The sequence below is a fragment of the Phaseolus vulgaris genome, chromosome 4, assembly GCF_000499845.2.
Source record: "Phaseolus vulgaris cultivar G19833 chromosome 4, P. vulgaris v2.0, whole genome shotgun sequence".
Taxonomy (NCBI): domain Eukaryota; kingdom Viridiplantae; phylum Streptophyta; class Magnoliopsida; order Fabales; family Fabaceae; genus Phaseolus; species Phaseolus vulgaris.
The window spans coordinates 39,172,702-39,316,880 of record NC_023756.2 but is presented as its reverse complement, the minus strand read 5'-3'; the positions used below and the strand labels follow the sequence as shown (position 1 = coordinate 39,316,880).

General features: G+C 33.6%; 8 protein-coding genes and 1 long non-coding RNA gene across 19 annotated transcripts in view; 7 read left to right on the top strand and 2 right to left on the bottom strand.

Annotated features, from left to right (window-relative positions):
* The window catches only part of LOC137837618 (mitotic checkpoint protein BUB3.3), a 10,227-nt gene extending 8,390 nt beyond the window's left edge, over window positions 1–1,837 (top strand). For all 8 annotated transcript variants that reach the window (XM_068646678.1, XM_068646673.1, XM_068646677.1 and 5 more), the window contains 4 exons: window positions 409–486; window positions 556–637; window positions 751–851; window positions 1,531–1,837. In XM_068646678.1, coding sequence (XP_068502779.1) covers window positions 409–486; window positions 556–637; window positions 751–851; window positions 1,531–1,609 — 340 coding nt within the window. In that variant the 3' untranslated portion in view covers window positions 1,610–1,837. The remainder of the gene's footprint in view (window positions 1–408; window positions 487–555; window positions 638–750; window positions 852–1,530) is intronic.
* Window positions 1,838–26,222: 24,385 nt separating this feature from the next.
* On the top strand, window positions 26,223–31,961 carry LOC137837617 (kinesin-like protein KIN-10C). The gene is made up of 18 exons (XM_068646670.1): window positions 26,223–26,666; window positions 27,998–28,154; window positions 28,291–28,491; window positions 28,616–28,793; window positions 28,882–29,087; window positions 29,201–29,442; window positions 29,531–29,576; window positions 29,947–29,991; window positions 30,073–30,129; window positions 30,222–30,278; window positions 30,379–30,435; window positions 30,578–30,659; window positions 30,765–31,018; window positions 31,128–31,174; window positions 31,291–31,312; window positions 31,388–31,456; window positions 31,579–31,617; window positions 31,749–31,961. Exons 1-18 carry the CDS (start codon window positions 26,491–26,493, stop codon window positions 31,797–31,799), a joined length of 1,986 nt encoding a protein of 661 aa, XP_068502771.1. The 5' UTR covers window positions 26,223–26,490; the 3' UTR covers window positions 31,800–31,961.
* A 6,874-nt stretch (window positions 31,962–38,835) lies between these two features.
* LOC137838799 (uncharacterized) lies at window positions 38,836–39,420 on the top strand. The gene has a single exon (XM_068648024.1). The coding sequence runs from the start codon at window positions 38,836–38,838 to the stop codon at window positions 39,418–39,420; it is 585 nt and encodes a 194-aa protein (XP_068504125.1).
* Window positions 39,421–40,238: 818 nt separating this feature from the next.
* Window positions 40,239–40,757, top strand: LOC137838798 (uncharacterized). Its single transcript, XM_068648023.1, has one exon. It carries the CDS (start codon window positions 40,239–40,241, stop codon window positions 40,755–40,757), a length of 519 nt encoding a protein of 172 aa, XP_068504124.1.
* A 13,821-nt stretch (window positions 40,758–54,578) lies between these two features.
* LOC137837611 (uncharacterized) lies at window positions 54,579–61,969 on the top strand. Of its 2 annotated transcripts, none has more exons than XM_068646660.1 (10): window positions 54,579–54,781; window positions 56,633–56,847; window positions 57,322–57,449; window positions 57,587–57,631; window positions 57,716–57,769; window positions 58,887–58,991; window positions 59,068–59,271; window positions 59,617–59,702; window positions 60,323–61,278; window positions 61,380–61,969. In XM_068646660.1, the coding sequence occupies exons 2-10, from the start codon at window positions 56,676–56,678 to the stop codon at window positions 61,646–61,648; spliced, it is 2,019 nt and encodes a 672-aa protein (XP_068502761.1). In that variant the 5' UTR covers window positions 54,579–54,781; window positions 56,633–56,675; the 3' UTR covers window positions 61,649–61,969. The 2 variants fall into 2 exon arrangements, with proteins under 2 accessions (XP_068502761.1, XP_068502762.1); XM_068646661.1 differs by having other exon boundaries at window positions 54,582–54,781; window positions 56,633–56,915.
* Window positions 61,970–63,508: 1,539 nt separating this feature from the next.
* On the top strand, window positions 63,509–64,494 carry LOC137837615 (uncharacterized). Its single transcript, XM_068646669.1, has one exon. The coding sequence runs from the start codon at window positions 63,637–63,639 to the stop codon at window positions 64,378–64,380; it is 744 nt and encodes a 247-aa protein (XP_068502770.1). The 5' UTR covers window positions 63,509–63,636; the 3' UTR covers window positions 64,381–64,494.
* Window positions 64,495–69,422: 4,928 nt separating this feature from the next.
* LOC137837616 (uncharacterized) lies at window positions 69,423–69,900 on the bottom strand. Its single transcript, XR_011085496.1, has 2 exons — window positions 69,737–69,900; window positions 69,423–69,632 (listed from the first exon to the last, which is right to left on the bottom strand). It is a non-coding gene; the product is annotated as an uncharacterized lncRNA (long non-coding RNA).
* A 19,289-nt stretch (window positions 69,901–89,189) lies between these two features.
* Window positions 89,190–97,109, bottom strand: LOC137837612 (SKP1-like protein 21). Of its 3 annotated transcripts, none has more exons than XR_011085495.1 (10): window positions 96,919–97,105; window positions 94,572–94,846; window positions 93,230–93,451; window positions 92,756–92,947; window positions 92,553–92,663; window positions 92,343–92,421; window positions 91,474–91,568; window positions 91,145–91,326; window positions 89,860–89,985; window positions 89,190–89,555 (listed from the first exon to the last, which is right to left on the bottom strand). XR_011085495.1 is itself a non-coding variant. In XM_068646663.1 (10 exons), the coding sequence occupies exons 2-10, from the start codon at window positions 94,605–94,607 to the stop codon at window positions 89,545–89,547; spliced, it is 1,059 nt and encodes a 352-aa protein (XP_068502764.1). In that variant the 5' UTR covers window positions 94,608–94,841; window positions 96,919–97,109; the 3' UTR covers window positions 89,190–89,544. The 3 variants fall into 3 exon arrangements, 2 of the variants coding, with proteins under 2 accessions (XP_068502764.1, XP_068502763.1); XM_068646663.1 differs by having other exon boundaries at window positions 89,860–89,990; window positions 94,572–94,841; window positions 96,919–97,109; XM_068646662.1 differs by having other exon boundaries at window positions 89,860–89,990.
* Window positions 97,110–116,175: 19,066 nt separating this feature from the next.
* Window positions 116,176–116,709, top strand: LOC137838797 (uncharacterized). The gene has a single exon (XM_068648021.1). The coding sequence runs from the start codon at window positions 116,176–116,178 to the stop codon at window positions 116,707–116,709; it is 534 nt and encodes a 177-aa protein (XP_068504122.1).
* The last annotated feature ends 27,470 nt before the right edge of the window (window positions 116,710–144,179 follow it).

The window sequence follows — 144,179 nt, the reverse complement described above, 5'->3', positions numbered from 1 at the left end:
ACTAACAGGATATTATAGTTTTCTTGTCTTATAATTTTTAAAATTTGTCATATCTCTGTGTTTGTGTTAAATCGTATGTCCTTTATAGTATTCGTGGCCATTGAACACATTAACACAAAATCTTGGGTGTTTGATTCGCATTTTGAGGTCATGGGGAAAGGTGTGGTGTTCAATGTCTAACACTTTAGTGCACCACTGATAAAACTGATATTTGCAACTTGTTTCCATATTATATATTTCAGCTATCATTGACCATTTGCAAATTTTCTCTAGAATTAAATACCTTCATAACAGATATATAAATTGCGTACCTACTTATTGTTTGATTTGTACCCTAATCTTTTATGTCACGAGTTTACAGATTGTTGTTGACAACCACTTTCTCACAATTTGCTTTATCAAATGCAGATATACATTCCGGTGTTTTCCAAAATCAAAGGATCGACATTACCTTGTATCAGCGAATGACATTGCATTCAGTCCACTGTATGTACCTTATTTATGTTGCATTATGCGTTACAAAACTCGAAATTTGATTAATCATGTTCTGTTCAGTGTAAGTGGTGTTTTTGTCACTGGTGACAATGAAGGTTATGTTATCATGTGGGATGCTGGAAGTAAGAGAAGACTAGTTGAGGTATTGCCTATTAATGTTCACAATTGTTTATAATCCTTTTCGTGTTTGTAAATCGTAATATGTTCATTCGTTTCTTTGCTTTACTAATTACTACCCACATTTCTCAATATCAGTTGCCGAGGTTCTCAAATAGTATTGCATCATTATCGTACAACCACGCGGGAAAGCTTCTGGCTGTAGCATCAAGCTATACTTACCAAGAAGCAAATGAAATGTGAGTATTTTTTTATCTTTTCTGGATCCTTAGCACATTTCTTCTACATTAAATGTGAAACCCTATGTTCTGTTCCAATGTTACCATTAAGTGTTGATCACATTGTATTAGCCAATGTGTAGTAAGGGACTTCAAGGCTTTTCGCTGCAAAATTTATTAATTTATTGAAAAAAAGAGTCTTTTTTAACGGATGAAAGAAAATGCCTAAGATGTATTATAGTGAGATTTGGTTTTGAATCACCTGGATCATTTTATGCTTTGGATTGTTTAAATATCTATATGTGTAGGATATCCTAAAATATGAGAATGATTATCATTTATTTATTTCGTTTATGAATCAAGAAGTTTTTCTTCCTGCTGCTCTGCTACTAATGTTATATACCTAGTCTTGCTATGACCATTTAGTACATACATTTTATTGATTTTCAAATATTAATTTGGTTTTGGTACATTTCATTATCCTTTTAAATTACGACAGCCCTTCATGTCACTACACTTAGACCAAGAAAGGCCTTGATAGCTCTAGAGTCATGTTGCATATTAAACGACTTAATTGCTTCGTCCACAGTTAGACAAGAAAGAAACTCAGGCCTTCGTAATGGAAGCTTAACATGAAAATATTATTTGAGTCAAGCCTTTATTCTATTAATCTGATTATTTGCCTCTTTGTTACTGACAGAGAAAATTCTCCTCGTATATTCATCTATAAAACGGACAACATAGACACTGGATCAATTTCTGCTCGAAGGCAAACTTAAGCATTGTGTTGATCAATTATCTTAGTCAGATTTCCAATCAATTATTTATCAAATCTGAGCTCTTTTATTTTTGTCCTATATATAAAATCTGAATATTTTTTTAGTCGTTAACAATAACACATCTTTGGATGAAACAAAATGTTGTAAGAGCACAACTCATAGTGAGAAACTTTGTTTGTTACTTAATTTTCAATATCATAAATGTATAGTTGCAAAAACTTAGGACTACATCAACTTTTTGGCAGCAAACTTCTGATGGGATGATAATTTTGTCCATTCAAAATAAATTGTGGAGGTCCAGATCCATCATTGATTAAAGAATGAATTTAAAGAATGAATTTTACCTCCAATTAAAGTGAATAAAAAAATTGTTATTAGTCCTAATGTTTTGTAAATAATGATTTCTTCACTTGTCTTCACCATTTAATAACCTTTGAAACAATTGAGGATGTTCTTGTACGAATGAAAGTTGAACTTTTCCTTTTTTACAACATATAGGCAATGATCACACTCAATGACATATTATCCAAATACATAGATTATCCAAATACATATGGGAAAAAATCAATAATTAATTATATTTAAATTTTATACATATATATAACATATAAATTACTGTTTTACAAATGCACTTTCATGTTCAACTTTTGAATATAAATCATATATGAAAATGCTTTGTACGTCGTGTAATATCATAATAAAGCACACAAAACATGATATGTACATCTCAATTCTTAATTAAGATGTAAGGTATAAGACTATAAATTACCATTATTTGTTTCATTTTGAAAATCTTTCTCAGTAATTCAACGTCGTCATACCTGTTTTCAAGGATATGCAGTATTTATTGTTTTTCTCATTATTGTATAATATGTTAATAACTTCTTTGGTAAGAAATATAATATTTAATTATGTATTTTGTAATTGTTAGAAAAATTTAAGGCATTTAACTAAGATTATTAATATTTCATTAGAGGATAACGGTAATATTTAATTATGATTATAAAAATTAAAATAACTTATTATTTAAATTTAGATTAATTTTTTTAATGGATTTGTATGAATTTTTCTGTTACGTTTTATTTATAGGTATAAATCTCACTATTTTTTAAAAACTTTTATTAAGGTAATTGTTATCAGAGATAATAAATAAAAATACATTGTTTTTCTTATTTGACTTGCTACATAATATTGTTATTTTTTGTTTTATTGGGTTTCTAAATATTTTTCTTTAATCATAGCAGTTTTCATTTTTCAACATGGTTTACAATTGTTTATAGTTAATAAATTTTAAAATGTGACTATGATGAATTGCAAAACAACATGAAATATAAGAAAATGATTGGATTGTTGTACCGGTCGGTATTGGAAGAGTCTGTTTCGGACACGAGGATCGACCGAGTGAAAGAACACTTCGAGTCACGCATTAAATAAGAGTAATCACAGTTAGAACAACATTTAATGTGCTATAATCATATCCGAAATATGTGGGAAACATCTTCGCAACATCAGTTAAATACTGATTAACTGTAAGACGTTGCAGATATTCCTTAATCAACATACCTCCCTATTAATCAGGGATCACGATGTATCAGTTAATAATTGATAGTTACCCATCATGGAGAAAGCCCATAACTAGCACTATAAGTAAAACCTCTACAAGGTTGTAAGAGTTCAACAGCAAGGAAGGAAGTTTAAAGATACCCAGCAGACAACCAACAGACACGAACACGTCACCAAATTATGTTACCTGGGTCCCCCCCTCCCTCTATACAGGTACAATTGGTTCCACCGTGTGGTCGAGGTAACAACTTGATCTTCGACAACAAAAATAAGCAACCATGGTCTCAACAAGAAACAACGCTGACCGCATGACAGATGGACAAACAACCATGATTTGAGCCTTTTAGGCACAAATGGAGGAACTACGTCAAAAAAGTGTTGCGGATCAACTACGCAATGAAGAAAACCAATGACGTCATGCAAAGGAAATGTCCCTCCTAAGGGAGCAAAACACATCCTTGCAACAATGACTCAAAGGTCATGAACGAGAAGGGCAGTCTCATGGTCCACATACAATCCAACCCCATAGTCGCCACCCACTTTCCAAACAAATCAGACGCACCAAAGTTCCAAAATTCATATTGCCCTAGAAGATGTTCGGGGACCGTCGGGGCAGATCAGGGGCACGAGGTGCCCATTCATGGGAGATCAACACGATCTCTGGAGGGTTTTCAGGAGGAGGATGCATCGCCTCACAGCGAAAGAAGTACGCGCGATAAGTGATGGTAGTAGAGATATAGGAGGTAGATCAGACCCCCGATGTCGACCTCGTCTTCACCAAGGCCGACCACCAAGATGTCATACCCCACGACAATGACCCGATGGTAATTTCGTTAGTCACAGCAGGAAGAAGGGTGCATCGCGTCCTCATAGACTAAGAAAGCTCGATCGATGTGATGTTCTGGTCGACCTTCAACAAGTTGCAGTTGTCTCCATACTATTTATCCTATGTGCAATTATGCTAAGATTGTGTAATAGCGGCGCATGGACGTTCTCCAAGGAACCCTAAACATGGGTAACAGAACAAAGGTAAACCATAGTTTCAACCTATATAAAGGGGACTAAGAACCCTAGCAAGGTACACGGTTTCTAAGACTGAAACTGCTTTATACACTTATTGTTTTTTTGTCCCAGTACTGACTTGAACGTCGGAGTGCACACAACCGTCAAGGCGTCCTTTGTCTTTGCAGGTGAGAGATTCTTCAACCAAGGAATTTCGATTCTCAGGCGGAGATAGGCGGGCCAGTGACTGCCGTTCGAGTCAACCAACGAGAACAATTTCCAAATTTCTATTCTAGATTTAAAAAAAACACTTTCTGAATTATACTATCTAGTAAACCACACTGTGGATTATACAATCTAGAAGGTAATTCTGGATCTTAAAATACCTTTCAGATTATACAATTTTTTTATGTGTTTTTTGTAAACATATTTTGAATTATACAATTCGAAAGGTATTCACAAATCTAAAAAAATTATTGGAATAATGCAATTTGAAACATAAAGTTATATTATAAATTGTAGAATACATAACATTTCCAAATTTAAAAAAGTCTTTCAAAATATGCAATCCAAAACATAAAATTATATGCAAATTGTAAAATCTAGAATATAATTTTGTACATAATCTCAAATGTATAAAAACCAAATTTTTATTTCATATTTTGTAACGTGAAAGATCTTTAGATTTCACAATTCAGAATTAATTGAGAAAGAAAAGCATGAAACACTAACCCACAAACAAAACACAACAAACTACCACCATCATCAACCACTTCTCACTGCCACCACTCTAATGAACCACCAAGCCAAAAAACACCACAAACAATTTCATTAAACTCCAACAACTATATCCTCAATCCATTTTAAAAAGGATACTTTTGGGATTTACAGAATTATGAAAATGCAGGAAGAAATTATAGTGGTTTTATGACGGTGCTGGAAGAAATTTTCCAAATAATTTGGGAATTAGGACACACAAGATCAAAAGACACAAAAAGCATCCGCAGGTAATATTGGTACGTACCAACTTAACCTAGGGTACTTTTTACATTTTAATCTTTCGGAAAAAAAGTAATATCGACAAAAAGTTTCTTATTTCTATGAATATTGAATGGGAAATTACGAATGTTGAATGGGAATAAATCAACTAGTACCAAATTATATATCAAATCCGTATTTACCATGGGTTTGTGTCCATAACTTTAAGCCAATTTATAAAATTGAATTAGGATGAAGTCGAAATTCTAACACCGTAGATTAAAGGACACTAGTCAGAGAAATAAAGGTTATTAAATTGTTTAATCTTGCAGGTGGCTGATGAACAAGTATATTATGAGGCAGCGCAGCTTTAAGAAATATATGAAGAAATGGTGCAATTTACTACAGATGATTAACAAAATGGGAAGGGGAAATTTTCCAACATTAAGCAAATAAGAAATGGTTAAAAAGTAGTTGATAAAGAAGTTAACAGACAAATAACATATTTCCCGGTTCAACTTTCAAGGCACAACTCATTTGTTATAATGTAGCTACTCATTCTCCAATCTAACGAGGCTATGGTCTTGGATTTGAATATTTGGAAACCAATTGATCAACCAATTTCATTATTTTTTATTTTCATATTCTTTAAAATTTATTATTACTTTTTTTAAGATTATATTTTTTTAAAAGATAAATAATAAATAATATAATTTACACTTTTAAAAAAATATTTTATTTCTGTACAAAATATTTGAAAAAGTAAATTCATAAAACCAAATCCAAGCTAACATGTTCTGGTCAGGTTAGCTGAAGAAACTCATAAAATCCATCTCACATGTTCTGGTCTCAATTAATTGGATCAGACAACTGTTCACTCTGAAGCTGTCCCAACTTGACCATAGCCCTAACGCTGATGATATTTCTACCACTTATTGAACTTCTAGTCAGGATAAAGAAATTTGACCAGAATGAAAAAGAAACTGCTACCCGAGGTAGATGTATAATGTATCAGCAAGGTCAAGGAATGTCTAAAATGCCTACAATGATTATGTTACAAACCAAGAAAACGCACCTAGAGATAAGCCAAGAACACAGAAAAACTACTGAATAAATTATTGCTACTGCACTTTACATTCAAAACATCCACAAAGAAAACGGTTATTCTTTTTCACAGGACTTTCCCTGTTTACAAAACTGTATTAAAAAAAATAGTTGCCCCTTCACTAACCCGATTGGTCTTCATTTAAAGACCAACCCTGCTCAACAACTAACCGCTACCTACTTTCCAAGTCCTTTCCTTATTTTGTGTCCTAACATTACTATCCTCAGACAAAGCAACCTTGTCCTCAAGGTTAAATTCTAGAAACTGTTCCTAGATGATCTTCACATCCTCCCATGTCATCATGTCCATATCCCCCTCATTCCACTGTATTAAGATTTGTGGAATGTATGCTACTTGGACGGATAATTCACATCAATCTAAGATCTCTGTTGATAACAATTTCCTATCGGTCCTTGTAACTCTTTAGGCAACTCAAGTTCAACTTCGTGCGGCTCCACTGCCAGCTTGAGTTGAGACACATGGACCATCAGATGTATTCAAGTTGTGGCTGGTAGTTGAAGTTTAAAGGCTACTGAACCCACCGCAACTACAAATGGAAAAGGACCATAGTATTTGGTTGCCAACTTCGAATGCAGTCGGTTAGGCATCGATAGTTGCCGATGTGGCCGAATTTTTAAATAGACTATATCCCCTACTTCAATTGAAGATGGTCTTGTGTGGCGGTTGGCGACATTGGACATTTGATCCTATGCCCTCCTTAGATGTTCTGAACTAAAACACCTTAAATATGTTTCCTGCGTTCTATTCAAAACTTCTGTTTGACCGTCGATTTCAGGGTGATATGTCATGCTCATCTTCAGCATCGTTCCATGCAACTTAAATAATTCTTTCCAGAATAGACACATAAATGATGAATCTTTGTCACTTACGATAGACTTTGGAATACCATACAGTCTCACTATCTCTTTCACAAATACCTCTGCAATAGTTCTAGTTGAATACGGGTATTTAAGAGCAATAAAATGACCATACTTACTTAGAAAATCTATAACCACCAAAATTGCGTTCTTCCCACATGATTTAGGAAGTCTGATAATGAAATCCATACTTAACTCCTCCCAAACCGCTTTCGAAATCGGAAGTGGCTGAAGCCGTCCTTGTGAAGAATAAGCTTGATATTTATTTTGCTGGCACACCGCACATGCATGGACATAGTCAGTGACAACCTTCTTCATGCTCATCCAATGCAACGATTGTCCTATTCTCTTGTATGTGCGGAAGATTCTTGAGTGTTTATGGTACTTGTACTGGACAGGAATGCTCGGGATCTCAGTCCAAGTTTCGTTGGTAAGCCCGACGGAGAATAATTAAAACAAAAAAAATAATAAGTTTGGTCATATATTAATATAAAGTTGATTAGTTAAATATATATGTCGATATATATTAAGCTATTAGAATAGACTATATGTGAATATATGCACAGAGATGTTAGTTAAATATATGCATAAAGTTGTTGGTTAAATATATAAAGTTGTTAAATAAGTAGATAGCACCCGAGAATAAAGGTGCATGAGATTCTCTTTTGTTGTTAGCATTGTGAGTAAAGGTGTCCGTGGACAAAATATTTTCCTGTTGTTAGCACCAAAACATGAAAGGTGCATGTGGGCAGGTGGTTTTTTGTTATTATTTTATGCTTTCAGTAGAAATTATTTTCTCGTGAGTGAAAGAAATTAGAGGAATAACTATAAAAGGGGCTTGAGACCCCCGGTAAATGTATGTTGTTTATGAGTACTAGAGATTGAAATTAATTATTATTTTGTATACTCTCACTGACTTGATCGTCAGAGGGTGATCAACAGGTAGAGCCCCCTCTGTCTCAGCGGAGCGTTGTTCTAGTGCACCAAGAAGAGGAAAACTAGAAGCGGAGCTTGCCTATCCAATCAACCTGAAGGTCAACCGGCGAGAACCGTACTCGTGTAATAACCTGGGAATCTGTTAGGCAGGAAAATAAGAATAGTAATTGGAGGGTTCGTAGAAGAAAATTTAAAAAGGGTGTTAGTTAGTTGTTAGGGGGTCTTTAAATAAAGACAAACCTGCTGTGAGGAGGGGTAGCGGATTTGTTGTGTAAAGTTGACAGGATCAAGCTTGTGTGAAAGGAGTTATACTCCTTTCTAATTCTTTTGTGAATTCTGAATAGTGCTTGAATGAAACAAAGTTTTCTTTCTTTTTGTTGTGTTTGTGAGGGAGTCTTAGTTTTTCTTTTGGGAACCTAACAATTTGGTCTGACCTGCCCAATCTGAAAAACAAAGAGGGAGGAAGAAAAGATGGAAAAGAGGATGACAACAACAAAGAAGTTTGTCAAATGAACAGGGGAGATGGAATTCGGAAATGAGAACGAAAATTTTGGGGTTGAAGGAAGGCATGTTGGAGTTGAAAGAAATCAAAGAAATATTGTAGGATCTCAAATGGGATAAGGAGAATCGAGAGCTAAAGTCGTGGTCTAGGAGGGTGGACTTACAAACTTTTTAGGGCGTGGAGGGTGGACTTACCGATTTATGTTAGGGACTAACACAACCCAACACCATGAAGTTACAAGGGGAAGTGAAGGGAAAATTAGCGCTGGTGTTGATTGATAGTGGGGCTAGCCACAATTTCATATCTGCCAAGTTGGTTAGCCAATTGGGGTTACTAGTTGAGTCCACACCATCGTATAACATGAGGTTAGGTGATGGCCATAAGAAAAGGGCGAGTGCCTAAATCTATTTTGGATGAACTCGGAGTAGATGATTTAAGAACCATTCTTCAAAAGAATCAATCTATCTTGATACAACTGGTACATGTGTTGTTAAAGAACCTGTTTTGAATGCAAAATTTCCTCAAGAGTGGAAAACTCTCAGGGATCTCACACTTGACAATGTGATTGGAAAAAATTGAAAAAGGAGTCTGAATAAGGAAATATCTTAACAAATTCTGTGAGACAATGGCTTTTGTTTCACAAGTAGAGCCTAAAAATCTGGAGGAAGCTCTACAAGACAACAATTGGATAGCATCTATGTAGGAAGATCTAAATTAGTTTGAATACAATGAAGTCTGTGTAAGAATTGATGGCTTAAACAAGATGGGGGAATGAATTGTTTGTCAAAGATTTTTGCAAAACATGATTAAGAATTAACCTTTATCAAACAATCACAAATAAGCAATTAAGGAAAGCAATCAAGCAATGATACATAAACTATTTTCATAATTTTAACCAATTGAAATTTCATTTTAATCGGTTGTTTATATCAGCAGCAGAAATAGAATTAACACAAACATATATAAGGAGTTAGAGATATTTACACAACAGTTTTATACTGGTTCACTCAACCTTGAGCTATCCAGTTCTTAGAACAACCTATGAGTTCCACTAGTAATCAAATCCATATTACACAAACACACCACAAAGAGGTGACCTTGAAAACCACAAGACCCACTCACCCTGTTTGCAACACCACACACCTCAAGTCAAAACACCCTCTGACTTTGCAGGATTTCACACGCTTTACAGTTGTAATGAAAGAACACTTACAATAACCTTCAAAGGGATAGAAAACACCTGAGATTATACAAAACAGGAAGCCCTATGATCAAATCTTGTACCAATTCAAAGCTTTAACAACAATGTTGCAATTCTTTTGAAAGTTCTTTCAAAAATAAATCTCAATCTCAATTTCAAATTTTGTAAAAAAATTTTATTTTGTTTTGAAAGAAATGCTACATTTATAGCACTTGAAATCTAGCCGTTCAAGGCAACATTAATGAGCTAAAACAGTCTTGATCACATTCAAAACAAGTTTTCAAAATAATGTTATGAAAACACACAATTAGTCGGTTGAAACTACGATTTAACCATTTGAATTGGTTAGGAAGTTACATAACCAAGTCAAAAACAGTTTCAAAACCTTTAAGCCAGCTAAGTGACAAACAACCGATTATACCTATAATTCAACCAGTTGTTTTCCCTTTGCTTGGAAAAAAACATTTGTTTCTTAAAAACAAATTGGTTAAGCTTTGTGCAAGGATTAAGAATTGATCTTAACATAAATTCTAAACATTCTAATCTAAACCCAAACAAAAAGCAACACAGCTTCAAGCTTCATCTTGGATTTGAAACATCAAAGCTCCCATGCTCAACAATCTGGTCTCTAGTTCCAAGAACATCTGAGATGAACATCATACGAACTAAATGGGTGTACAGAAATAAGATGGATGAACATGGGGCTATCACTAGGAACAAGGCAAGGCTGGTTGCTAAGGGCTAAAACCAGGAAGAAAGAATATATTATAATGAGACTTATACACTAGTGGCAGGACTAGAAGTAGTTAGACTCCTCTTAGCATTTTCCAGCATAAAAGGATTCAAGTTATTCCAAATGGATGTAAAGAGTGCATTCTCAAATGGATATATTAATGAAGAAGTGTTTGTTTCTGAGCCTCCAGGATTTGAAGACTACAAACATCCAGAGCACATGTTCAAGCTCATGAAGGCACTCTATGGACTTAAGCAGGCACCTAGACAATTGTATGAAAGGCTAAGTGATTTTCTGCTATCTCAAGGTTATGACCGAGGCACCTCTGATAGAACCTTGTTCATAAAGAAGAAAAGAGAAGACATTATACTTGTGCAAGTCTATGTAGATGACATCATTTTTGGATCCACAAATGAAGAGTTGTATGAAGCATTTGTAGAAATAATGAAAAGAAAATTCGAGATGTCAATGTTGGGGGAAATGAATTACTTTCTTAGCTTGGAAGTTAAAAAACTCAAGGATGGAATCTTCATAAATCAAGCTAAGTACTGCAAGGACTTGCTTAGGAAGTTTGAGATGGACAAATGCAAAGTAATCAGCACGCCAATCTCAACAAGCTGCCAATTGGATCAAGATCATGCAGGAAAATCAGTTGACCAATAAAAATACAGGGGGTTGATTGGTTCTTTATTATACTTAACTGCTAGGAGGCCTGATTTTATGTTTGTTGTATGTTTATGTGCCAGATATCAATCAGATCCAAAGGAATCACACTTCAATGCGGCCAAAAGAATCCTAAAGTATTTGCAAGGAACCAAAGATGTTGGACTATGGTATCCAAGCAATGTTTCCTTAAATTTAACTGGTTTTTCAGATTCAGACTTTGCAGGTTGCAAGATTGATAGGAAAACCACAAGTGGAACATGTCATATGCTCGGATCAAGTCTAATTTCTTGGCATTGCAAGAAACAAGCCTGTGTTGCCCTTTCTACAGCTAAGGCTGAATACATAGTAGCTGGAAGTTGCTGAGCTCAAACTCTATGGCTAAGGCAACAACTTAGTGACTTTGGAATTCTCTTAAATAAAATACCTATTCACTATGATAACATTAGTTCCATAAATCTGTCTAAGAATCCTGTTATGCATTCAAGGACTAAACATATTGAAATTAGACATAATTTTCTAAGAGAACATATAGCTAATGGAACCTGTGATATCAAATTCATTGGTATTGAATTACAATTGGATGACTTGTTTACTAAACCCCTTACTAAAGATAGATTTTATTTTCTGCTAAATGAATTGGGAATTATTAGCATAAATTTTCCACTGCAGTAAAGATTTCAATATGTTGTTTCCTGCTTTAACGTGTTGTTTTTCCTGGTTTAAAATCACAGTTATGACTAGGAAAGATAAATAATCATTTCTCTCTCTTTGACTGCTTTTATGGTTATCGACCAGCAGGTTTATGACATGATGTGTGGAAATCCTAACTGATTTGATACATTGATTATGCAACAAATTTGATTTGATATTTGAAACATGTTTTCAATATATTCTTGCATCACCCAAAATTACACTATTCTGTACTACACATAATCAAATTTGTACTACACCTGTTCTCATGATTTTTTTTTCAAACACTTGAATCCTGAACCTAATCTGTTCTTCTATATAAATCTGGTTTTAAAATAATTGTTTCTCACTTTTTTCTTCTTTGCTACAAGCTGTCCAAGTTTACATTTTGTACTTTATTAGCTTTATCTTCCATTATATAAACTTTGCACTAACATTCTTTCTAGCTGGTATTATCTCTTGTTGAATAGGTGTAGATAAAACTGATTTAGAAATGGCATCTTCTTCACACAAAAGGAAGAAATCCCAAGAGCAACCTAACAACAGCCAAGGAATTCTGGAAAATTGGTTTGCTGGAGATTCTGAAGCTATGACAAAATTCATACATGAGACAAGCAGGAAGCAAATCAATGTACCCAAAGGGCTAGAATTTTCATGGCTGAAGAGTGAAAATATGATAGAAGTTAGAGCCTTCCTCAAGCTTCAAAGGCTGAAACACTTCTAGGAAATGACTAGAAATGTCTATCCAGACCTAGTGAAGGTGTTTTATACTAACCTTACTCAAGATGGCAAGAACCTTATTTCCTATATGAAATGAGTGGAGCTGAAAATCACCAAAGAAGTCTGGATCAACATTGTTGGAATTAAGTATTCAGGACTGAAAGTAAGCAAAGGGAATTCAAGAGTTTAACAAGATGCAGTTTTATCAGAGTTGTGTGAGGAATCCTACTGAACCAATGGTCAGATTTCATGCAGATGGGCTTCCATAAGGAGGAAAACAGTTGGACTTTTAGAAGAAATATTGATCATAGAGTTGAGCTTGAAGCTTCTAACCATGGAGATGCAAAGGAAGATGAAAATGTGCAGGTTGTAGAGGCATCATGCTATGAGATGCATCACTCATCATCACAGAGGGTAGAGTCACCAGCTCAACCATTTATGCATCACAGGGAGGAATCACCAGCCTATTCATTCATGAATGAAGATGTTGTTGCCACAAATTACAATGCTCTGGTTGTATATCAAGCACCTGAGTATAGAGGTGAACCTTTATCAATATTTAAAAGAAGGTTCTTCATCGTCTAGATACACTCACAGATGATCAGAAGACCTCTTTTGAAATGACTCAAGCTAGGTTTCAACACCTAGATTATCAAATTGAAGAAGTCCAGGAACAATGAGCAGAGTTGTACTACAAGCACAAGTGGTCCTTCTCTAAATCCTTCAATTTATATGTCCTATTGAACAATTTGTTTTTAAATTTCCTGCAGTTTTTATTTTTGGACTGTAATAGCACCTTATGGTGTTTTTATTTTTGAACTGTCATGTATGGCTATTGTGTGTTTCCTTCTTTATCTGTGCCTCAATTATGTTTGATGAATCCAAATGGGGAGAAAAAGATCTCATGTAGATTGATTATGCAAGTGTATGCAGGTTTTAGTTGCAGGAAGGTACAAATCTTCAAAACTGTAATGATTCACTACTTGAATTTTGTTAGAATGTATGGCCTTAAACGAGAGGGGTGTGAACTGTTTAAAGGGGGTTTTCGCAAACTTTTTTAGCTAAAATGAACTTCTTTGCAAGAAACCAGATTAGGAATTCAGTTAGTCAAGAAACAAAGCTTAAAACAGTAAAGCACCAGAAAAACAATCGGTTGTTTCGTAGAAACAATCGGTTCTTTATACCAGTAAAAACAACAACAATTGAATTTAAAGAGTTTAAGGAAGAAAGAGATGCACAAACAGTTCATACTGGTTCACTCTTAAACCAAGAGCTACATCCAGTTTCACAGAAACCACTGGGGAATCCACTAGGTAATCAAAACTAGATTACATACACACACCACCACAAAAGTGACCTTGATCCCCTCAAGAAACACACTTCCTTTGGCTCAGCACACACACCAAGAATGTTGATCTTGACAACCTCAAGAGCACACAACCCTTCTTGGCTTTACAACACCAGAATGTACAAAGGTATTCAGAACGAATTACACTTGTTATAGAATGAACTGAAAACAATACAAATGTAATCCTATTCCACTTCTCTCTTGAAAAACCAAAGCTCTAAAGTGAAAACTCAAATCTTTGAAAAGCTCTTTGAAAAACTCAAATTTGTTTTTCTTTCTTGTTGTTTGTTATAAACTTAAACAAACTATTTATAGCATTCAAAGAATGGTCAAAGCATTTAAAGCAGGAGCGTATTCGGTTATAAAATCATTTAAAGCTCACTTAACTAACAAAACTGATTCTGTTAGAGTTTTTAAACAAACAATTGATTGAAAGAGCGAATCAATCGGTTGTTTTGGTTTGACAGCAAGTCAACAAACCAAAACAGTTTTCAATTTTTTTTAAAAAAAACACCCAAGTATAAAACAATCGGTTGTTTCGACAAAACAACAGATTCTTTTTCACTTAGTTTGAAAAACACTTTAAACTTAAAAGATTTGAAAACACTTAAGCTTTAGATTCAACAAAGAGTGGATTACAAAGATAAACTACCCGAGATCCTACTCTAAAACATAGCAACAATTTTAAGCAATTCCAGCCTTCCATCAAATGCTAGGATTTGGATTCTTCAAAGTTTTGATCACACTTGATTCAACAATCTCCCCCTATTTGATGAAGACAAATCCCTGGTTGCTTGTGTTGGACTTGTTTGAATCTGAAGCAATTCCTGCATAAACAACACATATACAATCCAGTATATCTTACAGTTGCAGGTTAGATTTTCACATTTTACAAAGCAGTATATCAGACAAACAATCGATTGTTTGCACGAATCAATCGGTTGTTTCTGTCAGCAAAAGCAAAATCAAAACAATTTTTATTTCAGAGTTTCCAGCAGTTTAAAACAATTTTCCAGAGAAAGACACACAAGAACCAATCAATTCTCCCCCTATTTGTCTTCACAAATAGACTGTAACAGTTATAAAGCAGTTTAGGAAAGATTTTGAGAGTCAAGAATGCCTAAGTCATTTCTCAAAAAGAAGAACCTTTCTTTGGGGAGAGGTTTTGTGAAAATATCAGCCAGTTGCAGTTTTGTCTCAATGAACTTCACTTCGCAGTCTCCATTGTTCACATGATCCCTTATGAAATGATGGCAGATCTCAATGTGCTTAGTTATTGAGTGTTGAATCTGATATTTGGTAAGATTTATGGCACTTGTGTTGTCACACATCAAAGGGACCTTGCTAATCTTCAATCCAAAATCTGCAAGTTGTTGTTTAAGCCTGAGAATTTGTGCACAGCAGCTTCTAGCAACAATGTATTTAGCCTCTGCAGTAGAGAGAGCCACACAAGCTTGCTTCTTACTATGCCATGAAATGAGACTTGAACCAAGAAGGTGGCAAGTACCACTTGTGCTTTTTCTGTCTAGCTTACACCCTGCAAAATCAGAATCTGAATAGCCAATTAAATGTATAGGAGAGTGAGAAGGATACCATAGACCAACATTTGTTGTTCCTTTGAGATATTTCAGAATCCTTTTTGCAACTTTGAAGTGGGATTCCTTTGGATTTGCTTGATATCTTGCACAAAGACATACCGCAAACATGATGTCCGGTATACTTGTTGTGAGATAGAGCAATGAGCCAATCAAACCTCTATATTTTGTTTGATCTACCCCTTTTCCAGCAGCATCTGCATCCATATAATAACTTGAGGGCATAGGTGTGCTTGCTTCCTTGCAACTTTCCATTTCAAACTTCTTGAGAATTTCTTTGCAATACATTGATTGGCATAAAAAGATTCCATCCTTTGTTTGCTTGACCTGCAATCCAAGAAAGAAAGAAAGTTTCCCCATCATAGACATTTCAAACTCACCTTTCATAGCTGCCAAAAATTCTTCACACAAACTATCTTGTGTAGCACCAAAGATGATGTCATCAACATAGATTTGCACAAGGATAATTTCAGAATTTGACTTCTTGATGAAGAGAGTCTTGTCAATCATTCCTCTTTCATAACCATGTGACAAAAGGAAATTTCTAAGTCTCTCATACCACTGCCTTGGAGCTTGCTTAAGCCCATACAATGCCTTTTTCAGCTTAAAGACATGATTAGGATGTTGAGGATCTTCAAAACCCGGTGGTTGATCCACATATACTTCCTCATTGATGTAGCCATTGAGAAAAGCCCTCTTTACATCCATTTGAAAGAGTTTAAATCCACTCATACATGCAAAAGCCAGCAGCAACCTCACAGCCTCCAATCTTGCAACAGGAGCAAAGGTTTCCCCATAGTCAATCCCTTCCTCTTGATTGTAGCCTTTGGCAACTAGCCTTGCCTTGTTCCTTGTGATCATTCCATCTTCATTCAGTTTGTTCCTGAAGACCCATTTCGATCCAATGATGTTCATCTCAGCTGTTTTAGGGACAAGAAACCATACCTCATTTCTAGCAAACTGATTCAGCTTTTCATGCATAGCTTCAACCCACTTTTCATCCTTAAGAGCTTCTTGAATAGACTTTGGTTTACACATTCTCAAAGAAAGATGCTAAGTCAATTTACAAATGGATCACCGAGTTGAAGATGCCAGATGGTTATGCCTCTAACATTGCAAGGTGTGCAAACCAAGACAAAGGAAGTATGCATGGTATGAAAAGTCATGATTGTCACGTTTTCATGGAATGTTTACTCCCAATATGTTTTCGGTCATTACCAGAATTTGTGTGGAGTGCCCTTGCTGACTTAAGCCGATTCTTTAAAGACTTATGTTCTAATACATTGAGGATGAATGATCTTGTTAGAATGAAAGAAAACATACCAATCATCTTATGTAAGTTAGAACGAATATTTCCACCAGCCTTATTTGATTCAATGGAACACCTTGTCGTTCATCTTCCTATGGAAGCAATACTTGGTGGTCCTGTTCAGTATCGTTGGAGGTATCCCTTTGAAAGGTAAGCATTATGTTAATTATTTTAATGTTTAAGAAGGTGTGCAACTTTTAATAATTATTACTCTGCTTTAGGATGATGGGAGATGCAAAGAAATCGGTGGCTAATTTGGCACGAGTAGAAGAATCAATATGTGCATTTTACCTACACCGAGAGATAACATATTTTTGCTCTCATTATTTCAAACGTGTAAGCTTGTTGTCAAATAGAAGTTTGAGAAATGATCCTCGAACATTTACAAATGAGGAAGGCCCATACACATTGTCAATTTTGAATAAATGTGGACGTCCAAGTGGTTCTAGCAAGGACTATTGGTTCAGTGATAAAGAACACCATTTTGCCCATTTTCATGTCCTCTTCAACTATGATGCGGTCAAACCATTTCTCGAGTAAGTTTAATTGTACATAAATTGAATTAAATTATTGTAGGCTGTGTAATTCGCTAACTAATTCCGATCAATATTTAAAGATTGTTCTTACAAGTGTACTTAATTAATGACGAAGATGCTTCGACAGTCATAGATGCTAATTTTCCCGAATGGTTCAAGAGCTACGTAAGTGTAACCTAAACCCAGACGTGCTTCTTATTAAATCACAATTTCATAAATAAATGTAGTGTTTTCTTATCACTAAAACACAAATTCATGATGAAAGGAATGTAATCAACCCAAACTTGAAGGGACTTTCTTGGGGACCTAATTCAAAGGCAACATCATGGAACATCTACTTTGTTAATGGATATAAATTTCATACAAAGGCATAGGTTGATGGTATGAAAACAACAAATAGTGGGTTGTATGTTAAAGGTGTCACTAGCGGATGAGAATATGACTTTTATGGTACAATTCATCATATATATGAATTGGAGTATGTTACTCTCAATAAGAAGATCTCGCTTTTCTACTGTGAATGGTTTGATCCTACAATTAATGTTGGGACTAGATTTCATTCACAATATAATTTAGTTGAAATCAAGTTAAGGGGAAGATATGGACCCTATGAGCCATTCATTCTTCCACAGAAGGTCAAACAAGTTTATTATGTCACTTATCCAGACATATGTAAAAACCTGCGTGGATGGTGCGTTCCAGTTAAAACAAAACCTCGAGGACATGTGCAAGTTGACAACATCAACGATGAATTGTCGTATCAAGCTGAAGAGATGGCTAATGTGTTACCAGTTACAAGAATTGAACATTTACAATGTTTAGCTGACACATCTAATGTCGAAGTAGTTGATGACGATGATGAAGATGTTGACCTCTTAAATGAAGATTATTCGGAACATTACATACACAATGACGATTCAGATTTTGATAACAATGAAGACTAATGTATATTACTTGTAATAAATTATAAACAAAACATGTGATCATTACATAATTATACTAATATTATGAACGGATAATTTTTCAGGAAAAATGGTTAGGACTAGAGGGAGGGATGGTAGGATTGTTAGGCGTGGGCAGCCGAGACGTGGAGTTTCTACATCGATGCACGGTGAGCTAGCTATAGACCTGGGAAACATCCCTTATTCTGGTATTTTACCATCATCTGATCCTGGTAGTCCATATATTTCATCCCATTCCTCGACACCGTCTTCTAGCCCGTCTTCCTCCATTCCCTCGTCCTCTGGGCACGGAGAATTTCGGTATGCTTATCCACACCCCACTATATCACCTCATCACACATATATTTCATCATCTTCACACCCTCTTAGTATTCCAGTACCACCAGGGCCATCATTCTCTGTTCCGACTTACCATCAGAGTGTCCCTACACCACTCCACCAGACTTGGAGTTTTCCACTCCAGCCCACCCCTGGTACATTTGTGCATACCACCCCTGGTACATTTGTGCAGACTACTCCTTATCCCATTGTCCACACCACATCTTCTCTATCTGTCCCGACTATTGTTGGCTCTGTGCAAGGCCTCTCTGACCATGTTGACCATGGTGTCGTTATTGCTTCAGAGCACGACCTCCACCTTGAGGAGGTCCAGCGTGACCCTACTGGTAGGGTCATCATCCGACTTCTTGGTAGAGGGTAATTCATCCTAAATGTATATTTAATTTTATCTTTATATTACTATATATGTAATTTGATTTGTTTATATTGTAGGTGGACGCCAAATCATTTTGTTAGTGAGGTCATTGGACATTGCATTCGGTCTCAATTTAGAGGTCTATATCATCATTATAATGCCATGCCTGAGGAGGACAAACTAAAATGGTGGACTGACTTTCAGGTAATTTTAATTTTTAATTATAATTTCATATAGATCAACAAAAATGAGAAAATTGAAACAAATCGTTTTCTTGTTTTTAACATACTAGAGTCACATGGGCACCTCAGGATGAATGCCAAATTAAAAAGGTCTACGAGTCTAAAGTCAGAAAAAGACTTTGTGACATGTTGACCAAAGTTAGGACAAAAGGTGTCCGACCTATTTGGATAGGTGAGCAAGCATGGGCTGAACTTCTGAACTATTGGGATTCACAACAATTCAAAGATAAATCAACTCAAAATAAAGCCAATAGGGGTTCAGCTCGTGGTGGAGCACTGCACTCCACAGGTCGAAAATCAAATGCTTTGTGCTGAACTTAGTATGTGGAGTCAGAAGTATGCACACTTGGAGGATGAGATGAAGGTTATAAAGGAAAAACTTATCTCAATGGAACGTGACAAAAATGCTTCCAATAGAACAACTCAATTCGATCATGAGTATGATCCAGAACAGGATAATCAACCTATTCCTTAAAGAGAATCTTATACTGTAAGTTTAACTATTTGACATTTTTATTATATACTAAGTATTTTAATTATTTCATTTATTTATATTGTTTGTATTTTTTTACAGGTTTTCATAGATCACATCACTATGGGATTCATTTTAGTGCTTTTAGTTAAAGTTGTAAAGTACAAATTTAATTTTAATATTTTTTTTAAGTATTCATATCCATTTTGAATATTTCAATGGATCAAAGACTTTGCTTAACTATTTGTATTATTTTTATACTCTACATGTGTTTGTGGATGTATTGTGAATGATAGTAATTTGTCTGAATGTGATTTGGTTGGTATTTATTGTTTATAGGGTAAACTAGCTAAAAAACAAAATAAATTGTTTTTTTAATCCTTTTATGCGTCGGCCTTTGGCCCACACCAGCTTTTTGTTATAATATTATTTAATTTATGCGTCAGCTTTTGCATGGGCTATGATATTATTATTTTTTTCATTTCACCGGCCAAATCGACGCATAGGTGATATTTTAATTTTGCGTCGGTTTGACCCACGCATAAGTCGCTGCAATTGCGTCGATTGGACGCCCACGTAGCTAATGCAATTTGCGTCCGTTTTGTGTGGACTTGACCCACGTAAAGTGCGTCGAACTCATTGGCCTATGCTAATTTCGATTTGCTTCCAAGTTTTTTTGTGGAACTGTTGGCCAACAAAAATTTGATGCTTATGCGTCCGTTTTTGGCCTGTTGCGTTTCACAAAATAATTCATTTTTCTTTAGTGTTCACTGGAGATATGTGGAGATTTCTGAAGATTTCATGAAGATCAATGTTTTGTGAAGACATGAAGTATTATTGTTGGATTTGTATTATGTAGGAAGAGTATTATAAGTTTTCGGCACCTTGATTTGATATTGATTAGCAATTAGAAAGTTCTCTCAAATTTTCTTCAAGACTTCGTTTTTTGCGTAAATCTTTCAATGACTTTGTTTGTTTTTTTAATCTTTATGTTTTATTTATTAAAACAAAAAATTAATTAATTAAATTCACTTAGAAGGCGAGTTTAATATATTAAAACGACACTTTAGTTTGTTAAAACTCTGAAATATTATTTTAATTAATTAAAATGACCGAGATTAGAATTTGATAAATATCTCCCACTTTCAAAAAAAAGTGAAAAGAAGTGGGAAAAATCATTTTAAGATATTGAAAAATCATTTTATTGTTTCAGTGTTTTTATTTCATTTCTTTTTGTTCCTTAACAATTAAATATAATTCTTATGATAGAGTCATAAACTAGTTGATAGAGTAAACTAGTATAAATTTTGATGTATTTCTTTCCCGACTCTCTTTATATTGCATATCGTATATTGTATCTTAGATTTTTCTTTTATCTAATCTTTAAGTTTGTATTTCGTTTTGTATACTAAATTTCTTTTAATCAATTCAATAATTGATATTAGTTCGATTCATCCCTCTCAATAATCTACATGATTTAACAGTCAAAGAAGTCAGGATGTTTATATAACATAGGTACATACCTTACATTTTTAAAAAAAATTATGCTCTCTCTATGAGTATTATTACGTCATAATGATTATTTACAAAAATAACAAACAAAAATAAATTTATCAAACTTAATATTTCTAATACAAAATTTGTTCATTTTAAAATATAGTTAATTATTTCATTCTGTTCTAATTTATTACAGCTATGCATTTTAAATATTTTACAAATTAATAACTTTATCTGTATATATATTTTAAAATATAATAGAACACCTAATTTAAACAAGGGATTTTTTTAATATAGTAAAAAATAAGACTTTTTTACTCAAATAGTACTATTTTCACTTTTATTTTCCCTCAAATAGTACCATTTTAACTTTTATTTCTTCATTCAGTACCCTTTTATTTTTATTTTCCTATCTAACATTGTTTATGACTTTTTTTTTCTCCAAATAACACTATTTCCACTTTTAAATATTTATAACATTATTGTGAATTTAAATATTTATAAAATTGAAATAGAAGAAAATTACAAATTTGAAAATTAAAAATTAAATATATAAAAATTTATGAAGAAATATCAATATAAAGAGAATGAAATAAAATATTTTATAGGTATTTTGATGTAAATAAATATTATGGGTAAAATAAATGTAAACCCTAAATCCTAGACCACAAACACTAAACCATAAACTCTAAATCCTAAAATCATAAACCAATAAATCCTAAACCCTAAGTCATAAACCAATAAACCCTAAATCATAAACCATAAACCATAAACCCTAAATAATAAACCATAAACCATAAAACATAGCCCTCAACCCTACGAAATTATAAAAAATATTATATAATCATATTTGTAACACCCCATAATTTACATATAACTATTACAATACCGGTTCTACATATTTCTATACAAGCTTACAGTTTTTCAAAATATTCCTAATACGTGATTAGGACATGATTAGCAGACAACCAATCCATTCCCAATATAACCTCCAAATCTTTTAGAGGTATACAAATCATGTTGATCTTGTATCTCTGCCCATCTATAATTACTGGACACTCAGCACACATGGAAGAAGTTACTATAATACCTTCTGTTGGTGTAGATACCACCTACTCAAATTCTAATTCTCGGACTGGCAACTTAAGTTTCTTAGCACAATCAAAAGATATAAAAGAATGGGTTGCCCCAGAATCAAACAATACAGATAATTGTGTTCCAAGGATAGAACAAATACCTCTAACAAGGCTATCAGACTGTGAAGCTTCAGCTCCACTAATAGCAAAAACTCTGCCAGCAGCTTTGGGTTTTTTTATTACTATTTTGTTGTACTTGCTGCACTCCGCCAGAATTTAGAGCTCCCAATTGGACACGACAGTCTTTTGTTGCATGACCATACCTGTGACATCTATCACATGTCACATTTGACACTGGATGAGGGCAAAATCTAACAACATGTGGCCCACCGCATCGAAAACATCTGAAACTAGGTGGTGATTGAGAACTGGGTCTTCCACTGCTATAAGATTGAGGTCTGAAATAAGGTTTCTTTCTATCTTCATATTTAGGCAAGCTTTTAGAAGGTCCTCCCACTTGAGGCTTAGCAAGTCTGCTACTACTTTTCAAACTCTCCACTACTTTTGCTTTCTGCACTAGGGCAGGGAAATCTTTAATGGACATAGGAATCACCACTTCTTTAAGTTCTTGCTTCAATCCAAACTCAAATTTTCTACATCTCCAAGCCTCAGTCATGGTCTGGGTGTAGAATCTAGCTAGGTGTTTGAACCTAGTAGCATATTCTGTGACTGAAAGATTTCCTTGTTCCAGCTGCATGAATTCAATTTCTTTTGCATACCTGACACTATCAGGAAAATACTCCTCTAAGAATCTTACTTTGAAGTTCTCCCAAGTAGCATCTTCACCTTTGTCTTCCATCATTTGCTTCATGCCTATCCACCAAAACTCAGCTTCTTCAATAAGCATATAGATGGCATAAGATAACTTTCTCTCTTCAGGGCATTGAGTAGCTTCAAAGATTCTTTCTATGTCTCTCACCCACTGGTCTGCTCCATCTGGATTTACCTTGCCATTAAATTTGGGTGGATTATGTCTCAGAAAATCCTCCAGACTATAGGTATGGGGTTGTTGATGAAGCTGAGATGCTTCTACTGCTAATCTAGTTGTTTCTAATTGATGAAGGGCGGCCTGATGCTGTTGTGCCATAGTAGCACTCTGTTGTTGCAAGGCTGTTCCATCATCTCTATTGCCCGAGCTAAGTTGGGCATATCTACTGGTGGTGAGGAGTAGGTGGTCTACGTGCCATCTACTAAGCACACAAAGAATTGGGTTAGAAATTACTAAAATTTCCAACTACATCTTTAAGACAAATTAACTTCAAAGAAATAATCATACGAAACAGGTAAAAACCAATCAAAACTTATCTCTAAAATGTACTCTAGCTACTAAGAATTAAGATAGAAAATAATCTTGATCTAGTCATGAGTGTGCACCCTCACCACTCTATCAAGATTCTTTTCATTCTTAATAATTTCATCTTTACTCATAACAACTAATTTGACTCAAACACAAACAAAATTTCAAGAAAAACAACTTTGTCAAACATCTTATTAAAAACTTTTAACTAAGTTTTGAGGCTAGACGTAAACAAAAATCTACACGCAGGAGAAACAGAATAAACTCACTACCATCAGGTTATCCTAAGGATGAACTGCTCTGATACCATTAAATGTAACACCCCATAATTTACATATAACTATTACAATACCGGTTCTACATATTTCTATACAAGCTTACAGTTTTTCAAAATATTCCTAATACGTGATTAGGACATATAGAAATACAAATATTTACAATATAAGTTTCAAAATCAACGCCTTAAAACTCTTCTGATCCTCAGACACCTGTAAGATCATCTGCTCGTGTACATAGTACAGTCATCGCAATTCAAACACAGCAAGAAAAGCAAGGGTAAGCTAGTGAAAATAAAATTTTATAATATACGCAATTAAATCAAAAGAGAAAACCAAGTTACATGATCAATTTCTCAAATTATACAATCTTCTTCAAATCCCATCATTTAAAACAATCACATAGATCTCACATGGATCTACACATCCAAGATATTCAACAAACAACATCTTCCGGAAGACCCGTATTAAGTAAGTCCTACCAGAGACTAACACCTGATCCAAAGATTACCAGCGAATCCAACAGAAAGGATCAGGATAAGTTCAATACAACCCAAGTCGTGCATCTCATATGTCACGGTGTGCATGAACTCCCCCATCAGCTTCTCACCACCTCATATCTTAGTCTATGTGACTTAGATCATCAGTGAAGCTCGGAGATCTCTGTTACCACATAGGCATCAATACTTAATACACAACAAACATCAGTCCATACATTATCCCAAATGTATGAATTCAATTCCATACTATCCCGTCATACAATATCATTCCAAACACGATCCACAACATTAAAAAACGTAATTAAAAAAAAAACAACACTTAAATATTAAACCATCAAAATATAATATTTTTACAAATTTAAATAATATATAAACAAACAACCCAATATATATAACACACAACATCCCTGCAAGAAAAATTGAATATTGGGACCACGTCCCTTCCGCATTCAGATCTTCTATCCTAGGGTGCTATAAAAATTTAAATTTAGCTTCCCTTACCTCAATTGCTTGCTTTCCAAACAACTTTTAGAATTTTATTCCCTACCGTTTGGATAAGCTTCAAGATTTATGGGCCTAATGCAAATTATCCAAACAGAACAAAAATTCAGTATATAATAGAATAAGTTGAGAGGATTAAACTTCTCAACTGACCCCACCAAGATTGATGACTAAATCCTAAGGAAAAACAGATAACAAAGGATATTTATAGTAAAAATGAACTTACTCTGTTTGAAAATTTGATTGGGTAGAAATGTTCCTTAACTCCTCTGCTACAGCGTGGTATGATCAGATTCTAAAATAGATGAAGATTGGGAGAGAAATTAAGAGAGAGGGAGAGAAGAGAATTGGAGAGAGAGAAAAAAGAAAAATGGTACTGTGAAGAATAATGTTTCTGTTGGTTTTAAAAAAAATGGGCATATTGTTACAATATTTGTTATTATAATTGATGACATATATTTATATATAACTCATTATTTACATAATCTTTCAATTTAAATATAATTTTCTTTCTTATTTTTTTATTTTAAAATTATAATTTATATATTTATTTTTTTATTAAATCTAATAATAAATTTATTCACTTAATCTTTTTTATTATTACATACATATCATCAATAAATAACTTAATTTTTATTTATAATTTTTTAAATCATTCAGTTAATATTTTTTTTATAAAATATCCAAACAATTTTATTTAAGTTTTACTATTACTTATTTTGATATCTTTTGTTTTAAATAAATATCAACTAATTTCATACAACATTATAATTTAGTATAATTTTTTCATCTGAATTTTATTATAAAAATATATTTAAAAATGTATTATAATTTATTCTCCACAATTCAAATTTACTATAATTATAAAAAAAAGCAAAATAATGTTACAATTTTACATTTATTTTATCCATATTATTTACTTACATTAAAATATTTATAAAATATTTTATTTCATTCTCGATATTTTTTCATAAATTTTTATATATTTAATTTTTAATTTTCAAAATTCAAATTTTCTTCTATTTCTGTTTTATAAATATTTAAATTAACTATAATTTTATAAATATTTAAAAGTCAAAATAATGGTATTTGAGAAAAAAAAAGAGAGAAACGGTGTTAAATAAAAAAATAAAAACGAAAAAAAAGAGTAAAAATAGTGTTATTTAAGAAAAAAGTTAAAACAATAAAGTAAAAACATACCATCGCATTAACAAAAATTAGTGACCGTGTCATTATAATTTTTTTTAATATCCAGACCAACACGCACAGCTTAATAGCTTACTTATTACTACAGAGCGTGCTGGAGAAGTATTGTAATTAGAAAACGAGTCTTTTTCTAAGGAGCGTTAGTTAGAGAGAGAGGGAGAGAAAACAAATTTGAAATGTCTATTATAAATTTTAACGGCTACTTCCTATTCTGCTTCTATTTCTTCTACTTATTCTCTTCTCTCTCTTTCTCTCTCTTCCAAATCAAAACATTTCTCTTCCCCCTTTCAAATTCTTCTGTTTCCTCTCTTTCTTACATTCTTTCGCTTTCTCTTTAATGGATTCGAAGCAACTCGATCGCGTGGGTCCAAAGGTTCGGGTCGTCTCCAGGATCCGCGGGTTTTCGGGTCCTGAGGCTAATTCGCAGCCTGGCACTGCCAGGACTGTGGACTGGATTTCGGTGAACCGCGAAAATTCGGATGATGTCTCTATCTCTTTCAGAGACCATACTAGGTACGTTTTAGGGTTTGAGTTGTGCGGTTTATGCTTTTGTGAGTTTTGTTTTATGCTTTTGTGAGTTTTGTTGATGGGGAGAATTGTAGTGAAAAGAAATTGATTGAATTCCAAGTTTTTGGGCATCTTGAAATATCTAATGTTTGAGTGATTAGAGTTTTCATTACTCATGGCATAGTAATTTAGTAATGCATCCTCTAAATCTTTTGAGGGTTTTTGTGGTTACTGAATTGTGTGATGTTTGGATGATTAGAATTTTGTTAGTCATGGCTGAATAGTAATATGCGCCTGGATGTTGAGGGTTTATGGTACTTCAATTGTGTAATGTTTCGAATTTGGGGATTGGACTGTGGTTCTTGAACTGTGTAATATTTGGACTTTGACTAATTAAGACTTCTCATGAGTCAGAGGTTAATCCTCACTAGTTGAAGGTTTGGGGGAAGCATCATTGTATGCAGCCTTACCCTTACATATGCAAAGAAGTTGTTTACTGGTTTGAAGTGATGACCAAATGATCACCAAGACAAAAGTATACCGTTCTACTCTTGAGGGTTTGTGGTTTTTCAGTTGTTTGGTGTTTGGGCAATTAGAGTTTTCATGAGCCATAGCTCAATAGTAATCCTTTCCCAAAACCTTGCTATGTGAAGGTTTGGGAAGGATCATTGAAAGCAGTCTTATCCTCACATAGCAACCTTAAGGTTACCATTGGTTCGTAAGTGCTTTTGGTTCTTAAGTTGTATGATGTTTGGGTATTTAGAGTTTTCATGAGCCATATCTGGTTATATCTGGTTAGTATAGTTCTCCAAAATCTCAAGGGTCTGTGGTTCTTGAATTGTGATGTTCGGAAAATTGAGCTTGAGTCATAGCTCAATAATAAAGGTTAAGTTGAGTGGAGTAAGACTAGGTATCATTTCTAGTAACTGTAGATTTGTAAGTACTCTTCAAACCCGTAAGTTTTCCCTGCCTTGAAAACACGGGGGCATCATTTCCTCTTCCTAATTTTTGTTGTTAAAAAAATTAGCTAAATATACAGTCCTAAATCTTGAAGGTTTGTGGTTCATGAATTGTGTAATGCTTGGAGGAATATAATTTTCATGATTCATTGCTGAATGGTAATATCAATACATCTTTTAAATATTAAGTTTAGGATGAAGAATAAAAAAATAGAAAGTGTATTTACAATCTTGTTGTGGTTTCTTGGGCTTGGCAAGTTGAATTGTCTTTATTTTCTTTTCCTTTTTTTCCCAATTTATTATGAATAATTTTCTTGTTGGATTGATTTGATGAACATGGGGTCATGGTACTCATTTGATTTAATTTTTGCTGTGTAGTCGTTATTTGGTGGACTATTGCTATAAGGAAGATGAAGACAGTGAAATGATATATTCAAGGGAGGTAAAGCCTCTTGTGTCTGCAGCTTTTGAAGGTCATAACAGTACTGTTATTGCACATGGAGCTAGGGGTAGTGGAAAGACCCACATAATTCAGGTTTGCCACACTTAGTCATTGTGCTTGTTTTCTTTTTTATTTTATTGGTTGGGGGAATGTTTTTTAAGATTTTTTATTTTTGATTTCTATGAAATTGCACTTTTTTGTGCTAACAATTACTCCTTTGTTATTGAAGGGCTCTGCTGAGAGTCCGGGTTTGGCAGTGCTTGCTATAGCTGAGTTTCTTTCCGTTGCTGAGAAAAATGGGAAATCCATAACTGTTTCTTTCTACGAGGTTGATCATCAGGATCGGGCCATGGATTTATTAAATCCAGAGAAGCCGCCAATCTTGGTTTTAGAAGATCGTGGCCGAATTCAGTTTAAAGGACTGACTCAGGTAGAAATCTATTTGACTATTTCTCTGCTGTCTCACTTTTTTAATCTAGCAACAGAAAGAAAATTCTAAAGATGGATCGTAGACAACTAATATGAGGCCTTAAATATAATGTTTTCATCTGCAGATTCCTGTGAAATCCGTCACTGAATTTCAGAATTTGTACTCCACTGCATGTTTTACCCTGAAGGGAGCTCCCAAAAAAGGTGTTCATGGAAGTCATATGGGATTGATTGTGCATGTCTTTTCCCAGAATGAAAGTACGAGAAGTATTGTGAGCAAAATGAATTTTGTTGACTTGACAGGTTATAATCTTTTATTTTTCTGGTTCCTTGAAATCACATTTAAAATTTTAAAATTTGACTTACTGTGTTATACATCTGTTGTTATCAGGTTATGAAGATTCTAGAAAGAAAAGTAGTGATGGCTCCCGCCTAATTGAGATTAACAAAATGAACAAGTCAATTTATGCATTATTGAATATTTGTCATGCTTTGAGTACAAATGAAAGTCGTATTCCCTATCGGGAAAGCAAGCTTACACGCATACTACAAGATTCTTTGAGGGGAACTAGTAAAATTTTATTGGTTTCATGCTTGGTAATTATGACTGATTTTGAGTTCAAAATTTCTTTCCACATTTTTTTTACAAGTAATTTTTCAAATTTAACTTTGATTTAGAACTAATTTTCTTTTCTGTATTTTGAATTTAGAACCCATCATTTTGCCAAGACACTATTTACATGGTAAGCTTGGCATCACGGTCATGTCATCGGATTCATCATCAGACATCCTTAGATTCCACCAAGAAAAATGTTAGTTCAGCAAAACAGATGGTGAATTCTCATATGAAACAGATACCTAAAAGTGTTTCTGGGACGGCAAAGAAATTGCATGGTTCTTCTAAACTACTTGAAAAAAATGTTGTTTCTAAGAAGTCTGCAATGAAAGGAAGGTTTGTACTGAGGCTCTGTACATATTTTATTAGGTTTGGTTATTTGTATTTTTATCAAATTATGGATATTGACTTTGTCTTATTAAAGGAAATTGTTTGATAAAGCTAGCCATTCCGTTGCTAAGGTTGAGAAGGTAACTTTCTTCTTTTCTAATTACTATATTGTTCTTTCCGCTTTATGTTTTCTAGAGGACATGGAAATGCAAGTATGTAGACGAGATAAATACTAGTCTGAAGATTTGAAATTAAACTTGGAAGTCATAATAATCAAATGTTTTAGGACAGTTGTTAGAAATATTTAGTTAGAAGGAATTTATATTAAGACTCAGTTTATCCGATCATAAATGGTTGTGATCTAGGCAAGGTCATTATTGTCATGTAAAAATTCGACCATTGAAAAGGTAAAGATTAAAATTTTATTAAAAATTAGGACATTTTTGAGGTGGAGTTAAAACACTGTACAATTGTGTTTTAATTAATGGATAGTTGTATTTTTTTTGACAGGAAATTTCTGTTACTGATATTTCTCAAGCATCAAAGCCTTTGACGGTAATAATACATCTTTCATGTTTTTTATACTGTTGACAAACAAATTAGGAAGCTCAATGCATGATTTGGTGGCTAACACAGGATATCCCATTATGTGAGACTGGAAATCATGTCGTATTCAACTCTGGAATGGAAATGGTAATGAATAATTTACCTTAAATCCTAGCATGAATTATAAAATGAATACATCTTAGTTTTATTGGAGCCTGACAAATGTTTTATTTATGAAGGATGACTCATTTGCAAAAGCTAGTCAGAACATGAAACTTTATCCGACGTTGGAAAATGTAATGATATGAACGCATCTACAATTGAAATATGTTTAGATTTTCTTTCAACCAGTACAATTTGTAGAGTTAGTCATGATATGTGTTCTCAACTCTACAGGGTGATTCATCTTTGAACGCTAGCAGTGAAGTGGAATTCAATCCCCTAGAAGTTAAGGTAATTTTGTAAATGTTATCACATCTTCCCTTTTTTTTCAGTCGGACTTTCTTAAAATATACCGAAACCTTTCTGTTACTTAAATGTTAATTTGGTTGATAGATGTGTATTTAATAATGTTCTTGTTTGTGTGGTCACATAGGATATTTTGGTGGATGTAGAGGATGGTCAGAAGGAGCATAATACCCCTTGTGTCAGTAATTGCTCAATAATAGTTCAGAAAGGTTGGTGATTTGATAAACCATACAGAGTGATAAATCATAAATCTCTTACTAATAGTATGATACATGTCTCTATTAATTTTTAATTTCCATCTTTGTCATTTACAGACCATAGCTCATCACCCATTAGCTCACCACCCATTAGCTCACAGTTGCGTGATCTTTCTAATAGTCTTAAACTTACAATGTTGTGTTCTTCAACTTCGTCGTACATGCAAATATCAGAGAAGGAACTCATTCCAGTTGGTAGTGTAGAACCAAAAACTCCTACAATTGCTCAAAACAGGAGCATTAACCGATTGGATGAAATGAATGGCAAAAGTCCCTGGGAGACATTCAACATGCGAGGTTCTGGAATGAAGGTTTGATCTATTCATCATATTGTCAAGTGACTATATTTTATTTGTCAAGTGACTGTATCTTATTTCATGTTCTTCACTTATAAATACAATTTATTTATTTCCATTACAGAATTCTATTGTTCAAGAATACCTAAGATTTCTGAACACAGCTGAAAAGTAAGATTCTGCCGTGCTTGTATTTTTTTAGAAATAAAATGCATATATTTTTTCTTGAGAATCTCACTGATTTATTTCTTTTTGCTCTTTTTTTAATATACTCTGAATGCAAACAGGAGCGAATTAAAAAGATTGAAGGTAAGGAACATTTCACCTTTTATCAAAACCTTAGGATGATGTTCTTTAAATCTTGTATTAACTTTTTTCTTGCAGGGAATTGGAGAAAAGAGAGCTACCTCCATACTCGAATTTAGAGAAGAATCTCCCGAACCTTTCAAAACTGTATGTCATTCAAAAAAAATTCTCTTGATAATTTTTTACAAGCATAGTAATGCTGCTTAGATGAGTTTACATACCTAACAATTTTTTGTTTCCGTTTATGTGAATCAATTTTTTTCAAATAGCTGGATGATTTAAAGGACATAGGACTCTCGACAAAGCAGGTAACATTCTCTTCAAACAATTGAATTTGTTTTCGATTTGATACAATTGAGTTTGTTTTCGATTTGATTATGATGGTTAATGTGAAAAATATCTAAAAGTTATTTTAAACGTGTTTTGTTTTATTATACAGATTAAGGAAATGATGAAGAATGAGATTGGAGAGCTTTTCAATGAACTGTAAATGCATTTGAATTTGTGCTTAGTATTCAAAGGATATTGTATTGGCAACCTAAAGTTGCCTCTTAATGATGTAATCTTATCCTTATCCTGATATGTCAAGATACATATTTGAATGTAAAAATAATATTTTTTTAAAATTGTTATGAAAATATTTTTTTATCCATGCTTGTAAGCAAAATCAAATTATTGTTTCAAGTAAAATAATAAATTATTCAAATAATTTTTACAAAATACCAACCAAAAAACATCTTTTTACACAAGCTGCTTTTATATTACAGTTCGTAATTGATAAAAAAATAATAATTATGAGATTTTCTAGTGTACTTCTCCAAATCATTCTTTACCAATATTATTGTACGTGAGAAATGATTTGTTCTTGATTAAATCAAGGTCAAATTTAATTGCAACTTTTATAAAATGATACTTTTTTTATTAATTAAAAAATTGTTTATTAGAAAAGTCTAGCTTTGAACATAATTACAAATTCCTTAACATATTTCTAATTTCTAAAAATAAAATAAAATATATCTAATTAATTCGAGAAGTTTCCTATACGAAGAGACACAAGGATATCAATGAAAAAACTTATTCTTCTAATATATCATGAAAATAAAAATAATATCAATTCTATTACATGGTCAATGGAATGTTTGTATACAGTAAGAATAATTAAGAATATCAATTGCTTTATATAATATAGGAAATAACTAAACAAAATATCATCAAGTGTCATTATCAATGTGTTAATTATGTAGCACTAATAATAGTACTAACTTTATCTTAGTCTTCCCAAAATCAAATTTGAACAAAATAAGTCATGACCTATAAGCAAGGCTATGACTTCGAACAAATCCCAAATCAAATGTAACTAAAAATTAATTTTGTCTTTCCATAAAAAAACTACATCTCCTTTATAACATTCATCACTCATTTTTAATTCATAACACTTGTCTTGGAATGAAAATTTTCTTCTTTCATATATATGATTAGTGAGTTGTTGGTCCCAAAACTTTATTTCTAAATTAGTTTTTTTTTCCTAAACTTTATTGTTACACATCAAAATCATACCAAAACTTATTTCATCAAAAATTTAAATTTAAATTAAAACAAGAGTATTGCTATCATATAATATAAACTATACTTACTTAGTAGGTCAACTAAAAGACACAACTTAAATAACGAGATTAATTAAGTGAAAAAAAATTTAGAAATCACACTAAAAGAACTCGGGATTATAATAAAACGAAGTTTAATGGTTGAATTAACTTTTAATTAAAATTTAAAAAAATAGATTTTCTCTTTATAAGGTAAGCCATTGGCATAGTAATTTTACAACTCAGTGTTCCAATTCTGGAATTTGTTTATATATACTAGCGGAAACACAGGCGCTACAGTGTATGTGTAATTTCCTTCTTCTGTTCAACTTCTACGATAATAGAAATTTAACATACATGTATAAATTTTTTTGGATGAGTCGAAATTGAAAAACAAAAATTAACATGTAAAAAAATGATAATTTGATTAATCAACATTTTTTTCTCATATTGTTTGAGTTTCTCTTCTCCAAGTTTTTCCTTTTCTTTCACTGGTGGTTTTTGAATGGGAGAGTACGATGTTGTTCATGTTAAGGTGGATAAAAAATAATGATGGTGGTTTTACCAAAGAATAGAGTTGTTTGAAATGGAGTGAAGAGAGTGTTTGGTGTTATTTTATTTTATACATCAGATTTAGTGTGGCAATGGAGGATTGAGGGTGGCAGTATGCTCTCTTTATTTTGGTTGTTGACTAAATAAGGAAGTAAGAAAGAGTAGAGAGTTAGTTTACATCACATAACATTAATTAAAAAAATAAAAAATAATTTAAAAATTAAAAAATGTAATTTTACTTTTTAAATAATTCATATGAAATGACAAAATAGTTCACTGTACTAATAAAATGAAATATATTAAATAAGGGTAGAATCAGAAAAAATTTGTGTTCACCATAAACGATTATAAGAAGGAATCCCCTTTTATATATAGGTATAGATTCAAAACAATTAAATAATACTACTTGAATTTGAATTTGAAGTTACTATTTTCAAAGTTTATATTTTTAAGGAATTATATTAAAGTTAAATTTTTCAGTCAAATAAATTTATACAATAAATAAAACAATCATAAATTTAAGAAAACAAGAGAGAAATTAAAGACAACATATCATTAATCAATTCTACTGTTAATTAACTAAAATAAATTGTCATGACCAGTTCTCGGTCATTGACTCAGAGGCTGACCTCAGACGTCGCACTCCGATACTTGGCAATAGAAGAGGGTCACGCGAAGTGGGACCCAAACGCATGCCAAGGAGTCGGTCAGTCTTTGAGATTGCTACCCTAAGCCTGATGTCGGAGATCGATATCGGACCTCACCAGTAGAGGGAGAAGATCGGACATCGGCCGTCAAGATGAAGAGAAAGCCCCGTAAGGTGGGCCCTAGAATTTCGTGAAGATAACAGCTAAAGACAAGAGATGTATGAGAAATCTAAGGCTCGAGGGATCCATGCATGTGGATGTGTGACGCATGAAGGCGCATCATCATGGGTAATCCTAGGAGGCGTAAGGGCCCAGCAGAATTAGGGTTTCCAGAGAAGTTGCATGCATGGCACGTGGATACTTAGGGCACCCACGAAACAGATGGCGTTGGATATTAGGTGCACCAAGTTGGAACCTAGGCGGCCACTCTGATGATTCGTTGCACTCCAGTTAAAGGAAGTTCATGTGCCAGATACGCGGAGATTGCGCAATAGCGGCACAAGGATACCTTCCAAGGAATCCTAGACAGTGGTAACAGAACATAGGTAAACCCTAGTTTCAACCTATATAAAGGGTGCTAAGAACCCTAGTGAGGTACGTAGCTTTTGAGACTAAAGCTATTTTATACACTTGATGTTCTTTGCCCTAATACTGACTTGAGCGTCGAAGTGCAAACGCCCGCTAGGGCGCCCCTTTGTCTTTGCAGGTGAGAAGTTTCTTGGTGGAGAAGTCACGATTCTTAGGTAAGAATAAAGGGCCAAAGTAGCCGTAGAAGATTACCAGCGACGCAAGTCAACCGGACAGAACATTTGGTGCCCATTGTGGGGCCCGTTAAAATAAGGTCCCACTCACAATCACGATCATGAACACCGCACTGCCAACAACGTCCCTAGGCCCAAAGGTCTCCTTCACAGGAGCAGAAGACCCGGAGGCCCACCTTACGACATTTCACACCCAGATGATGCTCATCGACAGCTCTGACGCCGTCTACTGTAAGATGCTGATGAGCACCCTATCAGGCGCGACATTAGAATAGTTCATCAGCCTCCCCGACGGACACATTACTGGTTTCGATCAATTTGCCACACTGTTTAGGGAACAATATCTGGTTAACAAAGCCCTCACCCGACTCTCCTACGACGTTTTTGATGTCAAACAGTACCAGGGGGAATCCATGAAGGACTACCTGAACAGGTTTGCAATTCAAGTGGTCTGCCTGAAGCCCACCGATGACGTTATGATAGTTCATGCCTTTGTCAAGGGAATGCTACCAGGACCCTTCAGCGAATCACTATTGAGGGTCTACCCGACGACGTTCACAGAGATTCGACGCTGCGCGCTAGCCCACATCGCCGTAGATGATCGCGTAACGCAGAAACAGGGTCTCGTACCCCCTGTCCGGCCAAAGGCAGCCACCCGACCCCCGTCTCTGAGAGTTCATGAAACAACAACAGAAAAGAAGGGACCGGAGAAACCCTATGAACGGACCCCAAGGGGGGCACGAACCAGACGAGATCCTCCCCCAAAACATAACTTTCGGTTGGGGCTCCAGGAGTTGATCGCTATTCCCAACATAGCGGCAAGGTTAAAGATACCAGCAAAGACTGACCGAAAGATGGGCCCCAATAAGAACGCTTGGTGTGAATTCCATCAAGCGAATGACCACCTTATATGGAACTGCCTAGCCCTGACCCATCAACTAGACGAGTTGGTAAAAAGCGGGTTCCTAAAGGACTACCTACAAGAAGAAACGGACGATCAGACATTGGTGGCGACAGGAGTGGATCAGGGGCACGAAGTTCCTATTCATGGAGAGGTAAACACTATCTCGGGGGGTTTCTTAAGAGAGGGGTGTACCTCCCAGGCAACGATAGAAACACGACAGATTGATCTCGCTCCCGATGTCGACCTCACCTTCACGGAAGCCGATCTCCAAGGCGTCGTACCTCACGATAACGACCCGATGGTGATCTCCCTAATCACCGTTGGAAGAAGGGTACGCCATGTCCTTGTAGATCAAGGAAGTTCAGCTAATGTCATGTTCTTAACAACCTTCAATCGTCTACAATTGTTCGTGGACTAGCTGAAACCCTATATCGGACGTTTGCACGAATTTGCTGGGAACGAGGTAGAGGTTTGTGGGTACATTGAGCTAAGTACCATGTTCGCGGACAACCTGTCTTCACGCACCACCAAAATCAGGTACCTTGTTATCGATGCCCCCTCAACTTACAATATACTATTGGGAAGGCCAACTTTGAACAATTTGAAGGTCGTTCCATCCACTAGACACATGAAAGTGAAGATGCCCTCCCTCGAGGGAGCAATGATCACCATTAAGTCCGATCATGATGTGATTCCACTAGCCATATAGAGAATGATTCTTGACATTCTTAGGAATCACCTTGAGCTGGACATTATTGAGGCACTTTTCTTAGAGTTGGATCATTGTTCTAAGACAAGAACTCACCAAAAACTAGTACCAAATCCCAAACTCATTTGGATGTTCCACATATTGTCAAATTGAATCAACAAAGAGAGGTAAAATTAAAACACACCGAACAGAAAAGGATGATAAGCAAACTGAATCGAACAAAGTGAAATTAAAAGGCAAAGAACAGAAAAATAGGTGCTGGAAAACAAGAACAGCCGAACCAAAACAACAAGACAACAAGCTAGAACTAGGAATTAACAAAGAAGAAAGGAAGGAGAGAAGAATTGCTCATGAAGATGGATGAATGATGGATGATCTCGCCACTAGAAGTGTGGATGCTCCTAGATGAGAGTGTTGCCGCCACTTGAGGACACCATGGATCCTTCAAGATAAGACTAGAGAAGAAGACTCAAAAGCTCCCCAATGCTCACTCCAATTTTGAGTATAGTTTCTTTAGATAAATTCAAATCTAAATTTTACAAAGAGAGCACCTCTATTTATAGCCTAAGGTGCTGAAAATGCAAGCTAAACCAATTCAAATTTCCCTCCTAAAGCAAGCTAAAATCGGCGCCTATTTCAAGTCATGAGGAAGGTGTGACTCCTTCCTTCACTTTGGCACCTCCTATTCTACTTCTACACCTATCTACTAACACACACCCCCTAAAGCTCCTAACTAAAGCCTCAAAAGATGCTATAACAATAGAGGTTTCTAAAGTTTCCCTCTAAGCACCTTTAACTAAAGAAATTACAAAAAGAGAAAATAAATGTCCTCTAGCTCCTAAAGCTTTAAACATGCTTCTTGTAAGCCTTTGAGGTGGACTTTGACCTCCATGGGCGTCTTCTATTTGTGCCTCCACCTCTTCTTGATCTTGTTGATTGGCCTCTATGTTCTCTTGATCTTGATCTCCATCAGATCAGGAAGAGGCTAAGAGGTGCTATGAAAACAGTTTAAAAATAATGGGAGGAATATTCTCTGTCACGTCCAGACCATCAAAGGAAGATGGAGTGAACCAAGAAGAGATCGTCCGGAAAAATCGACCCGAGCCCGCCAAAGGGGTAGAAGAAAGGGAGATTGGGGGGAAGATGTTTAAACTACGGAAATCCTTGAGCATAGAGTTGCGAGACCAAATCTTCGAAGTCATAGCAAGGCACCTTGACGCCTTCGCATGGTCTGTGGCCGACATGCCCGGAATTGACCCTGATTTTCTGTGTCATCACCTAACCATGGACCCTAGCGTCCGGCCCGTCCACCAAAGAAGACGAAAGTTTAACAAAGAAAAGCGACAAATCATTCGGGAGGAGACAACGAAGTTGTTGAAAACCGGCCACATCAGGGAAATCCGGTATCCTGAATGGCTGGCCAATGTGGTATTAGTAAAGAAAGCTAACGGGAAGTGGAGAATGTGCGTCGACTTCACAGACCTTAACAAGGCCTACCCGAAAGATTCTTACCCCCTGCCAAGTATTGATGCCCTAGTAGACAGTGCTTCCGGGTGCAAATTGCTCAACTTTCTGGACGCCTTCTCCGGCTACAACCAGATCATGATGCATCCCAGGGACGAGTGTAAGACGGCATTTATGACCGAATCATCCTGCTATTGTTATAAAGCCATGCCTTTCGGGCTAAAGAACGCGGGGGCCACCTACCAACGGCTAATGGACAAGGTACTGGCTCCAATATTGGGGCGGAAGGTCCAAGCGTATGTGGACGACATGGTGGTCACCACCCAGCAAAAGGAACAACACGCAACCGACTTGGAATAGCTATTCACTATGATAGCGAAGTACAGGTTAAAATTGAACCCGAATAAGTGTGTGTTCATAGTAGAGGCAGGGAAATTCCTAGGATTCTTACTCACTGAGCGAGGAATCGAGGCAAACCCCGAGAAGTGTGCTGCCATAATAAATATGAGAAGCCCGATCTCGCATGGCTGCTCTGTTCAGGTTCGTGTCGACCGGAGGAGACAAGGGTCATCCATATTTCCAGTGCCTGAGAAGGAACAACAGGTTCGTTTGGACCCACGAATGTGAAGAAGCTTTTGAGAATTTGAAGAAATACCTGACCAGCCCTCTGGTTTTGTGCAAACCCGAGCTAGGTACCCCACTCCGCTTGTATTTCGCGGTCACGGAGAAAGCCATTAGCTCGGTCCTGTTACAAGAGCAGAACCAGGTACAAAGACCAATTTATTTCGTCAGTAAGGTGTTGCAGAGGCCCGAAGTAAGATACCGGCCCTAGAGAAGGCGGCCTTAGTAGTAGTATTTTCAGCCATAAGGCTCCGTCATTACTTTCAAAGTTTCACCTTCATGGTGATGACGGACCTTCCGATCCGCAAAGTCTTACAGAAACCGGATGTGGCGGGAAGAATGACACGTTGGGCGGTAGAAATCTCTGAGTTTGACATACATTACGAACCCATGGGCCCTATCAAAGGCAAGATCTATGCCGACTTTGTAGTAGAGCTCTCCTCCGCAACCACTCATCGAGAAGGAGCGGATTTCAGGTGGGTACTCTCAGTAGATGGTTTGTCAAACCAACAAGGTAGTGGAGCAGGCGTCATTTTGGAAGGTCCGGACAGGTTGCTAATTGATCAGGCTCTCCATTTTGTTTTCAAAGCCAGTAACAACCAAGCAGAGTACGAGGCCCTGATCGTAGGAATGTTGCTAGCAAAAGAGATGGGAGCGAGAGGATTGTTGGCGAAAAGTGATTCTTTGTTGGTCACAGGACAAGTCACGGGGGAGTACCAAGCTAAAGATCCCCATATGGCCACATACTTGGAATACGTCCAGGAGCTGAAAGAATCGTTTGATGTGTTCGAGCTAGTCCATGTACCCCGAGAGCAAAATGCCCGAGCTGACTTGCTTGCCAAACTCGCCAGTTCGGGCAAGGGGGGGTGACAGAGGACGGTGATTCATGAAACCCTGAAGACATCTCGAACAATCACGGACAAAATGGTAGAAATCCAGCACGTAGACATAGCGGAAGGGATAAGGAGAAGTCACCGATCGTTAACTCAAAAAACACCTAGAATAAATAGGTACCCGGTTGTTGGAATGGTAATACCACAGGTTCATCACGTCGAAGAAGGAGAAACTTGGATGACAGCTTACCGGTGTTACTTGGCCAACGGAATACTCCCACTAGATTTCACAGAAGCCCGGAAAGTAAAGAAAAACTCAAGTAAGTACACCTTAATCAATGGAAAGTTATTCAGGCACGGGTTGACCCATCCCATATTGGTATGTGTGAACGGTGACCAGCGCACACGCATCATGGCAGAACTACACGAAGGAATATGCGGTAGTCACATTAGTGGCCGGTCTCTCTCGTCGAAAGCCCTCCGTGTAGGTTATTAGTGGCCAACTATGAGGGAAGACTGCACAAGATATGCTCAACAATGCAAGCAGTGCCAACAACATGCCGATTGGCACAACGTGTCCCCAGAAGAGTTGAGATCAATATACAGCCCGTGGCCATTTCATACGTGGGGAATTGATATCTTAGGGCCTTTCCCCTTGGCAGTAAGGCAGATGAAGTACCTCGTGGTTGCCATAGAGTACTTCACGAAGTGGACTGAAGCGGAACCGGTAGCACAGATCACGGCCCACAAAGTTCAACACTTTGTGTGGAAAAATATAGTGTGCCGATTCGGGATCCCGAAGAGGTTAGTATCCGATAATGGTCCCCAATTTGCAAGCACACAACTAGGTAACTTATGCGTAGAGTTGGGAATAAAGCAAGTATTTGCATCGGTAGAACACCCCAGACAAACGGACAGGTCGAGTCGGCCAACCGCGTTCTGCTCAGAGGTCTGAAAAGAATATTGGACAAAGCCAAAGGGACCTGGGCAGAAGAAGCTCCTAGAATTGTCTGGGCCTATCACACTACCCCTCAGTCCACCACCAAGGAAACGCCGTTTAATTTTGTATACGGTTCGAACGCTATGATCCCAGTAGAAATCCAAGAGAATTCACCATATTTCCAGAACTTCGTAGTCGAAGAGTCAAACGAGGAGAGAAAGGTGAACTTGGACCTACTGGACGAGGTGAGAGAAGAAGCAAGGATCAAAGTTGATGCTCTGAAAAGGAGGATGGAGTACAAGTACAACTCCAAGCTGAGACCTCGGCAATTTCAGGTCGCCGACCTGGTAATGAGGAAGGCTCACCCGTACCAGTTAGAGAACAAATTATCTCCCAAGTGGACCAGTCCTTTTAGAATAACGGAGGCCCTCTGAAATTGGGCGTATAGGCTCGAGACGTTAGAAGGTGGTGCAATTCCTCGCACTTGGAATGCAACCAATTTGAAATTTTACTTTAGTTAAACTTTGCATTTGTACGCGTTTGTGGGGACACTCTTTTTCCCAAAAAAGGGTTTCTAAAGGAGGTCGCCTGAATAAAAGTTATTCAGTTAAAGTACATTGCAGTAAATGAACCTCTCCCTTGTAGTGATAAGGTAAAGAGCGAAAGTAATATGGTACCCCGAGTGGATCTCTCTCTTACGTGAGTTCACCAAGTTCGAGAATAGTATGGTTCGTAGAAATAAATGAACCTTTCCCTTGTAGTGATAAGGTAAAGAGCAGAAGTAATATAGTACCCCGAGTGGACCTCCCTCTTACGTGAGTTCACCAAGTCCGAGAATAGTATGACTCGTAGAAATAAATGAACCTCTCCCTTGTAGTGATAAGGTAAACAGCGGAAGTAATATGGTACCCCGAGTGGACCCTCCCTCTTACGTGAGTTCACCAAGTCCGAGAATAGTATGGTTCGTAGAAATAAGTAAAATCTCCCTTTGTTGTGATAACCAAGAGCGGAAGTAATGTGGTTCCCTGAGGGAATCTCCCTCTTGCAAGGGGTCACCCGTTCGAGAGCAAAATAGAGACCTTCTCTCCAAGGTAATACACAAAGAAGTTGGAGGCAGTAGGGACCTCCCAAACAAGCAATTTAGTCTTTCACGGTTAAAACTCTCCCACAAGGGAAGGCTTGATAAAATTACTGTACAACAAAAAATAAATAAAGAAAGTAGGCACCCTCGCGGGGTAGCCAAACACAGACATATAGCCAAGCGAGACAAATGATAGTTTATAAAGGACTACACGTTCATCCATCCAAAGATATGATGTAAAAAGTTATAAGAAGAAGTCATTCTCGTGGTACGATTTGGCCGTCCACCACGTGTTTAGATTCATGGAAAAGGGAAGGATTTGTGTCAGGGTATGCGCAAGTAAATTGAGCGACAACATCTTGGAACCCTTCGCTGTAAGCCGCAGCAGCATCATTCAGGAGTTCCTCTTCAGCCCTCTTGAAAGACTCATATTTCTCTGCCAGCTCACCCTTTAGTACGGCCAACTCTTCTTCGACCTTCCCAAGAAGGACTTCGCGTCGTGTGCTCATATCTTCTAGGTCAACCATCTTCCCTTTTAACTCAGTCAACTGATGACCCAGCTCAACGTTACAGGTACGCAAGGGAAGAATCTTGGCCTCTAGTTCAACTACCTCCATGCTCTTATCCCGAAGGGCCTTCTTGACGTCCTTCTCAATCTGACGAAGGTTGGCCACCTCCAAGTACAAAGCAGTCTCGAGGTTGGCAAAAACCTGTTCCCTGTTCGCAAGATCCTCTTTCACCTTCGCCAGTTCTTCCTCCAGGTTACTAGAAGTTTGAGCCATGGCAAGAGCCTGGTCGGAAGCCAGTGCGAGTCCCCCAATGAACTCAGCCATGCAATCCCGAAGGAGATTGTTGTCCAGGCCTTCTAGCTCACCGCTTCGGGAATAATCAAACACCTGTCTAAACAGCGGTGGAAGGGATGCCAAGAGGTCAGTCCCTTGGATCCTAGTAGTACTCCCTTCCCTGCCCCCCAAAGCAGCAGGGAAAGGGGAGGATGCACTCAGAGGATGATCTACGAAGTGTGGAGCACCAGCCGAAGCAGAAGCTGAGGGCACCATAGATGCACCTACCCTCAGTCGCTTATGGACTAAGCCAGTGCAGGTGTCCTCATCGTCCGATTCAACCGCCAGCACCCCCTTGAGTTCGTTGGCAGTAGGGGCCAGATTCGTCGGCTAAGTGGTCGGGACAGTTGATGAAGAGGGAGTCAAGGGTGTCGAGAGACTCGTCCCAATGGCAGCCGCCCTTTGTTTAGCCAGAAGGTTTGCCAATTTCCTTTTCTTATCCTCGTTAAGGCGCATACCTGTGCAACAAAAGCAGGTCAACATAAAAGCAAATGAAATGCAAAAGCATGAAGAACCAGGGCAGAAAGGAAAAGTACCAATATAGCTATCAAGGTCCTCGAGCCTGTACTCGCGTTTGAGTAGCTCCAGAGTACTCAGGGGAACAGCAAACCCAGATAAAAGTTCACATATCCCTCTCTCCAAGACAGAAAGATCCTCGAGATGCCGAACCCGCCGTAGGTTCGGCTTCTCTGTCCAAAAGAGAAGGGTCCCTTGCAACGAACTTTAAAAAAGTTATTCTTGACCCCTTCGTACAACTGCTGAAAAAGCGTTGAAAGCACTCTTTCAGCCACGCCGTTAAGGCTAACCCACAACTTTTTCCCCGGGTCTTTGGCCTCGAAGAAATAAAGGAAGACGTCCACCGACGGTATAAGGCCAAGACTGCGATAGAGGATCGCGAACGCCCGCACAAATGCCCAACTATTAAGATGAAGTTAGGCGGGGGCTACATTCAATTCAGTCAATAAGGGACGCTCGAAGGGGGGTGAAAGGCAACCAGAGCCCCAGCCTTCGAAAAAGGGTCGAATAAACGAAACAAAAGGCGCCCTCGGGGTCGGAGGCTTCGTCAACACACATTGGTTCCCCCACACGGCAAGCCACCATCCGTACAAACCGAAAATACGTGACCGGTGGCATGATTGTCTCTTCCTATAAGTGGATATGCCTTTTAGGGTCGTGAAAGTAGACGTCTCCCCCAAAAGGTCCGTTGGAGCCCAGCGGTACAGAGACTCGTAAAATGAGGCAGGCGAAGGGGAAACTGAGGAAAGTGGAGGAACAAAAGAGGACGACGAGGTCGAAGCAGAGTCAGGAGGGGAGACCAGTTCAGAAACTCGTCTCGTTCGCCTAGTCATCTTGACGAGAAAACTAAAAAGAAAAAGAAAGGAGAGACCTTAGAAGGGAAGTCGCGCGATTCACCGACACCGAAGGAAACCCAAAGAGATGAAAACTTAGAAAATATGAGCAATAGAAATAAATGGGCAAAGAAATGCGAAAGTCAAAACAATCCCAGGCAGTTGTAAGCACACTACAAGCGACGAAATCATAAGTGGCAAAGCGATCGGGAAATAAAAATCATGCCTTTCGAACATCGAGGGTTTACATTTCGGAGGAAAGAGAAGAGAGCGTTTACGCTTTGCAGAATGCTAAGTGAAGGGTCGTGTAAGCGAAAGTAATGAAACCGTGGCGGGAGTGCAAGATTTAAAAGTGTTTGAACAATAGTTGAAGAAGTCTGAACGTCAGTGAGTCCCAGCCGTTGATCTTGACTTTGATTAGCGGGGAATGATGAGATGTCACTTCAGAGTACTGTTCACGCCCGTTACTCATCTCCACGTAGGTCGTGCAACGATCGCTTAGTCTCTTCACTGAAACAAGTTAACAACTCGAGATTGGGGGGCTTGTGTCCCGACTAGTCCTCGGTCATTGACTCAGAGGCTGACCTCAAACATCCCGCTCCGATACTTGGCAATAGAAGGGGGCCACGCGAAGTGAGACCCAAACGCATACCAAGGAGTCAATCAGTCTTTGAGATTGCTACCCTAAGCCTGATGTCGGAGATCGATATCGGACCTCACCAGTAGAGGGAAAAGATCGGACGTCAGGATGAAGAGAAATCCCTGTAAGGTGGGCCTTAGAATTTCGTGAAGATAACAGCTAAAGACAAGAGATGTATGGGAAATCTAAGGGACGAGGGATCCATGCATGTGGATGTGTGACGCATGAAGGCGCAACATCATGGGTAATCCTGGGAGGCGTAAGGGCCCAACAGAATTAGGGTTTCTAGAGAAGTTGCATGCATGGCACGTGGATACTTAGGGCACCCGCGAAACAGATGGCGCTGGATATTAGGTGTACGAAGTTGGAACCTAGGCGGCCACTCTGATGATTCGTTGCACTCCAGTTAAAGGAAGTTCATGTGCCAGATACGCGGGGATTGCGCAATAGTGGCACAAGGATACCTTCCAAGGAACCCTAGACAGTGGTAACAGAACAGAGGTAAACCCTAGTTTTAACCTATATAAAGGGTTCTAAGAACCCTAGTAAGGTACGCAGCTTTTGAGACTAAAACTATTTTATACACTTGATGTTCTTTTCCCTAATACTGACTTGAGCGTCGGAGTGCAAACGGTCGCTAGGGCGTCCCTTTGTCTTTGCAGGTGAGAAGTTTCTTGGTGGAGAAGTCACGATTCTTAGGTAAGGATAAAGGGCCAAATAGCCGTAGAAGATTACCGGCAAGGCAAGTCAACCGGACAGAACATAAACCACTCACAATATACTCTTGCATTCATTCTTCTTATATTATTAGGTAAATTCATATACCTTAGAATCTATGATATGCACCCAATTTATTTTTTTAAATTACTATTCATTTAATTGAAAAAATACATTTAAAAAAAATCGAAATGGAATTAAAAATAAAAATAAATTGTATATTATATATTATAATTCTTTTTAATAATCATAAATACACAAATGTTAATGATAAAAAAAAATTCGAATACACATGTTAATATTTAAAAAATACAAATACACATGAATTTATGAAGAATTAATGTTTGACTACGAATTTATAGTTTATTTTAATAGATACAAATACATATATAATAATGATAAAAATAAAAAATACGGATACATAATAATGATAAAAATAAAAAATGTGGATACACAATAATAATAATAATAATAATAATTGTTCTTGACGGTTAACTTTAACGACAAGTTCTAACTTCGTCTGTTTCTTCACGAGTCCGCCATATCTCTTGTTGTTCTGGAACGTTGCTCCGTTGAAACAGAGGGAGCCCTACCTGTTGATTGCACTCCGACGATCAAGTCAGTACAGGGCTTATAAGAATTTAAGAAGTAGTAAGTTTCAGTCTTAGAAACAACGTACCTTAACCTGGGGTCTCAAGCCCCTTTTATAGCTTACCTCTTGTAACAACTTTCTATCACGAGAATCTAATATCAACTAAAAGCATACTCAACAGGAAAATATTTTGTTTAGGGACTCACTTTCTTGGTGCTGCAACAGAACGAAATCTTTCCTCTAGGGAATGCATAAAATAATAACAGAATAACCATCGGGGTACCAACTCATGTACCAACATTAGGGGTCCAATTTGTTTACGTAGGCACCCACAGCGTGGCGCTACGCTCCTTCTCATCATACCTGCAACTTAACCCTTACACACCCTAGCACACATGGGCTTAGGTTTAAAAAGAGTATTTACTTAAGCTAGACCCCATGCGCACTAAGCGCACCCCTAGGTCCATAATTACCCAGCACCAGCCGCATAGGCCTTATGCATGAAGGATTACCCTAATTATACAAAATTAGACTTATACATACATCTGGGACCCAATAACATGGCCCGCTATTTTGGCCCAAAAGCCGAGTTGACTTGTATGCGCCATGTATCGAGGTCCGACCATTGAGTGTAGAGCTTTGAGCGCTCTGGTCCAGTACAATAATAATAATAATAATAATAATAATAATAATAAATAAATAAATAAAGATACACATTAATAACAAGAATAAAAAGATACAAATACACAATAATAGTAAAAATTTATTATTAATAAAAAAATACAAATATACCTTTAATAATAAAAATAAAAAATGCAGATATACAGGCACTGAAGCGTCTGTGTTTCCACTAGTTAATAATAAATGTAATAGCTAATAAGAAATTTATAATACTCTAATTAAATTTTTGTATAATTACCTTTTTGATCCAATCATTAAGGACAATAGTCAATTTCATCTAGTGATTTAAAAAAAATCAATTTAGTTATAATAATCTTTTAAAAATATGCAACTTGGTTCTTTTTGTTAAATTTTCATCAACTACATTAACTTGTGATGATATGACAAACAAAGTGACATTATTATGCACATATGTTTTCACTTGTAATCTAATGTATATTCCAACACATTCATCTTCCCTCCCTCCATTCTCCCCCATTAAAGCCTTATCTTCACCCTCAAGCCAACATTTGAAAATCCTCTCCCCTCTCTCTCCAACCCCAACCCTCTCATCATCCTCATCAACGATCCAACGACGTTGGCAACAAACACGACATCACGACGTCGGAGGAAAAGCTTTATGTGGGTGAAGAGTTGATCACTACTTCGAACTCCTACTTTGGAGTCCGAGATGGGTTGTGTCGCCGAAAAAGAAGGGGTTCAAACCATAAACAACCCTTTCGAGGAGAAGGCGAAAGAGAATTTGAAAACCTCAAAGAATAGTCATGCATTAACAATAATTAGTGGTCATCAATTATCAGTTTTTTTGTTGATAAGTAATTTTCGTTTCCGTTGTCAATCATTTATAAATTTTCTCATCCTAATTATTTATTGTAATTCACAATGATATATGTAATAATTACTTATTATAACATGTGAATAAAAAATATTTTTCTTCTACTTTTTTTACAAACAATAATGAACAAATGAAAAGAATGACTACTCACAATAAATAATATGAAATATTCGTTGTGTATATCTCACTTGCAAGTTGCAGAGGGCACATGAAAAAACTCAATGATAATAATAGTAATTTTGTTATAATATTACATAAATAGTTTAGTTGATATAATATTTTAAAATAAAATAAGATTGTTATTTTTTTAAAAATGTAAAAGAAAAAAAGTAGGTAAAGACTCCAATAATGAATTGGAGGCTCTTCAAGACACCAAAATCTGATGGAATGTTTCCAATAAGACCTAGATTTGATCTAAACTCTAGTGATTATAAGCTACTAACCAATTTTTCTCAGTTTCCAACATGAATGGTAGTTGTAAACCTATTTTGTGAATGAAAAGCAATTGAAGAATGATAGAGATTTTAGATGTTTGAACTCAAATAATTGTGCCTAAATTCCAAATCTTGAGCACAACGCTTGAAATGAAGGAGTTTTATTGTTCATGAAAATAAGAACAGTGGTCACTATAGAGAGAAATGAGCCACACAATGATTAACACCAACACAAAAAATGAAAGGATCATTAAAGAACAAAAGAATTTAAGTAGTGATCCAACTTTGACGCGATATTGTGTGGTGGTTTGACAACAACGTCTCCCTTTGGAATCCCTTCTTCTTCTGTTGGAGATCCCACATCGACTAGATATTAGAGCATTTCATAGTATATAAGTGGGTGCAAACCTCACCTTATAAGCCGATTTTATGAGGTTGAGTTAGGCTTAAAGTTCACTTCTTAATATCTTTGACAACGCAACCCCACCTCGAACCCCATTGTCAAAGTCTGAAGACTTTGATGGGAAGAATGGAGGGACGAAAGAGGAGTGTGTGGAATACACGTGGAGACATGTGTGCATAACCATGCCACTCTGTTTGTCACATACTCACAAGTTAATGTCGTTGATGAAAATTTAATAGAAAGGATGAACTTGCATACTTTTTAAAAAAACTTTAGAACTAAATTGGTTTTTTTAAAACCACGAGATGAAATTGACTATTGACCTTAAATTAGGAAAAAAAATGTAATTATACCTTGTTTTTATAAATGCTTTACTGAAAAAACACATAATGTTAAAAAAAGATTATTTTTTTAAAAGGTACGAAAGGGTTGTAAAATATTGCTTCCATGAAGTTGAATTTTACTTAGAAGTCTATTAACTTAGTTTTTTTATTAACATTTTTTAATTCTTGTAAGATAGTAACATGTTATGAGAGGTTTTAAATGAACATATAAAACATATCTACTTGTCTTGCCCACTTCCAGGTCCAGTCAAAAATAATTTTGCACCTCTTTCTTTCCATTAAAATTTGTTTTTATACAGGCTCCACGGAAACCTCATTGGGATGTCACAATTCGAGTCCTAAAGTACATCAAAGGATCACCAGAACAAGGATGGTTATTGCTAGCGACACAATATCAGGTCGCAGATATTTTTACGAAGACACTAGGTAAGGAACAGTTTTTGACACTACGACACAAGTTAGGGGTTCATGATCTTCACCTACTAACTTGAGGGGGAGTATTAAAGAAATAATAATTATCAAATTATACGCAATTATTGTATGCAATATTGTATGATATTGTGCGATATTGTACGATATTGTACCCAATTATATGTAATTAATTTAATAATGATAGAATCCCATGATTAGTGGATCCCTACCTAATTAGATTGTAATTTGGAGAGAGAAAGTCTCCCTACACTTGTATATATTTCCTATACATGGAGTGATGTCACCGACACAAGAGAATAAAAACATCTTCTTTCTTCTTTCCATCTTCTTACATACAATTTTCTTATATGGTATCAGAGCACCGATCTTGGTGCTCTGACAACCTCTCCATTTTTATCCGCTAAATAAGATATCATATCTGGCAAAGAAGGCATAGTAACGAGTGCGATAAAAACCTCATACAAGGCTTCACTGCCGAGCAAATTCAGCAATTGGCAAAGGTTATTTACTCAACAATAACGGTAAAAGTGACACGTTTGTTAGCTCTGCAGGTCTGTTTGCCCATAACTCGTCTATTAATTCTGCTTTTATGAAACCATGGATTTTGGATAGCGGAGCAACCAAACATATTGCATCTAATTCACAATTTTTCACACATACTTCATCATCATTTATTTCAAATGTTAATTTGTCCAGCTCAACTACGCTCATCTCATCTACGGGCATAATTGAATTCAATGACAATATGTTCTTTGTGTTCCTTCTTTTAATCTAAATCTCATATCTGTTAGTAAGATAATCAGTTCACTAAATTGTTGTGTCGTCTTTTTTCCACATGGTTGCGTTTTGCAGGACTTGGCTACGAAAGGATGATTGGCTCGGGTAAACAACACGTCAGGCTTATACTACATGTCCCCTCTTTCAAACTAAGCCCACGCATCTCAAATTTCGACCGATCATTTCCTTTCAGTAAAAATCTCATTCCCATTCATAATAATTGTAGTATTTGTCCCAAAGCTAAACAAACAAGGCTACCATTTTCTTTAAGCACAATAAAATCTCATTCTTCGTTTTAATCTATTGCATTGTGACATTTGGGTTTTTCATAAAACCCCAACTCATTTTGGAAATCGTTTTTTTTCTCACTATAGTCGATGACTATACTAGATGTACTTTGGTATTTCTTATGACTCACAAGTCTGAAACCCAACATTTCTTAGAATCATTTATTACTTTTGCACAAAATCAATTTCAAGCATCTATTACAATCATCCGCGTTGACAATGGATTGAAATTTATTTCAATGCGTAATTTTTTTCTCAAAAAAAATATTGAATGTCAACGCACTTGCGTCTACACTCCTCAACAAAATGGAGTAGTAGAACGCAAACATAAACACATTTTAAACACAGCACGAGCCCTCATATTTCAGTCTCATTTACCATTAGAATTTTGGGGACAATGCGTTTTAACCGTCCCATATATCATTAATCGCTTGTCATTACTTTTACTAAAAAATAAATCACCTCTTGAGATGCTATATAATCGCCCACCTTCACTTTCTCACCTAAAAACTTTTGGTTGCCTTTGTTATGCGACTGTTGTTTCACCTAAGAAAAAATTTGATCTGCACGCTCAACAATACATCTTCATTGGTTATCCTCTCAATAAAAAATATATAAATTATTTGATATAGATGCAGGCACTATTTTTACAAGTCGGGATGTCACCTTCCATGAAAGTGTTTTCCCATTTTGCCAACCGTCCCAAACGCTATCCTCACCTCCATTACAAGGTATTTGCTCACTATTGATATTGATTTGCTCACTCCTGTCCAACATTCACAATGCACATGAACCTCCAGCAAACCAACCTTCTTCTCCCACGCCAAGAAGTCTAGTGCCCATTACTGAACTTTTCCAACCGACCTTCCTGTTCAACGATCCAGTCGCACATCAACCCCACCTTTCTGGCTTCAAAACTACGTAACGGGATCCCAAGCTAATCATTCGACCACTCTGTCCAAGACCGGCCGAATGGAACCAGGTATCCTATGCATCATTTTCTTTCTAATTCACGATTTTCTTCTACACATAGTGCATATCTTGCTAACATCACAACCACCAAAGAACCTCACACTTATGCTCAAGATATCCTTGATCCAAATTGGCAAAAAGCAATGGACGAAGAACTTTCTGTCTTGCAGCTAAATCAAACGTGGACCTTGACACGGTTACCCGTCGGATGCAAATGGGTCTATAAAACAAAGTGCAACTTAGATGATAGTGTCGACAGATATAAGGCGTGTCTTGTCGCAAAGGGTACACTTGAAGGTGGTGTTGACTATTTTGAAACTTTTTCACCTACAGCAAAATTAACTTTGAAGTGTCTCCTCACCATTGGAGCAGCCAGAAATTGGTTTGCTCACCAACTAGATGTGCAAAATGCCTTCTTACATGACACATTGCATGAAATTATTTACATGGACTTGTCACCTGGGCATCATCGACTAGAGATGAGAACATTTCATTGTATATAAGTTGGTGCAAACCTCACCTTATAAGCCGGTTTTATGAGGTTGAGTTAGGCTTAAAGCCCACTTCTTAACATGTATCCAAGCCATTTTCGAGTTCATCTTAGCGAGAATTTGTTGGATTTATCAGGCTACCCGTTATCAGACCACTCATAACATATATCTCCATGCACGAGTTAGTAGCCTCGGCGTGAGGGGTGTTGGAGATCCCACATCGACTAGAGATGAGGACATTTTATTGTATATAAATGGGTGCAAACCTCACCTTATAAGTTGGTTTTATGAAGTTGAGTTAGGTTTAAAGCTTACTTCTTAACACATTTCAAGTGCTATTTATTTAAAAAGTAATAAAACATTTTTTATTATAAATACGAAACTTTGCTTAATTAAATTAGTTTTGGGATATTTGATAGTCAAACAGATATCATGTGCTCGGTAAATGAAATATTCTATAATGAGGTTAGTTTATGAAATACTATTTAAATATTTCAATTATTATTTCAGTTCTGAGACGGTGAGTGTTGTTGTATTTTGTGTGGAGTGTATTTCTATGGGAATGACACGAGTTTCATGGAGTTGGAGCAAAGCTTTAAGATATAAAGTCTCATTAACATCATAATAATGTCATGTATATGTCAAATCATAATATCACATAATAATTCACCAAAATAAATGTAATGAGTTAAATTTATGTATCGCATTATCATGCAATTTTTAATTTGTCCAACCATTTAGTTAGTAGTTTAAAACTGCACTGTTAAATTATTACAAAGATCAAATTGGTAAAAAGAAATCGAGATTTGAGGAATAAAAAGAAAAAATAAATAAACTTATGTCTTTCAAACATATCTTGTAACCAGTTTATTTTTTTTCTGTTTTCATTATTTTTTATTTTTTTTATATACTAGCGGAAAAGCGGTAACTCATGCGCTCTTGTAACGGTATATCTATTTTTTATTTATTATTATATGTGTATTTATATTTATTTAAATAAATATAAATATATGTATTCATATTTTTTTAAATATCAAATTATCTATTTATGTTTAAAAAAATATTAAATTATTTTTTAAAGGAAAAATTAAATATTGATATTTGAAATATTTTCTAGATAATATTCAAAAGAAATAAAATTATCCTTAATGAGTATCTTCATTAATTAAATTATAAAAAAAGTTATTTTATGTAAAACATATTATTCATAATTCTTTTAATTTTAAAAATTTAAAAATTTTATTTATTAATTTTTTATTTGCATATTCGATTAAAAAAATAAATTGTCACGTATTATTGATTTGTTTGATTTTCATAAGAAAAATAAAAATTGAATTAGAAATAATAAAAAGTAACAAAAAGGTATAATAAAAGTGGAGAAAAAAACAGAAAGTTGTTTAGTGAGCCATAGATTTTTAGTTGGAGAAACAGAATAGCTAAATAGTTAATATATGTTTATTTATATAATTTTGTTATGAAAAAGTAGTTTTCAAAACCAAACTTTATTTATAATATATTCGTATTTATTATAAATTATAAATCTACGCTCTTAATATAAATATGTGAATAATAATATTTTATTTAATTTTAAATATTAGTTTATCTATAATCTGTAGTTTATTTAGATTATTGACATATCCTAAGTACTATAGGATCCAAATTTTCTAACTTTTTAAGTAAAAATCATGTAATTTAACTATTCATATTAATAAAACCAAATTTTAAATTATATTATGAGATATTTATGGATTTTTACTTAAATCTATATTATATAAAAAAATACAAATATAATATATTGCTTGACATACATTTAAATTTTAAAATTGATAACTGTTTTCTATAAAATGATGGTATATTTTTTTTTATCAGCATAAAAAATATAGTATATTAATTTAAAAAAATCAATTATCAAAATTCATTGAAAACAATTTTTTCTTATTCGAAATTCATTATTTGTATTCTTGTTTTTTAAAATCAAAATTAGTGATTTATCATAGTCTTAGAATGAAACGTAATTGTTTTAATATATTATGTTTATTGTGTTATAAATTTAAATTTGTTTAATAAATCTAACTGACTAAAAGTGATAAAAATTATATTGCATGAAATTTTTAAAGTGTTTTTTACCATATTGCATGAGATTTGTAAACTTAAAATAAACTTATTATTCATAAATTTATTTGTAAATTTAACTATTATGTTTGTTATGTTTTGACAATATATAGCAATTAGATAATTTATAAATTATTAGGGTAAATTTTCAATCTAGTACCATTTACACTTTTATTTCTCCTAGCACCCTTTTGTTTTTATTTTCCTATCTAACACTCTTTTGTTTTTATTTTTCTATCTAGCACCCTTTTGTTTTTATTTCCCTATCTAACACTCTTTTATTTTTCATTTCCCTATCTAGCACCATTTCAAAAATAAATAAATAAATAATAAAATACTTTTTTTTATAATTATAATTTTGACTGCATTAAAAAAATATTTTTAATGTTTAAAATAGTTAGAAATATAATTAATGAATAAATAAATGAGTTTTTACAAAATAAAAATAAAAAAGTAATAAATTTAAAATGTTTAGTTTAAAAATTATTTTTTTAAGAATGAAAAAAAATAAAAAATTAAACTCTACAACAACATAAAAGTTGAATCTATAAACATAAATTAGTATTTATTTTTATTATTATTGATGTGTAATCATGTTCATTTCAAGTAAAAAATACATGACATAATTATAAAAAAATCAAGTTGAATAAGGACTAATAACAATATTATCGAACAAAAAGTTGTTCATATTATCAAACATCAGGACACACATAAAGGACCTATCTCAATATTACTGGATTGTGCACTTTTCGTCATTAATTATGTTTCATTTTGCACAAACTAATTAATATACAATTGAAGAAAGTATTAAATGAATGACCATCTTTCAATTTTTTTATGATCAACATATCCTTATTTATTATCGCCTTATATCTCTTATATTTATCTTATTTGGATTTTTTTTATATCTTTTATTTTTATCTTATTTTGTTTTGTCTTTATTTTATATCTTTTATGTTTTTAGTTATTAGTTTTTTTCCTGCCATTATTTATTTATTTCTTTTTTTTTTGTTTTTATTTTATTGTTGTTTTTATTTTCTAGACTTATTTATTTTTTGCATTTTTTCTTCTTATTTTTAAGCATTAAGGATAACATTTGCATTAGTTTTTCTTTTTAGAATTTTGCATTTAAATTTAAGAAATTATGAAATAAAATAATAACGAAAATAAAATAATAGAATGAAATAAAAAAAAAGTTGGGTAAAAAAAAAACAGTTATAATGATTTTTATATATATATATATATATATATATATATATATTTTGTGTTGATTTTTCTTTTTTTTTCTCTTACTCTCAACCTTCTTTCCAACCATTTCACATACTCTCTCTAAACAAGCTTCTCTGATAGCTTTTCTTGCATTTTTTCTCGCCGATTTTCTTCCCGCCAAACACACTGTTGCGGCCGCTTCACCGATCCTCGTGCTTCTCCTCCGTTTCGGACCTATCTCGGCCGCCTCATTAACATTTGTACGTGATCCATTCTCACTCCACTCAACATTCTCACTAACTTCCTTGCAATTCATTTTCGTCCTCTATTATTCCATTTCTTGATTTTCTCGGAAATATTCAGTGTTTTGGTAGTCTTGAATGAACAAGAGCCTTCAATTTGTGAACTAACTAGTTTGGTAACTCGTTAATGTGCTTTTGTTGGTTCTGGCTGTGGGATGTGATTTTTGGTTTAATTCACTGCATTGACTGCATTGTTGCTAATGTTAAATTAAATTGAAGCCGGTGTTGGATAACTGTGCACGTGTACTAATTTGAATGCGCAATTTGTCCCAATCCTCGACGTTACGGGAAATTGTGGGTAAATGCAGCTGCAATTGCTGCGGCATGTTTTCTTAAAACAAGTGAGATTTTTTTTGCTTAATTCATTTTCTTTGTCCATTCTGTTCATGTCCGAGAAGGCAAGACCTAATAGCTTCCGAAGTATTTTATTTTGGTTAATGTTTTCCTATCTTGAAATTTAGCCTGTAATGTTTCTTGTGATATGTGAATAAGATATTCTAAATGGACATAGCTGTGCTACCCAACTTTAACAGCTGGGAGTTCTTTGTTTCTTTATCCACCCTAATCAAGTCTAGTTGTATCTATTTTGTTTGTTCAGTAGTTGTAGCTGGTAATGGCTCAGAAAGCCCTTTCAAAGTCTTGAGGTAGACGAATTTTGGGTTAGCAAATGTAAAACTATTTACCAAAGTCTTCAACACTAAAGTAATGGTTTTCTTCATTGGGAGATTTATCACTTAATAAAAGTGTACACTCAATCATGATGACACTGATATGTTTGATTGCATTGACAATGCATTTTTAAGATTATAGTTTATAGCTAAAGTTATTCATTAAAGTAAACTATTATTTAGGCAGATATAGACTAGTTTTCTTGTGCTTAGATTCACAACTTGATGTTTAGTTGCAATTTCCCACCTACATTTGGCAAAGCACAAATAGATCAACCACAAGTTTGTGTTTGTGTTCTGTTTTGCATATTGACCTTTTGTTTTGCATATTCTTATTCCATACATAGCAGTCAATCCCAAATAGTGTTGTAGTATACAACAAGTGACCCAACAAATGCTATAGAGGGATAGTGGGTAGCAGGATGGCTGCTGTTTTATGAAGTTTTAAGATACTCATAAGGTGTGTTATATACTACAAGCACACTATGCTGAATAATAACAAAAGTATCTAAAATTAAAGGTATATTAATAATTAATCATTTAAAGCCAGAATTTTGAGTAGGGAGAAAAGAATGGAGGGAAAAGGGGGATGATCTTTGAGTGACTACCGATTTGAAGATGAAAAACGTGTTGTAGAACAATGACAATACCAAAGTTAAAAAGCATATGGGTATTAGAAGATCTTCAATCTTTTTCTTATTTCACACCCACACATATGGTCTACAAACAATTAAGTTTAAAGTTCACTTTTTAAGATGATATAAGACCCTATCCTTATGAGATTTGTTGGATTTATCATGCTACCTACTATAAGACCCTTCTCTATCCTCATGTTTGATATGTTCAACTTTCGACGTGAGGGAGGAAATTCGAGATCTCACATTGACACGAGATATGGTTAAATTATATTAAATTATATTTTCTAAGACTATTTAGTTTAGTTTGATATGAACATGATTTTTAACTTTTCAATCAAGGGTGAAAGGGGGAGAGGAAACAAATTCCCAGCTTTGAACAATTACAAGTGTTTTCTCTTTCTTTCCCCTCTTTAAGTATGTCTTGGCAACATTACCTCATTAGAATTAAATGAACAAATTTTCACATTCTTTCATTTTCATGTATTTCTTTATACTTTATGCAGGTAGTCTAGTCAAAATTGCTTGATAAGCTTTTCAAGTGAGTAGATGCCAATTGCAAAACTTAAATCCTCTAGCACTCCAGATGTCATGGATGCAGAAGAGAAAATAGACACTATAATCAGACAGACTATTGGCAGAGAAACTTCCCTTTCTTTCCCAAGTGTCAATGACAACTCTATACATTGGATTGAATTATTCAATGCTTTAGATTCACAAGGTGTTAACAATTCTTTTTCAGGTTTTGAATGTTCATATCTTTGGAGGTTCATTTTCAAGAGCATTTAGGTGATAACAATTTTTATACATTGGATGTAAGCATGTATTAATCATGTGATATGTATAGCAAGCTTGAAATAGAATAATTAAAAGGAAACAAAATCATGTGATATCTATAACATAGTTAACTTGTGCTTGTCACAGCAGGCACATTTAATTTTGTAAAGCCACTTAGGTCCTAATTAGATAAACTTTTCTGCAGGGCTTATTGGAGAAAATAAGGTAAAATCAATTAAGCTACTCACATAAACTAAAATCAACTTATGTACTTAAATAGAAACACTTTTTATTTACCTTGTCCAGAAAGTCAATGCATTTTACCTTGTTATTTTCTTGACCTATAGGTGTGTATGGGGAAATTTATCCAAAACAAAACCTTATTGGATATCGGTTCTCACTCATTTAGCATTTTCAGGTTGGCCTTTGCTTTATCCTATGAAGGTTCAGTTGCAGAATTGTGACAAGTGTTCTCGAGAGTTTTGCTCCCCCATTAACTATAGAAGGCATATTCGTGTACATCATCGTTTGAAAAAGCTTGATAAGGTATTCTTTTTAGATCTAACAAATAATTATATTATATTAGTTCTTTGTTTACACATTTACCCTTTTATATTTTCTTGTAGATCTAAGCTTGTTTGTTTCTTTTCCTTAAGTTTTCCCATGCTGTTTACGTATTTCAGGATTTTACAAAAACTAGGGATCTTTTAGGAGCATATTGGGATAAGGTGATATTTCATCATTGTGAATCAACATATATGAATAAGACAACTTGTTTTAATGTTTTGATTTTTCTTCATGGTTTTGAATAGCTCTCTGTAGAAGAGGCAAAGGAAGTTGTATCATTGGAAAATGTGGTGCTGGAGGTAAATCTTGTTGCTTCATATATGAAAAAGTTATTTGAACATGAAATTATTTTAATGCTAAATCACCCTGCATGCTATATGCCATATATGAAATATATTAGGCTGAGAATTGGGAGAGATGGGACCATGAGGATTTAAATCACACATCTCTGATGCAATTCATCATATGTTCACTCCTGCCATTTTTAGTTATATCTGTTTGACTCACAACATCCCCTCACCATAGAATCCGAAATTGTTGATGCATTTTCAATTTCAAATGTGATTAGGTTTAGGAGTTTTACAACTTTTCCATTCTTTTGTTTTGACTAGAAATAATCTTTATTTTAAAAGAAATTTTATTAGATATAAAAAAGAAAAAAGTATAAGGAGGGGGAGGGGGAGGATGATGAAAAGCTTAAATTGCAAGCCATGAGCAGAACACCTAAGAGAAGGCATAAACATAGCTCAATTTTGAATTAAAACGGGACTGATGAACTCCCTTAAAAGATGCATATCCAGTTATGGAACCACACATATCATGTAAACTTCCTAAAATTTGTATCCTTACTTTTTACCAAAAGCATTGTAGTGAATCACGTCTGCCTTTGGATGAGAAATTAGGGACACAATGCTCCCCATAACTTATAAAGGCTGTCCCGGGAAATTAATCACCTTACTGCTAGAATAAGTGTCTTCCTTATCCCAGATCTAGATTTGCATTTAACACATTCGAAGAGAGAATAGCACCATTTGTGCAAAATGCTGCAAGCTGTTTTTATTAATCCTGTTATGCCCTACTGTCCAAACAAGAGCTTTCCTTAGAGAGACATATTTTTTAGCCTGTTTTCTTTATACTGAATTTTTAAAGAGGAGTAAGTTGGGAACAAAGCAAAACATATATGGTAACTGAAAGGGCCATCTGTATCCTAGGCAAGCTGGATAAGACATAAACTGCAGTTTCAGAGAGGCAGAACATCCCACATGGTTTCTCCATCTTTTCATCTCTTACTTTTTTTTTGCATGCTGCACATCCCTTATGGTTTCTCATCTTTTCATATCTGATTGTTTTCACATATCCTGTTTTTCATAAATTAATCTAAATATCTTGTTTTTCCTTATTGACAATGCTTTCTAGAAAGTTCCGGGTTCTTCAATTTTAAAATCATTGACAACTCTTCTTCAAAACCAAGGATTTTATGCATTTCCTCGGTATTATCTGATGGCTGGTGCTGCCCTTTTGGTAAGCATTTTCTTGTTAACTTTTGTTAAATTTGTATCTTTGGTATATTAATGCAATATACCTTAATTGTTTGCAGGATATTGTTCAATCTAAATCTTCCAGCTTTCCTATATCTTCCGAAGAGTTGTTCAGCGTTCTTGATAATGCCAGTGAAAAAACATGTTTATGCGGAACAGCAGAATCAGTGAAAAGATATGTATTTGATGGAAATGCGGGAAAAATTGGTCTTGAACCAAAAAACCTAGTTGCTTGCACAAGTTTCTTGCTAGAACAAAAATTGGTAAGTGTCTTAACTTTCAAAATTTGTTCATATAACTCCTCCCTCCTCTCCTTTCTTCATGCCGTGCCTTTTGCATTTGGTTTCAAACTGTGCTTTCTTAAGCATCAAGGGCTGCAGAATAAACCAATGCAATTCAAATGTGTTTTCTCTTTTAATAATTGACTCATGAATTCCAGCTCATGTCATTTCATAATATTTCAAACGTAAGGTCATGATATACCTTGCACGTAAAATACATGATACGAAACCCTAATTGAATTGCTTTTTATAACAAACTAATAATCTCACTTTCCCAATTAGTTCTTTTTATCTGTCATGATGAAGTTTGAGCTTTTGTTCACTAAGGTGATGGCGTGGCTTACTGACAAGGATGCTGAAGCACTTAAGTGTCAAGAGCAATTGGTGGAGGAGGAAGAAGCTGCTCAGAAAAGGTACCTGGGTTAAGAGCAATACAATAGAAGTCTAGTGTTTTTGTATAGGAATCATCTTATTTGAATGAAATTTAGAATGAAGTCCGAACAAAACACTTTTTTTGTTATTGTTTTGTTTTACAATAAACCTATACAGATAAGAACCCTAAAGCAGATCCTAGCACTATTTGAGTTGATAGGCTCTTACGTTAAGAGGATAGATATATATATCCTTGATAAGTCAGCATGAATAACTGTTTTAAAAAAGACAAGGACATAATCAACCAGCAGTAAACTCTCATGGATAGTTTTAGTAAATTTGGTCAGTTCATGTGTGTAAACACTCGTGCATAATACTTTTGCCGTTCCTGCTACTTAGATTTTATGAGTACTTCTAGAATGTGCTTAAATTGATATATGAACATATGATGCTTGTGCCATGATTTCATTTTTCTTATCTTATATTTCAATGAAGTTTATATGATTTCAGCAATGTGAACTTATATAAATAAATCTACTAAGTCATTTGAAGTTATTCTTTATGCTTCTGTTCAACAAAAATTCCTAGAGATATACTCTTGAAAACTGGTCATGAATGGATCATAGGACTCGTTATTTAATAATCCACTCTAATTTTATAGACAAACTGAGATTTTGGAGAGGAAACGCCAGAAGAAGCTTAGACAAAAAGAACAGAAAGCTAGGGAACAAAGACACAAAGCTGAGGCAGAAATTGAAGGCGATATTGACAGTACTGTAAAGGCTTTATCACTGACAGAAGCATCTTCAGATACGTACAATTTTGAAGCTCGTAATCCAAATGTATTTTCAGATAACGTATCTTCACCTGTACTTCTCCAATATCTTGACACCAATGAGGAAATAAATGGGGATACTCATTCAGAGTATGATACCATCCCTGATCAAAATCTGGAGAGATGGTCTGCACATGGGCATATGGGCAAATGGGCTGAAGCTAATGATTTGCTTACAAATCAGATTTCTCCTCTGTCAAAACTTGAAGTCAATCAGAAATATGAAGCCAACCATGATAACAAGGCATCAGCTATTGTCAGTGGTAGTCAAGTATGGAGTCCAAAGTCTGAAGAAGAAATTGACAAGGTGGTTTTAAAAACCACAAAAGAGAAAGAACCGGACCAACTTAAGAATCAAGAAGTTTTGATAGGATCTATATCTGTTAATCTTGACGACGATTGCAGACAATCAGAGGGTAATATGTTGGCTTCTGAAAGGGACTCTATGGTTGAGAATGTGGGCAAGCAGAATAGTTCTCGGGATAAGCTAATGAAAACTGATCGTGTCACGAGTGGCAACAGTCTCTCAATAGTCAAGGTTTGGAGGCCAGTCAGCCGGCTTGAAACGGAAGATCAAGTTCCAGTTCAAAGCGGTGAGACAGATGATGATGATTCAGTTCATGGAAATGTTCGAAATTGGTCAGTTCCAAGTTGTTTAAGGGAGGGTAGTACAGATGGTGATGATATTGGCTTTGAAAAACATTTCTCTCATCCAGAGGGTAGAGCGTATCCTGGTAGCTTCCAGTTCTCCATCCAGGATGCAAAAGCTTTCCTTGCAAAAAGTAAGCTTAGTCACTTCATCCCTTTGTCATGGTTTTTCTATTTTGCTGACTGGGCTGGGTCTTTAATCTATTCTCCCCAAATCAAAACTATTCTCATGCAGGATGGGAAGAAGCTATTTCATCAGATCATGTCACATTGCATCTTACCTCTGACTCAGAATCTTCTGGGTCCCAAGAGACACAGGATTCTATAACAGAAGCGAGTCAATCTTACGATGAGGATAGACGCAACATTGTAGCAAATGCAGATAACAAATTGCCTGCAACCTCCAGAATTGCTAAACCCAAACGCAGATTGAAGAAGTCTGAAAAGGGAATCAAGATAAAGTATGTTCCCAAACAGAAGAGAAATAACTTATGTGATATATAGTTTGACTTTGTTACCATTTAGTTTGCTAGCAGAGGTCCAAGTTTTACCCGATGGTCTTCTGCCACAATGTTGAAAGCAGGTTTTGCCGGAAATTTTCTCTTCCGCCCTTTTCCTCCTAAGATTTCATATGGGATTTTGGCTAGTTAGTTTTTTTTACCATTTTTTAAAAATAAGCTTCTTTTCTTTCCGTACAGGTTTACTTTTAGTTTTTGGATCCATTTGCCTCATCATTATGAGGCTAGATATTTTGTTCCTTTTTTTGGCATAATTGTCTAAATTTTGGTTGTAGTAGTAAAATTCCAAAATGCCCATGTTTTTTTATCTTACCGCTTTCTTGCACTACTCTTCAGGGCAGCGTGTAAAGAATGTTTCGTTCATATCTTAGATATTAGTGCATGGAATGTTGTTTTTTTATCATCTAGTTCTCTTCTTGTAGATGAAAAATTATAGGAATTTAATTAGTACTATATACTAAAAATATAAAGTTTAATTTTACAGTGTGCTTAATCATTAGCTTTTATGCATTATAAGATTGGTAATGTTTGGAATAATTAATATTAACTGTATACTATTTCATGTAGGTTTTTCGTTAGGTTATATAACATGAAATTTGGTTATAATTGTCACTTAAGTTAAATGATCCTTATTGACTAATACCAATCAAATTGAAGAATGTTAAATTAACCTACTTTTTAAGAGTAAAATATAAGTCTCTTATAGATTTACACTTTTATTTTATATGGTCAACAGAGTTCGTAGCTTACTCTACCTTACACCTATTCTTGGGAAAACAAAAAACCATTTTGTATTAATTATAAATAATTTTCCTATTAATTTGTAATATTTGTTATTTATTACGTTGTGTTTATACAATTTTGATATTTTTCTTAGATGCATCTCTTCAAGCATTTCATGCCAGAAGGAATACACCGATAGAATTTGTAGAATATAGTAGTTTTTGTAATTGCGAAGTTGCACATGTCCAAAATTTAGTTTAATATTAGTGCTATTATTATGAGATGTATAAATGATAAATTTTTTTTATCCTTTTTTTATAAAAGAAGTGATGCTAAAGTTTGTAAAAGAGATCAACTTTTCATTCATTATTGAAAAAATGAACAAAATAAAAAGTTAAGGCTTAAATTCAATTTATTTATCTTGTTTATATATATATATATATATATATATATATATATATAAATTCATGAACAATATTCCCCTGCTTTGCATTTTTTAATGAGAAATAAATTATATATATTAATAATGTAAAGAAATTGTACCTTTATTAACTATGTAATTTTCTTGTCTACAATCAAAGGATAGATTTAATAATTCGCTCAACTTTTATTACTACCTGCATTCTACTTTATATATATATAAAAAAAAAACTGAATTCACACAGATATAAAAAAATATCTTTATCATAAAATAAAAGTACTGCTACCAGGTCAAATATTAGTTAAAGTTAAAATATCATAAAATAAAAGTAGATAAAAGATGTTTATATTAAAAAAAAAGTGTAGTTTTAGTTACTTATAAATGAGATGAGATGATGGATTCATATAAAATATACAGAAAGCATTATCACATTTCACAACTTGGAACTAACAAGACATGTGTTGCAGGTACAGTTTGGATAGTCAACGTGTACCTTAAACTGGTGTGAACCTGCCATTTGTCAACTAACTTCATCATCATCATTATCATCATCATCAAACTTTTCTTCCTCTTTCCATCATTCTCGTAATTATCTGACATTCTCATTCTCAAGGTCCTATCTTTCCGCTCCATTGGGAAACCAACCCATCAATAAATTTCCCAAAACCCATCAACTTTCTTTCTTTACATGCATTCACAACCACAAAATGAAATCACAATTCAACAAAACCCATCAATTTCTCCATAACAAAAAGACTGAACTTTCATTTTCATTCTGAATACAACCAAAGACACACAAATCCAGCCCTGCATCAGTCCTTCAATTCAACATGTCAGGTGGTGTTGGTCCAACTGCCTGTGACATTAGCCTCCCAAAAGAAAGTGAACTTGATTACAAAGAACAACAAGACCAACCACCTAAGAATTTCAACAAATCCACCCCACAAAACAATCTGGGTTTTCTCTCATTCAACCAGCTCAATTCCCTGGTTGTGGTAATTGTCTTGTCTGCCAGCGGCATGGTCAGCCCAGAAGACTTTGCCTTTGTCTTCTTCTCCCTATTTTACATGTACTTCATATCCAAGGTGGCTTTCCCCCCTCTTAAACCTTCAAGGGACCCCCAATTTTTCAACCCCCAAAGCAAGCTCCTTCAACTTTATGTGCTCATAGGGTCCACCATTGGCCTTTTCGCTCCAATAGCCTATATATTAGAGGGTGTTTTTGAGGGTGACAAGGAAGGGATCAGAGCAGCAGCACCCCATGTTTTTCTCTTGGCCAGCCAAGTTTTCATGGAAGGGGTGGCATCATCACAAACATTCTCAGATCCAATTAGAGCCTTTGTTCCTGCCTTCTATAATGCAAGGAGGATTTTCACCATTGTGGATTGGGTTAGAAGTGAGGTGTACAAGAATGATGAGCACAGTGGATCTGCTTGGAGGGTTAATGTGGGGAGAGCACTTGCACTGACTAACATGGCTTTCTGGTCTTTCAATCTATTTGGGTTCATGTTGCCATTGTATCTTCCAAAAGTTTTGAAGGCCTATTACTCAGGCTACAATGAGAAAGATCGATGAAGGAAGTTTACTTACATAACATAGAATAGACATGCATTTTATTTTTATGTATAAGGTCATGAACCACAATTTACCTGCCTTTTCTCTATAAATGTATTTATGTATTTCACTACTGTAGGCATATACTATGTATACTCCTAGTTATCAATAATAATTATTTTACATATACCTTTTTCTCTTACTTCCACCAACTTTTTTAATAATAACATATTATATTTAATTAATAAAAATAAATATACACAAAATTTTAAAATAAAATAGTATTATTATTTGTTGTTAAATGAGAGTGTGAAAATAAAATTATTCTTCAATGTTTAAAAAAAATGTGTATTTAAATTGTTTTGATCTTGATTTTTAAATACTATTCATTACAAGAAAAATAGGATATTTCATTGGTCAAAAACGAACGCAAATGAGCAAAAATTGACGCCTAAACGTCATATTTACGTCGGCGAACCATTCGCTAAAAAACCCGCGGAAACAAAGTAACATTTTTGTCGGCCAACGCATGCGACACATATTGCGTGGACCAAGCAGACGAAAAACGGACGAAAATGTCGTCATCCAGGCTGATGTAAAAGCAACACAATATCGTCGGCTTATGTGTGGGTCAAACCAACACAAATGTATAAAAACGTCTGTGTCGGTTTGGCCAATGAACAAGAAAAAAAATTGACATCAGATTTTGCATCGGTTTAGCTTACGCAAAGACCGACGCATAAATTAATATAAAAAAAATAAAAAATTTGTGTGGGCTTGACCGACGCATAAATGACAGCAAAAAAAAACATGTATTTTGTTCTAGCCATTTCACCATGTAACACAACAAATATCAAACCAATTATATTCAAAATTGAACACAACAAATTGCTATCATTCACACCACATTCACAATACAAAAATCATTCAAATAGTTAAACAAAGTCATTCAGATAATTTCATTCATCCAAATATTCAAAGTGAATATGAATACATAAAAAAAAAAACTTAAAATTAAAATTGTACTTTAGAAATTAACTAAAAGTACTAAAACATAAAATGTTGGATAATTCAATTGCATAAAAAGAGTGCAAATGAAAATATAAAATGGATCCCATGAAGTAGAAAAAGCAGTGATGTGATATGTGAAAACCTGTAAAAAAAATACAAACAATGTGAATAAATAAATGTAAATAACTAAAATACTTAGTATATAATAAAAATGTGAAATAATTAAACTTAGTATCAAAGTGTTTCCAAACTTTCCCATCAGATGGATGTCACAAAACATCATCATTAGTTTTGTTTTCATAATGCCATCGCATTTGCCTTGCTGACTCCATTAACGTATATAGTCTTTGTAATTGTGGTATGATAAGCAAATAAAAAATTCTTTTTATCGACACTCTTTTGTATGTTTTGTTATGACCCTTTGGAGGCAAGTACCTAAGAAGACTACAAAATTTGCACTCATTTAATTCTATGTCATCCTTGTAATACAACATGCATCCAAGCTCACAACAATCAATCTTGACAGCCTTCAAGCCGAGAGTAGAGATAATTTTTTTTGCTTCATAATAAGTCTTGGGTATGCAATTCTCTATTGGAGCTACATCAAGTAACATTTCAATGAAATAATCTAAACATTTTTCAATTGTGTGCCAATTGGTTCTAGTGCCCAAAAGCCTTATGGCTATTGACAATTTAGACTGAGTTGCTCCATCATAAATGGGTTGATGAGCAGATGCTAACATATCATAAAACTTTTATGCTTCAGCGTTAGGTTGTTCTTCTACATTCTCGATAACATTGGCATAACGAATTCTTATATCACTTTCTTGCATGTATGAATTGTTCACCATTTCGGCTAATGACCCAAAGTCATCATCACGCCTAATGTTATCATAACTGGTGGATGCAATGTTTAAGTTAACCTCATTTGTTCTTGCTTCTCCGTGATAAATCCATACCCTGTAGTTGGATTGAAACCCATGTTGAAGCAGATGACTCCTGACATGAGAAGGTTTGAGAATTTTCTCACAACAACATTTCACACACAAACACCTTTGTTAAAAATGTAGGCCTTAAAAAGACGGGGTTGAATTGTTTATGAAAGATTTTCACAAAATGTTGAAGGTAGATTGAAAGACAATGAAGAATCAAAGAAGTAGAAATCAATTCAACCAATTTCAAAACTGTTTTTAATGTGATTCTAGAAAATTAATCGGTTGTTTATGCGAAACAATCGGTTGTTTTTATCAACAGTGTTAAAAACAAAGCAAAAGCATATTTAAAAGAGACTAGGGATAGAGAGATCAACACAAAGAGTTTATACTCATTCACTCTTTACCAAAAGCAACATCCAGTCCTCAGAAACCTCTGAGAATTCAATAAGCAATCAAAACCTTGATTACACAACACCCACCAAAGTGGTGATCTTGAACTTTTCAAGAACACACACCACATTTGGCAAAAACACCTCAAATCTCATAATAACCTCTGAATTTGCATAACACCAGTCTTTACAGAAATACAGTAGTCAAGAGAGAAATGAATGAATACACCTGGGTACAATCTCATATTAAAGTAAAAAGAATACAATGCAATCCTATTCCACTCTTAGAAAAAGATCCAAAGCTTGAATCAATCTTGGAAAAACTTGATTTGAAAGTATTCTCTTGAATCAATAACAACCAGGAGCGTATAACCACTTATTTATACTTCAAACAGTTGTTAAAAACATTTAATGTAAGAGCCAAAACAGTTTTAAATCAATTAAATCAGATCAAATAAACTTAACACAATTTTGTTAAGATTTTCAAAAAAACAACCGATTGAAAACACAAAACAATTGGTTGAATTGGCTTGATAGCAAGGTCAACCAATTTCAAGCTTTTTCAAATCCTTTTCAAAATACTCTAACTGTAAAACAACCGGTTGAATCGAAATTTCAAAAGGTTGAGTTTTCACTTTCTTTAGAAAACATTTTTTTTTCAAAAGAACTTGAATCAAACAATCTTGGATCATAACCTTGAGTGGATTAACAAATTCAAACTACACAAGACACACACACAACCAGCAGCAGGGTCTTCAAGCAATCCACTTGGATTTGGAGACATTAAAGCCTATGTTCAACAACCTTACCCCTCCATCTGATATGTATGAAACTTGATTCATTGCCTTAGAAACAAAATCATGAACGCCATCTATGAAAGGTTGTCTCAATCTTCTTGAAGAATCAAGCATTTCATAGATTCAATCTCGATCTATTGTTTTGCATGTTGATGATGAAATTATCAACACTTAATCATATACTTTTACCCTACATACGATCTAATACATGAATCATGTGGATATTAGTGTCCAATGCACTGCATATTTCACATGTGAATTTTATTTTTTAAACTTAGTATGTTAAATATTTAAAACATACTCATTCATGTGATTAATTATTGTGTTAGTGTAAGAATACAGTATTTGTAAATCCTAGACGATTAGGATACAATAATGTTCGAGTTGAATATAGTACAATAATTCATATATTGAAATTAATTATCATGGTAGTGTAAGAATTTTGTACTTGTAAATCCTAGACGAATAGGATACAATTAGGTTCGAGCTAAATATAATACAATAATTCATACATTATCATTCATACATTGAATTTTGACTTAACGTATACATGTAAACATCATAATTTCATTTACACATATACGTATAAACATTGTAACTCATACATCGAAATTTCATTTAACGTGAACATATAAATATCGTAATTCATAAATCGTAATTTCATTTAACGCATACGTATAAAAATTAAACAAATTATCTTAATTCAACTTTTATTTGTCACAATTTTTAAAATATTTTAGTTATTTGAAACTTGGGCCAATTTCATTTCTAGACCCACTAGTTCACTTTTACTCTATGCAGCCCCTATTTATTTTATACACCCCGACATCACTTTTTTAAATTTTCTTGAAAAAGTTAGCCCAATCTGCTGCCCACATATTTTGCTCTCTACAGCCCCTATGTAATTTATACACCCCCACGTCACTATTTGTAATTTTCTTTAAAAAGTTAGCCCAATCTGCTGCAAATATTTTTTACTCTCTGCAGCCCTTATTTAATTTATACACCCCTACGTCACTATTTGTAATTTTCTGGCCCATTCTGCTGCTAATAATTTTTACTCTCTTTGGCCCCTATTTAATTTCTACATCCCACGTTACTATTTGTAATTTTTTGGCCCAATCTGCAGCTCATATTTTTTACTCTCTGCAGCCTCTACTTAATATCTACACTTCCATATCACTAAAAATAATTTCCTTCAAAAAGTTGGCCCAATCTGCTGCCCATATTTTATCCCATTATGCAGCACCTATTTATTTTGTACACCCACCAGCTTTTTTTTTAAAATAACCAATGGAATAGTGAAAAAAATTATTCTCAGCAGCACCGATATTTTTTTTTAAAACACAATAGAAAAATGAAAAACTTCTAAATGTATTTAATTATTGAAACATAATCAGTGAGAAAAAAATAAAACTTCTAAATTTCTATTGAACTTAATTATTACAATATAACCATTAACTCAACATAATCAATGGAAAAAATAAAGAAAAACTTCTAAATCTACATTATTACAAGATATTCAATGAAAAAAAAATTACAAACGCAATTTCCTAAATTATTTTTAAACGGTAATAAATTTTTTTCCAAAACAAATTATGACTTATTTTATTAATTTCCTATCATTTTATTTAATTCTCTATCCTTTTATTAATTAACTCTCCAAAATTTTCAGGAATATTATGTTAATTATTAAACTCAAACTTTAATTCTCATTTCAACGATATTATGTCAATTATTAAATTCAAGTCCATACAAATTTAAAAAGTTTGAGGTAACCTATGAATGATAATGAAAGAGATATTTTGGTTACTTTACATTTATTTAACAATTGAGTTTATTTTAGATTTTAAAAGATTTTTAATATGTCCATATTGAATTAACTTGTTCAGAAATTTTGGAATTTTAATTTCATACATGTATATGATGACTAACATATTAAGAATTTAAGTTTCAGTTAAGTTAAAATGTATGTGAGATTACATTCACAAAGCAACAACAAAGCAACAAAACAACACAACAATAATCCCAAAAAAAATGTGAAATTTCAAAACTTTACTTCCAATGTTGGAGCAGCGACGGTGGAAGTTGACCGTCGTGGAGCAGGAGGTGGAGCTCAATAGCAACGATAAAGGCTGAAGCTGAAAGGATGAGAAAAAAACTTAGAGAGGGAGCGGAAACGAAGAAAAAGAAAAAACTGAAGATTAAAATAAAAAAAAAAGACAACCGAAGAACAATGTCAGACCAGTCACGGCGACACGGTGCAGTGCAGTGGAGACGCAACGATGACAACGACAAACGGTTAACTGGAGTAGGTGAACTGAAGCGACGATTGGAGGCAAAGTGCGAAAAGAAAACTGAAATTAGGTTTTGTAATTTGGAAAAAAGTGGGAATTGAGCGGGGCAGCGAAATTTTTGGTTTAAATAGGATAGACTATGCGACGCAAACCTCCTTTTATAAAACTTTATTTTAAATTCATTTAAAAAATTAAAAAATTTAATTCAATTTATACAAAAAAAATATTTTAATTTATACAACAAATAAATTAATTTAATGTATACAAAAAATGCATTTAATTTATACAACAAAAACTTTCTTTAATTCATACAAAATAATTTAATTTAATTTAATTTATTCAAAAAAATAATTTAATTTATACAAAAATATTCATTTAATTTATACAACAAAAAGTTACTTTAATTTATACAAAAAATAATAATTTCAATTATACAACATAAAATTGATTTAATTTATACAACAAAAAATTAAATTAAATTATACAAAAAAAATTAATTTATACAAAAAAAATTAATTTATACCAAAAAAATTAATTTAATTTATACAAAATAATTAATTTCATTTATACAAACGACAAATTAATTTAATTTATACAAAAAAATAAATACATAATTCAATTAAATTTTGGTTTGGAAAATCATTTATCCTTAAAAGTGTTCTTTCTATCTACTATTATCTAAAAATAATCAATTTATTAATGTCTTGACGAAACAAAAAAAAAAAAACTCTTAAGGTGTGATATTGAAAAAAGGTTCCCTTTCAGATCAAACAATTCCATCAAATTAAGTCTAATTTGTATGTGTCATAGCATCTACTATCACAAATATCAATGAACCCTATTATTGAAATTGCTCATGATACCCTCTTTTTGCTTTTACAATCCAATTCTTAGTTCAACTCTTACCTTACTAACTGCAATAAAAAAAACAAGTACATATGCTCCACCTAAAATGGTAATGGGCTAGGGTCATGAACTTATAATCCAAAATCTAATGATCAACTCTATTCCATGATTCTAATTTCATTCTATACCGAACTCATTCGAAATGGAGTTATATATGTTACATTTATTAAGAACTAAGTCTACTAAAATTACTATGTCAAAGACCTATTATTCATGCAATGAGAATTGTTTTAGATGGTACAACATTTATATTCCTTAATACTTGGTCGATGACATGTGTAGCAGAAGGAGGAGATCCAGTAGTTGTCACCACACCCTCAACACGATGGACAACAGTAAAAAAATGGAAGGAAGAAAACAATTTGGAAGAAGTTTTGGTTGTTTAGAAGTTTATTATGGGTGTAGTCTATTAAGGAGTGGTGTGGTATACTGATATGGAACCGTTGTGAGCACACAGGAGTCACAGATTTTCCTGTCAAAGGGTTGGTGTGTTGGAGCGGGTCTACAGAACAGGGAGCAGATGGAGTAAAGTGGTTTAAGCCTAGTAAAGGAGGTAATCTGGAGGCTGAAGGCTCGAAAGAGACATGGAGGATTATTAGGAGACTATATCTCTTGAAGTAGATATCTCAGGTCTACGAAAACAGTATGAACTCATACATATCCCCTAGTTTCTAACCCAAGTGGCTGGTATATAAAGGTGGGTGGGTGCAAGGGCCATCCAGGAATTATGGTCTTGTTAAACCTGAGCCTCTTAAAGAGTTCATATCAGTCTTATGATGCTGAGAATCTTGTCCTCTTTGTGCATCTCCTGGTGGGACACAGGTGTGAAGACCCTTGGGATCTATGCTCAACGTTTTTTCTTGTAGCTTCTTTTTTGCTTGCCTCTCCTTAGGTTCCTGAGGAAGGTTTGGTGGTAGATAGTTTTAGAGTTGCTATAGCTTTGTTAAAACATCCTTGGATCTGTCCTTGGAGTTGTAAAGCCTTGGTTTACGTGTTAGAAGCTTTTATATGTATGGTCCTGTTAGTATCCATCAGAGGGGTGTAATAGTATTAGTTCTGTATATGAGTTGGGATACCCCTGAAGTATCCCTCTTAATTTTATTTATTCATTACTGATAAAAAAAAGAGGTCGATGACATAAAGTAAAAGAAACTAAATTTATGAATATGTTCTTTAGTGCATTGGGGAATTGTATTAACACACTTATATGAAATATTGCACATGTGTCATCTCGTGACTCAAAACTTACTACATTATCATGTGTTTCAGTTGGAAAACATCAATTTCTTTTGAAGATCATATTTAATTACTATAAGAATTGCATTTATAGAACATGTGGTCAAGTTTATGACACTTTGGGTATTGTAGCAATCTAAGAATTAAGAATAAGTTACTTATTCACACACTTAGTCTTAATATGATCTTATGCTTCATTTATGAGAAGTAACATCTTTTAAATCACAATGGATATCAAAGCAAAATCGTCAGTTCATTCATCCATTACAGTGATATGGCATGCAAATTTATTTAAGTTGTCAATCAAAAAATTTATCTCACTTTTTATTTTCTTTTAGTTTACTTTCAGATTTTAAGATAAAATTGACTTTCTATTTTTAAATACATCCATTACATTTTACATTAATTAATTACTTCGTGTTAAATTTATATTCCTAAATTGATGTATATTTTATATAATATTTATAAAATTTAAATACGTATTTTTTTACTCACTTATTATTTTTCTAGATTTTTCAATTCTTTATAAACTTTTTAAGATAAATTATTTAATTAATATTAAACACTTAATCAATTAAATAAATTTAATTTAACTAACTTATATCAAAATTTTCAAAATTAAAATATTTATTACAATATTATAAATTAAATAAATTTAAAATAAATAATTTTTAAGAAATTATAATATTTTATATAACATTTAAAAAATTTAAATACGTATTTTCTTTTACTCAATTATTATTTTTCTACACTTTTCAATTCTTTCTAACCTTTTAAAGATAATTTCTTTAAATAAATTTAAAATCAAACACTCAATCAATTTAATTAATTTAATTTAATTAACTTATATCAACTTTTAAAATTAAATTTTTTATTATAATATTAAAAAAATGAAAGTTAAAATAAATAAAATTAAAAATTAAAATATTTATTACAATATTATACATTAAATAAATTTAAAATAAATAAGCTTTAAAATATTAAAATATAACTATACGTCGGTTACGATCGACGCAACATACTTTTTTTCTAAAAGTATCATTGTCTAGGCCAACACACAACTTAAATTAAGTGTCAGTAAATGAAAATATATATTTTTTTTCAAAATATCTTCGTGCGTCTGTTATGCGTCGGAGAACCCTCGAAAATCAATTTTGTGTCAATTTTGGATGGGTTTAGCCAACGGGAAACACGTCTACACTAGGTTGATGCAAATATCCAGTAGTTAATCACGCGTTTTCTTGTACTGATTACATTTCTTGTACTAATTACAAAAAAAAATATTTTACAATAATTATTTATTAGATTTTACATTAGTTAAGACATCAATGTAGATGTTGTCATTGTAAAAAGTGAGACATTTTTTACATCGATTACAACCCAATGTAATATGTACATATTTACGAATCAATGTAACATCATTGATAAATGCTTTGTGACAAAAAAAATGACACATATTATATCGGTTGAAAGTCATAATCATGTAAAGAGACACGTATAACATTGGTTATGGTCCCAACCCACTCCATCAATATGTGTCAAAAGAATTTAAACATTTAAACCTGTAACTAGAAAGATATTGCATACTAGATTATCAACGAAAATAAGGTTTAGTATTCATCCAAACTAATGAATACTTCAATTAAAATATATGAAAATTTCAATATAAAAGCATTAAAACATAACTAAAGTAACTATTTTTGTTAATAAAAACAAAAATAGTAATATGAAATGGAAATGTCTATAGTACCAAACATAATTCTAAATCCTAACTAACACAAATTTCTAATACGTATAAAATATCTTGCACATTCGTGACAAATATGTTCAATTGTGTTTATGTCCAATGACTAGTCGGTAGTAAAAAGCCGAATTATACAATAAATATTAGTTTTTTCCACAATAGCATATAAGAAAATCTCTAATTGATTTTTTTTTCCAACATACTTATGTTGTTTTAATACCTATTTCCAATAATCAACAATGTTGACATGGACTATGATTCACATCCAATGCAAGAGATAACAGTCATATTAATAACTTTTTTATTGCCTATTGCACTAGTATATGACATTACACTAAGTTAATTTATTAAAAGTAAAAAAGATTATTTTAATAGTTATAATGAAGAATTAAATATCTTAGGCTAAATCCTATATACATGAAGTGAATTACTATCTAAGACATTGCATGCATTAATAACACTAAAAAGAAAAGTCATTATTAATTTACAATGTCATTATATGAACTACAAAAACAAGTTGTTTTATAATTAAAATATACTTTTACTACAACTTTCATATATGCACTTGGTTTTCTATGTAACGAATAAAATCTCACGGCGATATTAACACTAGGACAAATAAGCATTAATTGCCAATGAGACTTAAATAAAGCTAATTGATTAGTGATGTTATATTAATTATGTACAACTAAATGTAGTGAGTTTTACATAATTAATAAAATGGGTCATGTAAATCTTCTTTCTGAATTCATGAATCCACCATTAAATGTATGTCTGACCATTGAACGTATGTCAAATATTCCATTTTCTATTCCCACATCTTTGTATAGATTGAGGCTCAAGGAAACAATAGATTTCAGCATTACCCATGTTGACAATTAATTGATTTTAATACCTACAATATTAATACAAATATTAATGTCTAAGTACGTCTCATGAAACATAAGTTAAATAAGTGATATATAGATATTTAAAGTGTACTCACATCATCCAAAGTTGAATGAATGCAATGTTCACAACTAATTACCCTGTATGATTTCAAAGACGTCCTGCATATTTATGTATAATCATATATTACCATTTTAATGCAAAATATTGTTGCATCCCAAGGAATGACACAAGAAGCCTGAAACAATTCATGTGAGATCCTAACCAACTTCTAAATTGGATTAACATTTTAGTGGACTTGTGGTTGAGGCTCACAACTAAAATCATATGCAATTGTGACCTTATATCTCCTCCTAAGTTCTTGTAAAACAAAATAATAAACATTGTGTATCAATCTAACTAACATGAAGAGAAATTTATGAAATATACCTGATTATTTTTTAAAATGATTTTAATCAGGTGTGTAGGCCATGCAAGGAATGTTCCAAGTGTCTCTCCCACTAATTAAACTTCCATTATGGGCATTGGAACTGAAGCATTTCCATATCTAACTTCTTCAGCCATCACTCTACTCAAATCATCATGCATGGACACGATGTGCATATTCTTACACTTTTCCTGTTTCTAATTATCTACAGAGATTTGTGCCTTTATAATGACATTTCAAATAAAGAATAAAAGTATTTTAAAGTCTGAAAAGTTATGTTGATAAAGGACAAGACAATCTCATTACATGGTTTGATAAGACGATCCATTAGACAATCTTCCTAGACCATCAACAGTTGAGTATATACAAATCTTGCAAACAATTTTTGAACACTATTTGAAAGGATTCACAATTGAATTTGTTAGGAAACGACTTGGGGTCAACTAACCTTATTTATACTATTATCTTTTTTTTTATGTTGGACTATATAACACTACGTTAGATGGTCTATACTGGAATTATTTTAATTTGGTTGAGGAACGACAAAGATCAAGGATCTTCTCCAACAAACAACCTACATCGATATGATATATCATTATGTATTTCTTCATCCTATAATTCTTCAGTAGTAAACCTACCTTTTCTACTAACACAACCATAAACTAGAAGTACATATGTGTAATGTAACATTTTTTTTTCCACACGCATTGCATATATGCATTATGTAATATCTAACTTTGACCAATATGAAAGTTCAAAGAACATTGATTTCTTCTTCCATATGTTTTTCACAATATTTTTCTTGTGTTTTTTTAATGTCACTTCAACTTGGCACACTCACTCATACACTTGCTCACCAGTTAAGGGTGGAGTTGTAGTTTTGTCCTCCTAACATCCATTGAAAGTCTTATTTAACCTATGGTAAGGGTGATTACATTTCAAAATGTTGCGATGGTCAATGTAAGATGTCTTCTTCTCATAATTTAGTTGATGGTAACGTATGATCTCTTCACATATCGGGCAAGTGTGATGTCCTTTAACATTATAATTGCCCAAATTTTCATTTACTGAAAAATTATTAATGGTGCAAAATAACAATGCAAATTTGTGTGCCACTTAAATTACCATAAGGATTCATTACATCAGTTGTAAAAAAAAGATTTCTTAGATCATTCCCAAACTTAGGATACAAACAATTAATTTTCTTCCACTACAATAAACATGATATTAGCATAATCATTTGAAGCTCGTTGAAATTTGACTAAGCTCACAGGAGTTTTATTGTGGGAGACCAACTTTTAAATATGATACAATCTTTAAAAGAGTATAACAACCTCTTTAAATACTCCAAAAGCTGTTAAAAACATTTAAATCAGGAGCCTATTCAATTAGAAAACATTTAAAACTGATTTGCAAACATAACAGAAATTTGTTAGAATGTATGGCTTTAAACTAGAGGGGGGTGAATGGTTTAAAGAGGGTTTTCACAAACTTTTTAGTCTAGAATGAAATTCCTTCAAGAAAACTTGATTCAGAATTCAGTTTGCCAAAAACACAAAGCAATTTAGCACAACACCAGAAAAACAATCGGTTGTTTATACCAGTTAACAAATATAAACTGAAATTAAAGAGTTCAAGGGATAGAGAGATTGCACACACAGTTTATACTGGTTCACTCTTAAACCAAGAGCTACATCCAATCTTCCCAGAAACCATTGGGGGAATCCACTAAGCAATCAAACCTAGATTACTTACACACACCACCAAAGAAGTGACCTTGATCCCCCAAGACACACACTTCCTTTGGCTCAGCACAAACACCACCAAGAATGTTGATCTTGACAACCTCAAGAGCACACAACACTTCTCGGCTTCACACACCAGAGTTTACACAATGTACAGAAGGATTACACTTGTTACAGAATGATCTGAAATCAATACAAATGAAAATCCTATTCCACTATCTCTTGATCAAAACAATCTCAAAGCAATCTTTAACTCTTGAAAAGTATAATCAGTGAAAAACTCAAATATGTTTTTCTATGATTAAATCTCAGTTCTTGTTTGTTACATAATTTGAACAAACTCTTTATTGCTTTCAAAGACTGGTCAAAGCATTTAAAACTGGAGCGCATTCAGTTATAAAATTATTTAAAGCTCAGTCAAATTACAAAACAGTTTTCTGTTATGGTTTCAAAACAAACAATCGATTGAATGCTCGAATCAATCAGTTGCTTTGGTTTGACAGCAAGTCAACCACCCAAAACAGTTTTCAACCTTTCTCAAAACACCTAAGTATAAAATAATCGGTTGTTTCGACAAAACAACAGGTTGTTTTGACAAAACAACAGGTTGTTTCGAAAAAACAACACGTTGTTTCGAAAAAACAACAGGTTGTTTCGACAAAACAACAGGTTGTTTTTCACTTAGTTTGAAAAACACTTTCAATTAAAAAGGTTTGAGGATACTTAAGCTTTGGATTCAATCAAGAGTGGATTTACACAGATAATCTACCCCAAATCCTATTCTAAAAACTCCTCAGCAACAACAAGCACATCAAGCCTTCCATCAAACTCAAAGGATTTGGATTCTTCAAAGCTTAAACACACTTGATTCAACAATCTCCTCCTATTTGATGAAGACAAATCCTTGGTTGCTTGTGTTGGATTTGGTTGAATCTGAAGCAGTTCCTGCAAAACAAAGTTTAAGCAAAGCATAATATCTCTGTTAGAAGGTTTGGACAGAAGAACAAAAACAGCATATCAGCAGTATTAAAAACCAGTCTATCGGCAGAAAAATCAGCAGAAATAAAGCTCACTTAAACATAACATAGAGTTTGCAGATAATAAAGGATAATAAGAGACAACACAGCATAAAATCTCCCCCTATTTGTCTTCACAAATAGACAATAAGAAGAGATAAAAAGGCAATTGTTCCAGATTATACAGAATTGAAAAACAAAAGCACTTAATATGATACACAGCAAAAACAATCGGTTGTTCCGAGTCTTCAATCGGTTGTTTTTCCTTTAAACATCCTTGCCATATTGGAGTTCAAAGATCTGATTCTGAACAGCTTCTATCTGTTCATCCAAGGTCATAAACCGTGTATCCATGTTGTTGAATCTGTTGTCTATACTCTGGATGTTGCTTACACACAAATCATGAAGATTCCTTTTATTCTTGGCAAAGCCATCAAGCCTATTCATCATTTATCTTTCAAAAGAAGACATGGATGGCATTTCATCTCCTTGATTTCCTCCACTGGTTCCAACACCTAAATTGGTTTCAAGTTGTTCTTCATGGTGAAAATCCATGTCAGCAGCTTGATCTTCTTCATCAAAATCAATAGTTGCACACTTGATAAAGCACCATGATCACCATCTTTGCTCACCCATTTTCCATTTATTTTGGTGAATCCCATCTTGCTAAGAGAGCCATTGTTCATTTCTTGTGTTGACTTAACCAGCTCAGATGATTCATCTTCAAGATTCACTTCAAAATAGAGCAAGAATTTAAAGATTAAATCAACATAGGGATAATGGTAATCACTTAACCTCATGGCTTTTTGCATGTGTTCTTTAATGATGTGGATCCAGTTGATCTTGATCTTCTTCATGATGCAGTAGATGTATACAAGGTCTTCTTCTGTTAAGACAGAATGGTTGCTCCCCCTTGGAGTAAGAATCCAAGTTACATTAAGAGCAAGCACCCTTTCATCTAGCTTTAAGCCTCCTACCGAACAAGTTCTCACTTGGGCATTTTGATTCTTCAAGCAACTCTTGTAGTATTGGACTTTGTTAAAATCCTCCACTACTCCAAGATTTCCTTGTTGATTCTTAGACCAGCATATTTCAGGCTAGCTACAGCAGTCCACACATCATGAGTGATCTCCATGTCAACTCCCTTCACATGAGAAACAAGATTGTTTCCCTCAAACTTGAGATTGGTGTAGAACACCCGAATCAAATCAGGGTATATGTTTCCCTTCATCTCCAAGAACCTTCTCAGCAGTTGGTCTTTGAGAAGCTTCCTCACATTGTCTAGCTTTTTTCTTTTCAGCCAATCAAAGGAAACAACTTTGGGGTTGTTGATCACCTTTGTGCTAGTTTCAAAACGATACTTTTCAATGAGTTCATTGTCTCCAGAAAACCAGCCCTTTAGTCTCCCTCCAGACCTCACAACTCTGGTTTTGACCCTCTTTGATGTAGGAGGAGTGGATTCCATGATAGCAGAAAAAGAGGCAAAGAAGACTCACACAAAAATAGCAAGAGATGTTGCAAGAGATGGCTCAATTGATTGTTCTTGTGAGAGAGAACAACTACACCAGAATTTAAAGAGAAACAGAACCAAACTGCATTCAATTGATGTGAGTGGGTTTCAGGCTTCAATGAGAAAAGACTTGACCAAGACCTTTATGACATGTTGTAACTTCCTCCAGAACATGATCAAGCTTTCAACACAGCTTTATTGACTCGGGATTCTTTCATAATTGAGATCTGCAACAGACACAATTTGAAAAAGAATTAAATCCATTCTTTCACAGTGCTGTCAGAGAGAAAACAATCGATTGTTTCGTGGAAACAATCGGTTGTTTTTCTACAGCAGTAAAACAAATTTTGAATTATTAAGAATTAGCAAATAAGATTCAATGTAGATGTAATTGAACATTTAACAAGAGATATTTAAGCATGAATTTGAATTTAAAAACAAATAAGGATAGAGATAAGGAAGGTCTTATCCTTTATGAAGTTCCTTCAATGCGTCATTTGTTTGTGATCAAGAAGCCTCTTTTGACTATTAAGAACCTTGGACTGGTACATAACATTGATTCGGCTTCAATGTTAATCTTTTCCTTCCAAGTACCTGATCAGATGACTCAGTGCCTCATGTTCTTCTAAATTCCCTGCATAAACATGAATTCAAGTAACAAGGTTTGGTCCCCTTACAAATGTGGGGCCATTTGATTTATTTTTATCATTTGAAACCTCACAACCTTTGGGAATCCATTTCATAAAGCCTCTGGGAACAAAATATTTCCTTATTTTGCATAATCTAACAGAATGACTTTTCTTCATAATAAAAGCATGTAACAACTAGTTGTTTCGACTTAACAATCGGTTGTTTTACTGGCTATTTTGAAAAATTCTTTGAAAACTTATCTTGCTTGTTTTGTGGATTAAAACCTAATCCAGCTCTTCCAAAAACAGAGTTTTGAGATGCCAAGACATTCTCAAAGTTGGATTTCCCTTTTGAAAGCTTATCCATAATACTCACAAGATAATGCACTTTCTTTTCAAGATTTTCACAATTTTCACAAATGAGAGTGTCACACTTACAAGAAGAGTTTTTGCAATGAGTTTCCAGATTTTCAAAATCACTTTTTGATTTTTCCAGCTCTTCTTCAAGTGCCTTAACTCTCTTTTCAAGCCAGTTGTTAAGCTCTTTTAATCGGTTGTTTGAAAGAACCACTCGATTAGCTTCATCATGTGTTTCTTGAAAAGCTTCAAGCAATTCACTATAATTTTCAGCATTTAGAGAAGCACATGAACTTACATCACTTGAGTTGCATGACTCATCATCTCCTTCTGCAATCAAACATATGTTTGCCTTTTCTTCTTCACTTGATGATGAGCTTGATGAGGAGACTTCATTCTCATCCCAAGCTATGTAGGCCCTTTTTGACTTTCCCTTCTTTTCTTTGTAGCTTGACTTCTTCTCCTTGCTTTCTTTATTTGGGCAATATGCCTTTATGTGCCCTTGCTCACCACAACCAAAACAAGTATAGTTATTGGAATTAAAATCATTGGATTTTTTGTTTCCATACCTTTCTTTGTTGGTGTCTTTGTTGCGGTTCCTTTTCAAGAATTTGCTAAACTTTCTAGATAGCAAACTAAGGTTCTCTTCATCATTGGATTCTTGCTTGCTTTTGTGCTTGACAGCTTTTAAGGCAATGCTTCTCACATGCCTGTCTTCACTTTCTTGAACATTGAGTCTATTCATCTCTAACTCATGTTTCCTAAGCTTGCCAAACAAAGAAGCCATACTCAATGATGTTAGATCTTTTGATTCAGATATTGTAGTTACCTTAGGTTGCCAAGATCTATCAAGACATTTGAGGATCTTGATGTTTAGCTCTTCTTTTTCAAAGGTTTTCTCAAGGCTCGTGAGGTGGTTGATGATGTGAGTGAACCTCTTCTGAACTTCAGCAATGGGCTCACCCTTGAGCATTCTGAACATTTCCTACTCTTGGATTAGAGTATTCTTTCTGGCTCTCTTCACCTCATTGGTACCTTCATGAGTTACCTCCAAGGTGTCCCACATTTCCTTTGCTGATTTGCATTGAGAGACCCTGAAAAATTCATCTGAATTCAAGGCAAAAGTTATTATGTTTTTAGCAATGCAATCAAATTTGGCCTTCTTGCTTTCAGAATCAGTCCATTGAGACCAAGGTTTTTCAATGGAAGATCCATCTTTTTCAAATTTTGGAACAAATGGGTCATTTTCAATTGCATCCCAAATTTCTTTGTCAAGGGATTCAACAAAGATTTTCATTCTGACTTTCCAAAATTGGTAGTTCAAACCACAAAACAGAGGTGATCTGTTGATTGAAGCACCCTCCCCAAAAGGGTAATCTATCAGCCATGTAAAAATAGTTTTAGGATCATACTTCAATAAATTTCAAGAACCAAGCTCTTGATGCCAATTGTTAGAATGTATGGCTTTAAACTAGAGGGGGGGGGGGGGTGAATGGTTTAAAGAGGGTTTTCACAAACTTTTTAGTCTAGAATGAAATTCCTTCGAGAAAACTTGATTCAGAATTCAGTTTGCCAAAAACACAAAGCAATTTAGCACAGCACCAGAAAAACAATCGGTTGTGTATACCAGTTAACAAATATAAACTGAAATTAAAGAGTTCAAGGGATAGAGAGATTGCACACACAGTTTATATTGGTTCACTTTTAAACCAAAAGCTACATTCAGTCTTCCCAGAAACCACTGGGGAAATCTACTAAGCAATCAAACCTAGATTACTTACACACACCACCAAAGAAGTGACCTTGATCCCCTCAAGACACACACTTCCTTTGGCTCAGCACAAACACCACCAAGAATGTTGATCTTGACAACCTCAAGAGCACACAACACTTCTCGGCTTCACACACCAGAGTTTACACAAAGTACAAAAGGATTACACTAGTTACAGAATGATTTGAAATCAATAAAAATGAAAATCCTATTCCACTATCTCTTGATCAAAACAATCTCAAAACAATCTTTAACTCTTGAAAAGTAAAATCAGTGAAAAACTCAAATCTATTTTTCTATGATTAAATCTCAGTTCTTGTTTGTTACCTAATCTGAACAAACTCTTTATTGCTTTCAAACACTGGTCAAAGCATTTAAAACTGGAGCACATTCAGTTATAAAATCATTTAAAGCTCAATCAAAGCTCAAAACAGTTTTCTGTTATGGTTTCAAAACAAACAATCGATTGAATGCTCGAATCAATTGGTTGCTTTGGTTTGACAGCAAGTCAACCACCCAAAACAGTTTTCAACCTTTCTCAAAACACCTAAGTATAAAACAATCGGTTGTTTCGAAAAAACAACAGGTTGTTTTTCAGTTAGTTTGAAAAACACTTTCAATTAAAAAGGTTTGAGAATACTTAAGCTTTGGATTCAATCAAGAGTGGATTTACACAGATAATCTACCCCAGATCCTATTCTAAAAACACCTCAGCAACAGCAAGCACATCAAGCCTTCCATCAAACTCAAAGGATTTGGATTCTTCAAAGCTTGAACACACTTGATTCAACAAAATTCTGTTATAGATTTTCAACAAACAATTGGTTGAATTCTCGAAACAATCGATTGAATTGGTTTGACAGCAAAGTCAACCAGTTGCAAACCCTTTTAAAAAACTTTTAAGTGATAAACAACCTATTGAAACGACAAAACAACATGTTGTTTTTCCACTTCTTTATAAAACAATATTTTTCAAAAAGGTTTTGATTCCAATTGTTTTAGATTCAAACAAAGAGTGGATTACACAATATTCTACCCAAAACCCACCCACACACACAACAACTCTAGCCTTCCATCAAACACCATGGATTTGGAGTTATCAAAGCTTCAAGATCATCCTTGATTAACAATCTCCCCCTATTTGATGAAGACAAATCCCTGGTTGCTTGTGTTGATCTGTTTGAATCTGAACCAGTACCTGCAAAACAGAAATTATACAGAGCATATATAGCAGTAGGTTATCAAGGCACACTCACTAGTTTTCTGCATAATCAAAACAACAGAAAAACCAGTCCAAAAGTGCCAAAAACAGTGAGTGTTAGCAGCAACAATGCAGCATAATTAACAACTTCAAATTAGAGATTTGTAATAGCAGCATACACAACACATAAACCAACACCTTCTCCCCTTATTTGTCTTCACAAATAGAATGAAGAAAGAGATAAAAATAGAATTAAGAAAGAAATGTCCAAAAATTAAAGCAAGATAAGCATAAACATAACTAAAACTTTGGTTCAATCTTCCTTTCCATACTGCAACTCAAATAGTTGGTTTTGAACAGCTTCAATTTGTTCATCAAGGTTCTGGAAACGTGTATCCATGCTTTGGAATCTGTCATCAAAGTTCTGAAAATTTGTAGCACAAAAATAATGGAGATTCCTTTGGTTTTCAGCAAAGTTGTTCATCCTATTAACCATAAACCTCTCAAAAAGAGACATTGAGAGAATCCTTTCTCCTTGATTTCCAACACTTGTTCCAACACCTATATCAGCAACATCATGTTCTTCTTGAGCATCAACTACAGCACCTTCAGCATCAAGATCTTCCTCTTCTTGTTCAACTTGCACACCACTTGAGGAACCCCCTTGATCACCATCTTTGCTCACCCATTTTCCACCAATCTTGGTGAAACCCATCTTGCTAAGTGAACCATTGTTCATTTCAAGAGATGATTTCACAACTTCAGTCTGTTCTTCCTCAAGGTCTACTTCAAAATAATTCAAAAATTTAGAAATCAAAACAACATATGGATAGTGATAGTCACTTAACCTCATTGATTTCTGCATGTATTCCTTAATGATGTGGATCCAATTAATCTTGACTTTGTTCATAATACAATACATGTAGACAAGATCCTCCTCAGTAAGCACAGAATGATTGCTCCCCCTAGGTGTGAGCATCCATGTCATAATCAAGGCAATTAGCCTTTCATTCAATTTAAGACCTCCCACTGAAAAATTTCTCACTTCAAGCAATTCTTGTAAAACTGTATTTTGTTAAATTCCTCCACCACACCAATGTTCCCTTTGTTGATTCGCAGCCCTGCATACTTTAATCTAGTGATGGCAGTCTATACTTCATGTGTAATCTCCATATCAACCTCTTTTACATGAGAAACAAGGTTATTTCCAACAAATTGAAGGTTGGTATAGAATACCCTTTATAAGATCAGGATATGTGTTCCCTGACATCTCCAAGAACCTCTTCAGCATTTGTTCTTTGAGAATTCTCAGCTCACCTAACTTTTGCTCCTTTAACCAAGTGAAAGAGATAAGCTTTGGATTTTTTATTGTCTTCCTACTTGTTTCATGAAGATATTTCTCAATCTTTTCATCTTCACCTGAGAACCATGCCTCAATTCGTCCTCTCCTTCTTACAACCCTTGTTTTGATCCTCTTTGATGAAGGGGGTGTCAGTTCCATGAAGACAAAGAGAAAAACAGAAAAGCATAATGAGATTTTTGGACAAGATCATCCTTGATCAACAATAAAGATAAAATATTTTTCATTAAAAAAATAAAGAAACCTCTTCATAATTAATTTTTAAATTATTTATATAACTTACGAATTCCAAATAAAAGAATTGGATATATATATATAAACTCAAGAACCCTCAACAAATTGATTTAACGAACTTTTTTATCCTTCAACATTTTTCGTAAATGATATGTTTGAATGAAAATTTTGAGTAGATATCTTTCTGCATAATGGATAGTATGGATAGTTGTTTTGGATTGCTCATATATTTGGGATTGTATATTGTTTTATAAATTATGTGTATGAATGTAATGTTGGTTGAGATTGCCGCACATGGTGTGATCACATTCCTCATTCTATAACTATTTATTTATTTCTTTAAAAAAATTGAATTTGAAATAATGAAATAAAATATATATATATATATATATATATATATATAACAGGACTCACTTAATATATAAAAATAAACCTAATTTAATAATTTTAAAAATAATCTACTCAATTTACAAATATATATTTTCATGTTATCATTAGTAACGTGATTTTTTTATGATGATGATATAAATTTAGACGATATATAAATTATACATTTTCTATGTGGTTCAAAAAATTATTTATTATATATAAACTGTCATAAAATATATGTCATTGTCATGACTTAGTATAATGATTCTCAAAATAAATAGTGATAAGTGATTTCTATTATAATATTTCTATAATATGACCATCAAGAAAATAGAATTGTAATGTAATGAATTTAGTTTAAAGTTAACGCCTAAATTTGTTAAGAACATTGAAACTGGGGATCACGGATCATGTTTCCATTCTAACCGTCGAATAATTTTTCATAATTTGTGACTTCATGTCAAGAAAATAAAAAGTAAGAATTACCCCACTTTAAAGTCTTGGTTTCAAATAAAGCTCTGTATATTATAATTATAATCATAAGCAACCAACAATTTTGAATTTGGTATGAACTAATTTTAATCAAATTCTACTGAGAAAACTCGACCTCAGTTTCTTCTTTAGTTGTTGGAGCACATTGAATAAGAACAAGAAGCGTTTATGTTACATGAGGCATAGGTTTTCTAGGCTGAAACTTGTGCCCATTGGCAAATCGCTGTAGTGATGAGAACAAATGGCTTGTCGAAGATCTTATCTTGTGAAGAAGAATTTGAAGGTTTGTCAGAGAACTTATTTGCCTGTGAAGCTTCTTCCATTTTGTTATTCCTCCATTCCTTCAACCTAGAAAGTTTCGGTGGAACAAGTTTCTCAACTACCTTCCTCTATCGTGAAACAAGTTTTAATAGTATCTCAAACTATATAACACACATAGACACATACTAACAAACAAACAGATACCTAAAATTTCTAAAATTATAATTATGAATTATATAAATTGACAATAAATATTTATGTGTAAAGATGTTTTAAATTTTTTTGGGAGCAGAAAGATATTTTTCATGATTCAAAAGAATTTATTTCTTATTTCTATAATCATAATAAAAATTTATACAATAAATTTGAATTTTTAAAAAGTTATTGTATTTATCTTTTTTAAAAATTGTGTTAAAATCATACAAGAATTTTCAGAAATCCAACAAATATTTTTTGATTTGAACATTTCACCGATAAGTGTCCTACAAGTGTCGACACCGATACATATGTCTGACACGAATACGCCATCTAAGAGAAATTTCTTATCTCCAATAAAAAATATTAAACATGAATGTAGTCTTACTGTTTATTTTAACCGAGATAATCATAATTATTATAAAAATATTACCATACCACTTTGTATGCAATACTATATTTATTATAATAAGTCGTCATTATTTTATCACTTTGTGGTAGTATACCAATCCGTTTGAATCAATATATATATATATATATATGATAATTATTTTAATTGTAAACACTATAATTACTTAAATTAAAAAATATTTTTATATAAACAATAGCTACTCAAATAAGATCTTTATTAAATATATTTTTCTATGAATAAGTACACGAGTGATATATCATACATTTATAAAAAAAAAAATATCCTTTTGTGTATGTGTACGAGTGTAAGTTTAATTTAGATTGAATCATACCAGTTTACAAGACAGGAGAACTTATATCCAACCCAATACAATAATTTGATTTTATTTTAATTTTCTTCTAAATAAGAAATAAAAAAATGAAATACAAGTGATATCATAAATTTATAAATAAAGACCAAATGTGTATAAGTTTGATGTGGATTGGATAATATCTATATAATATAAAGAAAACATGTTTGGAGTCAATTTTAGTAATACAATCGCTTAATTTTTTACATAATAATAGTAATAATGAAATATTCAGCATATTTAATTTGCATTCATCAAACTATTTATTAACCATTTATTTAAAACTTTAATCATTTATAAAATTAAATTATTTTAGAGCAAGACATAATCTCTTCCTAATTTAAAACTATTAATATATTTTTGTATATATTTAGATATCTATACTATATTTAATTTTATTGTTATTATTATAATATTTAGCATTAAAATAAAAAGTCTTTTTAAATAACTTCAAATTCTTTCTACTTTGGCCTTTAATACTCAACCAATTGAACACATCAAACCGGTCTTAAACCATATTTCACTCAATTTACTAACAAAATGTTAAACTTTGTCAGAATAAAAAAAATATCAAAAATTTTCTTCTCCAAAACCTAATCTCAGCTCGACTTCCTCCAAATTTTATTAAGCTCTAACTTCAACTTTTTAAAGCAACTCATATCTCAAGTTAATCCCCCAACTATTTAAATAGAAAAAAAGAAGACTTTATTTAAATAGTCGATTGTTAACTTTGGAAACGTACATTTTTTATTTTAAATAACAACAAACCATTCCACCTTGATAATTATGATTATGGACCTATGGTTACACTATTAATTTAAAATTGCTAAAAGAGAGGAAAAAGCTTATGCCCAGGCTTTGAAAAAATCTCAAAGAAGTTTTGATCATATTTCTTCTATTATGATCTAAAAAAACTAAAGGAGTAAACTGAAAGAAAGGTTTGATGCAATTTGTTAAACAAATTGACCCAATTTTCTACATATGAGAATAACTAGACATATTAGTATTAAGTTTTTGTTTATTTTTAAAATAGTTATTATATATTATGAATTTTTATTGAATGAAAACTTTAAGTCGTACACAATTTTTTATTTAGGAAGAATTTTAAATTCTTTTTTTCGAAACTTAAAATTTTATTATTTTAAATAATCAAAATGCTCTCATTCAATGTTGCTTTCCCCTTCTCTTTCCCCTTCAAGGGACCCCAAGTTTTCAGCAGCCCCAAAACAAGCTCCTTCAACTTTATCTGCTTATAGGGGTCACCATTGGCCTTTTCACTCAATTGCCTATATATTAGAGGGTGCTTTTTGAGGGTGACAAGGAAGCGATCAAAGCAGCAGCACCCCATGTTCTTGGCCAGCCAAGCTTTTATGGAAGGAGTGGCATCATCACAAAGGTTCTCAGGTCCAATTACAACCTTTGTTCCTGCGTTTTATAACGAAAGGAGGATTTTCACCATTATGGATTGGCTTAGGAGTGAGGTGTGCAAGATCAATGATGAGCACGGATCTGCCCGGAGGGTTAATGTGGGGAGAGCAGTTGCAATGACTAACATGGCCTTTTGGGTTATGTTACCACTGGGTACAATCAGAAAGATTGTACACACATTTAATTTGCTTCCATAACATAGAATAGACATACATTTAATTTTGAGTTAGTAGTAGAATTTTAAGTTAATGGTAGAATTTTACAGGTTAAAAGTTTCCACAAGATACAAACTAATCCAAACCAATATCTAATTCGGTCAAGTATATATGCTAGAAAATTCATACAGCCGTTCAAAACTTCATAAGATTTGGATGTTATACTTCGTTTTGTGTATCCCCACAAACCTTTTACACAACTACTTGATTATAAATAAATCAAGAAACTGGGGACGCAATCCATAAAATTTATAAGTCACCACATCATGACACAAGGAGCAATACTAGGGATAAAGCAAATTAACCCAAAGAGCAATATAACTCTAAATGTATAAAGTATAAAATGATATGAAGCCAAAGCTAAAATGAAAATTCGTTTTCTTTTGTGGTAAGTACGCAATCAATCCTCTATCTTGCAATCAACCCAAACAAACCACTAAAAGGTACAAGAAAATTCAACTATAATAATAGAATTCAACGAAAAAGCTTGGATAGATTAGTGAGTTAGTCGTGCAACTGAAGAGAATAATATTACTCATCTATAAACTAACTATACCAGAGAAACAAAAATACAATGAAATTAATATTAAGAAATTCAAAGGCCTGGAAAAAATTATGGAGATTGGAATAAATACAAGGAAACAAGGGCAAGGTCATTATCTCAAACTGCTTTTCAAGATTCTTTTTATTCATCTTTTCTTCACACACTTTCTCTATCTCTATCAGTCCCTCTCCCCTTGCTCGCAGAATTCAAAACGTTCAAATTTGTAAAACAAAGCGACAGTTTGGTTATAAGTTATAAGGAACAAATAAAAATTACTCACATGGTGTTCACAAAGAGACTTTTAAACCCTGAGCTGCCATCCTTTCAGATCACTTCAACTTCCTCTCAACTTGGAAATTGAATTATCTAGCAGTGCTGCACTATCTCTGATCAAAAGCCAATATGTACCATAAATTACATGCTCAATGATAGCTTGCAATCGTGAACTCAGCTGCAAGTCCTCGCCCTCAACACAGACCTAGTCAATTATCAGTTATCAATTAAAATTATTCTCAGATTCAAAACTTATATCGTCAGCATGTGCATATGCAAACAATAAAAAAAAGGGTGGGGCAGGGACCAAAAACAGACAGAATGATCAAGCCGTGGGAAATAACACAAGTCTTAAAATAATTAACATATGCAACAATACCATCACTGCTTCTTTAGCCCTCAGTCCAGAATCATAGAAAAACTAACCGAACCAGATCAGAATGTCTAGATGCTTCTACTAGAAATCAAGGCAGTGGATAGGAATATATTGAGGAGAAAGAAAGATATACTTGTGTACAGGTGCGTTGCACCATTGCCATTCACAGAAATTGGTACCAGTCTTCTGTCTTGACCCAAAGATAAAATTTGCATCCTTTCAGGCCAATCTGAATTTAATCTTCGTGCAAAATCTTCCACTTCCCTACAAGAAATGAAACAGTCAATAAAGGCAAGATACGAGAGAATACAATAAAATAACCACTCAACAATTAGCTGATAAGGCTATCCTCTTTCATAGGTTATATTTGATATAGCCATTCCACTAGTTGTCTACTAATCATAAAGTATGAGTGAACTACTAAGACAACTGCATCACATTCCACACCAAATTCAATTGTGCAGGAATCCTAGAGTAATTATAATTTTAGTGGAATGGAATCCATGAAAATAATCACTAAACCAAACAGAAAGATTCTGTGGTCCAGAGAATCTACTTGTGAGGAGGACAAAGATATTCTATAGCCAACTGATGTTCTTAACCCATTAAAAAGATCCTACCCAACTTAACCTTTACAAAGGCAATCCAAATTGATTCCAGTACATAATCTTAGGCAAATTAAATCATTTACACAAGATTAACCACAAAATTACAACTCCAGACTCAAGATCAAAACCCTTTAGCTCTTGGTGGTTGAAAACATAAAATCTTCTAGTTTCAAGCTTTTGAACCAACAAACTCCACCTATTTGATTATGATAACTAGTCATCCTTAGTTGCACAATAGTTTGATCCTCCAAGATGTTTTAATTCCTGAAATCAAATACGAGACCTTTCTCACCTTGTGAAAGGGGATTTGCTAATCTTCAGGACAAGAATCAAGTCATCCATTATCAAATTAATGAGATGCATCTCCAAATGGGAAAATACGCTTCTTTTGGGTGTTTTCTTTGCATTTTCATTGAGTGTCTTTATAGTTGCTTGTTGGTTTGATAGGTTGTATTTTCTTCTTGGTGGTGTGTTATTGTATTTGCTCTAATATTTTCTATTGTTAGTTTCTATTGTATTTGCTCTAATATTTTCTCAAATGACTTGTATTCAAGCTTGCCTTATCAATGAATAAGTCTTTTGTTATCTACTTTCCTCTCTTCACATATGCTTTTTATTGTTGCATTTGATAATGACAAAAGGGGAGAAAGGCATCATGTGTGTTATGATTTCAGGAATTACAACATCTTTCAAGATCAAACGATTGCAGAAATAAGAGAAACATCACATCTTCAAGCTTCAAGCTTTTGAACCATCAGTTTTGAACATATTCCTCATCAATTGAAGAACTAGCAGAAGCATGTATCTAACCTGTCAAGCTCCTCCTTCATAGCAGGATCGAAATCATCGTCAACATCACCATCAATCAATTCAAATTTTGGAGAAAAATTAACAGCTGGAAGGGTTTGCATCCTTGAGTGTTGACTGGCCGAGGCCTCTAAGGCCTTGTCAAAATTGACATTGTGATATGCAGAAGGAAGAAGATTCAACCCCTAATATAAAAGAATATTGAATGAGAAACAATACTCTTCTAAAAACAGGTATTGGAAATATAAGCAATGCAAATGAGGACTCAAGTCTAATAAATATGTTGTGTAATACATGCTCAACAAGTATTTTATTAGGTGTCGGAGTCTGACCTTATTGTTTATATTTGCATTTTTTGAAGAAAGATCCTTTGCCTGGTCTTTCCTTCTATTCTTTTTATTTTTATTTGCTCTACTTCCCTTTATATCTGCCAAATCATTCATATCCCCAAAGTAAGCTAATGAAAAATAAAAACAAGATAGGGTGCATTAAAAATATTATACTAACTACAAGCAATATGATTGAAAAAATGTGAGAAAAATTTATGTGATTAGCAATGACAAGAAATCAACCTAATTGCTCTAGGATTTATCACAAACAAGGGAGTATCTCCGCACATCAAAATAATAATAATAACAAAAATAAATAATATCAGTACTAGCAAAAAGTAATTGGTCTTTGTCCCAGACTAACCCCATCTCCAGTCCCAAACATTGTCTGGAAGTTGTCCAGAATGCAGTCTTCTAGAAAATCTAAAAATTATATCATTGTATCATTATTGTACTATAACATATGCTAGAATAGATATGATCAGATAAATTTTAGATATTCCAAAAGTAATGATAACAACAACAACAACACCAACAACAATAATAATAAAACACCAATAGCAGCAGGCCAGGCAACTTTCAAAACTAAAATTTAATCGGCATTAGATTTAAATAATTTATGGTGTATAAATATAGCTTACACCAATAAAAGTCAAAGCTAAGGAACTAAGTTCCATGGCAGTATGGCAGAGGAGCAAAATAAAATAAAAGAGATATACTTTTTCTTCAACAATACAAGACAAGACTGCCCTCGTTTATCTGCATTAACCCCCCTCCCAAAATAAAATGAATCTGATAAGATAGCCACAAGGAAACAAAAGTACTGATTAATGGAATTTATAGTAGAGGTCGGGGTGAATGACATGATATACCTGCATTTGCGCCATTAATAAATGATAGAAGATCTTCAACTGAACGTTCATCCTTTGGTTCCTCCTCAACCACAACATCCTGAAACAGGTGAAACATTTTAGTGTGTTTGTAACACAATCTGAGAAGAAGTTTTTCATAACCAAGAATCATATTAACATTTAATATGCAAGGTCCAAGAACATTAATGAAATTTAAATGGTAGAAAATACCTTCAGTTTCTTTCTCTCTTGTAGTTCTTTCCTCTTTCTAGCATACAATCTGTTTAGAAGTCGAATACGTGGATCATCGGTCATGTTTCTCAGAGGCTCCAGCTTCTCTTCCTGTAAGAGATCAACGTAAATCAAGAAACATGTTTGCAAAGGTCATCTATGCAAATGAAAACGTATGACTCACTTTTGTTTTCATCACATACCTCAGTGAGGTCATCAGGCAAATGAAATGTTTCACGAATCTCCTCGGGGGTTTTTCCTTCAATAATCCTAGCAAGTGCTCGACTGGTCAGGTCAACCAAAGGCTTCAGTTGGAGGCTGTCAGCAGCAGATGTTAACTCACATAACTTCTTTGTATCTATCCGAATAAACTTCTCATTAAAATTTTTGAGCTCCTACAGTAGTAGCACAATCAAATACTAGTTAATCTATAAATCGAGCCATTTCACCAGTACTTCAGCTGGTAAAAGCAAGAGTAAATATAATACTTTGATGACGATAAAAGACACAGACAAGTTACCAAATGTTGCCCAGACGGGATCAAGTAGTAGTTTAAATTATAAATATACTTTAAAACAAACAAGCACCAAATCTTTAAATAATGAAGGAATACCGAAAAATATATATTCCTAAAATCAACGTAAAGTGAATCACATGAAAGTTGGATTATTCCATACTTTGTTAGAATGTCCTGGTACTTGGTGAAACCGACAGTAATCAAGTATCAAATCCAAGATTGCAGGATTGACATGATGTGGAAGAGATATAGCATGAGTTTTGGAAGATCCCATGCCTGTTTGAAGTACTTCCTGGCAAATCATGGGGCAGAACATGGCTACCTCTTCCTCTACTTGATGAATAGAGCCATCCTCAGTTTGAAGCCAGATGTAGGATTTCATCTAAGCATAACAAAGGCAAAGTGAAATCAACAAATTACGCAGGGAACAATAAACCTGGCTTTACCATGTTCTAAATTTCAAAACCTCGTCATTATAATCTAGAAGTAGAGTTAAGTGATGCTGATATAGTTGGGGTAAATAAGGGAATGCATATAGGCACACAATACACAATTTAACATTAGCATCTACTGGTTATTTATTTATTTATTTATTTGGGGATGGGGTTCTAGTGCTATAAAAGGTATTCATGGAGAAGAAAAATATGTTTCTTCATTTAAAGTAATAGTAAAATAGCTATACTTGGAGAAGAAAAGAAAATGAGTTTATTCATTAATCCCTGCATCTGAACCTCACTGATATTCATTTGTATTAAAGATGTAACAGAATAATATCTAATATTTTAGAAATCCTACATTGAAAAGGTGATCTTATCTACAAATTCAAAGATCCGACACAAGCAATTTCTTCCCATCCCAATATTGTACAGCTTCAACACCAAGTAGTTTTCCTTCTTATGTCTTAATTTCATCATCCTATATGGGCAATGAGCCTTGTGTGTGAGAAAATTAATGGCCCATAAGTGCTACATATGGGCCTAAAACATAGAAATAATTGAATAAAATGATATATCCTGTGTGATCTCTTAAAAATTATCTGTGAAAACTATAAAGGCAGATAATTTTAATAGAACAAACAAATAATATTTATTTACATAAAGAGAGAAGCAAGAAGCAGAAAAAGGGATAAATAATAATAATGGGTGATGTCATAATAAAATTACAGTTAAATGAAAATCAGATCATCAAAAGAAAGGTACTGGAAAAAATTTATGAGAGACCAAGCTTTATATCTGAGGAATCTTCTTACTTAGATAATCTAAAATTTAAATACACGTAAAAAAGAAAACGAATTACTAATTCAGAATGCATCATAGTTCATACACAGTGGTAACTAGAAGTATGGGCCAAAGCTCGTTACCCACTCATTAGGACTTGCTGTTATAAGATGAGAATGCAATTTCAAATACAATAGTTTAATATGCATTGAACCAACACACAAGACCATAACAACAAATAACTCAGTGAAATAAAAAAATAGATAAAATATAATGACACCATACCTGAGGTTTCACAACTGCCATAGCAGCATCAGACATTGAAAACAGACACAGGTTGCAAGTTCTAGGTCCTTGGCACGAGTGTGACAAGTTTATTATTTTTCACAGTTCTGTAGCAAGGAAATTACAACACAAAGGGAACTTTCACTTCTTCAAAGACCTTGGTTTGCAAGATAAAGGTAGACACTTCAGATATTATTCACGAAGGGGGACAGCTCTGGACTCCAATGACAGGTCTAAACAGCATTCTCATGAGAGGTGTTTCCACAAGTCCTGTACTAAATGATAAAGCAGGAGGTGATATAGCAATAAACCATGTGATGTTCAGCCTAAACATATCAAAAGATGGTCGCAACATTAAAACATTTACATATATTTTATCAATTCCAGTTTGTTTATGACAATGATAATTTTGTGCATGCATAAATATGTTGAGAATCAAGAAATAAAGAAGTGGCCACAATTTTGAGAAATATTTATCAATGCAATAATATTCAATATTCCATAACTGTACTTCCAGAGTGTAACAATCATATTGTTCGACATACAGATTCTAAAGTCAATATGATAAAGTAACAAAGTTTCATCTTGAAAACTGCTATCTAGTTTTACTCTATGCAGAAAAAACCTTAATTAATCTATTTTCTAGGTGATTAAAGTAAAAAAAAAAAATTTCATTTCAAACTTCCTCATAACCATAAAATTGTGCACTCTGCTTTCCACAATAGCAAGCAAGTAACTGATAAATTTAAACTTAATTTAAATTACTGAAAGAAAATTGGAAATCCTTCAAGTTTCTCTATTATAAATGGTGAAGCAGAAACCCTTACCCTGGGATATATGCGGCATATATTTATATTCTTCAAGAGAACATAACCTAATCTATGCAATTAAGCTAATCATGATTTCAACCACGAAGTTCTACCATACTTTTCTGTGAAAGGATTAAAAAGTGGGTACAGGGGGTGCAGACATATGTTCCATAGCGGGTGGGATCCTCCAAGACAAAGAGGGCAGCAGCGCAAAATTTGTTGCTGTACACAAGCTTGCAACAGGGGATACTTTGGGGGGCTGTTGTGTAGTTAATTATCTACCTTTTTTGTATCCCTTTAGCAAACACTGACACAGCTTGTGTTTATTTTCGTTGCTTATAATAATACTTCTTTGCTAATGAAAAAAACAAAATCAGACCTTAAGTTGAAACAGTTTATTCTGTGTATTCAATCTGCGTTCTTTAATGTTGCTTGTTGAGTATACCATGCAACAGCTTCCTCAATTCCATTACCATAAAGACCACAATCGTATTTTACAATCTAACATATTTGCAAGTGATAACAAAAAAAAACTACTTTGTACATCTCATTACCTTACCACCACTCTACTATATATCAATGAATGCTACTGCTAGAAAACCCGAGGTAAACATTAATAATGGGAGTTGCATGGTTTATGTTTGTCACAATTAATTACAAAAATGATAAATTGTTTTTACTTTGTACACTAATTTCACGATTTTGTAAACCAAATGCTGAAAACCATGCATCTTGTTTTAAGCATCTACTTCAAAAAAAACAATAAAACCAAATATTGAGACTCAAAGAATGTGCCGTTTCTGTTACTATTATCAAAACAGCTTGCTGCCAATAAATGGATTTAGATCATAGTTAAGGGAATCAAAAGCAGAAATTTTTTATTAAAAATATCTAACATCTAGTGTTAAATGAAAAATATTACTATAAAAGATTTCCAATTGAAAATTCTAAATGGATTTAGATCATAGTTAAGGGAATCAAAAGTAGAAAACTTTTACTAAAAATATCTAACATTTAGTGTCAAACGAAAAGATTTCTATAAAAGATTTCCAATTGAAAATTCCAACCATAATTTCCAAATTTTAATGCGTTGCATTTACTAGTTGCTAAAACTGTTAATTGATAGTATACCAATTGAAAATAAACACAAAAATCAAAATCAGTACGCACTCTAAATTTTAACAAATTACACCGAAATACATTTCAAAACTGCAAAGTTTGTTACCAATGGCCAAACACAAAAGCAGTAACCAAGCAATGGCACATTAAACACTCTAATATACACAAATCGAAGTCTAAACCATTCATTTTCAGCAACTTCAGAAGAAAGTAAAAAAAAACCACTCCAACGAGTCAAGGTACCAAAGGCAACACGGCAAGAAACCAGAAAGCAAAAATAAATTTTTCATCAAATTAAGCTCAAATCACTGCGGCAAACAAATATCAACTCCGTAATCATCGCAGTAGCCAGTAGAGTTCAAATACAATGTCGAAACCGCAAACTGAAATGAACACAGCGATATTAGATGGAGAAGTACCAGAAAGAAGAGGAGAAAATGGAGGAAGGCATGCACGAAGAGAAAGCAGAAGCCTGGAACAAACGGTTATTTGAAGTAATGAAGATGAAAACGGAGAATATTGTTAGGGTTTTCCGTTCTTTATCGGCTTCGTGTGCCGTTGGGTGTGGCACGTGACTCTACCAAACCAAGGATACGTGGCACGTGTAGCTAGGTATCCTGATACTAGGAGTGGATAAGGGAAAAGAAAGTGACACGTGTGGTTGGGTAGATGCAAACTAAAAATATAAATCATTCCACGTAACCAATAAATCATAATCTTAACAATAATACTTTGGATTTTTATTTATTGTGAGATAAAATTATTTAATATAAATTAAAATAAAAAAATAGTTAAAAAAATTACATCTTTTTATTAAAAGATAAAATTATCGAATAAATAAATACTCTGAAAGGTGGTTAAAAAAATACATTGTTTCTCTACAAGTAAGAAAAGATAAAACTAATTGTTGGTCAAAAGAACATTCTTAAAGTATTTTAGGATAAATCTGGATAAGTTCTTGGATAATTCTATAAAAATAATAGAAATAAGAAATAAAATACACTAATATATTATCTAAGATATCACCATATAATATTCTTATGTTGGACTGAAAAAAAATTATATCTGAGAGTAATTTATTTAACTGAAAATTGGTATTATTAGAGCCAAGTAGTTTATCTGTATTTTTTTTATATACTTTCATAAAAGAATATGCATTATAATATTCCAAACATTTTTTGTTATCGAGAATGAATATTACATGAAGTGAAATAGAATTTTGTGAAATGCAAATTGAAAAGGTAAGCCACAAGAGACATTCGAATATAATATTCTATTAATTTTAAATTAAAAATGTGAAGCACTAGACACCAAGCATTTGAAAGAACATCCGAAAAGGTATAACCTTTTATGAGATTCAACGTCTGCAATGAATTTGAATATAGTATTATATTACTTTGAAATCGAATACTTATCACAATTTTCTTTTTGAAACAATAACTTCTGAAAGTTATAAAAATTATTTTAATTTATCAACAAAGTGATTAAATTCAGGAAATTCATAAATTTCAATATATGAAATGAATTGGAATAATCATGTGGTAAAACTAATTATTTGGATTCATTAAAATTATTAATTGTAAGATTTATATGAACAACTCAAAGGTGAATCATTGCTCATAATTAATAATATAAAGGATTTGATTTTACACATGTTAAATTTAAATATGTCATGCATAAAAAGTGGTATGGTTAACATCATTAACAAGCTGGAATGTATTTATTTAACCAATTGTGAACTTAAAATCCTAAACTTAAAATACGATTAGATTAATATAATTTGAATATATTTTTACACAAGTTTCAAAGGATTTGTTTTTTTTATATCTTTTAAGTCGGTATCCAATCTTGATGTACGATTTCGATGAGGGATGGGAGTACATACAGAAGATACTCTAACACTCGAGTTAGAGTTCAATATATAGTGGTCGAGTGTAATAAATATTAATAAGTATATACCTCGACATGATGTTGATCAACCTATTTATAGGGATGAGTTACCTTTATGTGTTTGTGGGCTTAGATTAGCATGGTTCATGTGGTTAATATTTGCAGTCTTATCTCTAATCCCCCTTTAAAATTGTTGTTAGGGTGTCGATATAAGGTTTAAGTAGTTTAGTTGTCTACGGTCAAGGAAGTCTCGACCTCATGTAATACAAATCCATTATATTTTTCAATATATTACTGTATGAATTTCTTTAAGTGTATGCAAATATATTTAATATATGGTTTGAATTATACAAATTAGCATGAAACGATTAAATTTCAATTGGGTTTAACAAACCTAGACCTTGTATTTAGATCTTGTATTGGTCATGGGTGTTATTTGTATCTTTTGCATGAAAAGTCTTAATCAAGGGACATTTTAAAGGAGTCCATTGATGAGGTAGAAAGCACTTAAATAGAAAAGCAAAAGTTGTAAGATTGATAGAGAAATCAAAAGTTGTAAGATCTAATAGAGAAAGCAAAATTTTTAAGATTTAATAGAGGTGGTCAATTCTATGGAAATTTTAATGAAAGTGGACAATGTTTAGGTTCATTTGCAAAATTCCTTGAAAATATAGGCATATGTGTACAATATACTATGTTTAGAACATATCAACAAAATGGTATTGTTAAAAGACATAATTGTACTCTAATGGATGTGGTTACATCTATGCTAAATTATAGTATTGTACCTTTATTTTTGTGGATGCATGCATTAAAAAATGTTGCGTATATGTTTAATAGGGTTCTTAGTAAGGCGATTCCTAAAACGCCTTACAAACTGTGGATAGGAAGGAAACTCAGTTTAAGACATTTTCATATTTAGGGTTGTCCAGTGGAAGAATAGTGTACAATCCACATGAAAAGAAACTTAATGCAAGAACCATTAGTGGTTTCTTCATTAGTTATCCTGAAAAGTATAAAGTGTACAAATTTTATTGTTTGAACCATAATACAAGAATAATTGAGTATAGTAGTGCTCAATTAATTGAAAATGGCCAATTAATAAAAGTGAGATATCACAAAAGGTGGATATTGTAGAAAATCATGGTAAATCTTCTTCACCTAATGTTTTTTTATCAAGATATGTTGTTCCTCTATTTGTATTGTGGTCATATAACAAGAGATAATAAGATGATATCTAAAACTTACAATATGAGTCTATGGTTAATGAAAAGACAAATAAATGTGTAAGTCACTAATGAACAAATGATAGAAGAGGAGTAAGAAATAACACAAAGAAGGTCTAAAAGGTAAAGAAAAAAATTATTTTAAGTGATTGTATTGTGTATTCACTTGAGCATAAATGTGAATTGAGCATTGGTAAGGATCCAATCTCATTTAAACAAGCCATGTAAAGTGACAATTCATAAAAGTGGTTGAATGTTATGAAAGAAAAGTAAATCAATATATGGCAATAAATTATGGGATCTAGTTAAGTTGTCCAAAGGTTCAAGAAAAGGAAGTTGTGTATGGTTCTTCAAGGCTAAACATGACTAAAAAGGTTATATCGAAAGGTATAAAACTACATTAACTTTTAAAGGTTTCACTCAAAAGGATGACATTGACTAAAAAGACACATTCTCTCATATTTCTAAGAATAATATTTCAAAATTATTTTGGCTTTGGTGGCTCATTATGATTTGGAGCTTCACCAAATGAATTTAAAGAGTGTCTTTTTAAGAGGTGACTTGAGGGAAGAAATTTATATAGATCAACTTGAAAGGTTTGTTTCCATAGAATAGAAAAAATTGTTGTAAATTAAAGAAATCAATATATGGACTAAAGGAAGTTTCCAAATAATGGTATCTTAAGTTTAATGATACCATCACATCACATGATTTTGTAGAGAACAGTTGGTATATTTACATGAAGGTCAATAGGAGCAAGTTTGTAATTTTAGTCTTATATGTTGATGATATTTTGCTTGATATTAATGTTATTTTGCTTGATATTAATGCTATTTCTATGTTAGATGATCTAAAGAACTTTTGTCTAATCATTTGAAATGAAAGATATGGGTGAGACATCTTATGTAATTGAAATAGAAATATTTTGTGAAAGATCACAAAAAATTTAAATAAATAAATAAATAAGCTATTATATTTAAAATGGAAAAATGCTCCTAAAGGATCATTCCAATACATAAAAGTGACAAGTTTACTCAAATTCAAAGTCCTAGAAATGACTTGGAACAAAATGAAATAGAGTATATTCCTTATGCATCAATGGTTGAGAGCTTGATATATGTCTAAACATTTACTCGACCAGATATTAACTATGTTGAGGAATGTTGGGTCAATACTAAAGCAATCCAAGAAAATAGAAGTGAAAAGTGTCATATTTAAGTAATATTTCATATTAAAATAAAAGAACTTATGGATATTAATTTATAAAATAACTATAATATAACCCTTAATGAATAAGAGTGGAATTCAATTATATGATGTTTTGGAGAGAGAAGTGCATGATCTTTTTGGGAAGAATCACTTTCTATTAAAGAGGAAATTCTCTTTTTTCTCTGTTGGAGCTAAGCTTTATGGCCACTGGAGATATTCTTCCTTTTTGCATTTACTGACGTATGTTTAGAAATAAAAATATATATTATGTTCGCTCATTTTTATTTTTCATTTGTTATTGATTTTTGAGATTTGGTTCCTAACGTTATATCATGTGTTGTTTCCCCTTTTAGGTGTGATGTTGTTTATATCAATAATCCTTTAGATTTATTCTTTCAACTCATTATTACTTTCTATGTTTGCCATAGTTTATCCAAATATGAGTCATCTCATCAGTTCCAAACCAAGAAATAGCGCCAACAACAATAAAATGGTGAATTGGGTCTAATGATATAAAAGTTTAATTCAACACCTTATGAAAATGACTTAGATAGTTTGATATTATATTGGAATGAGCTTCATTTAGATGTTTTGATAAGTGGCTTTACACTACTGCATGTATGATTCATTTTAGTAGATCATAAATTATTGTTGAACATGAAAAGGTGGTTCATTGTTTGGGGAATTATTCCCTTGTTGCAAAATAAATAGATGGGAAACTAATTCCAAGCTTACTGGAGACTGGAGAGTGATATAGTCACAACTTATCTATTTTGCATATTTGGATGTTCATAGTCTCCAATATCACTAAAAGAAAAAATGATTTTAACGAGAGCTTATTTTTACATTAACAAGGGTTAAAACCTTCGTTAAGTCATTTACCCAGGACTGTAGTTTCTCCCGCTAAATCATCCATGGGTAACATGTTCCCTAGGGTTTTTTAAACATCAGGAAAAGTCTTTCAAAACCTCCATAACATGGGTTTAAGAACCTCCGTAAAATACCATGAGTTTCAAAACTCCCGTAAAATACGATGGGTTTCAAAACCACCGTAAAATACCATGGGTTTTAGGACCTCCGTAATATCATAGATTTCAAAACCTCCATAAAATACCATGAGTTTTAAAACCCCCGTAAAATACCATGGGTTTTAAGACCTCCGTAAAATACCATAGGTTTCTTCAAAATCTCCATAAAATACAATGAGTTTCAAAACCCCCGTGAAATACCTTAGGTTTGAAAACCCCATAAAATACCATAGGTTTTGGAACTAAGAACATATGATTTTTTACTCATTTTATCCTTTAGGCATTCATATATTTTTTCAACCACAATTATTTATATCTATTTTATTTATTTATCTATATTTAATAAAATAATTTTTCAATAAATAAAATAAATAATGGATATAACAAAGTTTATATATATATATATATATTTCGACTTGGTGTTAGAGTTCTACCATCCTTCTTGACCTAATATCATCACTATTCTACTGCTGCTTATTGTGTATCCAACATTTGAAACTCCTTTCACGGTTTCTTTGTTTGGTTACTTGAATTCTTGTTTACTTTTGCATTTGTATAATTATTATCTTTTCTTCTAGCCTAAATCAGTTTTCCACTTTTCAGACATGTTTTAGTTGGTTTTTGTGTCTAGTAAATTCTAATTTGAGGTTATTCTAGCTGGTTGAAGTTGTAAGTACCTTTTATTTAGTAACTATAGAGAAATATGGTATTATTGCTTGTTAGATGAGACTCTCTATAGGCTTTGTAGACCCAATATGATGGTTCCTCATACAAATATATATAAGATAGTACAAAAGTACACTTGTGTAAATTAACGGCTACTAGCTTATATAAGATATTGCATCATCTAATTCAACTGTTTACAACAGATAGTCTGATTTACTATCACCAATTAATCACAAGTAATGCCCTAAGAATCATTCATCCACATAATTCCACTAAAACCACATGAGTTTAATCCACAGTTAATAGAACAGTGATGTAGAATTTCATTGTTAAAAAGAGATCTTTATCACATGTAAGTTGAACCATTATAAGCCTGAACTCAACTAGCTACTACAACAACTCAACTAAATCCACCAATCTAAATAATTAGAGCCACTTGTGCATTTTTATTTCAACCTTTTTTTCTTCCATTACTTCAACTTATTTAATAGTATGTAAAATTATCCCTTATTTTATATACTTGTATGTACATGTATAAATGACTTTGTAATCTTTTACTTCATATATTCTTATTTTTTTAGAAGACGTCCCTCTAGCCATATTGAAAAGGATACAATAATTTTCTATTTATTAAACTTTTATATCATTAAATTGTAATTTTATTATATTTCCTTAATATTTATATAATATTAAACTTTTTATTACATATTATTATATTAATATTATGTTAATTTTTTTTTGGAAAATATAAATTTAAATTTAAAATCTAATTAATTTTTTTTATAAAAATATAGATTTAGATTTATAGAAATCCTTTTTTTTTTATAAAAACTATGAATTTGGATTTAAAATCCAATCAAAATAGTTGAATTTATAAAAATCCAAATTAATTTTATAAAAAATATGGATTTGGATTGATTAATCCAATTCATGAACATGGGAGGAGTGATATCATGGAACGGGAAAACAATGTGTACGTCACTTTTACCATGGAGACTAAGTTTGTGGTGTTTTAAGTCCACAATTCAAGCATTATGGCTATGGAATTTTGCTTCAAGATTAGGTATTGCCAGTGGTTTAACAAGATTGAGAGGATTTATTTGATAATTTTTGCATTTGTTTTCTTCTTTAAGAATACTAAATACTTGAAAGAAGCAAAATACATAGATTTAACGTATTTACCATTACCATAAAAAAGAGGAAGTAAATAAACAAAATGTATCTATCAATTTAGCATATTGATACAAATTGAATGATGGCAAATTTGTTAGCTAAATGTTTATCACCCAAATTGAAGGGATGAAAATTATGGAAGTAAATGCAGTTTGGTGTATATATATATATATATATATATATATATATATATATATATATATATATATAATTATAGTTGTAATGATTGTACTGATTGAGACTTGTGAATTCAATAATAGGAATTCTTCTATTTAATTTTGTCATTCACATTACATGGTACACATATATGAGGGGTTTTACAATCTAAAGTGCTCATGTTTTATAATATTATTTGTATCTTTACATTATGTTCAATAAAGAAATAAAATATGAGGAAAGTAAAGCTATTTCACAATTTGAAAAGTTGTTGCAAAATCCAAATTAGTGAAAATTTCATGTAAAGAAAGAAAAAACGAGGAAAGTAAAATAATTTCACAATTTGAAAAGTTGTTGCAAAATCCAAATCAGTGAAAACTTCATGTGTTAAGTTATTTTTGTTGATCCGAGTAGCTACTACTCTATATAAATATACTATTTTAATTTTTTAAAAGTTATTTTTAACATAAAAAAGTTACATTATTAATTAAATCACAAGTAATTTTATGAGTTGACCAAATGGCTAAACATTATATCTTTATGTGTTGTGGAACTGATGACACTCTTAATAATTCAATCAAAATTATCTCTAATTTAATGAATTAAGAGAATCCTAGATGATCACTATGCATTCTAACTCTTTATTTGTCTTAATATACTCAAACACAAACATGAACAAAAAGATCATTGACAGCTGATTGGGTTGATGGTATGATTCCACAACCAACAACAACGTTTTACATACTCCACAATATCATCATTATTTTATCCTTGAAATAGCAAACTACATTATAGCCCCCTCTTGTTTTTTGGGAGAAGTCTTCGCTACACTCATGTTGCTTGTAATGGTATTATTGTTTGCCATGTACCATAGTTTTAATTTTAGCCATACTCATGGATGATTGTACGGTAGGAAAAATCTTAAATAAGTCTTAAATAAATGTATGTTTCTAAAGTTGAATATTATTTTGATTATAAATTTTAGAAATTATAACTTTTTTTATTTTCTTTTCTATGTAAAATAGGTATATATATTATTTTTTGTATTTGGATATATTAAGCTCGATAAGGTTAGTGGGTGTGAGAATTGGAAAGAAAAAAAAGTAAGGAAGTAATTTGTTATTTTGTTTTCTATGTAAAATAGGTGTAAATAGTAATTTTGTATTTGGGCCTATTAAGCCCAATAAGGCTAAGGATGTGAGCATTGTAAAATAGGCTTCTTCTTCCTGCACCCCCACATTTTTTTTCCTACACCCCACAATTTTAAATATTCCAACATTAACCTTGACCTGTAATTTCAAAAGGGGCTACCAGATATCGGGATCCAGTAAAATATTCTGGATTCGTGAATCCGGAATTGATTAAATTGTGTTTTTTGGATGAGAGGATGTTTCAGAAGATAAAAGATCATAAATTGTTGTTTTCCGAAGTGCTGAATCCGGAAGCCTAAATTGCATTACGGATTGGTGGATCTGGAATTGTTTTTTTGTGTTATGGATTCCTGAATCCGGAATGCATCACCTGCATTATGGATTTATGAATTTGGACTTGTTTTTTTTGTTATGGATTCCTGAATCCGGAATGGTCTTTTTGAATTAGGGATTGTTAGATCTGGAATAATGTTTTTGACTTATGGATTCATGGATCCAAAATGCAATGATTTTGTTTCATTTTTTTTTATTTGTAGAAACATGTACAACAGTGATGAATTTGAACAAGAATTATATGATGGGGTTGATTTGTGGGATGATGATGATATTGAGAAGCCATTATCCATGTTCTTCATGTTTTTCATCTTCATTAACATGTCTTCTTCTAACAGAGGCTGTGGGACATAGACAATCACCTTGTGAACCTCCTCCCCTAGTCTTCACCATTACTGTTCAATTACACCATTAAGTTAAACCAAATTACAAATTAATGAATAAGATGTTAAACCAATACAAACAAAAAACAAAAAATATAAAATTCTATTGAAACCAAAAGAGAGAAAAAAAAAAGCATTGTATCATTTCTACTAAACAAATATAAATAAACTATAGACAAAAAGAAAATATTAAAAGAAGAAAAAAAGAAGCTCATTGCAAATCACATTTGAAGATAGAAAAAATCTTTTGATGAAGTTTTATATGTTGAAGAAAGGATGACCATAAAAACACAAATCCGGATCCACAAATTCAGAAGCTTCCTGGATCCACAAATTCGGAACCTTCCCGGATCCACAAATTTGGAATCTTCTCGGAACCACAAATATGAGATTCGAAATTCGAGATTTTACTGTATTTTGTGATTCGAAATTCTATCAGATTCTATAATCTGGAATGGAAGAAAATACTTACGGAAACAAAAATCCATAAAAAAAACGGATGTGCAGATCCAAAAGCAAAGAAATTTACTTACCTTTGTTAAGAGCACTCTAAATCACCAACAAAAAATGTGAGATTGAAGGAGAAGGATTTGGAGGTGTTGCACTACTGCTAGAACGTGTTGCACTACTGCTAGAACATGAAAGCGTGCTACTGCTGGAACATGAAAGACACGGCTGCGCTTGCCTGCATCTCTTTAGGGTTTTTTTAGATTAAGGATATTTTTGGAATTTTAAAAACTGATAAGGGGTGCAGGAAGAAAAATGTGGGGGTGCAGGAAGAAACTTCCTGTAAAAAAAAGAAGTAAGAAAGTAATTTGAAGTCATCCAAGCCCAAGAAGCCCCATTTAAATTTTAGTTGAAAAAAAGGAAAGTCAAAGTAACAAAAAGTCCATGAGAAAATTTGGCACGATAAGTGTGAAGGAAGCATGGAAGTGTATTTCAAGTACGAGAAACATAGACTAATCTAAGCCATTGATCGACCTTAGTTCTAAATTTTAAAATTTAACTTTTCACTCTTTGTTTACTTTTAATTTCATTTGTCATTTGAAACTTCTAGATTTTACTTTTACATTTCATATTCGACAACATAGAATATAAGGGTGATCATGAATTTTCAATCCAAATCCAAATATTTAGATCAGATTTATAATCCAAATTCATATTTTTAATAAAATCAATTTAGATATCCAAATCCACATATTTGGATTGGATTTTAAGTAAAAATCCATATTTTTATAAAAAAAAATTGTATTTTAAATCAAAAATCATGTTTTCTTAAAAAATTGACATAATATTAATATAATAATATATATAAAAAAGTTAAAATATTATATAAATATTAAGAAAATATAATAAAGTTATAATTTAATAAAACTAAAAAAAATTAAAGATAACATAATATATACATTTTTAACATTAAAATATACCTACCTATAATACTTTAATTAAACTTTGAAAATATTATATCCATTTATTATATACAAAATATTGGAACAAATAAAATTATAAAGAAAATGTATAAAACTTGATTGCATAATAATGTAATGTGTGTGTGAGATACTAACTAAAATTAAAAAAAGTGAATAAGAGGTGGAACCAAGAGGTGCAGGAGATTGAGAGAGAGAGGTGGAACCAAGAGAGAGAGAGCAACTAAAATTTTAAAAAGTGAATAAGAGATGATGAGAGAGAGAAAGAGAGAGAAAGAGAGAGAGAAAACCTGAAATGAGAGAAAGTAAAGAAAGATGATTTGGATAGAATAAAGAATTTGGGAATTTGGATTGGAAATCTGGATTTTCTAATTTTGAAGATCCTTATAAACAAAATGAATATATGCTATGAAAATATAATAAAATATGGATCAAACTAAAAACTGAATTTAAATAAATGGATTTTTAATGGATTAGTGCAGTGCAGAAATGGAGCAATTTGACAAAAGTGGATTTTTTTTCCAACCCTAATAAAATAGAAGGACATTTAAAGATGATTTTAGGTTATAAAAAGTTATCTCTTCTCTTTGTAAATAAATTTAATATGTGAAGAGATTTTTTAGAGTATTTCTAAAGTGAATGTAAAAAAAAAGTAAAAAAGATATATATTCTTGTTTGGCTCTTATCTTATATCAAATGATCAAGTGACAACTTAATTCAATATTTATCTAAAAGCTTCTTCAAGTAGCATGATCCCTCCATCAATTCATAAATTATTTTCTTCTTCAAGTTTTATTCTCCTCTTATCTACTTGTGTATGTTTATGTTTTTCTATTCTTATAAACACATTTTCACACTTAAATAATCATATGAATTAATTTTCTATCCAGGACAAGCTTTTAAGATTTTTATTTCTATCTTTTTGTGTGTGTTGTATTTATTCTTATTGTTATCTTCAAGTTTTTGTTCTAATACTATATGTAAGTTTTCAAACTTAATTAATCTTATGAATTAAATTCCTATTCAGTGCTAAACATCTTTAAATTTCATATTTTGTGTTTAAATTCTAAAAATACTAAAGAGAGATATAATTTTTTACTAATCTATTGCATAACTAGACACTCATAACAAACTAAGGTCAACATTTTTTGAAGAATAGATGCTAAGGTCCAACTCAATACAAAATGGACACTATTGTTTCATTTCCTTAAATAACACTCCTCCTCTTTAAATGGTCTCATGTGGACAACTTATTCATTAATAACTTTCAAGTAATAAAATAACTTTTTAAAAATATTATTCCACAATCTTCTAAAACTATTATCATTTTAGTTTAACATTATATATATAGCTTGATGAATAATATTTTAAGATTTTATAAGAGTATAAAACTCTTATGATATACTCTTACATGTCCATTTGTCTTCTTAATATTTTTCAGTTAAGACACATTTCTCCTAAACAAATAAATGAAATAGAAGTGATATACAATAAATAAAGTCTCAATGAAATTATTATAAAACCGATGAATTTGGTAAAATATGTTAAGACCTGTTTACAACAAGAAGTCCTAAAAAACATATCACAAGGCTTAAGATTAATTGAATACTTATATTTGGTCTTAAGTGCATGATAGATGACATACAATTAAATTCTACGTCTTCTTTCGATAAAAAAAAACACAAGTAGATATTTAGTTTTGTAACAAAAAGGATAAATATAATCATTATAATTATCATTTGGTGATATTTTTTTGTTAACTTTCATAATAACATTCTTAAAATTTGTATTTATTATAAATTTTAAATAATATAAATTTTTACATTCATAATGTATAAAAATTAATTTTTAATGAACTCAAAAGTTATATTTACAATGCTTTTGAATTAATTAATAATATAAAATATTTACACTAATTATGTATAAAAGTTTAATTTTAACCTTTAAAATTAGGTTGGAAGAAAGAGTTGGTAAAGAGGCATTTTAAGCTTTGTTACTAGTTAGTTCAAAATTTAATTTAAATGATTTTTTTATAGGAAAAATCCAGACAGATGGATATGGTTAGGCGAAGTTGATGGTTAATTTTTTGTAAAATCTGCATATGTTGTATTATAGAAAAGTAGCACCTTTGAAAATAATATGTATAAGCTTTTTTGCAGTGTTATGGTTTTTTCTAGTGCCCAAGTTCTCACGTGGAGGATTTTGATTGGTAAAATACCTACCAGGCTTAATCTAGCTATGAGGGTTCAAATTATTAGTTCTCTATGTCCACTTTGTCAATAAGTTATTAGTTCTCTATGTCCACTTTGTCAATAAGTTAAGGAATCAACACAACATCTATTTTTATCATGCAAGGTAGGTGTTAATGTTTGGAATGCATATTGTAGTTGGGTGGGGCTCCATTTTGTGCAACATAATAACCTGTGGTGTCATTTTGAACAATTCTAACTTTCTCAAATGAACCATAAGTAAAATCTGGTGTGGAAAGGGGTATGAATAGCTATTATCTGGGATATTTGGGGACATATGAATAATGTTGTATTTAGATATGGAAAGTGCAACACTTGGCTCAATTGAAAGCATGACTTTGGATGAAACATAAACTAACAAACATATCCTTTTCCTATTCTGATTGGGCATTGTTCCTTTTATATTGCTTTTATATGCTCTTTTCTGTAGAAACAAGGTGCATGTAGAAACCAAAAGTTCACTTTGTGGTAGCGATGCTGACATTGCTTTCTTATCTTGGTTAGGCCTTGTATGGGTATATATGCAGGGTGTATAAGAAGGTGGTTTCAAACCCTTAGTAGTAAACCGTGGGGTTGAGGTGACTTTGGTTATGGAATACAATGAGTTTTTCAATGTTATAGGTTGATAGGCATATTTAGGAGGGTATTGAGTCTGCAACAGGGGTCTATGCCAAGAAGTGTTGTGGTTTGAAGTTTTTCTTGTATGTCCAAAATTGTATGCAATTGTAGTAGTACTAATTTAGGCCTTCTTTGGATTGTTGCATCCCTCTGCTTGTGAGCATCTAACCTATCTACCACATATATGCTTTTTAATAAATGTTTCTTTATGTATGTATTCACGTTTATGATTGTGCTTATCTTCCCTCTTGGCTGGGTGATGGGTGTGTGTTTTTGCAGGCATATAAACATATGCATAAGAGGCCTGACAACAAGCATATGCACTTTTTGATTTATGATTCGAAGTTGCTCGATTTTTGGCTTGACAGGAAGGTTGCTAATGTTGTTCATATATATACACATGTTCTTTACATCTTAGGTTTTCTCTTTTGGGAGGTTTCTTTGTAATGTGTAAAGGAATTATTTCTAGTTTTACCTTTTGTCTTCCTTTTGAAGGATGGTAAGGGTGTTTGGTAGCCATATTGGTACCACTTTTGTATCCAATTGGGTTACCCAATTTTGGGTTGTTGGTTTGGAGAGTAAGTTATCTTAGGAGCCTTTTTCGTACAAGGGTTGGAACACTCCTAAAGTTCTCTCTTTAATTTTATTAATTCTTTGGTGTTATGCTTTTTCATTATCCTTTATGTAGCCACTTGATTCAATTCATTAAGAAGCAACAAATTGTTCTCTTTAATTATTGGAGATTCCACATCGACTATGCATAAGATCAATTTACAGTATATAAGTGAGGTCATACCTCACCTTACTAAATTGATTGTGAGGTTAAGATAAACTTAAATTTCACTTAATATGATATCAAATTTAGAGTCTATCATCTAGATCGAGTTTGTTAGACCTATCATGTCACCCGCTATTGGACTCTTACTTGACGTCCTTAGCATGAACCCATGATTTTCTAGACGTGATGAATGTGTTAAATATTCCATATCAACTAAACATTAGACCAATTTATAAGTTGGTGGCAAAGACTTTCTAATACTCCATGTTACAAATAATATAAAACAAAAATAATACTAAACTATTTTTTAGATAGTGTAATAGTAAACTTAATAAATGTAATAATACAATACTCCAAATTTAAAATAGTAAAAAAATAAAAAATATAAAACTTAATACAAAAATCTCAAAATAATAATTTTTTATTATAATTAAAAATAAAGTATCGTAATCTCCTAAATAAATGAGATTAATTTTGTACTATTTATAGTTTTTTTTTTGTTTTTTATCCCGGTAGATTACAAGAAAATGATTGAATGGTAACTGATTTAGAAAAAAAAAAATAGTTTCTATAGTAATTAATTTAGATACCATTTTATAAACTAAAAATTATTGGATACTAAAATGATATCTATTATTAATAAAAAATTATAATATAATTAGATACTATAAATTTTTGTAGTTAATAATAAAAATAAAAATAAAAGAAATTTTAGAGACATTTTTTTAGTCTGTTGTTAAGATGTAATTGGAAACCATTTTTTAAGTCATTTTTTAATCTATTTTAGATACTAATTTTTGGTCTATAAAAATAATAAAACTAGAAATTAATTTTTTAGTTTCTAATAATCATATAATTAGATACTTAAATTTTTAGTCCCTATTATTTGAATTTAGATACTAATTTTAGAGTAATTAAATTTTATAAAATTAATTATTAATTATTAATTTATAAAATATTTTAAATTAATATGAATAAATATACTAATTTATTAATTTTAGTATAATATTAAAATAATTAATATCAATTTAAAAATTATATTTGAAATAGTATTTTAATCTTTTAATTTTATTTAAACATAAAATTAAATTAATAATAAATTCAAAATATTATTTAAATTAAAAATTTAATGAATTAATTTAAATAAATATGCATACTTTTCAAAATTTTTTTTTTTTTTTTTAAATCTGAGCAAATAGTCTGTCAGGCTTGAATTTCAAACTTTATCATTCTCTTTAATCTTTTCTGCTAATCTCTTGCTCTCGGCATCGCACTCTGCAATCGGGAACCGCAACCTGCGACGACAACCTCTTCAAGCTTATCATCGTAAGTTTCAATTCGTGTTTCATTATCGCTCTTTGTCTTTTATTTTTGTGCTTGCTCATTGAAGCTCCACGCAACTTTACTCAGTGTGTATTTTCCCCATCTTAAAACCCTAGATTCTGTTATCATGTTTTTTTTTTTGATCAGCAATGAATAAATAAAATTAAAGGGGATACTTCAGGGGTATCCCAACCCATATACATAAACCAGAAGTAGACTTCCAATGTCATCCACACAAGAAACTCTCCTTTATGGTTGGAGCAGAACAACCTTAAAGAGAGAAAACCAATCCCAAAAAAACCAACAGGTTACCCAACACCGAACCCACCTACATTCACCTCGCCACACGACGAGTTACCCATGCACGTTACAGAGCTTCGGCGACCACCGACTACACACATATGGAGAACGTCGCTTCTTCGATCGACGATCATGTTGACCTATGGAGAACGCCCTTTCATCGACCGACGATCATGTTGACCAGACGACCACCGACTACGCACGCTAGGAAAACGCCGTTTCACCGACCGACGATCATGTTGACAGAGCGCCGCTTCATCGACCGACGATCATGCTTTTCACACCTTCGACGACCACCGATTGCGCACGCTTGGAGATCGCCTTTTCATCGACCGGCGATCATGTTGACCTTTGCAGACGACCACCGACTACGCACGCTAGGAGAACGCCGTTTCACCGACCGGCGATCATGTTGACAGAACGCTGCTTCATCGACCGGCGATCATGCTTTTCACACCTTCGATGACCACCGATTGCGCACGCTTGGATATCGCCTTTTCATCGACCGACGATCTGTTATCATGTTGTATTTTCCAAAAATACTCTTGGTGGAGAGTTAGTTCTTAAGGAGAACTAATGTATTTTTTTAATTATTAAGGAGAGATCATATTTGATTAAAGATACAAATTGATACACCATGCACATTTAGTAGTTTAAGTTTTAATGAGTTATTATAATGTAAACATTTAAAAGTTATGGTAAGACATTGTCAGCATAGATTTCTTTTTTACCACTGAATAAATATATTTCGGAGATATTAGTTATGTTTTTCTTATGCTACCCAACCAATGAGACTTATATAATGTTGATAAGAAAGTTTTGCCGCTGGCGTTAGCTTGATGATGTATTTAAGACATGGAATGCAATGAGGGAAGATGGAATTAGCCATGATCGTAGTTCATATATAGTATTGATTCATGGGCTGTTTCTAAATGGAAAACTAGAAGAAGCATACAAATATTATGCAGAGATGCAAGAGAAAGACTTCCTTCCTGAACCAGCTTATGGATAATCATCATTTAATTATTAGGGAACTATAATTGAAGTTTTTCAGCATGTTATCACTTATAGAAACATTTTCAATGTTACTGATGACTCTGAATGAAGCACAACTGCAACTAAAATGCATTCAAATTGTTGTGCTTGTTATGTTAGTCGATTTGCCATTTGTTTTAAATGTGATTAAAATTGGAGAAATTATAACTTGTCAATTGAAACACTTTTAGTTTGTGGATGATTGGTGAATGATTTAATGAATAAATAAGAAATACGTCATAAGCTTCACAAGTATATTTTTCTTTGATTAATTAATTAATCTATTATTATTTGTTGTTTCTTGCAGTGTCCTAACAATAGAAAGCAATTTTCTGTTTTGAAGGTCAATTTACATTGAGTCTTTTGTTTTTTTAGTTCACATTGAATTTTATTCTAAATGAAATTTTATCCCCTTGTTCAAACGTGTTCTTGATTAGATTAAGAAAGTTTTACATATAGATTTTTAAATAGTGAGTTGTGTTGAACATCGACTTTGATGTCTCCAAATCTGTGAAGATTGCTTGAAGACTTTGTTGCTGCTTGTGTGGGTGGATTTTGGGTAGTTTGAATTTGTAATCCACTCATAGATTTGATTCAAGGTTGTTTGATTTTAATCATTTTGAAACATATGTGTTTTCAAAGAGAAGTGGAAAATCTGTTAGAATGTATGGCTTTAAACTAGAGGAGGGGTGAATGGTTTAAAGAGGGATTTTGAAAACTTTTAAGTCAAGAATGAAATTATCTCAAGAAACAATTGATAAGGAATTCAGTTGGCCAAATCAATAAGCAAAAACAACAGCACCAGAAAAACAATTAGTTGTTTCGCAGAAACAATCGGTTGTTTATACCAGTTAACAAATATCAAAACTGAATTTAAAGAGATAAGGGAGAGAGAGAATGCACACAAATGTTTATAGTGGTTCACTCTAAACCCAAAGCTACATCCAGTCTTCTCAGAAACCACTGAGGAATTCCACTAAGCAATCAAACCTAGATCACTTACAACACAACCAAGAAAGTGACCTTGATCCCCTCAAGACACACTTCTCTTGGCCAACACACCAACACTAAGAATGCTAATCTTGATCCCCTCAAGAACACACAACACTTCTTAGCAAACACACAGAAGAAACTTTGTTCAACAGATACAAAGATTACACTTGTTATAGAAACAAATCTGAAATCAATACAAGCAGAAATCCTATCTCAAACTCTTTGATCAATCTCAATCTCTAAGCAATCTCAACTCTTTGTTAAACTCAAAAACTTGTGTTAATTGTTAATTCTCAAATCTGTTTTTCTGAATTTATTCAAAGATGTTTGTTATCAAATCATAACAAACTTATTTATTGCATTTAAAGATTGGTCAAAGCTTTTAAAGACTGGAGCATAATCAATTAAAACATTTCAAGCTCAGTCAAAACAAAAACCATTTTTCTGTTATGGTACCAAAACAAACAATCGGTTGTTTCCTCGAATCAATTGGTTGTTTTGGTTTTAACAGCTCAACCATTTGAAAAACAGTTTTCAATCTTTTCTCAAAACATCTAAGTACAAAACAATCGGTTGTTTCGACAAAACAATCTGTTGTTTTTCACTTAGTTTGAAAAACACTTTTCTTTTAAAAGATTGAGAATGCCTATGCTTTAGATTCAATCTAGAGTGGATTACAAAACTCAAACTACCCCAGATCCTAACTAAGATAGCTCAGCAACAACAAGCACAACCAAGCCTTCAACATCCTTCAAAGGGTTTGGATTCTTCAAAGCTTGAACACCACTTGGTTCAACAAAATCAACCTGTTTTTTTGAAAAGGATTTGAAACAACTTGACTTTGGTTGACTTTGCTGCTAACCCAATTCAATCGGTTATTTTGAAAATTTTATTAAGTTAGTTCAATCTGTTTTAATTGTTTTAAAACTGATTTGATTATTGCATTAAGTGTTTTTAACAACTGTTTGGAGTATATAAAATTTGGTTTATGCTCCTGGTTGTTATTGATTCATATTACTGCTTTCAAATCAAGTTTTTTCAAGATTTCTTCAAGCTTTGGATTCTTTTTACTTCTTTTCAATCTGTGATTGTATCAGGTGTTATCATTCCTTTTCTCTCTTAACAATTGTATTTCTGTAAGAACTGTTGGTGTGCAGATTTAGAGGGTGTTCGAAATTATGTGGTGTGATTGCCAAAAGTGGTGTGGGTTCTTGAAGGGTTCAAGATCACCACTTTGGTGTGTGTGTGTTGTAATTAAGGTGTTTTGATTGCTTAGTGGAATACTTAGAGGTTTTCTGGGGACTGGATGTAGGTCTTGGCTAAGAGCGAACTAGTATAAATTTACTGTGTGAATCTTTCTATCACTTGTCTCTTTAAATCTGTTTTTGCTTGAATTTTATAACTGCTGCTATAAACAACCGATTGTTTCGCAAAAACAACAAGTTGATTTTCTACTGTTAAGTGAAAATTGTTTTTTTTTTTAATTCAGTTGAGCAAATTCTCTTTGGCCTTCACTATACCTTTAATATTTGCAATTTTTTTATAAACAATTCACCCCCCTATTGTTTAAGGCCTACATTTCTAATAATTGGCATTAAGATCTAGGTTCTTGAAAGTTATTCAAGTTTTGATCCTAAAACCTTTTTTCATGGCTGATAAACTACTTTTTGGGGAGGGTGCATCTATTAACAAACCACCTATGTTTTGTGGTTTGAGTTACTAGTTTTGGAAGGTAAGGATGAAGATCTTTGTAGAATCAATTGATAAAGGAATTTTGTATGCAATTCAAAATGGTCATTTTGTTCCTATGCTTGAAAATGATAAAGTGATTTCTGAAAAGCCTTGGTCCCAATGGACTGAGCATGAAAGCAAAAAGGCTCAATATGATTGTATTGCAAAGAATATTATTGCATTTACCTTAAATTTTGATGAGTTTTTCAGGGTATCACCATGTGCCTCCGCAAAGGAAATGTGGGATACTCTTGAAGTTACCCATGAAGGAACAAATGACGTGAAGAGAGCAAGAAAACATGTTCTTATTAAAGAATATGAGATGTTTAGAATGCAGAAAGGGGAGATAATTGCTGAAGTACAAAAGAGGTTTACTCATATTGTCAATCACCTCATGAGTCTTGAAAAAAGGTTTGATAAAGAGGAACTCAACATCAAGATCCTCAAGTTCCCAGACAAAACTTGGCATCCCAAGGTCACATCCATCTCTGAATCTAAAGATTTAACATCTATGACCATAACTTCACTTTTGGGAAGCTAAGAGAACATGAGTTGGAGATGAACAGGCTGAATGTTCAAGAAAATAAGGATAATCTTGTGAGAAACATTTCTCTAAAGACTTGTTGATCAAGAGTGATCAAAGGCTTTGAAGAATCCAAATCCAAGTGTTTGATGCAAGGCTGGAGTTGCTACTGTGTTTAGGATAGGATCTGGGTAGTTTATTTGTGTAATCCACTCTTTGTTGAATCAAAAGCTAAAGTGTTTTTAAAATCTTTTAAGATTAAAGTGTTTTTCAAACTAAGTGAAAAACAACCTGTTATTTTGTCGAAACAACCGATTATTTACTCTTAGGTGTTTTTGAAAAGGTTGAAAATTGTTTTGGTTGGTTGACTTGCTGTCAAACCAAAACAATCGATTGTTTCGTGATTTCAATTGATTGTTTGTTTGAAAATCCTAACAAAATTCTGTTTTGTTAGTAGAGTGTGCTTTAAATGATTTTCAACTGAATACGCTTCTGTATTAAATGGTTTGACCAATCTTTGAAAGCTATAAATAGTTTGTTTATGTTTTATAACAAACAAGAAAAACAAATTTGAGTTTTTCAGTTGTGAAAGATTTCTTTCAAGTTTATGAACATTCACATTCAGCTTTGGTTTTCTCAAGAGAGAGTGGAATAGGATTACATTTGTATTGATTTTAGTTTGTTCTGTAAACAAGTGTAATTTGTTTTGAATACTTTGTAAATTCTGGTGTTGTTTCCAAGGAGTGTTGTGTGCTCTTGAGGTTGTAAAGATCAACATTCTTGGTGTGTGCTGTGCCAAAGGAAGTGTGTTTCTTGAAGGGTTCAAGGTCACTTCTTTGGTGGTTTGTGTGTAATCTGTATTGATTGCCAGTGGCTTCTGGGGACTGGATGTAGCTCTTGGTTTAAGAGTGAACCAGTATAAACTGTTTGTGTATCTCTTTCTTCCCTTAAATTCATTTAAATTCAATTGTTATTGCTTTGCTGGTATAAACAACCGATTGTTTTGAAGAAACAACCAATTGTTTTTCTGGTGCTTTGCTGTTTTGTGCTTTATATCTTGGCTAACTGAATTTCTGATTGAGTTTCATACAAAGGATTTTGTTCTAGCTGAAAATTTTTTCGAAAACCCCCTTTAAACAATTCACCCCCTCCCATTTAAGGCCATATATTCTTACAATTGGCATCAAGAGCTTGGTACTTGAAAAATACTCAAGTTTGATCCTAAAATCTTTTTTCTATGGCTGGAAAACTACCTTTTGAGGAAGGTGCTTCAATTAATAAACCACCTTTGTTCTGTGGTTTGAATTATAAGTATTGGGAAGCTAGAACGAAAATCTTTGTTGAATCCATTGATCAAGGGATTTGGGATGCAATTGAAAATGACCCTTTCATTCCAAAGATTAAAAAGAATGGATCTTTTATTAGAAAACCTTGGTCCCAATGGACTAATGAAGAGAGTGAAAAGGCCAAGTTTGATTGCACTACCAGAAATATAATAACATCTGCTTTGGATTCTAAATAATTTTTCAGGATCTCAAAATGTGAATTTGCTAAGGAGATGTGGGGATACACTCAAAGCAACTCACGAGAGTACCACTGAAATAAAGAAATCAAAGACAAGAAGAAAAAGGAGGCAAAATAAAAAAGCTCTTAATCCATGCTTTATGGCCAAAAAGGAAGATGATTCAAGCAGTGTAAGTTCCTCTAATTCTTTAAATGCTAAAAATTACAGTCAATTGCTTCAAGCTTTTCAAGAAACACATAAAGAAGCTAATCGATTGACTCTCTTGAACAACCGGTTGAAGGGAATGAACAACTGGCTTGAAAATAGAGTCAAATCTCTGGAAGAAGAATTAGAAAATTCAAAAACAGATTTTGAAAACCTTGAAATTCTTTACAAAAACTCTTCTTGCAAGTGTGACTCTCTTATTTGTGAAAATTGTGAAAATCTTGAAAAGAAAGTTCATTATCTTGTAAATGTTGGAGATGGATGAAACTCATCTCAACCTTGCATTGGTGTGTTTGATGTAGTCTTTAGCTAGGTTGCTTTGGAGGTTGCTATGTGTCTTAGATGATTTTGTATTTTAGGCTTGTGTGTATTCAAGGTTGCCTTTTGCTGCATGATCCATCCTAGATGCCAAATCAAGGTAATAAGATCAAGCTCATGATGTGGTTAAATGGTTTTGGAAAGGCTTTTTAAAGTTTTCTTAAAAGGTTTGATTCAGTACAAAAATAAATATGTTTTCTTGAGAAACAATAGGTTTATTTCTGCTCTGTTAAAAGGCTTTTCGAAATTCTGTTAGGGCACCTAAGGTAAAGCTCAGTCTGTTATTTTAGTTAAGTTGAGCTGGCAGTTTTTGTTAACATTTAACCTGTTGTTTTTATAATCAATCTGGTGTTTTTTAAACTGCTCTGTAACTGTTTTTTGAAAAGTGGTTAGAAACTGTTCTCTATAAAATAAAATGCCCTTCTCACGTGAAGGGATGCTGAACAATCACAGTCTTGACAAAGATAAAACATTTCATGTGTGAAAAAGAGAATTGAAAAGGTTTTGCAAAGTTTTTTCAAAAGAAAAATACATGTGGGCTTGTTCTTGAAGAACCTTGTGCTGGATGAAGGTGTTGGTACTGTCTTGGAGCAAATAGAACAACTGGTTTATGTTCTTGCAACACAATTTCAGGTGTAATCTTTCCCTTATTCATTCTTGTAATAGGTATAAGTGTTAGTCACTCTTGATAGGGTTTCTTGGAGTGTTATGTGCCTAAATCTGTTCTGGATGAAACTGGTATGGATGATTTAAGAACCATTCTGCCAAAGAATCAATCTAGTGATATTGATACAACTAATTCAAATGCTGTCAAAGAATCTATTGTGAATGCAGGATTGCCTAAAGAATGGAAGACACCCAGGGATCTCACACTAGACAATGTAATTGGTAAAATTGAGAAAGGAGTCTCAACAAGGAATTCACTTAATAATTTCTGCAGAACAGTGGCCTTTGTTTCACAGATTGAGCCTAAAAGTCTGGAAGAAGCACTACAAGACATCAATTGGATAACAACAATGCAGGAAAAACTGAACCAGTTTGAATACAATGAAGTGTGGACTTTGGTTCCAAGAAGGCATGAGATGAATATCATAGGAACCAAGTGGGTGTACAGGAACAAGATGGATGAACATGGGGCTATCACTAGAAATAAAGCAAGGCTGGTTGCTAAAGGCTATAACCAAGAAGAGGGAATTGATTTTGGTGAAACTTATGCACCAGTAGCACGTCTTGAAGCGGTCAGATTACTCTTAGCATTTTCCAGCATACAAGGCTTCAAGCTGTTTCAAATGGATGTCAAGAGTGCATTCTTAAATGGTTACATTAATGAAGAGGTGTTTGTATCTCAGACTCCAGGGTTCGAAGATCATAAAAATCCAGAGCATGTGTACATGCTTAAGAAAGCTTTATATGGATTGAAGCAGGCACCTAGGAAATGGTATGCGAGGCTAAGTGAGTTTCTGCTCTCTCAAGGATATAACCGAGGCAATTCTGATAAAACTCTGTTCATAAAGAAGAAAAAAGAAGACATTATACTTGTGCAAGTCTATGTGGATGATATTATCTTTGGATCCACAAATGAAGAGATGTGTGAAGACTTTGTGAAAACAATGAAGAGTGAGTTTGAGATGTCAATGTTAGGAGAAATGAATTTCTTCCTTGGACTACAAGTGAAACAACTCAATGATGGAATTTTCATAAGTCAAGAAAAGTACTGCAAGGAGCTTCTTAAGAGGTTTGATATGGATCAATGCAAAGCAATCAACACTCCTATTTCAACAAGCTGCCAACTGGAACAAGATTGTGCAGGAAAATCAGTGGATCAATCTAAGTACAGGGGGTTTAATTGGTTCTTTATTATACTTAACTGCTAGCAGGCCTGACATCATGTTTGCTGTGTTCTTATGTGCTAGATATCAATCTGATCCAAAGGAATCACACTACAATGCAGCAAAGAGAATTCTGAAATACTTGCAAGGGTCTAAGGATGTTGGATTATGGTATCCTAACAATGTATCTTTAAACTTAACTGGTTTTTCAGATTCTGACTTTGCAGGTTGCAAGGTTGATAGGAAAAGCACAAGTGGGACTTGTCACATGCTTGGATCAAGTCTAATCTCTTGGCATTGCAAGAAACAGGCTTGTGTTGCTCTCTCTATAGCAGAGGCAGAATACATAGCTGCTGGAAGTTGTTGTGCTTAAACCTTATGGCTAAGGCATCAGCTAAGTGACTTTGGGATTCTATTAAACAAGATACCTATAAATTGTGATAACACTAGTGCTATAAATCTGTCTAAGAATCCTATCATGCATTCAAGAACTAAACATATTGAAATAAGACATCACTTTCTAAGAGAACATATAGCTAATGGAACTTGTGATATCAAATTCATTGGCACTGAATTTCAATTGGCTGATCTTTTTACTAAACCTCTTGCTAAAGATAGGTTTTATTTTCTTCTAAATGAATTGGGTATCATTAGCTTAAATTGTCCTCTACAGTAAAAAATTTCAATCTGTTATTTTATATTTTAACGTGTTCTCTCTGTTTCAGAATCACAGCTGTGACTAGGAAAGAGAAATATTTACTTCTCTCTCTCTCTCTCTCTCTCTCTCTTTATCTTTGACTGCTTTTACGGTTATTAACCAGCAGGTCTATGACAATTATTATGTGGGTACTCTAACTGATTGGATATTGTGTAGGTGCAACAAATTTGATTTGTCAAACTTAAATTTGGTTCCAATATATTCTTGCGTAAATCAACACCTGCACCTGCTATACCACAAGAATAAAATCTGTAGCATATCTGATTGAATTGATATTTTTTAAAAACCCATATCTCTTGAAATCTGATATAAAGCTCTATATTAATCTGGCATTGATCAATTGTTTTGCACACTATCTCATTCCTACTACAAGGTGTCCAGGTGCAGGTAAAAATAGATAGAGCATGGCATCCTCATCGCACAGAAAGAAGAAATCCAAAGAGCAATCCAATAGCAGCCAAGGCATTCTAGAAAATTGGTTTGCTGGAGATTTTGAAGTTATGACAAGGTTCATCCATGAAACAAGCAGAAAGCAAGTCAATGTGCCCAAGGTGCTGAAATTCTCTTGGTTGAGGGAAGAAAATTTGACTGAAGCGAAAACCCTGCTCAAGCATCAAAAGCTTAAAAACTTCTTAGAAATGACTGGAAATGTCTATCCAGACCTGGTGAAAGTGTTCTACAGCAATCTTGTTCAAGATGGCAAAAATCTGGTGTCCCATGTGAAAGGTGTGAAGCTGAAAATTACAAGGGAAATATGAAGCAATGTGGGAGGAATCAAGTATTCAGGAATGAAGGTTAGCAAAGGGAATACTGCCGGAATTCAAGGATTCAACAAGATGCAGTTTTATAGGAGTTGTGTTAGAAATCCTACTGAACCAGTAGCTAGATTTCATGCTGGTAATCTGACCTTAATTCCAAGACTCCTAGCCTACATAATTGCTTGGCAGCTTACTCATAGAGGAAGCAATCATGCTACTCTTCATGAAGAGGATTTGATTCAGTTATACTGTATAATGAATCAACTCAAGGTAAATTATCGTTTTCCATAAGCTCAAATCCACAAGGCTTCCCGATTATCGTTTTCCATATGGAATTTTTGTATCAAAACTAATTGACTATTTTGAAGTTGATACTGCAAATGAGAGAAATGACACCATTAAGGCTGCCAGTGAAATAGACAACTCCACGCTCTTGAAAATGGGGTTTCAAAAGGAGGAAGACATCTAGATCTTTCGAAGGAATGCTGCAAATAGAATTGAGAATGAAGCAACTAATCCAGGAGATGAAGAAGAAGAAAATGTTGATGGTGTGCAACACATGGATGAGTCACCAGTTCACTCTTTCGCAAATGAGGATGTTGCTGCTACAAGCCAAAATGCATTGGTAGCATATCAGGAACCTGTGCATAGAGGTGAACCTCTATCCATGTTCAAAAGGCAAGTTCTAAGTAGGCTGGATACACTCACATACGACTAAAAGGAGTACTATGAAATGACTCAAGCCAGGTTTCAACACTTGGATGACCAAATTGAAGGAGTTCAGAAGCAGCTAGCCGAGCCCTACCACTATAACAAGTGATCTTTACAAAGTTTTTATCCTTTATGTCTTGTTGAACAATTGGGTTTTTCTGTTTTTTTTTCCTGCATCAGTTTTATTCTGTTTTGGTTTGTAATAGACCTATAAACTGGCTTTAGTTTGAACTATTATGCATATCTGTGGTGTGCTTCTTTTATTCCATGTTCTACTCTGTTTGATGAACCCAAAGGGGGAGAAGGACAGATGAAAGATTGCTCACATAAGTTGATGATTTGGCTCAAGCTGCAGAGAGGTAGCACAAAACTAATATACTGTTATATTCTGGTTTTATCTCTAAATGTTGTTGTGCAGTTTGCTTGGAAGCTAGTATAGTGCAGTTTTGATCTTCATGTATACAAAGCAAAGGGGTTTTTGTCTCCATCAAACAGGGGGAGATTGTTGGAGATGGATGAAGCTCATCTCAACCTTGCATTGGTGTGTTTGATGTAGTCTTTAGCTAGGTTGCTTTGGAGGTTGCTATGTGTCTTAGATGATTTTGTATTTTAGGCTTGTGTGTATTCAAGGTTGCCTTTTCCTGCATGACCATCCTAGATGTCAAATCAAGGTAATAAGATCAAGCTCATGATGTGGTTAAATGGTTTTGGAAAAGCTTTTTAACGTTTTCTTAAAAGGTTTGATTCAGTACAAAAATAAATATGTTTTCTTGAGAAACAATAGGTTTATTTCTGCTCTGTTAAAAGGCTTTTCGAAATTCTGTTAAGGCACCTAAGGTAAAGCTCAGTCTGTTATTTCAGTTAAGTTGAGCTGGCAGTTTTTGTTAACATTTAACCTGTTGTTTTTAGAATCAATCTGTTGTTTTTTAAACTGCTCTGTAACTGTTTTTTGAAAAGTGGTTAGAAACTGTTCTCTATAAAATAAAATGCCCTTCTCACGTGAAGGGATGCTGAACAATCACAGTCTTGACAAAGATAAAACATTTCATGTGTGAAAAAGAGAATTGAAAAGGTTTTGCAAAGTTTTTTCAAAAGAAAAATACATGTGGGCTTGTTCTTGAAGAACCTTGTGCTGGATGAAGGTGTTGGTACTGTCTTGGAGCAAATAGAACAACTGGTTTATGTTCTTGCAACACAATTTCAGGTGTAATCTTTCCCTTATTCATTCTTGTAATAGGTATAAGTGTTAGTCACTCTTGATAGGGTTTCTTGGAGTGTTATGTGCCTAAATCTGTTCTGGATGAAACTGGTATGGATGATTTAAGAACCATTCTGCAAAAGAATCAATCTAGTGATATTGATACAACTAATTCAAATGCTGTCAAAGAATCTATTGTGAATGCAGGATTGCCTAAAGAATGGAAGACACCCAGGGATCTCACACTAGACAATGTAATTGGTAAAATTGAGAAAGGAGTCTCAACAAGGAATTCACTTAATAATTTCTGCAGAACAGTGGCCTTTGTTTCACAGATTGAGCCTAAAAGTCTGGAAGAAGCACTACAAGACATCAATTGGATAACAACAATGCAGGAAGAACTGAACCAGTTTGAATACAATGAAGTGCGGACTTTGGTTCCAAGAAGGCATGAGATGAATATCATAGGAACCAAGTGGGTGTACAGGAACAAGATGGATGAACATGGGGCTATCACTAGAAATAAAGCAAGGCTGGTTGCTAAAGGCTATAACCAAGAAGAGGGAATTGTTTTTGGTGAAACTTATGCACCAGTAGCACGTCTTGAAGCGGTCAGATTACTCTTAGCATTTTCCAGCATACAAGGCTTCAAAGATTAAGAAGAAATAGAAGCCAATAATCAAGGACAAGAAGAGGTAGAGGCCCAAGTTGTAGACGCTCAAGAAGTCATTAGCCTACCTCATAGGCTTACAAGGAGCAAGTTTAAAGAATTAGGAAATAGTGGACGGTTGTTTTCTCTTTTTATAGTATCTTTTGTATTAAAAGGTTCTTAGAGGGAAACATTAGACACCTCTTTTGTCAAAGCATCTTTAGGCTTTAGTTTAGGAAATTCTAGAAGCTTGGGGAGTGAGCTTAGTAGGAGCGTGAGTTTAGGAGTCTTTTGGGTAGCTTATGGAATAAGCTTTGTAAGCTTTTGACCGGCCCTTGCTCCTATAAAAGGAGGGCTTGGGTCCTTCATAATTCAGAATTGAGATTTGAAGTAACAAAACTCTCCCAAATTGGTGATTGAGTGTAGTGAGAACTTGCCTTCTCCTCTTCCTAGTTTCATCTTGAGTGCCTTGGTTCTCTCAAGTGGCGGCATTACACACTTATCTTGGAGCATTCACACTTCAAGTGGCGTGTTCATCAACCAAGAACTACAACCACATAAGTCATCTTTCTCCTTCATCTTCTCATTCCATTTCTGTGGCTACTTGAATTCCTAAACATGTTTTAGTTTCCTTTCTTGCTTTCTATTCCGTGTTCTTGCTTAGTTTTTTGTTTCAATCGGCTCATCTTCTTCCTTCCTAACTTTTGTTAGGTGCATTTCATTTGTGAAGCTTTTCAATCGGTTCCTTTCATTTCTTTAGCAATTTAATTGGTTCATTTTCTTTCCTTCATCTTTTAATCGGTTCAATTGACAAGAAATGGAACTTCCATGTGAGTTTGGTGCAAGTTTTGGTGAGTTCTTGAAACATAGAACATTGATCCATTTCTATAAAAGTGCATATTCAATCTCCAACTCAAGTTGATTCCATAAAATGTAAAAGAATCATCTATATCTTGCTATTGGAATCATATCATGTGGTATCTAGAGTTTAGGTTTGTTCTTGTTTAATTTTGAGTTGTTTTGCACTTTTAATTCAAGAACTCTACATTCTTGTGTTTACCTTTCTTTTTTTAGGCTTAATTTTGAGTTTTATTGCTGTTTTCCTAATTGTGCCTATCATGTGTTTGTGTCTTTTCCTTTTTGAATCCTTATAAGTTTTTTCATAATCATGTTTTTCCAAGAATGTTATCAATTCCTTGTGTTCCTTTTATTGTAATTTTTGTTTCTTGCTTTTGTGTAATACAGTTTTTCTGAACTTGTTTCTTGATCCTTTGATGCATTTTATGTTTAGTTTTGAGTTCATACTTCTATACAAGTTCTTATACATCATTCCCATTATGTCTTTGCTAGTTCTTAATTCTGTTTTTCATTCCTGTTAGGATTCCTCTGTTTTCCAGAAAATGTGCTAAACTGTTTTGACTTATTGCAATTGATTTACTTACTGGAATATTATGAAATTCTGGATTTGTGTTCTTCAAAGTGTTATAAAAGAATAGTAAAAAGAAGTACTTCAAAATTCAAAGTACAAAAAAATGATAAATCAAAAACAAAAAGTGTGGAATTCTGCCAAAAAAAATACGGTAATCTGGCAGCGATTTTAGAAAATTTATCTCAATTAATTGGATTATTGTTTAAGTAATTCCAGTGCCATTGTTGAGCTAAGATCTTGAACTTTCTGTGGTTACAATTTCATAATCTAGTTCGCTTTATATCATTCCAGATAAATCGGTGAACATCAAGCACAGTTTGCACAAAATTATTTTCCAGTAGTTTTGTTTTTGTTTTCTTCATCTACTCTAGTGCTTTTCTTTAGGTCTCTTTTGTGTGCCTCCTTTTTCATTGAGTACCTTATTTTCTTGCTTGTCTTTTCTTCTTTACTCTTTGAGTTTGTCATACATCTAATATTCCTTTTGTTATAGCCTTTTCTTGTTTATATACCTTTTCTTGTTTGTCTTTCATTGTTCATTGGTTTTGTGGTGATTTGCTTTGACATCTTTCATTTGAGGTTACAAAAGGCCTCAAGATCAGATTGGTAAAGGGGAGTATTCCTTCTTTGGAGGGTTTTAAATGACACTTCACTTCGGCATTTTGCTCCAATTTCTTTTTGCTAACCTTGTTTTCTTAACATTGTTTGCTATTTTGTTTGCTGTTTTCTTTTATAAATGGCTTCATATTCCAGTGGTGATTCTTACAAACAGAATTCTCCTAGTAAAGCTTCTGTTCTTGGTGAATTAAAAGAAGCAAAACGAACCATTACTCTCCAAGATGAAGATATTAGACGGTTGGAGGAAAAATTGCAAAGAGTTGACATGAAGCAACCTAGGTCCTCTCATTCTATCCATGGAGAGCGTCATTCTCATAGACCTTCATCTAGAGGTTCTTCCAATGATCATGGTCGTGAAGAGGAACATAGAAGAAGGGGACCTCATCCCCACTTTCATGGATATAGACCTCATGCTCATGGAGATAGACGTCACCGTGAAGATGGATATCACCAAGACTCCAAGGCTAAGCTTCCTTTGGTCAAAATTCCTAGTTTTAATGGGGATAGTGATCCTAATGTGTACCTAGATTGGGAGGCTAAATGTGAACAAATCTTTAATGTCCATGAGGTCCATGATGACCACAAAGTTAAGCTAGCCTCCTTAGAGTTTAGTGATTATGCCATGAAATGGTGGCATAGTGTTGTAAAGGACATTATCTATCACAAGGGTCCTCCCGTGGACTCTTGGGACTCTTTAAAGGATCAAATGCGCCTTAGGTTTGTGCCACCACACTTTAGGAAAGACCTCATGTTGAGACTCCAACGGTTTCAACAAGGCACGCTAAGTGTGGATGCTTATTTCAAAGAATTAGAAACGCTTTTGCTTAAGGTAGATATGCATGAGAGTGAGGAAGCTATGATAGCTAGGTTTGTGAGTGGTCTAAGGAAGGATATTCAAGATATTGTTGAGCTTCAAGAGTATTCCTCATTGGGTTCTTTGGTTCATCTTACAATGAAGGTGGAAGCCCAACTTGCAAAGAAAAATACTTTTAAAAATGTTCCCAATGATGGTTACTACAACAATTCTTGGAAGAATAAAAAATCTTTTTCCAAATTTCCTTCTAAAGATTCTTCTTTCAAACCTAAGGAATCTAAGCCTTCCACTTCTATTCCTAAATATCCAACTAAATCGTCTAGTAAGAAATGCTTTAAGTGTATGGGTTATGGTCACATTGCGGCTAATTGTCCTTCTAAAAGGAATATGTTTGTGCATAATGGCATTTTCATGAGTGAGCATGATTCGGATTCACCTAGGCATTCTTCACATTCTAGAGCATCTAGTGAGAATGAGAGTGAGAGTCCACTTGAAGGAGATTTGTTAGTTGTGAGAAGACTTCTTGGACAAGTTTCCCAACCTTTTGATGGAAGTCAAAGGGAAAATATTTTCCATACAAGATGTCTTATTTAAAACAACATTTGTTCTTTAATAGTGGATGGGGGTAGTTGTGCTAATATGGCTAGTACAAGAGTAGTAGATAAGCTTGGATTGCCTACTATCTCTCATACAAAGCCCTACAAATTGCAATGGCTTAGTGAAGTAGGCGAAATTATTGTGAATAAGCAAGTCCTCATCCATTTCTCTATTGGAAAATACAAAGATGAGGTATTATGTGATGTTGTGCCCATGGAAGCAACACATGTTCTTTTGGGAAGACCTTGGCAATATGATAGAAAAGTTTTTCATGATGGCTTTACCAATAAAATCTCTTTTGATTTCCGTGGTCACAAGGTTACTTTGAAATCTCTCTCTCCAAGAGAAGTCCATGAGGACCAAATTCTTATGAAGAAAAAGAGGGAGAGTGAGAAAGTTACAAGTCCTAAGCCTACGCTTCTTGTGTCTAGGCACGAGGTCCAAAGGGATATAGTGGCTCACAATCCTATATTCTTAGCTATCCCTAGACCTCTTAAGTTAGAACCACTTGTAGATAGTCCTCATTGTTTGGATAATTTGGTAAAGGAGTTTCAAGATGTGTTTCAAGATCCTCCAAAAGGCCTTCCACCTTTGAGAGGGATTGAGCACCAAATTGATTTGATTCCGGGATCCTCTTTACCTAATCGTCCGGCCTATAGGACCAATCCGAGTGAGACCAAGGAAATTCGCCAACAAATTGAGGCTTTAATTGAAAAAAGGTTGGGTTCAAGATAGCATGAGCCCTTGTGCTATGCCTATTATCCTTGTCCCTAAGAAAGATGGCACATGGAGGATGTGTTCGGATTGTAGGGCTATCAATAACATTACAATTAAGTATAGGCATCCCATACCTAGGCTTGATGATTTGTTGGATGAATTGCATGGTTCCAAAATTTTTACAAAGATTGATCTTAAAAGCGGCTACAATCAAATCCGTATAAAACCGGGTGATGAATGGAAGACGAACTTTAAGACCAACTTTGGTTTATATGAGTGGTTAGTTATGCCCTTTGGTTTAACTAATGCTCCAAGTACTTTCATGAGCCTCATGCATCATGTTCTAAGACCTTTCATTGGTAAGTTTGTTGTTTATTTTGATGATATCCTCATTTATAGCTTATCTTTGAATGACCATAGGATGCATGTTAGACAAGTCTTGGAAACCTTTAGGAAGGAACATTTGTACGCTAACCTTGCTAAATGTATGTTTGCACTTGATCATATAGAATTCCTAGGGTTTGTTGTAAGTAGCAAGGGGGTCCATGTGGATCAAGCTAAGGTGGTGGCCATTCAAAATTGGCCTACGCCTACAACTATGAATGAAGTCTGAAGTTTTCATGGACTTGCTTCTTTTTATAAAAGATTTGTACCCAACTTTGGTACAATAGTTGCACCTCTCAATGATATAGTAAAAAAGGATGTGGTTTTTCAATGGGGAGAAGCACAACAAAAGGCTTTTGATGTTTTAAAAGAAAAATTGACTAATGCTCCCATTTTAGCCCTTCCTAATTTTGCTAAAACATTTGAGATTGAGTGTGATGCTTCAAGTATAGGCATTGGGGCTGTTCTCCTTCAAGAGGGCCACCCCATAGCTTATTTTAGTGAGAAATTGAAGGGTAGTCATCTCAACTATTCCACTTATGATAAAGAATTATATGCACTTGTTAGAGCTTTGTTTACTTGGCAACATTATCTTTTTCCTAAAGAGTTTGTGATTCATAGTGATCATGAATCTCTTAAATATTTGAAAAGCCAAAACAAACTTAACAAGAGGCATGCTAAGTGGGTGGAATTCCTTGAGCAATTTCCTTATGTGATCAAGCATAAGCAAGGCAAAATTAATATTGTGGCCGATGCACTTTCTAGACGATATGCTTTGCTAAATATTTTGGGTTCTCAATTTCTTAGCTTTGATCACATTAAGGATCTTTATCATGATGACCTTGATTTTTCTCTTATATATCAAGAGTGTATCAAAGGAGGACACAAAGATTTTTTTATACAAGATGACTTTCTTTTTAAAGGAAAACGTCTTTGTGTTCCTCAAAGCTCCATTAGATTATCTCTTGTTAGAGAAGCACATGAGGGAGGTTTAATGGGTCACTTTGGGGTTGCAAAAACTTTGGATGTGTTGCATGAACATTTCTATTGGCCTCATATGCATAAACATGTTCATAGTTTATGTGAAAAATGCATAGCTTGCCGCAAAGCTAAATCTAGGTTGCATCCCCATGGTTTATGTACTCCTCTCCCTATCCCTTCAATGCCTTGGGTTGACATATCTATGGATTTCATCTTAGGATTACCCAAGACATCAAAGGGAAAGGATTCCATTTTTGTGGTAGTGGATCGTTTTTCAAAGATGGCTCACTTTATTCCTTGCCACAAAGTGGATGATGCATGTCATATTGCAAACCTCTTCTTTCAAGAAGTGGTTCGTTTGCATGAGATTCCTAGAACTATTGTGTCCGATAGAGATTCCAAGTTCTTGAGTCACATTTGGAAGACCTTGTGGGGAAAGCTTGGTACTAAACTTTTATTTTCTACCACTTGTCACCCACAAACCGATGGTCAAACCGAAGTGGTAAATAGAACTTTGGGACAAATGTTGCGATGTTTTTATCTCCGGGAATCCTAGAGTGTGGGAGAATTTACTACCCCATGTTGAATTTGCTTATAACCGTGTAGTAAATTCTACCACCTCACATTCTCCTTTTGAGGTTGTCTATGGGTTCAATCACTTAACACCTCTTGATCTTCTTCCTATTCCCATACTTGAGGATGTCTTGTGCAAAGATGGGGATGAAAAGGCTTCTTTTGTGAAAACCTTGCATAAAGACATCAAGATGAGAATTGAGAAGAAGGTTGGCACGTATGCTGAACTTGCCAACAAAAGGAGAAAAGCATTGTTATTTGATGAGGGTGATTGGGTTTGGCTTCACTTGACGAAAGATCGTTTTCCTACTCAAAGGAAGTCCAAACTAATGCCTCGTGGTGATGGACCTTTCCAAGTCCTCAAGAGGATTAATAACAATGCTTATGAGTTAGATATGCCTGATACATACCTTGGTAGTCATACATTTAATATTAGTGATCTAACTCCTTTTTCTATAGGTCTCCAGAATTCGTGGTCGAATTCTCTCCAACTCGGGGAGTATGATGGAGAACAAGATCAAGAAGAAATAGAAGCCAATAATCAAGGACAAGAAGAGGTAGACGCCCAAGTTGTAGACGCTCAAGAAGTCATTAGCCCACCTCATAGGCTTACAAGGAGCAAGTTTAAGGAATTAGGAAATAGTGTACGGTTGTTTTCTCTTTTTATAGTATCTTTTGTATTAAAAGGTGCTTAGAGGGAAACATTAGACACCTCTTTTGTCAAAGCATCTTTAGGCTTTAGTTTAGGAAATTCTAGAAGCTTGGGGAGTGAGCTTAGTAGGAGCGTGAGTTTAGGAGTCTTTTGGGTAGCTTATGGAATAAGCTTTGTAAGCTTTTGACCGGCCCTTGCTCCTATAAAAGGAGGGCTTGGGTCCTTCATAATTCAGAATTGAGATTTGAAGTAACAAAACTCTCCCAAATTGGTGATTGAGTGTAGTGAGAACTTGCCTTCTCCTCTTCCTAGTCTCATATTGAGTGCCTTGGTTCTCTCAAGTGGCGGCATTACACACTTATCTTGGAGCATTCACACTTCAATTGGCGTGTTCATCAACCAAGAACTACAACCACATAAGTCATCTTTCTCCTTCATCTTCTCATTCCATTTCCGTGCCTACTTCCTAAACATGTTTTAGTTTCCTTTCTTGCTTTCTATTCGGTGTTCTTGCTTAGTTTCTTGTTTCAATCGGTTCATCTTCTTCCTTCCTAGCTTTTGTTCGGTGCATTTCATTTGTGAAGCTTTTCAATCGGTTCCTTTCATTTCTTTAGCAATTTAATCGGTTCATTTGCTTTCCTTCATCTTTTAATCGGTTCAATTGACAAGAAATGGAACTTCCATGTGAGTTTGGTGTTTGGTGCAAGTTTTGGTGAGTTCTTGAAACATAGAACATTGATCCATTTCTATAAAAGTGCCTATTCAATCTCCAACTCAAGTTGATTCCATAAAATGTCAAAGAATCGTCTATATCTTGCTATTGGAATCATATCATAGGGTTTCTTGGAGTGCAAGGTGTGCTAGAATAGTGTTTTTCAGCAGTGTTTGTTGAAGTTCTTGAAGGGTTCAAGAACTGTTGTGTGTGTTGTAATTGATTGTATCTGTTTTAGTGGATTCCACCTTGGAGTAAGGTGAATTGGACGTAGCTCTTGATGAGTGAACCAGTATAAAAATTCTCTTATGTTTCTCTTCTCATCCTTGCACTTAATTCTGTGGTTTCACATAATCTGTCAAGAAAGGAATATGTTCTTTTGAATCTAAATCTGTTAACTCTGGACCTGATTGAATCTGCCATTCTAGCTTGTTAATCAATCTTTTAGAGATAAATCAAGCTACTGTGTGAATCTGTAATATGGCAAAAGGGTGAATTGTTTTCCTTGACTGAACTGTGACATTTGTCCATTACTCTAGATGTTTTGTGTTAAGTAAAATTGATTAATCCTGTGCTACACACTGCAACTTTATAAGATGTGAAAGTTAATCAATTTGTTTCTGTTATTTCTGCTTGTTGATCTAAACCTTGTTGATCAAGTTCTGTTTGTGCTAAAGTCATTTGTAAAAACAATCTGTTTCGTTTAAAATCAATCTGTTCTTTTCACCTTTGTTACACTGTAAAACAGTTTGTGTTTGCGAAAATTTGATAAGCTCAATTCACCCCTCCCCTCTTGAACTTATACACTGTTTAACTCTAACAGTAAAGACTGTTGATAAGCTTTCAGAGGGTAAATCCAACTTTGAGAATGTCTTGGCATCTCAAAATTGTGTTTTTGGAAAAGTTGGATTAGGTTTTAATCCACAGAACAAGCAAGACAAGTTTTCAAGGTCATTTGAAACTGTCAGAAAAACAACTGATTGTTCTATCGAAACAACCGGTTGTTACATGCTTCTACTGCATGAAAAAAGCTCATTCTATCAGATTCTATAAAAATAGGAAATATTCTGTTCCTAAAGGCATTATGAGATTGATTCATAAAGATTATGGAGTTCCTAGTGATGAATGTAAATCAAAAGGACCCACATTTAAAAGGGGACCAAATCTTTGTACTTGAAATTTTACTTTGTAGGGAAATTTGATGGAGAGCATGCAACAGTGGTATCTGGATAGTGGTTGCTCAAAACACATGATAGGAGATAAATCAAAGTTTGTGAGCATCACCTTCAAACAAGAAGGCCATGTAACATATGGAGATAACAACAAAGGAAGAATTCTTGGAAGAGGCTCTATAGGAGATAAGAGTATCTTGCTCATTCATGATGTCTTGTATGTAGAGGGACTAAAGCACAACTTGTTTAGCATTAGCCAACTATGTGACAAAGGGTATCAAGTAATCTTCAAGACAAACTCTTGTGAAATCTGCCTTCCTAACTCAAAAGAGGTAATGTTGATTGGTAAGAGAATCAACAATGTCTATCTCTTGGATATTTCTTCTCCTTGCTCTATAGGTTGTCTTCTTTCTAAGCATGATGAATCTTGGTTATGGCATACAAGAATTGCTCACATTCACATGAATCACTTAAACAAATTAATCTCAAAAGATCTTGTGATTGGGTTGCCCAAGCTTAAGTTTGAGAAGGACCACATATGTGAAGCATGTCAAAAAGGGAAACAATTTAAAAATTCTTTCAAAATTAAAAATGTTGTTTCATCTTTAAAACCCCTTGAGCTGCTCCATATGGATTTGTTTGGACCTTCAAGAACCATGAATCTTGGTGGAAACTATTGTTATTGTGGATGATTTCTCTAGATACACATGGACTCTCTTTTTGGAATCAAAGAATGATGTCTTCTCTGCCTTCAAAAAGCTTGCTAGAAGGTTACAAAACATAAAAAACAGCAACATTGGTTCCATAAGGAGTGATCATGGAGGGGAATTTCAAAATGAGAAATTCAGCAAATTCTATGAGAAGATGGAGATCTTACTCAACTTCTCTGCACCAAGAAATCCTATACAAAATGGTGTAGTGGAAAGAAAGAACAGATCTTTTGAAGAATTAGCAAGAACCATGCTAAGTGAATCCTCCTTACCCAAGTACTTTTGGGTTGATGCTGTTCACACCTCTTGCTATGTGATGAATAGAGTGCTAATAAGGCCAATCTTGAAGAAAACTCCCCATGAACTCTTCAATGGAAGGAAGCCAAACATTTTTCACCTAAGAGTGTTTGGATGCAGCTGTTTTGTTCTGAATAATGGGAAATAAAATCTGGGAAAGTTTGATGAAAAAGCTGATAATGGAATCTTTATTGGCTATTCCTTAAATAGTCATGCCTATAAGAACTACAACAAGAGGCTCATGACTGTAGAAGAATCTGTTCATGTGGTATTTGATGAAGTTGATCACAAAAGCATTCAAGTCTCAAAGAACAACACAAAAGAGGATGAGCAAAACATCAATTTGGAGAAGCTGGACTGTTGTGTAGAAAAACAACCGGTTGATTCATCGAAAAAATCGATTGAAATTCTGCAACAGAGTGAGCTACCTAAAGAATGGAGAATACCAAGAGATCTGTCAGTGGAGAACATCATTGGGCAGATATAGGATGATGTTTCTACACGTAGCTCTATCTCAAACTTCTGCAGGCACACTGCTTTTGTCTCTCAAGTTGAACCAAAGTCTATTGAAGAAGCTCTTAAAGATGAAAAATGGGTGGAAGCTATACATGAAGAGCTGAATCAATTTGCTAGGAATGATGTGTGGTTTCTGGTTCCTAAGACAGATGAGATGAACATCATTGGATCTAAACGAGTTTTCAGAAACAAGTTTGATGAGGCTGGAGTAATTACAAGGAACAAGGCAAGGCTAGTTGCCAAAAGCTACAATCAAGAGGAAGGGATTGACTATGGAGAAACCTTTGCCCCTGTTGCAAGATTGGAAGTTGTGAGGTTGCTGCTGGCTTTTGATTGTATGAGTGGATTCAAACTCTTTCAAATGGATGTGAAGAGTGCTTTTCTCAATGGCTTTATCAATGAAGAAGTGTATGTTGAGCAACCACCGGGTTTTGAGGATCATCAACTTCCTAATCATGTTTTTAAGTTGAAAAAGGCATTGTATGGACTTAAGCAAGCTCCAAGGCAGTGATATGAGAGGCTTAGCAATTTCCTTTTGTCACATGGTTATGAAAGAGGAATGATTGACAAACTCTCTTCATCAAGAAATCAAATTCTGAAATTATCCTAGTACAAATTTATGTTGATGACATCATCTTTGGTACTATCCAAGATAGTTTGTGTGAAGAATTTGTGGCAGCTATGCAAGGTGAGTTTGAAATGTCTATGATGGGGGAGCTTTCTTTCTTTCTTGGATTGCTGGTCAAGCAAACAAAGGATGAAATCTTTCTATGCCAATCAAAATATTGCAAAGAAATTCTCAAGAAATTTGAAATGGAAAGTTGTAAAGAAGCAAGCACACCCATGCCTTCAAGCTGTTATATGGATGCAGATGCTGCTGGATATTGGAAAATAAAGAGATTTTATGGTTAGTCAAATTTGCATGTGTTGTCACTGGGCAATCTATTTGGAGGGCTGACGTATGACAATATTCTCTCTAAACAACCATTATTTTTTCCTTTGATTGCATCCTGCATCTGCTGGACTCTCTCTCTTTTCTGAAAAATTTCATTCTTGCTCCATGGGCTCAACACCTCCTTCCTCTAAAAGAATGAAGACCCGAGGGGTAAAAAGGGGTGGACGTCTAGAAAGCTGGTTTGTTGGGGAGGATGAGAAAATTGGAAAGTACCTACATGAAACAAGTAGGAAGGCAATCAACAATCCAAAGCTCATCACCTTCAACTGGTTGAAAGAGCAGAAACTCACTAAAGTAAGGAGCCTTTCGAAGGAGCAGCTGCTGAAGAGGTTCCTGGAAATGTTTGGGAATATCTATCTTAACCTTTTAAGAGTTTTCTATAACAACCTCCAAATTGTTGGTGATAATATCTGCTCATATGTGAAAGGGATTGACATGAAAATAACTCATGAAGTTTGGTTTGTTATTGCTGGATTAAAGTATGCTAGATTAAGAATAAATAAGGGGAACATTGGAGTTGTTGAGGAATTCAACATAATGCAATTCTATAGAAGCTGTCTAAAGAATCCTCAATCCAAAGTGAGGAATTTTTCAGTGGGAGGCTTGAGACTCAATGAAAGGCTTATTGCTTTCATAGTTTCATGGATGTTAACTCCAAGAGGAAGCAACCACTCTATGTTGACTGAGGAAGATCTTGTCTTCATTTACTGCATCATGAACAAGATCAAGATCAATTGGATCGATATCATCAAAGAACACATGCAAAAATCCATGACGTTAAGTGACTATCACTATCCATATGTTATTCTAATCTCTAAGTTTTTGCATTATTTCGAAGTTGATCTTGAAGAGGACAAACTGAAGTGGTCAAAGCATCACACGAAGTCACCAATGGCTCTCTAAGCAAGATGGGTTTCACTAAAATTGGAGCAAAATGGGTCAGCAAAGATGGTGATCAAGTCGGTTCCTCAAGTGGAGTTCCTATTGAAGATGATGGAGAAGAGCAAGCTGATATTGCTGGTGGTGGTGATGATGATCCTCGATTCCAAGCTGGAGAAGACAATGTTGGTCCAAGTGCTGGAATCATGGGAGAACGCATCACCTCTATGTCACCATTTGAGAGATTGATGATAAGAAGGATGTATAACTTTGTTGATAAACAAAGAAGTCATCACGAGTTCTGTGTGGCTCGTTTTCAGAACCTTGATGAGCAAATTGAAGTTGTTCAAAATAAGCTTTTTGAGCTTCAATATGGTAGAGAAGATTGAAGTATTTCAATATTTTATTCTTGAACAATGATTTTTTTTTGGTTAATTCTAGCTTTATCACTTGTCTTACTCTATTTGTGAAGACAAATAGAGGGATAAGTATCTGGTTTCAGTTTTGAAATGTTGCTACTTATCTATTTTTTATCTCGTTTAAATCTGGCTTATAGCTCCTGCTATTTTGCTATGATTCTGCACCTATTTCATTGGGTTTTCACACTGATGTTTGTGGTTTTCATGGTGGAAATCATATGATGAAAAATGGTTCAATGGTGTTGTGTAAATCTATGTATTATTACTATCTGGTACATGCACAATTGTTGTTTTGCAGGTGCTTTAAAATTCAAACGAACAACACAAGCAAACCATACATTTGTCTTTATCAAATAGGGGGAGATTGTTGAACATATGCTTTGATGTCTCCAAATCTGTGAAGATTGCTTGAAGACTTTGCTACTGCTTGTGTGTTGGTGGGTTTTGGGTAGTTTGAATTTGTAATCCACTCATAGATTTGATTCAAGGTTGTTTGATTTTAATCCTTTTGAAACATATGTGTTTTCAAAGAGAAGTGGAAAATCAACCTGTTAAATTGTCGTTTCAATCGGTTGTTTTACACTTAGAGGTTTTTGAAAAGGATTTGAAACAACTTGACTTTGGTTGACTTTGTTGCCAAACTAATTCAATCAGTTATTTCGAAAATTCAATCGATTAATTTTTGAATTTCTTAACAAAATTATGTTAAGTTAGTTCAATCTGTTTTAATTGCTTTAAAACTGATTTGACTCTTACATTAAATATTTTTAACAATTGTTTGGAGTATATAAAATCTATTTTACGCTCTTGTTTGTTATTGATTCATATTATTGCTTTCAAATCAAGTTTTTCCAATATTGCTTCAAGCTTTGGATTCTTTCTAAAAGTGGCATAAGATTGCATTGTATTTCTTCTTTTCAATATGTGATTGTATCAGGTGTTATCATTTTTTCTCTCTTAACAATTGTATTTCTGTAAGAATTGTTGGTGTGCAGATTCAGAGGGTGTTATGAATTTTGTGGTGTGATTACCAAAGGTGGTGTGTGTTCTTGGAGGGTTCAAGATCACCACTTTGGTGTGTGTGTGTTATAGTTAAGGTGTTTTGATTGCTTAGTGGAATACTCAGAGGTTTTCTGGGGACTGGATGTAGCTCTTGGCTAAGAGTGAACCAGTATGAATTTACTGTGTGAATCTTTCTATCATTTATCTCTTTAAATCTGTTTTTGCTTGAATTTTATAATTGCTGCTATAAACAATCGATTATTTCGCAAAAACAATCGATTGATTTTCAGCTATTAAGTGAATTTTTTTTTTAAATTCAGCTGAGCAGATTTCTAATTGATTGATTCTTTTTTACCTTCACTATACCTTTAATATTTACGAAAATTTTTGTAAACAATTCACCCCTCTTGTTGTTTAAGGTCTACATTTCTAACAAATTGTGTTGTTTCTAATATCATCAACCTTGAAACATAGAATATTATATAAAATTGTATTTGACAAAACCAATAATTTTAAGAGAAAAATGATGAATCGAATTAAAAAAGTTATAATTCATAACAAATATATACCATTAGTACATCTAAGAATTTGAATAGAACAAAAGGGGTCCAACATTTATTTATTTCTGAAATTGGTCATATTTTAAAATTAGGTTGTAGATATGCAGAGTAATATATTAATGGTATTGGTGAAAAATGGTGGTGACCCAGGGGTTTAACATGCATGGGTTTGTCTTTGTTAACTTTAAGATTTAAGATTTGCTTTTTCTTTTTTTCTGCCTTTTCTGTTTCTTTGATCTCTCTGTTGCAATCCAACAAAAGCGTTAATGGGTCTTTATAGAATTAAAAATGATCGTGAGGGAGAGGCACTGAATTTTGTTGGCTATTTATAAAGCCAAGAAAGAAGGAGTGTGCGCAAATGGGAGATATTTCTTATGCACAGGGTTTGGTGGTGGACGTTATGCCCATTAGATATAGACGTGGCTATCTTTAGGTTTTAAATGAAAGATGTCTAGTAAGTCTGCTACTTTGCTTGCTATCCTTCAGCAAAATTTTGTGAGCATTGCTTGAAATTTCCAAAATGAATAACACTAGTTATTTTTTGGCTGGGCATAGTGAAAAATATGATGTGAAATTTGCTTGTTTCTGGTTCCTTCTCTTATTGCTAGCTAGCAATGTGATATGTTTCAATGCAATCTATGTATTTTCTCTTCAGTTGCTTGTCCATTATTCTTTTCTGTCTTGAGAAATCAATACTGATAATAACGTATATGGATATCATCTTCTGCGGGCATCACCGTATGGTTCAGTTCAAGACTGCTTATTACTCGTTTTACCTCCTAGTAAGTATTATCATCCCTTTTTTTATAACCTCGCAATATTTGGTTTCCTTCTTGTCCGTTTCCTAGAAATGCTAATGCCAATAGCTATCAGTCGCCTAGTAGTTTACACTACTAGAATCTTTAATATTTTTCTGATTAAACTAGGAAGCATATAATAATATCATCACACTACAAGAAAACAAGTAATTAGCTTCTACATATTTGCGTGGATCAAATGTGGACGCATTTTTCGTCGACCAAACCCACGCAAAACGGATGCAAACTTAAAAAAAAGAAAAACAAATTTTATAATAATAAAATTTTAAATTTTTGAAGGTTTAGCCCACGCTATGCCTTTGAAGCTAAGTCCCCGCTGCTTAAACATTTTGAAGGTTTAGCCCACGCTATGCCTTTGAAGCTAAGTCCCTGCTACTTAAACATTTTGAAGGTTTAGCCCGCGCTATGATTTTAAAATTAAAAATAATAAAATTATAATTAATTTATTTCAAAACTTCTAGTTGTTGAAAAGTGTTACTGAACTCGAATATGAGTCTAAGAGAGCCCACAAAACTGCTGAGCGTATTGAACATTTCTTCCTCCACTCCTTCTTCTTCTTTGACCATGACGGTGACCGTGCTTCGACCGTGAACGTGTGACCGTGCTTCGACTGTGAACGTGTGACCGTGCTTCGACCGTGAACGGTGAGTTTCGCATTTCTTCCTCCATTCCTTCTTCTTCTTTGACGACCGTGAACTTAATCTTTTTGTAACCCTAGGTTCTTGATGTAGGTTTCCCATATACTTGTTTTTTCTTACAATTATGATGCTGATTTGTGTAACCCTAGGATGATTTTTCTTCTTACATGTTGATTTAAGAGGATGCTAAGTTCTCGAATGATTTTGATGCTAAGTTCCTTGTAGGTCATATTGATGCTTTATACAGTGAATAATTTGTGTAAAAAGGGTATAAGTGAATACACATTGGATTACTGAGGGAGTTAGGAGTAACAATGGTCCTTTGCGTTATTCGAATTGTCTGTGGTAGGCAGCAAGAATCAAATTCCCCTCAACACCTTTCGAAAATGATTTCTGCTATTTTAATATACCTTCTAAAGTTTGATTGCACTCCAACGTTTTTCAGTTTCCACGAAGTTTCAATAATTGACGCTAGCTAGTTACCATGGCAATTCAGAGTTTTTGTCCCAAAGCACATTCACAAATTTTGTCCCAAGTAAAATTTGATTCGCATAATGCACATTTAAGATGTGGTTTTGATTTTTCTATCAACAAGAAACAATATATACATAAGAATCTCTTCATAGATGATCTAACCGATATAAAAAAACCTGAAACAACCTTACAACACAACACTTTCCATCCATCCGACTTTTCAAAACTAACAGTTAATTTGTTTTCCTTTCTATATTTGATTGCTACAACACATACCTCAAAAGCTTAAGATTTATATGTTAAGTACTAAAATGTTCTTTACGAAAGCATGAATATTGCACATATGCAGCAGACCTTGAATTGAAATTCAACTTTAAGAGGATAAGAATTCAAATCTCAAAACCCATTAGGGTTAACTTAGTGGTATAAGGAGTTTAATAGATAGTTAGTGTGAGATTTTAGGTCAGCCACGATTGCTGAAAACATTATTCAACACATTATATATGCAAGGTATCTATTTGTGTTGAAGCTGATGTGAAGGTATTGTGGATGGACAGAGATGATGGAAGACCAAAAGCTGACTGAAGGGGAAGACCAAAGCTAGTCAGTAAGGGGTATTGAATTGCAGTAGGTCTCAACAATGCTTCTGGTGAGTAATGGGGTGTATATTGTCCTGTTTTGTAGCTGCTGGTTGGGATGGTTGGGGTTCTGGTTTTGGTTGCTGTGTGGGACTGTTTTTGGTATCTATGTGGGCTGGTATTCTAGGTTTGTATAGAATGTATTTGCCTTGTGTAGGTGGTGTTACTCATGGAAGAAGCGAAGGAAATGGACAATTGTGCAATAAGGAGTATTTATGGATAGATTAAACAATCTTTGGTGATTTTTTTTAATATAACAACACTTTATTTTATTTATTCTTATTCTAAAAAGTGACAAACGTATTAAGAAATGTCTATAGAAAATACTAGTTACAAACGTATTAAGAAACATAATCAGTATATTTTTAATATAATTATATTATAGCTAGAAGATATTTTAAAGATTATTTTTAATTTTTTCGTGTCTTTTCCTTCCTCTTTTTTTTCATTGGCTTATGTGGAAACAAAGAGAGATAGAAGGTAAAAAGGAGCAGTGATTAAATTGACTTTTGGTCTTCGCCTTCTGAACTACGTTGGAAGTTGTTGCTTCCCCATAAAGTTCTTTCTTTGTTGGATTTGGGTTGAAGAAGAAAAGAATAGAGATTGAAATTAACAAACAATGTGTTGGGAAGAACCATTTTACACTCTCTTAACCAACTCATTCACCCTCCTTTCATGGTAAATCCAACACTTTCTCTGTTCTTCATTACCAGTTATTTCAAAATTTAGCTATGATAAACCAAATGTAACCCTTCTGTTTCAGTTTTCTTAGTTCTTATTGTCTTACGTTTGTGTCTGTTTTGTTTTTCTTGCACGTGCTGGCCTCCATTTAGCTTTCTTTGTCCATTGTAAGTGGCTGCTATCAGTACTCGTAAATATGATGATAGTAAAGAAAATACCCCATTTTGTTATTAAATTACATTACCCTCTAGCATAAGAGATGTAAGCGATTGGTGTTTTCTGAAAGTATAAGAGATGTATGTGTTCCTAATTTTTTTTTTAAGTTTGTTTCTGTTCGTGCAATGGAGAGTGACTCTCGTTCCAGCAACCAGCGATGCCTTGCTTTTTGGGTTCTGTTTTCCTTGTCAATGATCATGGAAAGGGGACTTTCAGTTTTATTGAACTGGTACTTTTTTTCTGCTAAGAATTTAATTAATAATTTGAGAAAATCTAAAGTGTATTTAGTTTAAATTAATCATTAAACTCGCCTAATTGTTAATCAATTTTTTGTCATTTTTTATTAACTCTAATACTGTCATTCCATAGTTTCCTCTTTGAGGCTTTAAACTCCAACATTTTCTTCCATAGAGTATATAACAAGTCATAGAGCAATGTGATAACACTCACATCTATAGAGTACAAGTGGTCATTGAGCAATATGATCACAATCACTTCCATAGAGTACAACTGGTCTAAAACTTTCCTTTAAGCTTCGTAGGTACTTTGTGATCACAAATATTTTGAGTTGAAAATCACTTTACAAGTCACAACTGATTTCACACCATTGTGATATGGTATGATAGTTTTGTTTGATAATTCTTATATATCACTACTCATAGAGCGGTGTTATATTGGCTAATAATTTCATCACTACTATATACATATATTCTATGCAGAAAAATGGATCGAAGATGGATGTATGAACGACTTGATCCTTCAAGGAGACTTAGCAAACAATTCATTACAGATATTTAATAGAAGGTTGTCTTGTTCTATCATACGTCCTCATCCCTTGATGAGCTACACTCTTTCCATTTTAATTTGATTATGTTCCAAAGCCTAAAGGATTTTCAAAACCTACGAAACAGACTTTGACAGACACATTGAAAAGGCTAATTTATAAAATGACACTGAGACACTGCATATATATATATGTATATATAGAGAGATAGACTCAAATGAAATGAATAATGTACATAGAATCTAAAGTGATAATCAATACTTACTCCTTGTATATTCATCTTCTTATAATAGTAAGCCTCAAAAGAATATTAGTGAGTACTCATTATTTTGCAATGAAAGAACAGTCTCTTTATAAAAGAATCTCAATAAGATGAAATTATAACTTAGAAGAAAAGGTATATTCACCTTTCCAAATCAACTATTTTTTTCCTATGATAATGAGCTTTACTAGAAGAGGTGAGAAGACATTAGTAGTTTGATGTCCTTCAAAGTGGAGGTGCTAGCGAGGAGTAACTGTTGAAAACGTATTTGCCAATATGGCACTTCAAGAAGGAGAGGTGTCTTTGTTTCATAGTTCAAAGCTTATTTCATCTTCTAAAATTTTTAAGCTGAAGGTATTATAAAAATAATTTAGTGGCACATGCATATTTTCAGAGAAAAATATATCCTTGGGAGGGTCATTCATAGTTGCTCAAAATTGCCAAGAGATCCATTTACATTTGGATGAAGCATAACACATCTTCATCTCTCAAGAAATAGAGCATGATTTGTCATGTTTCTTTCTTAAAATAATGGTTTTTTAATGGTGTTTCCCTATATATGCTGCAATGTTTGATTTTCTTTACCATTTATTTGCGTTCTGATAGTGTATTTGTGTATTATTTGTGTTGACAGACTACAACAAAGAAGAAAATTTCTTATGCTTTCTCGTTTCCTGCTGAACTTGATATGCGGCATAGAATGTCTGAGTTGTCTCAGTTCGACTTGGTGTATGACTTGTCAGCTGTACTGATTCACAAGGGAACTGGTGCTAATAGTGGTCATTACATTGCTCATATTAAGGATGTAAACATTGGGCAATGGTGGGAATTTGATGATGAGCATGTTACTAATTTGGGTTGTCTTCCATTTGGCGAAGGGTCTTCAAATTCTACCTCTAAATCCATCAAGACTGATGCAATTCATTCTAATTGTTCTCAAGCGATAGTAGCTGACAGTAATGGAAATGGTTTGCATGCCTCTCATTCAAAATCTTCACTTGTGGAGACATTTTTGTCTAGTGATGCGTACATGTTGATGTACCATCTTAAACATACAAAAAATGTTGGTGAAATTGGGAGTGT

Bases quoted from the DNA above. Each gene is read 5' to 3' on its own strand.
- LOC137837615 (XM_068646669.1), top strand. From the start codon at position 63,637: ATGTCAGGTGGTGTTGGTCCAACTGCCTGTGACATTAGCCTCCCAAAA.
- LOC137837611 (XM_068646660.1), top strand. From the start codon at position 56,676: ATGCCAATTGCAAAACTTAAATCCTCTAGCACTCCAGATGTCATGGAT. The intron at 58,992-59,067 runs GTAAGCATTTTC...AATTGTTTGCAG, and splicing joins TGGCTGGTGCTGCCCTTTTG to GATATTGTTCAATCTAAATC. The intron at 59,272-59,616 runs GTAAGTGTCTTA...TTGTTCACTAAG, and splicing joins TCTTGCTAGAACAAAAATTG to GTGATGGCGTGGCTTACTGA.
- LOC137838798 (XM_068648023.1), top strand. From the start codon at position 40,239: ATGCGTAGAGTTGGGAATAAAGCAAGTATTTGCATCGGTAGAACACCC.
- LOC137838799 (XM_068648024.1), top strand. From the start codon at position 38,836: ATGACGGACCTTCCGATCCGCAAAGTCTTACAGAAACCGGATGTGGCG.
- LOC137837617 (XM_068646670.1), top strand. From the start codon at position 26,491: ATGGATTCGAAGCAACTCGATCGCGTGGGTCCAAAGGTTCGGGTCGTC. The intron at 29,443-29,530 runs GTTTGTACTGAG...GTCTTATTAAAG, and splicing joins AAGTCTGCAATGAAAGGAAG to GAAATTGTTTGATAAAGCTA. The intron at 29,992-30,072 runs GTAATAATACAT...TGGCTAACACAG, and splicing joins AAGCATCAAAGCCTTTGACG to GATATCCCATTATGTGAGAC.
- LOC137837612 (XM_068646663.1), bottom strand. From the start codon at position 94,607: ATGTCTGATGCTGCTATGGCAGTTGTGAAACCTCAG. The intron at 93,452-94,571 runs GTATGGTGTCAT...TGTTATGCTTAG, and splicing joins TGGCAGTTGTGAAACCTCAG to ATGAAATCCTACATCTGGCT. The intron at 91,569-92,342 runs GTATATCATGTC...ATGATTTGGCAG, and splicing joins TATTAATGGCGCAAATGCAG to ATATAAAGGGAAGTAGAGCA.
- LOC137838797 (XM_068648021.1), top strand. From the start codon at position 116,176: ATGAAGATCTTTGTAGAATCAATTGATAAAGGAATTTTGTATGCAATT.